This window comes from Antechinus flavipes, chromosome 1 (genome assembly GCF_016432865.1).
Source record: "Antechinus flavipes isolate AdamAnt ecotype Samford, QLD, Australia chromosome 1, AdamAnt_v2, whole genome shotgun sequence".
NCBI classification, from domain to species: Eukaryota; Metazoa; Chordata; class Mammalia; order Dasyuromorphia; family Dasyuridae; genus Antechinus; species Antechinus flavipes.
Window position 1 is genome coordinate 716,206,430 of NC_067398.1, and position 136,357 is coordinate 716,342,786.

Sequence of the window (136,357 nt, forward strand, 5' to 3'; positions counted from 1 at the left end):
GCATGTGAGATCACAAACTAAATCATGGGTTCTAGGTCTATCACAAAATCTCCTACTGTGTGCTAGGCACGGAGGATTAAAGGCAAAGTGACTGGGCCCCTGCCCCCCAGAGCGTGATACTAAAAGGGGAGGGGGAGGCCGGGTCCACACAAGGAGCACATGGTTCCTGCTCTGCCTCCGGGGCCTCCTTCCTGAGCCGGCCCTTGGTCCAGCCTGGAGGAGCCCCCACCTGACCCTCCAGGCCCCGGCCTCCCCCAGAGGACCAGCCTCCTTCCCAGGCTGTGGCGTCCAGAGCCAAACCCAACCCCTGGGCTCTGCCCTGAGAACAGGGGTCCCGCCCAGTGTAGATGGGCACGTCCTCGGCACTTTTCTGCCCTCACAGCGGCCTAACGCGAGGGGTCAGTGGCTTCCCCGGGGTTACACGGCCGGCAGGGGTCAGCACTGAGGCTGGGAGCCAGGCCGTCTCATTATTCCCATTGCTCGTATGGGGAAACTGAGGCTCAGGGGAAGAGAACGGCTCCCCCCACCGAACCCCGATAGCAGAGAATGTCAAGAGTGGAAGGAGATCTGGAGTTGGCCAAAGCTGAGGGAGGAACCTCCGGGGGGAGCCCCCGGTTCCGATGGTCCTGGCTCCTTTCCTGAGCGCCCTGAACGTTGCTCAGCAGAAGTGGCCTCAGGAACGCCGCTGGGGGGCTCTGATGGGGAGTCTGGCCAGCGGGGGGGGGGGGGGGGGGGGGGCGGCTCCTCCCCACCTAGGGGGCGGGGCTGTCACTGGGGCTGCCACTTCAGCCCTCAAAGGGTTAGCCCCTGCCCCTCCCCCTCCCCGGAGTTATCCCTGCCTTCTCTGGGCCGGGGGAGGGGGAGGGGGAGGGTGCAGAAAAGAGCCCAGACTGGACGGACCAGGGGGCCTGGGAGACCCGGGGGCTCCTGCACAGGCCACAGCGAGCTCCAGAGACATCTTAGAACCCCAAGGGGAACCCGGAGGCTTGGCCATGCTTGTCTTCGCAGCCTTCCTGCCCTAGCACTCACAGCTCGCCAGATGAGGGGTGTGGCGCTGGGAGGGGCCTAGAGCAGGGAGTGTCAGGGTGGGAGGGGTCTGAGAAGAGAGGAAGTGAGGGTGGGAGGGGCTTAGAACAGGGGATGGTGAGTGGGAGGGGCTTAGAACAGGGGATGGTGGGTGGGAGGGGCTTAGAACAGGGGATGGTGGGTGGGAGGGGCTTAGAACAGGGGATGGTGAGTGGGAGGGGCTTAGAACAGGGGATGTCAGGGTGGGAGGGGCTTAGAACAGGGGATGGTGGGTGGGAGGGGCTTAGGACAGGGGATGGTGGGTGGGAGGGGCTTAGAACAGGGGATGTCAGGGTGGGAGGGGCTTAGAACAGGGGGTGTCAGGGTGGGAGAGGCTTAGAACAGGGGATGGTGGGTGGGAGGGGCTTAGAACAGGGGGTGTCTGGGTGGGAGGGGCGTAGAACAGGGGGTGTCAGAGCTGGGGGGCTCTCCGTTCTCAGGGAGGAGGTGGGACAGCACAGGATAATTAAAGCCCAGTATCACGGGCAAGGCCAGCATCAGCCTGGCCGAGCCTGGGCAGAAGTTTCTCCAAAGTGACAAGATGGGAAATAGGGAGGGGTGGGCAGATAATGGCGGGGGCTGAGCCCCCAGAGCCCTGGGAGCCCAGTTAGGAGGGCTGAGCTTGAACAAGCTCTGAACAATGGCCTGGAGGGGGCTTTGCTCGCCCTGGGGCAGACGTGGTTACCTGAGGGGGGTTCGGCTCCTTCTCCGCCCTCGGGGAACTCAGAGCCCACAGGACCCCCCCCCCCCATGAAAGTCTTGCTGGAATCTCCCTCCCCTCCCCCAGCTCCTGATGACAAACTGTCCTTTCCCAGCAGGCCTTGAGCTCCGAGGCGCGCCCAGCTCCCCGCCTTGTACCTCCAGGCCCGGCCTGGCTGTGAAGGCCCGTGGACTCCCCGGGCCGAGTGTCCGGCCCCCCTCTCCCTGGCAGGAGCCGCCAGACCGGCCCACGATGCTTGCCGGGAGCCTGGGGAGGAGGCAGCAGGGCCGGCTCCCGGCCCCAAAGCCCGCGTTCTCCCCGGCGGAGGCCGCCTGGGGGGCCCAGGACGCTCCGGGGGCAGACCATATTTGGAGGGATGGAGCTCACAGCCGGGTCTCCCACTCCCTCCTGCCCAAGCGGGGGAACGAGTCGGGCGGCTGCTATGAGTCAGGGGCTCGGCCCGGCTGCGGGGGAGGGGAGGAGCCCAGGGACCCCCCACCCGCCCGTTGTCGAGCGCTTGGCCAGTCCCCGCCCTTACGTCCCCTTTCCCTGGGATTGTGGTCGGAGGGAGCCCGGAGGAAGACCACGCTCTGGGGCGGCCCAGAATTCAGGGCTGGAAGGGCCTCCGAGAGGCGGCTGGGAAACAGCAGAGGCTCCGAGCAGCCCCTGCGCTCAGTGGGCTTCCTTCCGGGGCCCATGGGAGCCATTTTTCATTTAACTGAAGCCCCTCGAGGAAAGACTAGGGGTGTTTGCGTCCCTGCTGGTGCCCCCTGACATGAAAGCTTGCACATAGTAGGTGCTTAATCGTATAATGCTCAACAGAGGTGCTTAATAAATGCTCATTGAATAAAACCCACAGTTTTGCTCGACCTCCTCATCATATAGGCGGCCACACGGAAGCCGGAAACGTGCCCAGGGGAACCTGCCTGGAGCTTCCCAAGGGAAGGCACTAGGGGCACAGACTCAGGAAGACCTGAGTCCGGGGGGAGGGGGTGGTGATCCTGCCTGCCTCAGTTTCCTCAATTATAAAATGGGGAGGACATAAGAGCACTTAGCTCTCAGGATCATGGTAAGGGTCAAACGAGGTCTCCTTCCTTCCTCCCTACTCCACTGCCAGCAATCAACAAGCACCTACTGTGTGCTGGGGCTGTAGGAGGCACCAGCGCCCACCCGCAAGGAGCTGACACTCTCATGTTATAGTCTGACATTTTCCATTGTACCAGCGTCACCTTCAAAGAACCCTCGGGCAGGGAAGAACTGTGGGTTCTGGAGCCACGGCCCCTCAAGCATCACCCCCCAGCAGGGGGAGCACAGGGAGCCCCCGCTCCCGAGGGTCCTCCCCACGGCCTCTGCTCAGCCACAGTTCCTCACTCACGGGGCTGTGAGCGTGAAGTGGCAAGAGCGCGGGGATCACCTGCCAGCCCAGCCCGGTCATTGCTACAGAAGGAGAAACTGAGGCTCAGAGAGACTTGCCCAGTGACAGCCGGAGTCACAGATGTGCGGATTCCAGGCGTGGGAGGGGGGCGGTGGCCGGGGCCCCTGTGACAGACCTGACGAGGGGTCCTCCCCTCGGCGTGTGGGTCCTCCCCTCGGCGTGCGGGTCCTCCCCTCGGCGTGCGGGTCCTCCCCTCGGCGTGCGGATCCTCCCCTCGGCGTGCGGATCCTCCCCCCGCAGCTCCCGTTGTTTGGAGGTGGGTCCTTGGCCCTCCTCCCCTTGCTCCCGCGTCTGGGCCCTCTCCCCCTCACGCCCCGCCTTGAGTCCCCCACACACTGGGAGCCCCGTCCCCATCCTGACCGCCTCCTCCGGGCGCCCTCCCTGACTGCCAGACCCAAACTCAGCGATGCTCCGGAGACCAGGGAACCCAGGCCTGGAGCCCCAGCCCCTCCTCGCTGCCCCAGCCCCCACCTCCTCCATTACCTGGCGCCCGATGAGTCCCAAACCAGAGCTGCTCTGGCCCCTGGCCTTGCATTCATTCATCCCTTCCCCCAAGCTTCTGCCTCGAAGGCCCAAGGTCCTCTGAATGACCTTTCTGGCCTCAGTTTCCCCACATGTAAAATGGGATGGGGGGCCACTCTTCCTTCCTGTTCCGACGGTCCGGGCCTCCGGGACTTCCGTCCGCCTCGGTTAAAGCCGTGAAATCAGGCGATGGGATGCTCATCAGGCAGCTGACCGGACTTAGCGGCCCCACTTTGGGCCCCGTAAAAGCCAATTAGTGTCAAGCCTCCGGTCAGGCGGCAGGGCCACGTCCTGAGGATCGGGGGCCGCGGGGGTCCCAGCCCAGCTCTGCAGCCAGGGAGGAGGGAGGGGGGCTATCTGACTGAGAGGAGGGGCCTGCTCCTCCTGGAGCGCCCGGGATCTCCGCCCCCGGGGCCTTCCCGCTCAGAGGGGCAGGGTGGTCTCAGGGGCCGCGTGGGGGCAGGGTTCGAATCCCACCTCCCACGGTCACTAGTTATAGTCCCACCCGTCCCGGTCTCAGTGTCCTCGGATGTCCCTGGGGATGAATCGCAGCAGAGGATGCTCGGGAGGGCCGGATAAGCCGCACGGCTCAAGGACGGCCGACTCTGGGGGGCCCTGCCCGGGCGGCTGTTGTCGGGGGGCGTGGACAAGCTGGAGGGGGCCCGGCAGAGGCAGCCAGCGCGGGAAGGAACGGGGGCACCAGAAGAAAGGGCGCAGGGGGCCGTGACCGGGCTCTGGAGGAGCCGAAGGCTGTCCTGTGTTCGAGGCCGGGGTTGGTCTCCTGGGTCCGGCCCCAAAGAGCAGAACCAGGAAATCCCATGATGGGGCCTGATGTCTAAGGGGGAGCTCGGGCCCCCCCTCGGGGGCCCCCAAGTATCCTGATTATGGGAGCCCTAGCTTCTGCCAAAGCCTGGGCGCCCACTGCCTGGGTGCCCACTGCCTGGTGCCCGCTGCCTGGTGCCCACTGCCTGGGTGCCCACTGCCTGTTGCCTGTTGCCTGGGTGCCCGCTGCCTGGTGCCTGCTGCCTGAGTGCGCGCTGCCTGGATGCCCACTGCCTGGTGCCCGCTGCCTGGATGCCTGCTGCCTGGTGCCCGCTGCCTGGATGCCTGCTGCCTGGATGCCCACTGCCTGGATGCCCGCTGCCTAGTGCCCGCTGCCTGGTGCCCGCTGCCTTGGGCTCCTGCTGCCTGGGCACGGTCTGGCAGACTTCGGGCTGGATTCCCTGGCTCCTGAGGTCCCTCCATTTTCAGGTCTGGTGGGGTTAAAGGTTAAAGGTTAGCACAGAAGTCAAGGTTTCCCGGGCCTCTGTCCCGCCCTGGCGACAACCTCCAGGGAAGACCCTCAGACCCCAAAGGGGCTTCAAGCTCAGTCTCACCCTCTCAGGAGGGGCCACTCGAGACCACAGCCTGCGGCAGATTGGATCCCCTTTCTCTCCCTCTAGAGCCTCCTGGATCCCGCCATCATTGTGGAATTGGGTATTTCCTTCAAAAACTTTCCTATCCCGTTCTAAACCTGGGAGGCAAGAGGTCATGGAGGTTGTTGCTCCTGTTTTACAGATGGGGAAACTGAGGCAGCACTGATTCAAGCTTGAACTCTCGTTCCCTCCCCGTTCTCTTACTGATCCCAATCCCTGCCATTCTCACTCCGGACCACATTCCCCTGCACCCCCGCCCCTCCCAGCGACCCCGCTCCCTCTTCTCCCCGGCTGAAATCCTCCCCAGGTGGGCCCTCCTGCGGGAAGCTTCCTCCCCCTCCCTGGCAGACCGGGCAGAGCCACTCAGGACAAGGCCATGTCCCGCCGAGGATGTGGAGGAGGATGTGGAGGAGGGGCGAGTCCTGGGTCTGGGCACCGAGGGCCCGGAGCCCCCCCCCCCCAGGTAAGGCACCTGTGTGGGACCCTGCCGTGGCTCTGTCAGCATGGGGGGAGGGGGGACCAAATGGCCTTTGCACTTCCTCCTGGGTCTGAGGCTGTGGGCAGAGGTCTGGGCCGGGCGCCAGGGGGAGTGGGGGAAAGAGGAGTGGGCCCGGCCCGTGCAGCAGCTGCCTCCGGAGGGGAAGCCATGGCTCCCACGATCAGGGTGCAACAGATTTGGGGGCGCCCTCCCCTCTACTCCGAGCCCAGCCCCACGGCCTCGGCTCCGTCCCAGCCCCACGGGGCCCCTCTTTGGCAGAGTTTCACGACCATCAAAATAGCCCAAGTGTTAAAACACATTCCCTTCCCACAGATCCCTCACAGCTGCTGGTGACAGCCCTTCAGGCAAAGGGGGCTGGGAGAGGGCCCAGGCGGGCGGGAGACCTGGGCTGTCCGGGCCCTGCTCCTGAGCAGCGGAGCACAACCGGCCATTTCCTACTTCTCTCCCGGCCTTCTCCTCCTCTGTGAGATGAAAAGGTTGTAGGTGATAAAATCAGAATCCCCTCCCATCCCTAACATTCCCTGTTCTAAGCCCCCTCCCATCCCTGACACGCCCTGTTCTAAGCTCCCTCCCATCCCTGACACCCCCTGTTCTAAGCCCCCTCCCATCCCTGACACGCCCTGTTCTAAGCCCCCTCCCATCCCTGACACGCCCTGTTCTAAGCCCCCTCCCAGCCCTGACACGCCCTGTTCTAAGCCTCCTCCCATCCCTGACACGCCCTGTTCTAAGCCCCCTCCCATCCCTGACACACCCTGTTCTAAGCCCCCTCCCAGCCCTGACACCCCCTGTTCTAAGGCCTCTTCTATCTCGGACCCTGTAAAACCCCACCCTTTCTCTGATGGGAGCCCCACTGGACCTGGCTGCAGACCCATGGAGGTAGGTCAGGCTACCTGTGGTCCTGTCCCGGAGACAGCGACCAGGTTACAGACGGGCCGATGGACAGAAGCTCATGTGTGGCTTCTCGGAGGCCCCCCTAGACTCGACCTCCCCAGGCTGTCACATGGTACCAGGAATCTCACCCAACACAAACTGACCAGCCCACGGGCCCCTCGGTGGCCAGGAAGTGCTGGCCCAATGTCCCTCCTTTTCTGGCCCAGGTCTCCTTTCTCTCGGCCCCTCCCCCCGTGTTCTTGCTGACCACCCCCTGCCCCTCCTCCACACTGACCCCAGCTGATGGCTTGGAGTGGGGGGGGGGCCGAGGCCGGGGGGAGCAGCTGTGACAGTGGAGAAGAGGGGCTGGTCTGAGAGACATTTGGAGGGACGACTGACAAGACTGGGGACAGATGCAGAGCCGCAGGAGGGAGGGCCGGGTGTTCCCCAAGGGCTACCTTTGTGGCTGACCCAGCTCTGAACGCCGCTGGTGGGGCCCCTGCCATCCGAGAGCTCGCCCGGATTGTGCCCTGCACCTGTCTCGGGTACAAGGCCCTCCAGGCCTCCTACACCCACCTGCTCCTCCCTGCAGCCCTTTTTGGGCCAGCTGCTCTCCCCTTCTCTCTCCCCCGGGGAGGATCACGAGCGGGATTTTCAGGGGGCGAGCGGCTGGCCCGTCAATCCCAGTGGGCTTTCCTTCTTACAAGAACCAAAACCCGAAGAAGGGATGTGTTCCTGGAGAACGATTTGGGCTGTAAAAGCGCGCCCTTTCAGCCGATGATATCCCCACGGGCTCCGTGCCCCAAAGTACCACAGGGAAAGGACCCATGTGTCCATAGCGGCTCTCTGGAAATCATGGGGATGTCCGTCCGTTGGGGGAATGGCCGAACAAGGTGTGTGATTGCGATGGACCCCGTAGGGCTCTGAGAAATGATGAGCAGGTTTCAGAAATCCCAGCGAAGACGGGTACAAACTGATGCAAAGTGAAAGGAGCAGAATCGGGAGAGCGGCGTCGGCCGGCCGTGAAAAACTCAAACTCTTCCCAAGGATTCAAGTCCGTTCTGTAGGCTTACGACGAAAAAGGTCGTCCACCGCCAAGAACCGGGGGAGTCCGCATGCAGATCAAAGCCATTCTTTTACACTTTCTTAATTTTCTTTGTGTTTTTTGCAACGTGTCTAATATGGCAATGTTTTGTATGACTTCACGTTTATAATTGATATCATATTGCTCGCCTTCTCAAGGGGCGGAGGGGGAGAGAATTCGTAGCCAATTTTTTTTTAATGGATGTTAAAGTACATTTTTAAAGTAATGTTCTAATGGAAGAATATTAGAAATTAATCCATAGAGTTTTGGGGAGAAGGTTCTGGGGCGTAAGGTCTGTGGAGATCCACAAGGCCAGCCTTGCCCACAGATACTGTTATTTTTTCCTCTCTGAGCTCTCACTTCACTTAGCAGACAGCTGGAGTAGATCGAGTTCTGGGCCTGAGTTCAAATTTGGCCTTAAACATCTGCTGTTTGTGTGACCCCGAGCAAGTCGGTTGCCTCAGTTTTGTCAGCTATAAAATGAGGGCCGACCTTCCAGAAAATCAAATGAGATCATATTGGGAAAGTTCCTAGGACATAGTAGGTCCTGTTACTTTCTCTTCTCCACTCAGCTTCCCAAATAATCTTTCTAAGGCGTATGTCTGATCATGTCCCTCCTGTGCCCTAAACCTTTAATGGCTCCTATGTTCTAAAAACAAACTCCTCCTTCACCTCCCCAGCCTTCTCTCCTATTGCTATCCATCCCGCCTTTTATATTTTAGCCAAACTAAATCTGAGCTGCCATTATTCTTTTCCCATCTTCCCTTCTACTTGTAAATCCCAGTTGGGAAAAATCAGCAGCAGGTGCTTCGTCACATGAAAGGAGCTAATGGCATTCAGCCATTGGAACTTCAGCTAGGGAGGAACTGATTTCCAACAGTCAATGGCTTCAGCGCCCATGGATTGATGACGGTCTGTTGAAAACACCATGGGAGTTTGGCAGCCTCTCCAGGATCACGCCCTTATTCTTCATCAAGCACCTCCTCAGCACTGAGAACTTGAGATGCACCATAGGTCTTTGGCCCATAAATAGCCTCCAGGACATCCTTTGGCATATAGATTATTGCTATCAGCATAAAACTGAATTTCATCTGCCTGAGTCATGGATGTCTCTCTAAACTTCATTGCATTTTATGTTTTTCTTCCTTCCTTCCTTCCTTCCTTCTTTCCTTCCTTCCCTTCCCTTCCTTTCCTCCTCCCTTCCTCCCTCCCTCTCTCCCTCTCCCTCTTCTTCTCCTTCTCTCTCTCTCCTTCCCTCCCTCCTTCTCTCTCTCTCTTTCTTTCTTTCTCTTCCTTCCTTCCTCCTTCCTTCCTTCCTTCTTCCTTTCTTCCTTCCTTCTTCTTCCTTCCTTCTTCTTCCTTCCTTCTTCCTTCCTTCCTTTCTTCCTTTCTTTCTTTCTTCCTTCCTTCCTTCCTTCCTTCTTTCTTTCTTCTTTCTTTCTTTCTCTTCCTTCCTTCTTCTTCCTTCCTTCCTTCTTCCTTCCTTCCTTCCTTCCTTCCTTTCTTTCTTCCTTTCTTCCTTCCTTCCTTCCTTCCTTCCTTCCTTCCTTCCTTCCTTCCTTTCTTTCTTTCTTCTTTCTTTCTTTCTTTCTTTTCTTTCTTTCTTTCTTTCTTTCTTTCTTTCTTTCTTCCTTCCTTCCTTCCTTCCTTCCTTCCTTCCTTCCTTCCTTCCTTCCTTCCTTCCTTCCTTCCTTCCTTTCTTTCTTTCTTTCTTTCTTTCTTTCTTTCTTTCTTTCTTTCTTTCTTTTCTTTTCTTTTTCTGAGGCATTTGGGATTAAATGATTTGTCTAGGATCATAAAGCTAGTATGTGTTGAGTGTCTAAGGCCAGATTTGAAGTCAGGTCCTCCTGACTCCAGGCCATCTAGCTGCCCCTGCATTATATTGTGGTAAATCCTGTGGAATTCTTGTTTTTCATTTAGTAGTTTCTGGATTTCCCTATCATTTTTATCAAACTGATCTTTTAAAAATGCATTTGTTTATTTTAACACACACTGCTTTATGAATCATGTTGGGAGAGAAAAATCAGTGAAAGGGAAAACCATGGGAAAGATTAAAAAAAAAAAACAGAAAAAAGAAATGAACATAGCATGTGTTGATTTACATTTGGTCTCTTTAGTTCTCTTTCTGACATTTTCTGTCCAAAGTCTATCGGGATTGCCTGAAATCACTGAACTACTGAGAAGAACCAAGTCTTGCTGTTACTGGGTACAATGTATTTCTGGTTCTGCTTGTTTCACTCATCATCAGTTCGTATAAATCTTTCCAGGCCTTTTTAAAATCGGCTTCATCAAACCAATCTTGATGTTTGTAAGTGTTCTGAGTCAGAGGAGCAAACGCAGTGTTGGACTCTAAGTCTCTGAAAGCTGCCCTGCCCTGAAAGCTTTCCTGCTCCACTATTACCAACGGGGTGTTGACTCAATTTTCCCTCCAAGTTAGCAACAGATTATTTCCTCTCAGAGAAGTGCTCCACTCTGTTGACATTAATTCTTCTGGTAATCTTTTTGCCTTGGGGCCGCTTTTGGTGAATACAAATATTTAGTTGGAGGGAATAAGTCCATGATCTGTCCAGCACTTTGTACCACAAATCATCCCTGTCACTCTCACTTCCTGTTTGTCTCTCCTTACAATCACACAGTCTGTTAAGAGCCTTTGTTTGCTGTGAGGATACAGCTATGAAGTTTTTATGGCATTAGGTAAACAGAAGACCTCACTGCTGATGAGAAGGTCATGAGCTACGCAAGCCTTCAGTAGTAAATGACCCTGCTGTTGCTGTTCCCAACTCCATTCCTCCCAAGGACTTCCTGCCATGTCTGAACCCACTCTAGCATTAAAGTGAACCAGAATTATTGGCCGGTCCTCTTTTGGCACATTGATAATAAGGGTCTCCAGGTCAGGGTTCGCCACAGCGGGAGCACAGGCCCCGGTGATGGCAGCACGGCAGTTTCCTGAAAGGGGCAATCGCACGTTCGGGAGCCCATCATATGCTCCTTTTATGAGCTTGTCGACTACGTTAATTTTGATTCCAAAGCTTACGCCAGCTCCCCAGCGCTCCCCTCCCACTTCAGAAGCGCAGGGATCCAGCTCCAACTTCCCCTCCCAGCCTCGTTTTATTCAGGGATGCTATCCGGAGGATACCTGTCGAGTTCTAACAACAAGAGCTAATCTTCTTTCACTACTGGACTTTGTGTTGTCCATAATTGTACCAAGGGGGAGTGGGATCGTCTTCCCTAAGGTTTTTGTGCATTTTGTGTGTGTTTGGACCCCAGGGTGGGATCCCCACCTGCCTCAGTAAGCAGGCTGGAGTTAGGTTAAGTGAGCAAACGGTTCTTAGGGCACCTTTTCTAGCCCCTTCCTCTCACATGGAGGTAGGACCCTTAAAAGGCTGCTCAGACACGGGGGGTGGGGCTGCTGAACCCCGCTGCGGCTTCCAGTGAGAAGACTTCTCTATGGCCGGGGCTGTGATGACAGCTTTCTGCTGCTCTGTCATTCGCCCGCTGCCGCTGGACTTTGGGAAAGGTAGATAAGGTCAAATGTTATCAGTGACATCTTTGGATCTGCATAAAATTGGAAGGAGGCCATTGGGCCCACTCGCTCTCCGGAGCATTTGGTCCGGGGGCAAAATCAGTCAGCAGATGACCTTGTGATCACTGATGTTCTACCAAGCTACTGAGCGCTCCCAGTGCCTGCTTCAGCTGCCCTGGGAACACCTGTTCTCAGCCATCCATTCTCCCAGGGGGAGGCTTCCCATCCTTGGGCAGACCCCCCCCAACCCATCTACATTTACCCTCATTAGCCCGTCTGCTGAAATTGTTGACCGAAGAAAGCCAGTGGACAGCTCCTAAGGAGCACAGAAGGGAACTGGGCGATTCGGGGGCAAAGGCAAATGAACAGCCCTCAGAACAGAGGTGTCAGTCCTCCCTGCGCACCTTCAGCCTCCTTACATAGCTAGCATTTATACAGTACCTACGACGTGCTAGGGACCAGGTTAAGCCCTCTACAAATATGACTTTATTGCATCCCACAACAATCCTGGGAGGGAGAGACTGTTATTATCCCCATTTTACAGAAGAGAACACTGGCTTCTAAGCTCTTTCAGGCAGCGAGGATGGACCGTGTTAATCATAGTCGTCTGCCCTGTCTCCCTTGGGTCCAAAAGCACGTAAGTCAAGTAATTGACAAGTATTTATTAAGCTCCTACTGTGTGCTGGACATTGGAAATGCACAGACAGCAAAGAAGGAAACAATTTCCATCCTCGTAGAGCTTATTCTTTACTGGGGAGACAAGAAGAACATATTAAAATATACTATGTGTTTGTTACTATGACATACCATATAAATATACTAGGTTTAAATATACTACGTACACACCCGTATGTCTATACACACACGTAATTGAGTCAAAATTAGTAGAGGGGAGTCCATTGCAAGGTAGTTTAGCAGGGAAGACCCTAAAAGTTAAGGCATTGAGGAAAAATTTCAGGTTAAAATGGCACCCAAGCTGCATCTTAAAGGAAGAAGGGGACTCCATCAGGTGGAGGCAAGGAGGGAGGGCAGGAGTCACAGCCAGCCCAGAGGCCGGAGACGAGAGCTGCTGAGCGTGTGGGAGGGACGCTCCGCGGCCCAGTTTGGCTGGACCATGGAATGAGGAAAGGCGAGTAATACGGAGTGAGGTTGGGGATCATATTGTGAAGAGCCTTTAAAGCCAAAAAAAAGAGCTGATTGTGATCGATCCCAGAAACAGTAGGGAACCACGGGAGTTTGTGGAGGAATCAGATCTGCACATAAGGAAGACTCTGTGAGGATGAATGCACGAGGGGAGAGACAAAAGTCGGGGAGAACAATCCAAGAGTCCCTGGGAGAGTCCATGAAATCCTGCACCAAGATGGTGGCTTCTTGAGGAAGAGACCAAAGGGGCTGGGCCTGAGAGCTTGTATAGGGAGAAACCTGGCAACATGCAGAGCGACAGAGTGAAAAAAATGAGATAATACTGAAGTTACCAACCTGGGAGATTGGAAGGATGGCGATGGCCTTAGAAACAGCAAAATTAGGTGGAGGGGTAGCTGTTGTTCTGTTGTTTCAGTGATGGAAAGAAAGAAAGAAAGAAAGAAAGAAAGAAAGAAAGAAAGAAAGAAAGAAAGAAAGAAAGAAAGAAAGAAAGAAAGAAAGGAAAAAAAAAGAAAGGAAGGAAAGAAGGAGAGAAGGAAGGAGGGAGGGAGGGAGAGAGGGAGAGAGGGAAGGAAGGAAGCAAGGAAGGAAGGAAGCAAGGAAGGAAGGAAGGAAGGAAGCAAGGAAGGAAGCAAGGAAGGAAGCAAGGAAGGAAGGAAGGAAGGAGATGGTAATGAAGACAGAACATTGGATTCCACCCAGAACTGGGGGTCGGGCTTTGGACCACAAGCCAACAAAATAGACCAAGAAGCAGCAGCCAGAGCAGCCGGAGAAGTGCCAGGATGGGACACTGTCACAAAAGCCAAGCCAGGGGTGGGGAGGAGTATCTAAGAACAGAGAGTGGGTGATGGTGTCAAAGACAACAGAAAAGAGCACGCATTTGGTGATCGGGAGGTCACTGGTCACCTTGGACAGAACGATGTTGTTTTGTGATGCAGCTGGAAACGAGACGACAAAACGTGGAGGTGTGAGGGGCAGGGAAGTCAGGTCGGCGATTCCAAACGGGAATTTGGGTGGGAAAGGGGAAGGAGAGAGGATGACTGTGGGAGGGGTGAGCGGGTCCAGCGAAGGGTCTTTTTAAGGACAGGAGTTAGCCTGGGCAGGTTGGAAGGCTGTAGAGAACAGACCCGTAAGTGGGGCGAGATCTGGGACGCTGGTGGGAAGGTATGTGCTGGAGGAGAAGGGAGGATGGACCAGGCTTGCCTGGACAGAGAGAAGTTCATCAGAAACTGGAGGAAAGGAAGTGGGAAGAGGGGCAGGGAAGGTTTGGAGAGGAATTAAAAGGGGAAAGTGGGAGCTCCTTGGGAACAGCCTCAATTTTCCCAATAAAGTAAGAAGGAAGGTTTCAGCTAAGGGAGAGTAAGAGGTATGGGAGGCCTGAGAAAAAGGAAGGCGTAGAATAGCTTGTGTGAGCAATGGGATGGAGAATCAGTTAGGGAGGAGCAGTGGTACGGCAGCTAAGTGGCACCATGGGAAGAGCCCCAGGTCTGGAGTAGGGAAACCTGAGTTCAAATTCAGCCACAAATCCTTACTGTGTGAACCTGAGCGAGACACTTCACTCTGCCTCAGTTTCCTCATCTGTAAAATGGGTTGGAGAAGGCAATGGCAGACCAGTCCAATGTCTTTGCCAAGAAAACCCCAAAGGGGGTCACGGAGAGTCGGACACGACTGATGAGACCAAAGGACAGGAAGGACCGGCTTGCCCTGCGATGGCCCAGTTGAGCTCAGTCAACATGAGTCCGGAAGAGCCCCAGCCGCAGGCTGTATGGTTTTCTCCATTCGGTGGCACAAGAACTGCGCCGAAGGGCGCAGGGACAGCCCAGGCCCGGTACTTGACAAAGGACAAGAGTCAATAGAGAACAGGGATCTGAGAACAGAGGGCAGTGGGACTGGCTGATTCCTGGGCCAGGGGCGAGAGATCTGAGAAAGGGGCGGAGACCCAAAGGAAGGCGAAGGATTTCCTGGGGCGATCAGGGACAAAGGACACAGTGTTTGGGGGGCGGGCAGCCAGAGACGGGGGCTCTTCGTCACCCTGAAAAGAATCGGCCGCCCCGGGTTGTCTGGAGCCAGGAGCCCCAACTCTAACCTGCCTCAAAGAGCCAGAGGCCTCAGAGGCAGCTGTGCCCACGGTCGCCCCCTGCTCAGGAAAGTCCCGTGGCTCCCTGGGACCCCCGGGTCCAGAGACGAAACCTCTGTGGAGTGAAAGCCTCCCCGCCCTGCTCCTTCCCCGCCCTGGGCCCCGGCCCAGCTGGATCCCTCAACTCCCCCTCCCTCCAGGATCTCCTCTTCTGCCCCCGGCCCTCATGCCAGGGCAAGGGCGGGGTTTCATCGAGTCAATCAGCAAAGTCACCCGCCCATGGAAAACCACTGACAGGTGTCTCTCAGGTGAACACACTGCGGGGGAAGCGCTCGGGGCTGTAAACAAGGCCTCCTGGGACGCAGTGGAGACCCTGCCAAGTAGGGACCTTGGACAGTACTCCCAGGGCATGGAGTAGCACAACCGCTCTGTAAATGATGGACGATGTAGTCTGGGCTTGAGGACCCCCAAGGACCGAGAGCTCTCCCCCTCCCCAGGCAGGTGATCTGGGCTTGAAGACCTCTGGGGATGGAGAGCTCACTACCTCCCAGGCAGGTGATCTGGGCTGGAAGACCTCCGGGGATGGAGAGCTCACTACCACAGCAGGCAGAAGAGCCATCTTTGGACAATTTCCATCATTAGCGAGTTTTTCCCCACATGGAGATAACTCAGAATTTCCCCATCCCGGCTCCTGGTTCAGCCTGGGAGGTCAAACAAAGCAACTCTTCCCCAACAGCTCTGATACATAAAGTGAGCTCGTGCTCCCCTCCCCTCTTCCCCAAACCCTCAGCCCCGACCCTTCAGGTCCTTCTGCCGCCCCCCTCCGGGCCCCTCCACAGCCGGCGGCCTCCCCCGGACACTCTCCAGCCATCCGGGCCCTGTGGGGAACTGGCCGCGCCAGGCCAGCTGGGAGCGGCTGGGACCGCCGGGAGGAGGAGCGCCCAGGGATGAGCCTGGACTCGCAGAAAATGCCAGTGGGTATGAAACGCTCTCAGGTCATTGGATGAAAAGTGTCAGAGGTTGGAACACAGAACATAGAGTACGTCCCATGATGGGGCCCAGCTGCCCCTCCTTCAGAAGGGGGCCCTCGGGTCCCAGAGGGAGGCCCCCTCCCCCTCCTTCCCTCAGGGCCTCGGTTCCCTCTCTTGGTCGCAGGCTCCCTGGCCCTCAAAGGCCGGCTTCAGAAGGGCCCAGGCCTAGGGCCCAGTTCCTGGTCCTGCCCGTGCCCCCCGGGGCTCCAGGACAGGGGAGGGGCAGCGCCTGCAGGCTTGTTCTGAAGCGTTCTCTCTCTTGTACCGCTAACGTTCTTTAGGAGAAAGTCTGTTTGGGCAGAAAGAGCCTGGCCCGGAAGCCGGAGTCTCTCAGGAGCCGGGCTGGGCACCCCATTCCCCACTGGCCCCCAGCGGCCTCCAGGCCAAGTCATCTCTCCTCTCCCTCCTCGGCCATTCCCTGCTCTGAAGTCCTGCCCCGACCTGACGGTCTCTGTTCTAAGGCTCGTTCCCCCGGGATGCTCGTTCTAAGCCGTCCTTTCCTCTTCCTCCCTGGACCCAGCTCAGAGCAAACACAAAGGGGACTCTTGACATAAAACAGGATCTGCCGTGGGGGCTGGGGGGACCATGAGGGCTGCAGGCCCCGGGGCTGGCTCCGAGCCCCGGCCGAGGCCGTCTCTCCTCCGGCCTCCGTGCAGCTGCTCCCCCCAGGGACGGTTGGAGACATCTGGCTTACTGTTGGCTCTCTGGAAAGCCACGTCCCTCCTGGGGAGGGGGGCTCCGTGCTGGGGCCCGGGCCTGGGTCAGCGCTGGGAGGAACCGCCGCCTTCTGGGGCCTGGGAACAAGAGCCGGGTCCCGGGCCCGAGCCCCAGCAGATGCTGCTCAGTCCACGTTCCGGTCCGGATCTCAGGGCTGGCTAGAAAAGCACTTTTTGGTCCAGGTGAGGCAGCCGGATACCAGCACAGAACCCAGAGACCTTGGCAGTATGGGCTGGAAGCCATTCTTAGAGGATCCGGTTCCACTGGTCAGTACTTAAGTTCTAGGCCCTGTGGAAGACCAGGACATTCAGTCCAGAGGGAATCTCCCCCATCAGACTGTGAGCTCCCTGAGGGCGGGGACTGTCTCTGGCCTGTCTTTCTATCCCCTGGCTTAGCACAGTGTCTGGCGCACAGTAGGGGCTTCATAAATATTTAGTCAGTGAATGAATGAATGAAATCAGACCCTCCTGTCAGGAGCTCACATTCTACTCTGCAGGAGCCCACTCCAAACATGGGGATGGGACCCCCTGATCGGGAGCAGAAAGCAGCTCGCCCCGGCCCAGCAGCCCAAGGGGCAGGCTCCAACCGAGGCCCGGCGCTTACTTCCCCCCAGGGGGAAGCCTTCAGGACTGGAAGAGACCCTGGAGACCCTCACTCCCTTGTTGCACAGATGTGGACACTGAGAACCAGCGAGGAAGAGGGACTTTCCCACCACCAGACAAGTAATTACTAGTGCTGTGGGAAACGGTGTAGCCCAGTGGAAAGTGCCTCGAGCCTAGAGTCATGGGACCTGAATTGATCTTAACACAGTGACCCTACTGTGTATCTTTGGGGATGTTGCCCCAGTTTCCTTATCCGTGAAATTATCTCAGTGATCTGATAGTCTCCTTCCACGCCCCATCTGTGGGCCTCTGCACAGTTCTGCCCTGCCCCTTGTGGAGCCTCAGTTTCCCTGTCTATGAAAGGGGAAAATTGAGACCCTACATAAGCAACGAGAAGGCTAACACTTGCAGAATCCCTCCTGGGACTCTTGGGAGGAAGTTGCTGTCATTCTTACACGGACTGAGGCAGGATGGCTCTAATTGCTGGGAAGTGTTTTCAAGAGGCCCCTAACCTCCCCTGTCCAAATGGGATGCTCTCCCAACATTTCCATCTCTCTCCATATCTCTATTATTAGTCAGAATGTCCTCATCTTAAAACCAGATGGGGAAAGCATGAGAGAGCCTGGAAGCCGGAATGCCTCCGGGAGCTGGGGGTCTCTGGGAAGCGGCAGATGGCGGACCGGAGGAAGGTGGGGGCCCGCCCCACCCAGCGGCTCCCACCATCGGGAACGAGCCACGTTTACACTTGGCTTTGGGCCGCTCCGGGCCTGGCCCTGCACCCGGCCAGAGGATGCTCTCTCCCCAAGCCCAGGAGAGTTACGGGAATTGTTCTCAGCCCCGCTCCTCTCTACACTCCAAGGCCGGCCTCGGCGTGGGAGTCGGCGCAGTATTGCAGCTGAGGGCTGGGTTTGGAGGCAGGAAACCTTGGTTCAAGACCAGTCCCTACAAAAGCTGTGTCTTTTATATCTTTGACTACCATTTCAGAGAACAGTGAATGCTGGCTGAATTGATTTTTTAAAATCTGCCCCCAAAATGTTTTCTTCTAGCTGCTCAAAGTGGAAGAAGGAAGAAGAAGAAGAAGAAGAAGAAGAAGAAGAAGAAGAGGAGGAGGAGGAGGAGGAGGAGGAGGAGGAGGAGAAGGAGGAGGAGAAGGAGGAAGAGGAGGAGGAGGAGGAGATGGAGGAGGAAGAGGAGATGGAAGAGGAGGAGGAAATGGAGGAGGAGGAGGAGGAGAAGGAAGAGAAGAAGAAGAAAGATGAAGGAGAAAAAAGAGAGAAAAAGAAAAAAGGAGGAAGAGGAGAAGGAGGAGAAGAAGGAGGAGGAGGAGGAAGAGGAGGAGGAGGAGGAGGAGGAGAAGAAGAAGAAGAAGAAGAAGAAGAGAAGAAGAAGAAGAAGAAGAAGAAGAAGAAGAGAAGAAGAAGAAGGAGAAGAAGAAGAAGAAGGAGGAAGAAGAAGAAGAAGAAGAAGAAGAAGAAGAAGAAGAAGAAGGAAGAAGCAGAAGCAGAAGAAGAAGCAGAAGCAGAAGCAGAAGCAGAAGCAGAAGCAGAAGCAGAAGCAGAAGCAGAAGAAGAAGAAGAAGAAGAAGAAGAAGAAGAAGAAGAAGAAGAAGAAGAAGAAGAAGAAAGATGATGACGACGACCAGCTTCTAACATTTTTTAACTGTGTGGCTTTGGCTAATTTCCTTAATTTCTGTCAATTTTCTACCCAATAAAATGAGAGAGTTGGAATACCTAATCTTTAAGGTCCCTGTCATCTCAGATAAATGGAATAGTACACACACACTCACACACAATCACACACATTTACACACTCACATTCACACACACACAATCACACAATCACACACACTCTATACATTTTACATATTCTGAACGGAACAGCCTGTCTCCCATCTCCGGGTACTCCCTCTAGCTGTGCTCCACGCTAGGAACGCACTCTCCCTCCTTGTTTCTGCCTCTTGAGACACTTGGATCTCCTCAAGGGCCACTCTTGGAGAAGGATGACCCAATTCCCCCTCCCCCCCAGTTCGGCTGCTAACACTCTTCCTTGACTTTTGACTTGTGATTCTGGGTCCCATTTCATCTGTGCATAAGCTGTTTTCTCCCAGGGGAATGTCAATTCCTGGGGGCAGAATCCGCCTGAGTTTTTCTGTCCGGGTCCCGGCTCCTAACAGGGGCTGGGAGTTAATCAGTGCTCCTGAACGAGCCAATGAGTGAGTGACCTTCCAGGTTATGAAGGAGAATTCATTTTCTCGGATCCCCGGGACTTCTCAGACCCTCCCGCACACAAATCACGCCCAGAGACAAAGCACCTTCAGCCGTCTCCGTGGTCCAGGACACCCAGAATCCCCAAAAAGGTTAAAAAAGAAACAGATCCATGAACAGACACTCTCTGATCCTGAGCTCACCCAACACCTCTCTCCATCACCTCGAAAGCGACCTGGAGCGAGAGCCTGTTAGTGTAGCCAAGGACGAGATGCAGATTTAGAATAAACCCCCCTTCTCCCGCTTCCAGCACCACGAAGACCCCAGCCTCAGTCTACTCAGAGTTGGGCGGCCAGCTTGGCCACACGCCCACAAGAGCCTGGCAGGGGTCTCGGCTCCTTGCACCAGCGCCGCGAAGCTCGGAACCGCCCCCGTTGGGCCAGAGAGGGAGTGGGCCAGCTCCCTGGGGAGCTCTACACGGGGAAGGCGATCCAGTGTCAAGGACCAAAGCCCGAGGGAAAGGGCACAGTCCCCAGGGGAGGCTACACAAGTCTGACCACACAAGAGTCAGGTGGAACTGACCTAGGCTGGTGAACCGTGAATTTTCTAATACACGAGGAGGCGGAGACATTTTGAGATTGACCCAAGATCAGAGGGGAGGAGATCAGAGAGCGAGTAACAGGACAAATGAGGGTGGGGGTGGGAGAGAGACCAAAATTACCCAGACTTCGGGAAGAAGAACACTTGGAGATCTCAAACATAAACAAATAAATCAACAGAGAAAAAAGATTAACAATAGAAGAAAGCGTGGTCTGTGGATCTAATATATCAGACATCTATGCATAAATACTGTCCAAAAAACGAAAAGAAAAATGATTTCCTACATGATGAAACAGACCCGTGGAATCTGGGGAACATAGGGAACCATAACACATTGTTCCTGAGCAGGTCAAAAGAGAAATGTCCATCGTAGGACAGAATTTATGGCCCACACAGCAAAAATAATAAAAAAAACTTGAATCTGCAACAGAATCATCATCTCATCAAAGAAACAGAAGACACAGAAGTGAAAGATCACCTAGAAGAAAAGATGCAAAAAAAAAGAGCATTTTTAGTTGCGTGCCCAATTTATTGATCTCCTCTTTCTCTATTTTATTCATGTAACTATTTAGCGATATAAGATTTTCCTCATGAACTGCTTGGGCTGCGTCCCATCGATTTTGATAATATTGTCTCGTTATTGTCATTTTCTTGTATGAGATTATGGGTGGTTTCTGTGAGTTGTTTGACCCGAATTAGATGATTTCATTTCCAATTGGTTTTTAGTCTATCCTCCCCTGCCCCTTTATTGAATATAATTTTTATTGCATGGGGGTCTGAAAAGGGAGCATTTACTATTTCTGCCTTTGGTTGTGAGTTTTTCATGCCCTGATACGTGGCCAGTTTTTGTGTAGGTAAAAAACAAGAGCACGCTCACTCCGTGTGCATAATACACACATCTAGAAGACACGATAGGGATGCAATCTAAGGATTATAGGTCTCTCCGAAAAACACAACGGGCCCAAAAAAAAAACAAAAAAAAACGCCATAATAAAAAGAAGTCATAAAAGAGATGGCCGGCACTTCTGAGCGTAAACTTCCAAGTGAATGTTGTTTGTCGAGATCTAAAAGGACATCACAGTGCTGGGGTCAGCTGGGGCTGATCAGATTCGGAAGGTTCTACCACAGGTCAGACACAAATGATGATTTGGGAGAGAGAGGGTCCTAAATTTGCGCATCAATAAAATAAAATAAATGTGAACATCTCATGTTTCTTTTGAGTTACCGCAATTCCATTTTGTTCGTAGAGCCCAGCGCCATCTTTGATTCGGGCACATCACGGTGGGCAGTCCTTTGCCATTGTCTCCCGTGTCTCGAGATCAGTTCCAGAGTTCTGCAGAGAGACCTTGGGAGAATCCTTGTATTGCTTCTTCTGATCGCCACGAGAGCACTTCTCTTGTGTGAGTTTGCCACGCAATAGTCTTTCAGGCAAACGTACTTTCGGCATCCTAACGTTATGGCTGGCCCATTGGAGTAGAGTTGGAACACTCGGCTGTTTAGTTCGAGAAAGGACCTCAGTGTCGGGTATCTCATCCTTCCAGGTGATCTTCGGACTCTTCCTAAGAATTCAAATGGAAGCGATTCAGTTCCCTGGCGTGGCGCTGGCAGGCTGTCCAGGTTTCACAAGGGTACGACAACGAGATCAGCGTAACGGCTCTGTAGACCTTCAGTTTGCTAGTCAGTCTAATACTTTTCCCCTTTTTTTAAGGAAGATTTTTCTTATTTAGTTTTTTAATTTTCCCAGTTACATGTAAAAATAATTTTTAACATTTGTTCTTTAAAACGTGAGTTCCAGATTCTCTTTCTTCCTCCCTCCCCACCCCATCCCTCTCATTGAAAAGGCAAACAGTTTCATATAGGTTTTACATAGATAGTCCTTTGAAACATTTTCATAAAGTCATGTTGTAAAAACATAGACCCTCTCCCCCAAAAAAGAAATCTCAAGAAAAATAAAGTTTGTTTTTTTTTTTTAAAGTACGCTTTAATCTGCGTACTATCAGTTCTTTTTCTGGGTATGGACAGTATTTTTCCTCCTTAGTTCTTCAGAGTTGTCTTAGATCCTTGTATTGCTGAGAACAGCAACGTCATTCTGAACTGATCGTCTTACACTATTGCCGTTACTTTGTATACAGTACATTTCATTTTGTATCAGTTCATGGAAATCTTCCTAGGTTTTTCTGAGAGCATCCTGCTCATCCTTTCTTACAGCACAATAGTATCCATCATAATCACATACCACAATTTGCCCAGTTGATGGGCATCCCCTTGACTTCCAGTTCTTTGCCACCACAAAAAGAGTTGCTGGTAATATTTTTTGTACAAATAAGTCCTTTTCCAGGTGCTCTAAGTCACTGTTGATCAGAGAAATGCACATTAAGACAACTCTGAGATCCCACTACACACCCATCAGATTGGCTAAGATGACAGGGAAAGATAATGACGAATGTTGGAGGGGGATGTGGGAAAACAGGGACACTGATACATTGTGGGTGGAATTGTGAACACATCCAGCCATTCTGGAGAGCAATTTGGAACTATGCTCAAAAAGTTATCAAACTGTGCATACCCTTTGATCCAGCAGTGTCTCTACTGGGCTTCTATCCCAAAGAGATACTAAAGAAGGGAAACCACATGTGCAAAAGTGTTTGTGGCAGCCCTCTTTGTAGTGGCCAGGAACTGGAAATTGATTGGATGCCCATCAGTCAGAGAATGGCCGAATAAGTTATGGGATATAAATGTTATGGAATATTATGGTTCTGGAAGAAACGACCAGCAGGATGATTTCAGAGAGGCCTGGAGAGACTGACAGGAACTGACACTGAGTGAAATGTGTAGAATGGGGAGATCATCATACATGGCAACAAGAAGATTATTCAATGATTAACTCTGATGGACGTGGCTCTCTCCAACAATGAGATGATTCAAACCAGTTCTAATTGTTCAGTGAAAAAGAGCCATCTACACCAAGAGAGGGAACCATGGGAACAGAGGTTGGAATATAACATAGCATTCTCACTCTTTTTATAATTGTTCGCTTGCATTTTGTTTTGCTTCTCTTTTTTTCTGGTTGGATTTGATTTTTCAGCACGATAATTGTGTGTGTCTGCATAGATTGGATTTCACATATATTCCTATCGTGTTTAATATATATTGGATTACTTGCCATCTGGGGAGGGCATGGGGAAGTGGGGGGGATTAGAACACGAGGTTTTGCAAGGGCTAATGCTGAAAAATGGTCCATGCTTATGTTTTGAAAAATAAAAAGCTTTGCTAAAAAAGAAATAATAAAAAAAACCAAATACGTCCTTTTCCTTTTTAGTTTTTTCTGTCTCTTTTGTCTCCCGCAGGAGCCTCCCAAACACTGAGCCAGCTCTAGCAACGTGGACACCCAACTCATGATGCTTCGTAGACATCCATCCTCAGAAAGTCTCCCAGTAAGATAAGTGACCTTATCCACGGCATTCAAAACCTTTCCATTTTCTATAGCTGGCAGTTCCGTGGTGCTGGCTTGGGGAGTTTTCCTGGTAATTGTTAGGTCAAAATTAGCACGAGCAGCAGAGAATCGCTCGGGACTTTGGGGCATCCCCGCCTCAGAAGCTGCATTGCACGTACAATCAACTGTGAATAAAAAGCCTTGTACCAACCCTCTCTTCGCTTTAGTCTTGGCTTGGAGTAAATGAAGGAATGAATGAATGGCATCTCTCAGTCTCAGACACAAGAATCCAGCAGAGCCTCTCCTCTCTGTTTCAACTCTTCACACCCAGAGGACCTTGTATGAATTAGGAAACCCAGCAATGGGGGCAACTAATGTGGCGCAGTAGGTAGAGCCCAGAGCCTCAGGAGGACCTGAGTTCAAATCTGACCTTAGACACTTAACACTTCCTGGCTGTGTGACCCTGGGCAAGTCACTTAACCCCAATTGCCTAAAGAAAAGAAAAGAAAAGAAAAACAGTTGTCTTGCCTCTGTTCTAGGCACTCAGGTCTAGTTCATCAAGTCAAGCTGAATAACCTTCAGAGGAGAGGAATAGTGAAGGGCCTTGAGGCGACCAGTGTGGCCATTATGGGCACGAAGGACCCTCATCCCCACTCCCCGATGAAAGACTTGGGCCACTGGGCAAGGCTCCATCTCCCCTTCAGAGTCAGGGGGATAACTAACTCTTCCACCTCTGAGTCTCTCTGGCTAGAGCCCCCGTTCCAAGACGCTCACCTCAGCGTTCAGTGCCGGTAATAGTATCTCTTGGAATCTTCTCTCTTCCGTCCTCAATGCAGAGCAAGGATTGCAGCGTCGCAGTATCATTTAACCAATGAACATAAACCAGTTTATTTATTTTTTTATTAGAACCTTTTTATTTTCGGAACATACACAAGGATAATTTTTCACCACTGACCCTTGCAAAACCTTGTGTTCAAAATTTCCCCCTCCTTTCCCCACCCCCTCCCCTAGATGGCAAGTAATCCAATATAGGTTAAACATGGTAAAATATGTTAAACCAGTTTTTTTTAAGGCAAGAAAGATTTCCCTCCAATACTTAGGAGCCCAAGCAGCCGGGTGGTATAGTGGATAAACTGCTGGGGATGGCGTCAGGAAGAGTCGAATTCAAATCTAGCCTCAGATACTAACTAGATTTGTGACCCTCGGCAAGTCATTTTACAATGTTTGCCTCAGTTTTCTCATCTGTCAAATGGGGATAAGAATAGTACCTACCTCCTATGCTTGTTGGGAAGATCAAATGAGCTATTTATTATTTGTAAAAAGTCCCTTAGCGCACAGTTCCTGGATATAAATGTTGCTATTATTTTTATTTTTACCTTCTTGGTCCTGGGAAAGAATAGGCTCAAATTTGTGGCAGTTTCTACAATTGTGTCCCCATCCCCTTCCTCTCCCTCAGCAAGTTTACTTCCTACGGCCTTTGGAGAAATCGTTTTGTAGCTCTTTCTCGGTTGTCCCCAGTCCCTCCTAGGCAGCATCAGCCGGTCACTGGAGACTTCGCTCCTCACTGGGGTCAGTCGTGCATGGAATCTGGCTCCAGATCTCCCACAGGAGACCCCCTCCCTCTCCAACCCTTTAAAGGTTCAAAGGTCAAAGTCTAGTCCGCTACCAAGGCCAAGAGGCAAAGAAACAAGCCCGTAGCCATGGCCGCGTGTGGGTAGCCCAGGGCAGTGGGGATAAAAGGCTGGACCTCCCTCCCCGCCACAGGCTTTCCCCTTTATGGCAGCTAGGAAAGTCACACCTGTAAATGATTTCCACCTTTAGAATGCTCGTTCAGCTCCAGCTGAGTGATCGGTCAGCCAGCAAGGGAGTCCTGGCCGGAGAATGATCCCGGCACGGGGTCCACCCCATGGGGAGGCCCCGGCTCGGCCAGGATTGGCTGCAGGACTTCAGTGGGCTTTTCCCAGAGAAGAGGAGACCCACGGGGGCTTATTAGCGGTCCTCACGAAGGTGAGGGGCTGACCCATGGAAAGGGCTCAGCCTTGTCCTTCCTGTCCAGAAGGAGCAGAAGGAACCGATCAGAGCCCGGGACGTGGGAAGGAATTAGATTTAGGCTTAATTTAATGGAAACTTCCCTAACAATAAAAGGCGCCCCAAAATGGAGTGGGCCGCTTGGTAGGGAGTGCCTTCCCCGTCCCTGGAGTCTTTAGGGAGAGGCTGGAAGGCCCTTATTAGGGGTGTGATAGACCGGGGGATTCTTGTACTGGTACACATTAGCGTGGCTGTCTCAGAACTTTTCCAATTCTGAGATTCTGAGCTTTCTTTCCTCCCTTTTTCTGCTCCTCCCTTCTTCCTTCCCTTCCTTTCTTGCCTCTTTTTTTATTCTCTTTCTTCCCTTCCTTCTTTTCCTCCTCTATTCTTCACTTCTTTTTCCTCCTTTCCTTTCCTCCTTTTGCTCCTCTTTTCTTCCTTTCTTTTTCCCTTCCTTTCTTCCCTCTTTTTTAATTCTCTTTCTTCCTTCTTTTCCTCTATCCTTCACTTCTTTTTCCTTCCTTCCTTTCCTCCTTTTTCTCCTCTTTTCTTCCTTTCTTTTTCCCTTCCTTTCTTCCCTCTTTTTTATTCTCTCTCCTCCCTTCCCTCCACCTGGGATTCTTCTCCCGTTTTCCTCCAGGATTCTGCCTGGGTCTCCCCCTTTGCCCCATGGTCCCTGCCCTCTGCCCTCCGCCCCCATCCCTGCTAGAACGAAAGCTCTTTGAAGACAGGGACTCTGTCACCTTTGTAACCTTCGCTCTGAGAACAAAGCCTGACAAACAGGAGGAGCTTAATAAATGCTGGTTGAATTTACTCATTTAGACTATGGCAGAATAGGGGCTCCCTGCCCCAGGGAAGCGTGAGGGACTTCCGCCTCCCCCAGCTCGGATGCCTGGGATGCCCAAAGAGGGCATCATCATTGCCCCCCACCCGCAGCCCGATCCAGGGGAGTGCTCACTCTGGGACCCCAGGAGGCCGCCCCCCCCCCGGATCCAGGCTCTGAGTTCTGGGCTCCCAGCCCGAACACGTTTTTCTGGTTCTTGCTCCGCACCCCAAGCTCCATCCGAGACAGCGGCCTTGCTTCTGAGAGCAGATAAAGGCCTGTGTCATTGGGCCAGGACCCGCCCGGGACAGGCCCGGCTACACCCAGCTCTGGGCTGGAAGTCACGGGCAGGCTGGGCTAGCTCCTGGGTGGGCCGAGGTAGAATGGGGCGGGGAGCCGGGAGGGGCTCCCACAGCTGAAAGCCCGAGTCCCTTGTTCCCAGGGGATTCTGGACCTCCTGGGTTCTGCCAGATGGCACTCTGCATGCAGCCCATCTGGGAGCCTGAGAACAGGGGGTGTCAGGGTGGGAGGGGGCTGAGAACAGGGGGTGTCAGGGTGGGAGGGGCCCGAGAACAGGGGGTGTCAGGGTGGGAGGGGCCCGAGAACAGGGGGTGTCAGGGTGGGAGGGGGCTGAGAACAGGGGGTGTCAGGGTGGGAGGGGCCCGAGAACAGGGGGTGTCAGGGTGGGAGGGGCCCGAGAACAGGGGGTGTCAGGGTGGGAGGGGCCCGAGAACAGGGGGTATCAGGGTGGGAGGGGGCTGAGAACAGGGAATGTCAGGGTGGGAGGGGGCTTAGAACAGGGGGTATCAGGGTGGAAGGGGCCTGAGAACAGGGGGTGTCAGGGTGGGAGGGGGCTGAGACCCTGAGGGGGTGTCAGGGTGGGAGGGTAGAAAGAACCTTTGCCTCTCTTTTTCCCTCATACGTAATAGCTGTTTGTAGAAGAGGAAATGACTGATGAGTCACTCCCAGGAATCAGCCACTGACAAACCAGACCGGGTCTCTTGGTCTCCTCTCCCGGCCCTTCTCAGGCTCCTCGGGGTCCAGGTCTGGCTGGCCCTGCTTTTTCCTCCCCGGGGCCCTGCACGATCCTCCCGCTCTGCGCCCAAGGTGTTGTCCCCCTCTGGGTGCCGGCGGTGACTCATGGGTCTGGCACAGGCTGGATTCCTAAAATATTTATTTTCAAATGTTTGGATTTGAGCAAAATATTGTAGCTGGCGGAGTGGCTCGTTCCCATCCATCCAACTTCCCTCCATCCCCGCCGTGCTGCCCCCCCCCCGGGAAGGGGCTGGGCGTGGCCATGTGTGCCTCCCCCATAGCCCCCGAATCATCCCCTCCATCCCCCCTGCATCAGCCCCTTCCTCGGCCCCTGACACTCCAGGACCCCTTTTGGTCAGGTTCTTCCCCTCCAAAACTAGGCCCAGGTCCAGCCTGAAGCCGGGGTTTAAGTACCCTGTGACCCTCCTCATCCTCACTGTGCCCCCGAGAGCTGCGGAGCCCCGGGGTTTAGAGCTAGAAGGACCGTTAGGACTCATCGAACACGGTTTCCATTTTTAAAAAGTTATTGTTCGAAAAGGAACGAGCATTTATTAAGCACCTATTATGTGCCACGAGCTTTGTTCAGCACTATATAACTGAGATAATAGTTATATATCTCAGTTGATGCTCACCATAAGTCTGGGAGACACAGACACACGTGCACACGTTTGTCCCTAACGTGGAACCAGGGCAGCTAGATGGCCTAGTGGATACAACAGGAATCCGTGAAGCGGAGTTTAAATCCAGCTTCAGTCATTTACTAGCAGGGGGATTGTGGGTAAATCCCTTAACCCTATTTGCTTCCATTTACTGTAAACTTACAGTAAAATTAGTTGGAGAAGGAAATGGCAGAGGACTCCAATATCTTTGCCAAGACCATCCTAAAATGGGCTCAACTGAAAAACACTTGTACAAAAAGGAAATGCAGTAGCTAAATATAAAGTGCTGCACTTGGTTCAAAAAGTCAGTTCTCTAACTAGAGTTAACTAACTAGAACAAAAAATTTTAAAGTGCCTACTATGCGCAAAGCATGATGTTAGGTATGGGGATGAAGGCCAAAAATAAAATTTTTGAAGTACCCACTATGCGCAAAGCACGATGTTAGGTATGAGAATGAAGGCCCAAAATAATTTTTTTAAGTACCTACTGTGTGCAATATGTTAGGTATGGGAATGAAAACCAAAATGAAAAGTTTAAAGTACCTACTATGCCCAATGCACTGTCAGGTTTGAGAATGAAGGCCAAAATGAAATGGTCCCTCCTTCAAAGAATATACATTTGTCTGAGCCGATTCACACTAGAGTGTGTTGCCTTATGAGGTAGCGAGTTCCCTGTCACCGGTGGTCTTCCGAGGAAGGCTGGGGCACCCGAGATCAACTCTGAAGTTCCTTGTCATTCTCTGATGCAGAAGATATCCAGACCGTATGATTACAGGGACACACGGGCACACACAGAGAGAACTCTAAAATTCGACACTTTTGACATTTGTGATTTACATAACATTTTACAGATGAGGAAACTGAGGTTCAACGCAGTAAAATATTTTAGCTCAGGGACAAAAACAGTCTCTGGATCTCAGGAAGACAATCATGATCGTCCCTATTATACAGATGGCAACACTGAGGCTCCAACTAGTCGTATCGTCACCGCCATCATCACTATAACAGCTAGTAATTTTGTTCTCTTGTTCTCAGTCTTCACGGGAAGGAAGGAAGGAAGGGAGGGAGGGAGAGAGGGAGGGAGGGAAGGGAGGAGAGAAAAAATAGTATTAAACACCTACTATGTGCCAGGCCTTTAGCTGAGCTCTTTACAAAGACCATCTCATTTGAGCCTTATAATAAACCTAGGTGCATTATTATCGCACCCATTTTGCAGATGAGGAAGCCAAGGCCCTTGGGGGACAATGCGTTAGGGATATGTGGCCGGCAGCCTCCCTCTGCTTTCCGGGCCCTCCCTCCTACCGGGCCTGGACTGGGCTGGGGGGGGATCCAGACTCTCCGGCGGAGCGGCCCCGGCTGCCCCAGATCCCTGGGCCTCCTGGCTGGTGCCTTGGGGCTCCCAAAGGGCTCTGGGGAGGGCACAGATAGGATGGGACCTTGGTGATGGCCACCGCCCCACCACCGGCCTCCTGTCCGTCCACTTTAAGCCGGAGCGTTTGCCAGCTCTAGAAATATCGGGCGCCTTCAGAGAAACCCAGTTTTCAATGTTCTAGAAGGGAAACTGGAAAAGGTTCATCCCTGCCCAGCCGGAAACAGTGTCCTCACTGCCCCCGAAGGAGCAGAAGGAACCGATCAGAGCCCGGGACATGGGAAGGAATTAGATTTAGGCTTAATTTAATGGAAACTTCCCTAACAATAAAAGGCGCCCCAAAATGGAGTGGGCCGCTTGGTAGGGAGTGCCTTCCCCGTCCCTGGAGTCTTTAGGGAGAGGCTGGAAGGCCCTTATTAGGGGTGTGGTAGACCGGGGGATTCTTGTACTGGTACACATTAGCGTGGCTGTCTCAGAACTTTTCCAATTCTGAGATTCTGAGCTTTCTTTCCTCCCTTTTTCTGCTCCTCCCTTCTTCCTTCCCTTCCTTTCTTCCCTCTTTTTTATTCTCTTTCTTCCCTTCCTTCTTTTCCTCCTCTATTCTTCACTTCTTTTTCCTCCTTTCCTTTCCTCCTTTTGCTCCTCTTTTCTTCCTTTTTCCCTTCCTTTCTTCCCTCTTTTTTAATTCTCTTTCTTCCTTCTTTTCCTCTATCCTTCACTTCTTTTTCCTTCCTTCCTTTCCTCCTTTTTCTCCTCTTTTCTTCCTTTCTTTTTCCCTTCCTTTCTTCCCTCTTTTTTATTCTCTCTCCTCCCTTCCCTCCACCTGGGATTCTTCTCCCGTTTTCCTCCAGGATTCTGCCTGGGTCTCCCCCTTTACCCCATGGTCCCTGCCCTCTGCCCTCTGTCCCCATCCCTGCTAGAATGAAAGCTCTTTGAAGACAGGGACTCTGTCACCTTTGTAACCTTCGCTCTGAGAACAAAGCCTGACAAACAGGAGGAGCTTAATAAATGCTGGTTGAATTTGCTCGTTTAGACTATGGGAGAACAGGGGCTCCCTGCCCCAGGGAAGCATGAGGGACTTCCGCCTCCACCAGCTCGGATGCCTGGGATGCCCAAAGAGGGCATCATCATTGCCCCCCACCCGCAGCCCGATCCAGGGGAGTGCTCACTCTGGGACCCCAGGAGGCCGCCCCCCCCCCCGGATCCAGGCTCTGAGTTCTGGGCTCCCAGCCCGAACACGTTTTTCTGGTTCTTGCTCCGCACCCCGAGCTCCATCCGAGACAGCGGCCTTGCTTCTGAGAGCAGATAAAGGCCTGTGTCATTGGGCCAGGACCCGCCCGGGACAGGCCCGGCTACACCCAGCTCTGGGCTGGAAGTCACGGGCAGGCTGGGCTAGCTCCTGGGTGGGCCGAGGTAGAATGGGGCGGGGAGCCGGGAGGGGCTCCCACAGCTGAAAGCCCGAGTCCCTTGTTCCCAGGGGATTCTGGACCTCCTGGGTTCTGCCAGATGGCACTCTGCATGCAGCCCATCTGGGAGCCTGAGAACAGGGGGTGTCAGGGTGGGAGGGGGCTGAGAACAGGGGGTGTCAGGGTGGGAGGGGGCTGAGAACAGGGGGTGTCAGGGTGGGAGGGGGCTGAGACCCTGAAGGGGTGTCAGGGTGGGAGGGTAGAAAGAACCTTTGCCTCTCTTTTTCCCTCATACGTAATAGCTGTTTGTAGAAGAGGAAATGACTGATGAGTCACTCCCAGGAATCAGCCACTGACAAACCAGACCGGGTCTCTTGGTCTCCTCTCCCGGCCCTTCTCAGGCTCCTCGGGGTCCAGGTCTGGCTGGCCCTGCATTTTCCTCCCCGGGGCCCTGCACGATCCTCCCGCTCTGCGCCCAAGGTGTTGTCCCCCTCTGGGTGCCGGCGGTGACTCATGGGTCTGGCACAGGCTGGATTCCTAAAATATTTATTTTCAAATGTTTGGATTTGAGCAAAATATTGTAGCTGGCGGAGTGGCTCGTTCCCATCCATCCAACTTCCCTCCATCCCCGCCGTGCCGCCCCCACCCCCACCCCTGGGAAGGGGCTGGGCGTGGCTGCATGTGCCTCCCCCATAGCCCCCGTCTCATCCCCTCCATCCCCCCTGCGTCGGCCCCTTCCTCGGCCCCTGACACTCCAGGACCCCTTTTGGTCAGGTTCTTCCCCTCCAAAACTAGGCCCAGGTCCAGCCTGAAGCCGGGGTTTAAGTACCCTGTGACCCTCTCATCCTCACTGTGCCCCCGAGAGCTGCGGAGCCCCGGGGTTTAGAGCTAGAAGGACCGTTAGGACTCATCGAACACGGTTTCCATTTTTTAAAAGTTATTGTTCGAAAACGAACGAGCATTTATTAAGCACCTATTATGTGCCACGAGCTTTGTTCAGCACTGTATAACTATTATCTCAGTTGATGCTCACCATAAGTCTGGGAGACACAGACACACGTGCACACGTTTGTCCCTAACGTGGAACCAGGGCAGCTAGATGGCCTAGTGGATACAACAGGAATCCGTGAAGCGGAGTTTAAATCCAGCTTCAGTCATTTACTAGCAGGGGGATTGTGGGTAAATCCCTTAACCCTATTTGCTTCCATTTACTGTAAACTTACAGTAAAATTAGTTGGAGAAGGAAATGGCAGAGGACTCCAATATCTTTGCCAAGACCATCCTAAAATGGGCTCAACTGAAAAACACTTGTACAAAAAGGAAATGCAGTAGCTAAATATAAAGTGCTGCACTTGGTTCAAAAAGTCAGTTCTCTAACTAGAGTTAACTAACTAGAACAAAAAATTTTAAAGTGCCTACTATGCGCAAAGCATGATGTTAGGTATGGGGATGAAGGCCAAAAATAAAATTTTTGAAGTACCCACTATGCGCAAAGCACGATGTTAGGTATGAGAATGAAGGCCCAAAATAATTTTTTTAAGTACCTACTGTGTGCAATATGTTAGGTATGGGGATGAAAACCAAAATGAAAAGTTTAAAGTACCTACTATGCCCAATGCACTGTCAGGTTTGAGAATGAAGGCCAAAATGAAATGGTCCCTCCTTCAAAGAATATACATTTGTCTGAGCCGATTCACACTAGAGTGTGTTGCCTTATGAGGTAGCGAGTTCCCTGTCACCGGTGGTCTTCCGAGGAAGGCTGGGGCACCCGAGATCAACTCTGAAGTTCCTTGTCATTCTCATTTTACAGATGAGGAAACTGAGGTTCAACGCAGTAAAATATTTTAGCTCAGGGACAAAAACAGTCTCTGGATCTCAGGAAGACAATCATGATCGTCCCTATTATACAGATGGCAACACTGAAGCTCCAACTAGTCGTATCGTCACCGCCATCATCACTATTAACAGCTAGTAATTTTGTTCTCTTGTTCTCAGTCTTCACGGGAAGGAAGGAAGGGAGGGAGGGAGGGAGGGAAGGGAGGAGAGAAAAAATAGTATTAAACACCTACTATGTGCCAGGCCTTTAGCTGAGCTCTTTACAAAGACCATCTCATTTGAGCCTTATAATAAACCTAGGTGCATTATTATCGCACCCATTTTGCAGATGAGGAAGCCAAGGCCCTTAAGGGACAATGCGTTAGGGATATGTGGCCGGCAGCCTCCCTCTGCTTTCCGGGCCTGGACTGGGCTGGGGGGGGATCCAGACTCTCCGGCGGAGCGGCCCCCGGCTGCCCCAGATCCCTGGGCCTCCTGGCTGGTGCCTTGGAGCTCCCAAAGGGCTCTGGGGAGGGCACAGATAAGATGGGACCCTGGTGATGGCCACCGCCCCACCACCGGCCTCCTGTCCATCCACTTTAAGCCGGAGCGTTTGCCAGCTCTAGAAATATCGGGCGCCTTCAGAGAAACCCGGTTTTCAATGTTCTAGAAGGGAAACTGGAAAAGGTTCATCCCTGCCCAGCCGGAAACAGTCTCCTCACTGCCCCCGAACGCTCCATCTTTAAGGATTAGTCCCCAGAGGTTCTGGGTTCAAATCCTGTTTTACCATTTACAACTTGTGAGCCCATAAGCTCCCCACAGCCCTCTTTGGGCCCTTTGTCTCCAGGACAAAGAAGGTTGGATCCATGACCTTTAATGAAAGATGCAAAAGTGAGCCCTCTGTCAACACTTGCTTCTTAGCCCTGACCTTAGGGAAGTGGTGCTTAATTAGTGCTGGCTTCTTAGCCCTGACCTTTGGGAAGTGGTGCTTAATTAGTGCTGGCTTCTTAGCCCTGACCTTTGGGAAGTGGTGCTTAATTAGTGCTGGCTTCTTAGCCCTGACCTTTGGGAAGTGGTGCTTAATTAGTGCTGGCTTCTTATCTCTGACTTTGGAAGTGGTGCTTAATCAGTGCTGGCTTCTTAGCCCTGACCTTTGGGAAGTGGTGCTTAATCAGTGCTGGCTTCTTATCTCTGACTTTGGAAGTGGTGCTTAATCAGTGCTGGCTTCTTATCTCTGACTTTGGAAGTGGTGCTTAATTAGTGCTGGCTTCTAAGTCCTGACCTTTGGGAAGTGGTGCTTAATCAGTGCTGGCTTCTTATCTCTGACTTTGGAAGTGGTGCTTAATCAGTGCTGGCTTCTTATCTCTGACTTTGGAAGTGGTGCTTAATCAGTGCTGGCTTCTTATCTCTGACTTTGGAAGTGGTGCTTAATCAGTGCTGGCTTCTTATCTCTGACTTTGGAAGTGGTGCTTAATCAGTGCTGGCTTCTTAGCCCTGACCTTTGGGAAGTGGTGCTTAATTAGTGCTGGCTTCTTAGCCCTGACCTTTGGGAAGTGGTGCTTAATTAGTGCTGGCTTCTTAGCCTGACCTTTGGGAAGTGGTGCTTAATCAATGCTGGCTTCTAAGTCCTGACCTTTGGGAAGTGGTGCTTAATTAGTGCTGGCTTCTAAGTCCTGACCTTAGGGAAGAGGTGTTTAATCAGTGCTGGCTTCTTATCTCTGACTTTGGAAGTGGTGCTTAATCTGTGCTGGCTTCTTATCTCTGACTTTGGAAGTGGAGCTTAATCAATGCTGGCCCGGACTTTAGGGAAGAGGCGCCTAATCAATGCAGGTCGCGATCCAGCCCGAGGCCGCGTTGCTCCGGCGCTCTGCTTTGCTCCTGGAACCGGGACAGCGCTTGCGTCCCCTCCCCGCCCCGGCTGCCCGCCCCGTCCAGGCTCTCTAGCAGGCTCCGCAGACCCAGACGGAGGGGAGAAGGCGGGGTCAGAGGAGAGGGAGCTCAGCTAGGAACAAAGGGGAGAGGAGGAGAGTCAGGGAGGGAGGAGCGAGCGCGGCCGCCAGCTCCAGAGCCACCTCCGCCAGCCTCTCACCGCGTGGGGTTGATTCTCAAGCAGGGGAGGGGCCCCGGCAAGTCCGCGCTGGCAGGCTCGCGGTGGGGGAAAGACGCGGGGTGTGGGGGAAGAAGGGAGGAGCCGTGGACTACAAGCCCCATGAGGCTGTGCGCCAAGTCGGCGGACTCAGTCTCGGAGGGAGGAGCAGCAGCGGGAGGCGTTATCTAAAATTAAATCGAGCCAACCGCGGGAGGGAAGAGGCTGAGGAGGGCGGGGAGCGGCGACGGATTGGCGGCGACGGCGGCCGGGGGCGGGGGCGGGCGGGGCCTGCGGAGCCGGACTCCGGACAAGCGGGGCGGGCCGGGCAGTGTCCCTAGGAGACTGTGGCGCAACGGACGGCGGTCTGCTGGCGGCGGGCGGAGAGCCGAGTGCGGTCCCACGGACCGGCCGGAGCGCGGGGCGGACGGAGCCGGTGCATGGGCCCGGGCGCGCGGGGCTGCGCGGGCCGCCGAGCCCAGGTGGGTGTGCGGGCGGCCGCGGGGCGGACCGCGCAGACGGGCCCGGGGGCGGCCCAGGAGACGGCCCTGGGGGGATGCTGAGGACCGCCTAGTCCGGACTCCGGGCAGGCGCAGCCCGGTGGGGTTGGGCCTCGGGGGCGGATGCTCGGGACCGTGTAGTCGGACCCCCGGGGCTGGGGGGGAAGGGAGAGAATGCCCGGGACCGTGTAGACGGGCCCGGGGGATGCTCGGAACCGCCCGGCCGGGCTCGGGGACGCGTAGTGGCCGCTGAGGATGCTCAGGACCGCCTAGCCGGCCCCCGCGGGGAGGCACGGACCTTGTAGACGGCCCCGAGGGAAGCCCAGAACCTCACCGACGGGCTCTAAGGGATGGCGGGATTGTGTGGACGGACCTTAGGGGCCGGCCCTAGAAGGGCTCTGGGGAAGGACTGCGTAGACAGGTCCCAGGTGATGTTGGGCTGTCCGGCCGCGGGCCCGGGGCCACTGGCGGGTCGCAGAGGGGCTCCCGGGCGGCTGGAGGCTGAGCTCCCCGGGACGGAGAGACTGGGGGGCAGGGACCCCAGACTGACGAGGAAGGAGGGGTCCGCGGTGTGCTGGGTATGGCTCCGTTAACTTCTGAAGGCAGATGGCTCCTGTCTGAAGGGGGGGCTACCAGGGGTCTCAGGGGTCAGAGGGCCCAGAGAGTGGGGAGAAGTGGGGAAAGGAGGGGGAGGGAGAAGGGGCTCCTGAGGGGATTACATTAAGGAGTAAGTGACCCCAGGAGGGGGGGCGCTGTGGACAGAGCGAGGGGTGACATGACGCAGGTTTCCCGGCCCCTTCACCCCCTCCAGACTCTGACCCAGCAGATGCCCCCACCCCCCCCCTCCATCCCCCTGGGCTGGCCGCCCCCTCACCCCCACCCTGAGGGCTTCCTGGGAATGGACCGGCTCCCACGCTCCGGAGCCTGCTCACCTGGAGATGGGGGAGGGGGTGACCTCGGGGTGAGCCTGGGGGGAGGGGGCAGAGGGATTCCGACCCATCTCCGAGGCCCCATTGGATGGGGACCCAGCTGGGCCAGAGGTGAAAGCGGGGCTTTCTGGGGTGCCTGGGTCCTGTCAGGGGGCGGGGCAAGAAGGGGAGGAGCTCCCAGGTGAGCCCGGGCGGCCGGTGACTAACAGAGCAGCTTGGGGCTGAGTCAGGGGCCTCGGTCCCACTGTGGGAGGGAGGGAGAAAAGGAGCCGGCGGGGGAGGGGCACTCCTGGGGGGGATGCCCTGGAGCGGGAGCTGGGGCAGCTCTGCCCTAAAAATGGGCGCTGGCCGCCCCTGGCATCAGTCTGGAGGGAGCTGAGGGGACGGGGAGTGCCCGGCGTCCCGGGTCGGTGCCCACTCCTGAGCCCCTGCCCCTCGACCCCCGAGAGCCGCTCTGGGCAGGACCCCCCCCCAGCTTCTCAAGGTGCCCAACAAGAGCTTTGCCCCGCTGACTGCCAGGGCCCCCAGCCCGGGGGTCCCTCCTGCGCCCCTGAAGGAGCCGGGAGCTTGGGGCTGCCTCCGGCACTGCTGGCTCTGGAGCCTGCTCTGTCTCGGGGGCCTGGGGGCGCAGCTCGCCGACAGCTGAGGTCCTTGTGAAGGGGCCCTGGAAGCCCCTCCCCCAATAATCCTTTGTAACTTTGAGGAAATGGGGGTTTCACAGAGGGCCCGGCCCCAGTCACGTCGAGCAAGAGGCAGCTCATGGAGCGGGGCGCGGGCCCTGCCCACGGTACCAAGCCCTTGTCCCAAACTGCCTGGCATCCGCCGCCCCTGGTCTGGGCCCCCTCCCAGCTAACGCCTAGTGCTCTCTGGCTCCGGTTGGGACACAGTTCCTTCACACGTTCAGGGAACTCGGTCCCCAAGGTGGCGGCCTTGGGAGGGATGGAGCGCGAGAACTGTGGGCCAGGAGCGGCCCCCCAGAGCCCCCGAAGCCCCTTCGGCCCCATTCCGTCTGTTCCCGCCCAAGGCCCTTTGGTGCAGGGACCCCCAGGCCCTCTGAAGGTAGAAGCCCCCAGCCCCGGGCCGTCATGCTCGCTCTCCGTCCCCCTGGCCTTCAGAAGCAGCGAGGTCCGGCGCTGGACAGGGCTCGGATGGGCCATGGCTGGGGGGGGCGTGGCCGGGGGGGGGGGCTGTGCCTCTGGCCTCCCTCAGCTCCCCCTCCTCACGGCCCCTCCGACTCTGTTGCAGAATCTCTCGGGGAGGCCCAAGCGCTGGAGGTCGCTGGCCGGCCGTCCCCCGCATCGTCCCTGAGGGAGCGTGAGGGCTGTAAGATGGCGGATGAGGGTCTGGCCGGGCTGGACGAAGGAGCCCTGCGGAAGCTGGTGAGTGCGCCCGGAGCCCCTGCCAGGCCCCCGCTGGCTTCCTCCCATCGTCCCCGGGGACTAAGCAGAGGCTGCTGGCCCTTCCTCTCCGGCCCCTGGCTCCAGGGCAGCAGGAGGAGCTCCGAGGAGGGCTCTCAGGCAGGGTCCCGCAGCTGGTGAAAGGCCGGGGCTCCCGGGACTTCCTTGTGCTTAGACACGGAGCCTTCTCCTCCACTTAAACCTCATAAGGAAACCCGGAGTCGGGGCCCATTTTACAGAAGAGCAGACTGAGGCCCAGAACCACCTCCCAGAGAATCCCTAGACTGCTCGTTCTTCCTCCGGAGCCGGGCGCGGGGAAGAGCTCCCCCTTATTCCGGGGGTCTGAGGGACCTTCGACCGAGAATGTGGTTCCCCAGGGTCGGCCCTGGAGTCCCTGTGGAATTTACCCCCTGGGTGCCAGCTGCTCTCCGCCTCTCCCCCACCCCCTGATTAAACAGTCTTGGAGTCATGGGTTCTGCCCCAGGCGGGGGCGGGGGGAGGGGGGATGGGGAAGGAGGAACACCCAGGGCTCTCTGCTCCCCCCCCCCAAGCCGACCTCGGGTCCTCACAGAGCCCGGCTCACCCAGGGTCCTCCCTAGAGCGGCCCCGGGTAATCGCCCTCACTGGCTCTCTCAGCCCTGCTCCAGGAGGTCCAGGGCAAACCACTGCTGGGCCCGGCCTGGGAGCATCGAGTCAGCAGGCCCGGCCCAGCTTGGCTGCTTCCCATTGGCTGACCCCAGACCTCCTTCCTCAGCTGTAGAATGAGGGGCATGGACTACATGGTGTCTGAGCCCCCCAGCCCTGACTCCCCCAGCCCTGACCCCCCCGTTCTCAGCCCCCCCAGTTCTGACCCCCGTTCTCAGCCCCCCCAGCCCTGACCCCCCCATTCTCAGTCCCCCCAGTTCTGACCATCATTCTAAGAGTCTCGCAGCTCTGACTGGGCTCCCCCATCTATCCACCTCTTGGTTCCGGGTGCATTTATTAAGCACCACCTGTGTCCGGGCGCCAAGGGGACCCTGGGCTTCCCGGCCTGAGCCTGACAGATGTGGAGGAGAGAGGGGCCAGGCTGTGGGAGCCGGAGCTAGATGGAGGAGGGGCACTGCTTCTCTGGGGGAGGGTCTGGAAGCTCTTTTGTTGGGGGGGGGGCTGCAGAAGGGAGGCTGGGCAGGTGCTAGTGGGACAGGAGCGCAGGATGGGGGTGCTCCCGGCGTGGGGGACGTCGGCTGGGAGGCTGTGCTCGGAGCCGAGCCCCCTCGGGAGGCAGCAGGAAGGAAGGGAGGGATGTCAGGAGGGGACAGGAGGAAGGAAGGAGGGGAGCGGAGGCTGCTGACCCAGCACGGGCCTCTGGCTGAGCCTGCCGGAGCACTCGGCTTCCTGGAGGGAGGGCCCGGGGCCGACTGTTCCAGGCCGTCCCCGGGCTCCCCATCGGGCCTTTCCCGGCCCTTCTCCCATTCTGGGGTGTCTCCCCTCACCCCGGTCGCCCCCTCCAGGAGGGACCCCGGGATATGTCTCCGGCCGGCATCTAGTAGGGGCATAATGAGTGCTTCCTGAGCCGGCCCCAGGCACCCTGGGGGAGCGCCCGGGCAGGGGAGCCCCTAGCACGCGGCCTGATGGGGAGGTGACCCCGGGGGATCCTGGGAGGGCAGGGAGTCAGTGGGGGACAGGCGAGGAGGGGAGCCTGGGAAGGAGGCCCTGCTGCCCGCAGCCCCAGGATCTCCGGGGCATCTTCTCTCCTTTCCTCCTTCCCTCTCTTCCCCCCATTCTTCTGTCCCTTCCTCCTCTTCTCCCTCCCCTTCCCCTCTCTCTCCCTTTCTCCCTCCTGGGGGGGCAGAGGGCAGGCCCGCGGGGCAGTTGCTGGGGGGGGGCTCTAGGCCCTGGCTTTCCTGCGGTCCCAGCTTCCCCCGGGCTGTTGGCTCCCGCTGGCGGCCAGGGGCTCTGGGAGAACACCGGGCCATATAAGGGAAAAGCCTGCTCCCGAGGCGCCTCGCTCCCAGGGGCTCCCGGCCCCCCAGAGTCCCAGGCTCCGCCGCGGCCTCGGCCTGGAGCTTCGGGCCCTCGGCCCCTTCCTGTTCCTTCCCACACATTCCTGCGGGCTGGGGGCTGCACGTGGCAACAGCTGGGGCTGGGGGGGCGGGGAGCCCGGCTGGGAGGGGCTCGGCTCGCGTCTGCCGGGGGCGGGGGACAGAGTGAGTGGCGCCCCCCCCCTCCGGAGCCGGGCCGCTTCCACTCGGCGAAGCAGCCCTTCCCCCTCTCGCCTTCCTTCGGAGCCCCCTCCCCGCCCCCACGCCTGTACCTTCCCCTCGCTCCCGCCCCCCCAGCTGCAGCCCCCAGGCCTGGGACTCCGGGCTCCCTGTCCCAGGCTCAGCCAGTCCGGAGCTGGAGAGGCCGAGGGCACAGACGGGCGCTCGGGGGCGGGGCCGGCTGCCCGCGGGTGCCATTGGCTGGTTTAAACCAGCAGCCGCTGCCCACGGGCGGCGCTCCCGGCTGGGAGAGGGAGGATGAAGGCGGCCGGGGGCTGGGCTCCCAAACTCCAGGGGCTGAGAACGGGGATGTCGGAGCCGGGAGGGGGCTGAGAACGGGGATGTCGGAGCCGGGAGGGGGCTGAGAACGGGGATGTCGGAGCCGGGAGGGGGCTGAGAACGGGGATGTCGGAGCCGGGACGTCCGGGTCCCAGTCGCCCTAGATTTGCTCGGTTTCCGCCTCCTTGTTTGGGGGGACGACCCTCCCACTTTCCTCCAGCCCTGGGAGCCCCCTCGGTTTTCCTCCCCCAGTGGGGTAACAGCGGCCACCGGCTGGAGCCCGCGGGGCTGTTGGGAGGGTCCCTAAGAGAAGGGAGGGAGGCCCTTGGAGCCCCTCCTCTGTCTTCTCCCCATCTCTGGGTCGGGCATTGTTCTAGCCGGCAGGGGGCGGTGCTCCGGCCCTGGGAGGTCGCCCCTCCCCTCCCCGCCTCCCCTCTGCCCCCCAGCTGCAGACAATCACCCTTTGTACTTTCCTGGTTGACTCATTAACTGTCTCCCTGCTGGTGGGAGGAGGAGGAGGGAGGAGAGTGACCCACCTGGCCTGGCCCCCAGCCTCCGAGGCTCTTCCAGAGGGGGCTTCCCCACCTAGTTCTGATGATTAAAATAGACCCCCCCTCCCCCTCCAGTAGATCATGAGCCCCGGGAGCCCCGGGACTGCCGTCGGTATACCTCTCCCCGGTATACAGCAGGCGCAGAAATGGGGGGGAGAAAAGGAGTCAGTGAGGGCAGAGCCCGAACCCCCCCCACACACACACACACCTGGACGGAGCCTGGGCCTCCCCCGGCACTGTTAATGTCTAACCCGGGATGCCTGAGCGCAATCAGAGCGTGGTCCCCGGGGAGGGGGGACAGTCGGAGAGTCTGCAGCCCCTGCCCCCCCCCCGTTGGTGCAGCTGGGCCAGGAGGGGGCTTAGAACGAGTCTGCCCATCCAGGCCAGCCCCAAAAAGTTACAGGAAGGGAAACCGAGGCCCGGAGGGGGACTCCTGCCTTTTCCCACTGCCCAGAATCTCCAGGAAATGGCCTGGGCCCGGGAGTCCTTCCTGTCGGCCACCCCTCCCCCCTCAGGAAGCTGGGGGCCGGCAGCCCCCGGGGGCCGAGTTCCCACCCAGGGTCGCTCAGAGCTCCTTGGAAGGAAGCCTGAGGAGACCCGAGGCCGGAGCCCCGGGCTTGGCTGCCTTCCCCGAGAGCCCCCCAGCAGGGGCCGCCAGGTGATTGGGGGCCCCTCGGCGCTGCCCCGTCCCGGGGGAGCCGCTTCCTCTGCCGGACGGAGATATCCTGGGGCCCCTGCCCGGCCTTCCTCCCGCTGCTGTCCCTCCGAGCTCCCTCGGCTCCTGCTCCCTCTGCCCCTCCCGACCACTGCTCCCAGCCTCTCCCATCAGGTACCTCTCCCCGTTCCCCACAGCGGGCCGAGAGACTGGGGGGGCTCTCCCCGCGGCTCTCCCCATTTGTTTCTCAGAATTTGGGGGCCAGGAACGGGGAGTTTAGTTTCCCCTTATCTCGGGAGCCCCCCGCCTTTCCGGGTTTGGGTTACTGGGCAGAAGGGGGGAGGGCCGAGGCCAGAAGCCACCAAATGAGTGTTACTCCTCCTCATCTCTGATGTCCCTGTTCTAGGCCCCCTCCCAGCCCTGACACCCCCTGTTCTAAGCCCCTTCCCGGCCCTGACACCCCCTGTTCTAAGCCCCCTCCCGGCCCTGACACCCCCTGTTCTAAGCCCCGTCCCGGCCCTGACACCCCCTATTCTTTGGCCCTTCCTGGTTTTCTCTGTTCTGAGGGTCACCCCCCCCAGCCCTTTGGCCCGTCTAGCCCCAATATAGCCCAAGGCAGGAACCTCAGGGAAAACCAGCTGGCCCCGTGCCCCCCTTGTCTCTGGGCAGTGCCGGGTGAGCCGGCCAGAGGAAGGGGCTGCTCGGCTGGTTTTGTCCATCCTAAGAACCTTCCCAATGTCAGCCACTCCCCTGCTCTAGAAGCTCCCGTGGTTCCCAGCTTCCGGGCACCCAGAACCCTTCCTTGTCTCCAAGCTGTCTGGGGCCCTGGACCAACCTGAGCAAGCAGCTGGTGCCGGACCCCCGAGGGGCTCACCCTGCTCCCCTTCTGGGGGCCAAGCCCGGGAGACCCGGAGGTCTGAGGAGCAGGAGGCTCATGACGACGGCTGTCGCGGGCCCCGGGGAGATGGGGGAGTGGGCCGGCCTCCTCTAAGTGGGAATCGAGGGTCTCCATGGCCCGGAAGGAGCCCGCCCGCCGCGGCCCCGAGCTCTGCGGGGGTCGCCTCCCTGTGACCGGACGGGCCCCCCGCCCGCGGCCCCGGGGCCGGCCCCCTGCACACGAGCGTGCGGGCTGCACAGGCTGCCCATTGTGTGCCCGGCGTGGGTGGCACCCGCAGGGCCCCTCCCTTCCTGGGAAACGCCGCCCCAGCCCACCCCGGGGCTCGCCTTTGTCTGTCCCCAGCTCGAAGTCACCCTGGACCTGGCAGAACGGCGGCGGATCCGCTCGGCCATCCGCGAGCTCCAGCGGCAGGAGCTCGAGCGCGACGAGGGGGCCTTGGCGTCCAAGCGCTTCCGGGCGGAGCGGCTGGAGAACAAGGAGAACTGGCTGCAGTGAGTCCCCGCCCCTCGGCCCCTGGCGGCAGCGCCCAGGGCTCAACTTCCCCATCTGCACAATGGGCTGGGTCAGCCGGCCAAAGGATCCCGGATCCTGAACAGGGCCTGGGGGTACCCAAAGCTCCAACCCACGACACAGATGGAGAAACTGAGGCTCGGGCACCCCCTGACACTCCGTATCAGCCTCTGAGGCAGGACTTTGTCCCTCCGATGTTGATGCTCTGTCTGCCATGTCATGCTGCACTCCCCGAGCTGGCTAGTGATGGAAGGGCCCTTTCCTCCCTCCCTCCTTTCTCCCTTTTTTCCTCCCTCCCTCCTCTCCTTTCTTCCCTCTCTTCCTTCTGTCTCTTTCTGTTTCTCTCTTCCTTCTTCCTCTCCTCCCCCCCCCCTTACTTCTGTCTTTTTCTGTTTTTCTCCCTTCTGCCTTCCTTTCTTCCCTTTTTTTTCCCTCCATTTTTCCTTTCCTCCCTTTCCTTCTTTCCTTCCTCTGCCCTTTTACTTCCCTCTTTCCTTCCCCCCTTTGCTTCCCTTCTTTCTTCCTTTCCTTTCTTTCCTCCCTTCCTCCCTCCCTTTCTTCCTTTCACTAGGAAGTGGTTTGGGCTTTGATTCCTGGCACACAGTAGGTGCCATAAGTGCTTGTGGTTTTCGTGCCCCCACAGCTCCCAGCAGCAGGAGGAGGAGCAGCGGGTGGCCCTGGCCCTGCTGTCCGGAAAGCTCGAGTCCATCAGTGACGTGGAGGAGCTGACCACCCTGGTGAGGGCCCGGAGCCTGGTGAGGGGGGGGGGAGGGGACAGAAGGGGCCCGGCGGAGACCCCTTTCATCCATCTTCCTCGCAGCTGCGGGCGGCCGGTGAATACGAGGAGCGGAAGCTGATCCGTGCTGCCATCCGCCGCGTGCGTGCCCAGGAGATCGAGGGTAGGCCCCTTCCCGCCCCCCCTCCCCCCGGTGCCGGCCCTCCCCGCCGCCCCGGCCCTGACCGCTCCTTCTCTCCTTCCAGCGGCCACTTTGGCGGGGAGGCTGACGAGCGCCCACGAGGACGAGGGGCGGGCAGCCAGGAGGCGGGCACGCCAGGAGGTGAGCGGGAGCGAGGAGGCGGGAGGGAGCGGGACCTGCGGCTGCCCTGGCACACGCGCCCCTGGCGGATCCGGGTCCCTGCTTCCCCCCCCACGGGAGGAGGCTTTCCAAGAGAGAGGGGAGGGAGCTTTGGGGACAGTGAGGGCGTCACGGTCACTCCAGGTCACGGCCGCTTGGGGTGACTGAGAGAGGACTCGCCCACAGACGGGACGAGCCGGGGGCTCCCGGGGCGGCCCTGCGCCCACGCTTCTGCCACATAGGTGCCCAAAGAGGCCGCACAAAGGAAACGCTTGTGTTCCAGGACAGGGTCCCTACTGGGATCATGGCCTCCCTCCCTACCCAAGAGCTCCCAGGAGCAGAGGGAGGGGTCCCAGAAGCCCCTGGGTGCCCCGAGCACACCCACCTCCTGTCGGCCCCTCCCAGAGAGTGGGCGAAAGGCCAGGGCTGTCACCCAGCCAACCGCTGCACGGGGTGCGGGGGGTGCCGGCGGGCCCCGGGCCTTTGGTTCTAAGTCAGGAAGGTCAGAAGCGATTCGCCAGCGCCTCCGGCTCTGACATGAGAGCAGTGGAATCCCAGGGCTGGAGGCCGGCTCCTCCCACCCGTCCCTGCGCGGCGTCCCCGACCCCTGGGCCACCCAGCTTCCTTCCTGCACGTGTGACCTTGGGTGATTCGGGGCAGTCCCGGCCTCAGTTTGCTCAGATGTTAAAGTGAGCTGCAGGCTGAGCCGCTCGGCGCTTCCCACCCCAGGCTGGAGTCTCGTCACCGTGCTCCTCTGTGGGGTGAGGAGGTCGGGCCATGGGGCCTCGCTACACCTTCCCCCCATCCTGAGCCTCAGCTTCCCCCACAGTCAACTGCAGGCTTTAGACCAGATGGTCCTGGGGCCTCCGTAGCTCATGGAGGCTCTCAGGGCTTACAGAGCTCTTAGGGTCTCTGGGACTCTTGAGGCTTCCTTAGCTCTCAGGGCCTCCTTAGCTCTCGGGGCCTCTGTAGGACTCGGGGCCTCCTTAGCTCTCGGGGCCTCTGTAGCTCTGGGGCCTCCATAGGACTCGGGGCCTCCATAGCTCATGGAGGCTCTCAGGGCTTACAGAGCTCTTAGGGTCTCTGGGACTCTTGAGGCCTCCTTAGCTCTCGGGGCCTCTGTAGGACTTGGGGCCTCTGTAGCTCTGGGGCCTCTGTAGGACTCAGGGCCTCTGTAGCTCTGGGGCCTCTGTAGGACTCGGGGCCTCCGTAGGACTCGGGGCCTCCGTAGGACTCGGGGCCTCTGTAGCTCTGGGGCCTCTGTAGGACTCGGGGCCTCCGTAGGACTCGGGGCCTCCGTAGGACTCGGGGCCTCTGTAGCTCTGGGGCCTCTGTAGGACTCGGGGCTTCCGTAGGACTCGGGGCCTCTGTAGGACTCGGGGCCTCTGTAGCTCTGGGGCCTCTGTAGGACTCGGGGCCTCCGTAGGACTCGGGGCCTCTGTAGCTCTGGGGCCTCCGTAGGACTCGGGGCCTCTGTAGCTCTGGGGCCTCCGTAGGACTCGGGGCCTCCGTAGGACTCGGGGCCTCTGTAGCTCTGGGGCCTCCGTAGGACTCGGGGCCTCTGTAGCTCTGGGGCCTCCGTAGGATTCGGGGCCTCCGTAGGACTCGGGGCCTCTGTAGCTCTGGGGCCTCCGTAGGACTCGGGGCCTCTGTAGCTCTGGGGCCTCCGTAGGACTCGGGGCCTCCGTAGGACTCGGGGCCTTTGTAGCTCTGGGGCCTCCGTAGGACTCGGGGCCTCTGTAGCTCTGGGGCCTCTGTAGGACTTGGCCTGGCAGCCAGGGGTTTCCTAATTCCTCCGAGAAGCTGCACCTCTGGTGTCCCAAGAAAGGGAGGGGGCTGATGGGGGCCAAGGGGGAGGAGCCTGGGGAGCGCCATGCTGAGAGCTGCCACTGGAGGCCGCTGCCCATAAGGCCGAGCACCCTGGGCCCAGATCCAGAGCTCCCCCCACTCCCGCTGCCCCAGCCCTGACCCACTCCACCCCCATCAGCGCACTCTCCTTTGGTTTCTCTCCCTGGCTCTGCCCTGACGCTGTGCCTCAGTCTCCCTGTCTGTGAAATGAGGTTGGCTCCCTCCCCGTCCCCTGAGTCCCCGGACCTCTGTGCGTATGGGTGTCCCGTGTGCCCCGGCGGGGGTGGGGCAGGGTGGTTCTGGCCCAGGCAGGGCTGGCTACCTGGGCCCCACCCTGGCTTTGCTTCCCAGCTACTTTGCATGGGTGGCAGCCGGCCCGCCCTGGTGGCCAGGAAGCAGAGTGGGCGCCTCAGGCTGAGTGCTACAGCCTCTCTTTGGTCCTCTCTGACCTCTGTCTCTGCCTCTGACCCCGACCCCTCTCCTCCCTCTCTCTCTCTGTCTCTGCTGTCTCTCTCTGTCTCTCTCTCCCTCTCTCTCTCTGTCTCTGTTTCTGTCTCTGTCTCTCTCTCTCTCTCTCTCTGACCTCTATCTGTCTCTGTCTCTGCCCCCTCAGGCCAGGGAGCGAGAACAGCAGGCCGAGCAAGCGCAGACCCAGGCCCAGACTGGTCAGTGGCAGGCGGCAGCCCCCCGCCCGGAGCTGGACGGTAAGGCTGCTCTGGGGCCCTGGGGCTTGGGGAGCCCGGCGGGAGGGCCGGGAAGGAGGCCCCCGCCCACCCTGGGGCCTCCTCACTCCTCGTCTTCCACAGACATGGCCGCTGGGCCCCTCTTGCTGCTGGACGCCCCGGGCCCGACGCCGCCCAGCCCGCCCTCCGCCCCTTCTTCCTCGGAGCCGGCCCGGTGCCCCGCGGAGGTGGGTGGCGAGGAGGCCGGGGAGAGGCCCCCTAGATCCTCTCCGGAGGAGGAGCCAGATCCTGGGAGCCCCCCCAGGGCCGGCAGCCCCGAGGAGCCCCAACCTCTGCCGGCCCCGCCGAGCCCCGGGCCCTGCCCCGCCCAGCCTCGGGAGCACGTGTCGGTCCAGCTCCTGGGCAGCCACGGCCAGAGTGGCGAGGTAGGTGACCTGGGCCGAGGAAGGGGCTGGGGGGGTGGAGGAAGGAGGCGATCGAGTCTGTCCCCGTGGTGGCCGCCCGCCGGGAGTCTCCCTCCGCCGCTGGTGTGGGCGGGCAGCCCGGCCCCGGCCCTGTGGTAGGTCAGCGGGGAAGGCCGGGCGGGAGCCTAACAAACGGGACCATCGAGGCTGCGTTTCTCCTCAGGCGGGCCCGGACCGAAGGGAGCAGGCGGCAGAGACGGCGGCCGGGACCCCCGACAGGAAGAAGGCCGGTAAGGACTTGGGCCTCAGCCGGTGCCCGAGAAAGGCCTTTAGGAAGTCCCACGGCCTCGGCTGTGGGGCCCGGTCGTTCCCTCAGGGCTCGCTCTCGTCTCGGGGCTGGCCCGGTCCTGCTTGGCCCAGGGAAGCTCCAGCCTGAGTTCAGGCCCCGTGTCGGGGAAGCCTTCCTGGAGGGGTCGACCTTGGCGGGGGGGTGGGGGGAGGCTCCTCATCACCGGAGGTCTCGAGGGAGAATTCTCATTCCGGGGCGGGGATGGCCCGCGCGGGGTCCGCTCAGGAGGGAGGCTGCGGCACGGGGACGCACTTGGGCCCCGGCCAGGGGGGGGTCTGTTTATCCCACAGCCCGGCCGAGCCTTGAAAGGGAAACTGCGGGCGCCTGCATTCTTCTCCCCAATAAGGGCCGCGCCAGCTCCCCGCCCCCGACGCCCTCCTGGGCACGGGGCCCCAGGCTCCCCGCCCCCACCCCGGCCTCCCTTCCAGATCTGGAGTGACGCCCTTGTCACCTTGAGGCTTTACTCACCGCGGCGTCTCGAGGCACTTTGAGGGTTCAGGGAGAGCCCAGGGAGGGCCCCCAGGGAGGGTGCCAGGGGTATCGTGGGGGGGAAAGCGTCCACCCCGGGGCACTGGGGCCCTGCCCTTCCCATCCTTCCTCAGGCCAGCTCCTCTAGAGAGGGAAACTGAGGCACAGGGCAACTGAGTGGGGGTCTCCTGGCTCCAGAGCCAGAGCACTTTCCATGACCCCCCCCCTTCCCGAGCTCCAGGAGGGGACGGGGCCTGGGAAGGTCTCAGCTTAGGATGAGGAGCAGGTGGGAGAAGGAGGTTTGGGAGCACGGCAGTGTACAAGAGGAAGGGAGAAGGGGTGAGAGTGTTGGGGTGAGTGAGTGTGTAAGGGAGGGGGCGTGAGTGTAAGGGGAAGGGAGGAGGATGAGTGTGTAAGGGGAAGTGAGTGTGTAAGGAAGGGGGTGTGAGTGTGTAAGGAGAAGGGAGGAGGATGAGTGTGTAAGGGAGGGGTGTGAGTGAGTGTGTGAGGGGAAGGGAGGGGTGTGAGTGTGTGAGGGGGAGGGGGGAGTGAGTGTGTAAGGAAGGGGGTGTGAGTGTGTAAGGGGAAGGGAGGAGGATGAGTGTGTAAGGAGAAGGGAGGGGGAGTGAGTGTGTAAGGGAGGGGGTGGGGGGCACCGCACTGCCCGCTTGCAGGCTCTCCAGCTCACGCTGCCCCGTGGCTTTCCCCTCTCTTCCCGGCACGCACGTGGCACCACCCCCGCTGGCTCCCCCGCGGCCCTGGCAGTGCCCTCTCTCCAGAAGCCCAGCCCCCGCTCCTGCCAACGCTCCCTGTCGCTGCTCACCCCCCGCAGGGCCCGGGCTCCAGGTAGCGGCCCCCGCATCGGGTGGGAGGGGGCGAGTCCCGGCTTCCCCGTTGGGGGTCTCGGGGCCCAGCGCCGCCGGCCCTGCCCCTCACCAGGCTCCTCTTGCTCTCCCTGCCAGACTCCCCGAAGGCCGGGCCCGCCGGCCCCTCCCCTTTGCAGAGGACCAGCTCCGTCCGCGACCGGGTGCGCAAGTTCACGTCGTCCGAGGCTCCCACCCCCCCGGGGGCCCAGACCCCCCAGCAGCAGCCGCGGCGGCTCGGCCCCGGGGACCGGACGGCTCTGGGACCCCTGCGGGCCGGGCTGGCGGGCGGTGGGAGCGGGGAGCCGGGCCCTTCCTCCTCCTCCGCCTCCCCGGTCCCGGGCAGGATCGCCGGCAGCGGCGCCCGCATCTCCTCCTGGCACGGAGAGCCCCTGATTGTCCGAGTGGGGGCCGGGGATCGCCCTAAAGAGGAGGGCCCGGGGGGGCGGAGCCCAGCCACGTCACAGGGGAGGCCCCTTCAAAACGGAGAGAGGGGCCCCCCGGCGGACTCAGAGGAGCCCGGCAGCGCCAGGCAGGCTCCGCACGCGCGCGTGGCCGGGGACGCCAGCATGAAGACCACCTTCACCATCGAGATCAAGGATGGCCGGGGCCAGCCCGTCAGCAGCCGGGTGCTGGGCCCCGTGGGCAGCCAGAGGGCAGGTGGGTGAGGGGGCTGGGGCCGGGGGCGGGGGGGTGCCTTCTCTGCCCTCCTCCTCCGTGGGTCCTTCCCCTGGCATCTCTGCCTGGGCAGCAGCCAACTGGCACCGACTGGGCACAAGCTCCAGCGGGAGGGGTCCGGGTTCGGCTTTTCTGAACTCACGCTCAGCCAGGAAAATCGGGGGCCCCGGGTGGGGGGTGTCTCTTCTCCGGGCACGGGTTCTGTCTCCTCCACCTGAAGGTCCCAGGAGCGGGCCCCTCGGGGGGTTGGGGCGGGGGACGCCACCCTCCCTCCTGATTGTAGCTGCCACCCGCACAGAGCTGACGCTGGGGCTCCCGGGCACCCCCGTCCACTTTGGTGGCAACAGCACTGGCGGGGGCACCATCAGCCACGTCAGCACCCCCAGGATCATCAGCCACGTCAGCACCCCCAGAACCGTCAGCCACGTGGACACCCCCAGGATCATCGGCCACGTGGGCACCCCCAGAACAATCAGCCATGTGGGCACCCCCGGGACCGCCAGCACCCCCAGGACCATCAATCACTTCGGCACCCCTGGGACCGTCGGCCACGTTGGTGCCCCCGGGACGGCCACGCGAGTGGGCAGCACCCCCCACGTCACCAGCGTGGGGCGCTTCGGCAAGGTGAGGCCCCCGGTCTGCGCCCCTCCCTGGAGAATCGGGGGCCGCTCGGCCCGGGCGGGAGGGCTCTCACCTGCAAGGGGGTCAAGCCGGTCCTGCTGGCAGGGCACCGAGGTCCCAGGGCCGCCGCCCCTGCTCCTGGGAAGGCAGAGCTAAGCTGGGAGAGCGCCGAGTCTGGGGTCAGGCTGGTGACACTGGGGGGCAGTCCCGGGATGTCCGAAGGCCCGCTCGGACCCTGGGAATGGTGACATCAAGTGCTCCGTCCTGGGTGAGATCAACCACAAAGGACGATTGGTCTGGGCTGCCTGGGGAGTCGGGGAGCTCCTGTTCTTGGAGGATTCTGGGGAGTTGGGGAGCTCCTGTTCTTGGAGGATTCTGGGGAGTTGGGGAGCTCCTGTTCTTGGAGGATTCTGGGGAGTCGGGGAGCTCCTGTTCTTGGAGGATTCTGGAGAGTTGGGGAGCTCCTGTTCTTGGAGGATTCTGGGGAATTGGGGAGCTCCTGTTCTTGGAGGATTCTGGGGAGTCGGGGAGCTCCTGTTCTTGGAGGATTCTGGGGAGTCGGGGAGCTCCTGTTCTTGGAGGATTCTGGAGAGTTGGGGAGCTCCTGTTCTTGGAGGATTCTGGAGAGTTGGGGAGCTCCTGTTCTTGGAAGATTCTGGAGTTGGGGAGCTCCCTATGACTGGAGGATTCTGGGGAGTTGGGGAGCTCCTGTTCTTGGAGGATTCTGGGGAGTCGGGGAGCTCCTGTTCTTGGAAGATTCTGGAGAGTCGGGGAGCTCCTGTTCTTGGAGGATTCTGGGGAGTTGGGGAGCTCCCTGTGACTGGGGGATTCTGGAGAGTTGGGGAGATCCTGTTCTTGGAGGATTCTGGGGAGTCGGGGAGCTCCTGTTCTTGGAAGATTCTGGAGAGTCGGGGAGCTCCTGTTCTTGGAGGATTCTGGGGAGTTGGGGAGCTCCTGTTCTTGGAAGATTCTGGGGAGTTGGGGAGCTCCCTGTGACTGGGGGATTCTGGAGAGTTGGGGAGATCCTGTTCTTGGAGGATTCTGGGGAGTTGGGGAGCTCCCTGTGACTGGGGGATTCTGGAGAGTTGGGGAGATCCTGTTCTTGGAGGATTCTGGGGAGTCAGGGAGCTCCCTGTGACTGGAGGATTCTGGGGTGTCGGGAAGCTCCTGTTCTTGGAGGATTCTGAGGTGTTGGGGAGCTCCTGTTCTTGGAGGATTCTGAGGTGTTGGGGAACTCCTGTTCTTGGAGGATTCTGGAGAGTCGGGGAGCTCCTGTTCTTGGAGGATTCTGAGGTGTTGGGGAGCTCCTGTTCTTGGAGGATTCTGGAGTTGGGGAGCTCCCTATGACTGGAGGATTCTGGGGAGTTGGGGAGATCCCTGTGACAGGAGAGTTGGGGAGCTCCTGTTCTTGGAGGATTCTGGGGAGTTGGGGAGCTCCTGTAAGTGGAGGATTCTCGGGAGTTGGGGAGCTCCTGTAAGTGGATGATTCTGGGGAGTCGGGGAGCTCCTGTTCTTGGAGGATTCTGGAGTTGGGGAGCTCCCTGTGACTGGAGGATTCTGGGGAGTCGGGGAGCTCCCTGTGACTGGAGGATTCTGGGGAGTTGGGGAGCTCCTGTAAGTGGAGGATTCTGGGGAGTTGGGGAGCTCCTGTAAGTGGAGGATTCTGGGGAGTTGGGGAGCTCCTGTAAGTGGAGGGTTCTGGGGAGTCGGGGAGCTCCTGTTCTTGGAGGATTCTGGAGTTGGGGAGCTCCCTGTTCTTGGAGGATTCTGGGGAGTTGGGGAGCTCCTGTAAGTGGAGGGTTCTGGGGAGTCGGGGAGCTCCTGTTCTTGGAGGATTCTGGAGTTGGGGAGCTCCTGTTCTTGGAGGATTCTAGAGTCGGGGAGCTCCTGTTCTTGGAGGATTCTGGAGTTGGGGAGCTCCCTGTTCTTGGAGGATTCTGGAGTTGGGGAGCTCCTGTAAGTGGAGGATTCTGGGGAGTCGGGGAGCTCCCTGTGACTGGAGGTGGGGAGCTCCTCAGCCCTGGGGATCCTCCAGCAGAGGCCGCCCGCTTGTCAGGTGTGTTGCAGGCTCAGGAGTTCTTGTCTGGGCCCCCACAGCCCCTCCAAAGCACTCTGCCCTCTTAGGCCGTGTGGGACCGTGTCCCCAGCGTTTCCCTCTCTCGGCCCAGGTCCTCCTCTGTAAAATGGGCTCAGCCTCCTGCCCTCCCCTGGCCGGGCCTGGGCCTCTGATGGGGCCTGCCCCCCCCCCACCCCTGGGAGGGAAGCAGCTTCATCTGGCTAATGCCCCACCTTGGGCCCTTGGGATCAGATTAGGATTAGGGGATGAGCTCCCCGGGCCGGGCTGGGCCAGAGCAGCCAAGCGGGACTCCGGAGCCGGGGAGGCTGGGGGAGGAGGCCCGGGGGTAGGGGCTGGCACAAGGGGCCTCGAGCAGCAGGTGCCGCGGGAACCGGATCCTCCGGGGCCCCTTCATTATTCACGAGCCGGCGGTCAGCCCCCCCAGAGCTCCCATCGGGACGCGGGCAGGGAACCGGCGTCTGGCCGCTCCGTCAGGTAATGCCCTCGGGGAGCCCGGCCTCTGCTGCTCGCCGGGTGGGCCGGGGGGCCGAGACCCCGGGGGTCCGGGCAGGGCCGGCTCGATCTGAGGGTTTCGGTCGCCGACTAAGCCCGGCCGCCCGCCCCGGCCAGCCTCCTCCCTCGTGCTCTGGTTGGGGGCCGGAGCCACCTGTCCTCTCCCTCCCAGCTGCCCGCCGAATGCTCCTGCAGGGGAAGCCTTTGGGGTCCTGCCAAGAGCCAGGGGAGGGGGCCGGAGGCTGGCATGTGCCGGCCCGCCCACTGCCCTCCGCCCTGGCCGGCTGCCCACCCCCTCCCCCACAGGGACCAGAATAGGCTTCTCTCTGGAAACAAAAGCCCCCCCGGCTCTGGAGTCAGTCCGGGCCGGGGGCGGGGCGGGCCTCCTGCCCTTGCCCTCGCCCTCCGCCGGCCGCCCGCAGAGCGCGCAGCTGGGCCCGAGAGGCAGGATGCCGGGGGTGGCGGGGCCGGGGGCGGCCGGGGCCTCGGAGCTGGAGGAGCGGCTGACCCGGGCTCTCCAGCAGCTGCGTCTGGAGGTGGGAGTTGGGGAGCTCCTGTGACTGGGGGATTCTGGAGAGTTGGGGAGCTCCCTATGACTGGAGGATTCTGGGAGTTGGGGAGCTCCCTATGACTGGAGGATTCTGGAGTTGGGGAGCTCCTGTTCTTGGAGGATTCTGGGGAGTCAGGGAGCTCCTGTTCTTGGAGGATTCTGGGGAGTTGGGGAGCTCCCTGTGACTGGGGGATTCTGGAGAGTCGGGGAGCTCCTGTAAGTGGAGGATTCTGGGGAGTCGGGGAGCTCCTGTAAGTGGAGGATTCTCGGGAGTTGGGGAGATCCCTGTGACAGGAGAGTTGGGGAGATCCTGTTCTTGGAGGATTCTGAGGTGTTGGGGAACTCCTGTTCTTGGAGGATTCTAGAGTCGGGGAGCTCCTGTTCTTGGAGGATTCTAGAGTCGGGGAGCTCCTGTTCTTGGAGGATTCTGGAGTTGGGGAGCTCCCTATGACTGGAGGATTCTGGGGAGTCAGGGAGCTCCCTGTGACTGGGGGATTCTGGAGAGTCGGGGAGCTCCTGTAAGTGGATGATTCTGGGGAGTCGGGGAGCTCCCTGTGACTGGGGGATTCTGGAGAGTCGGGGAGCTCCTGTGACTGGAGGATTCTGGGGAGTCAGGGAGCTCCTGTTCTTGGAGGATTCTGAGGTGTTGGGGAGCTCCTGTTCTTGGAGGATTCTAGAGTCGGGGAGCTCCTGTTCTTGGAGGATTCTAGAGTCGGGGAGCTCCTGTTCTTGGAGGATTCTGGGGAGTCAGGGAGCTCCTGTTCTTGGAGGATTCTGGGGTGTCGGGAAGCTCCTGTTCTTGGAGGATTCTGGAGAGTTGGGGAGATCCTGTTCTTGGAAGATTCTGGGGAGTTGGGGAGCTCCTGTGACTGGAGGATTCTGGGGTGTCGGGAAGCTCCTGTTCTTGGAGGATTCTAGAGTCGGGGAGCTCCCTGTGACTGGAGGATTCTGGAGAGTCGGGGAGCTCCCTGTGACTGGAGGATTCTGGAGAGTCGGGGAGCTCCTGTTCTTGGAAGATTCTGGAGAGTCGGGGAGCTCCTGTTCTTGGAGGATTCTAGAGTCGGGGAGCTCCTGTAAGTGGAGGGTTCTGGGGAGTCGGGGAGCTCCTGTTCTTGGAGGATTCTAGAGTCGGGGAGCTCCCTGTGACTGGAGGATTCTGGAGAGTCGGGGAGCTCCCTGTGACTGGAGGATTCTGGGGAGTCGGGGAGCTCCTGTGACTGGGGGATTCTGGAGAGTCGGGGAGCTCCTGTGACTGGAGGATTCTGGAGTTGGGGAGCTCCTGTGACTGGGGGATTCTGGAGAGTTGGGGAGCTCCTGTAAGTGGAGGGTTCTGGGGAGTCGGGGAGCTCCCTGTGACTGGAGGATTCTGGAGAGTCGGGGAGCTCCTGTAAGTGGAGGATTCTCGGGAGTTGGGGAGCTCCTGTGACTGGAGGATTCTGGAGAGTCGGGGAGCTCCCTGTGACTGGGGGATTCTGGAGAGTCGGGGAGCTCCTGTGACTGGAGGTGGGGAGCTCCTGTGACTGGGGGATTCTGGAGAGTCGGGGAGCTCCTGTTCTTGGAGGATTCTGAGGTGTTGGGGAGCTCCTGTTCTTGGAGGATTCTGGAGAGTTGGGGAGATCCTGTTCTTGGAGGATTCTGGGGAGTCGGGGAGCTCCCTGTGACTGGGGGATTCTGGAGAGTCGGGGAGCTCCCTGTGACTGGGGGATTCTGGAGAGTCGGGGAGCTCCTGTTCTTGGAGGATTCTAGAGTCGGGGAGCTCCCTGTGACTGGAGGATTCTGGGGAGTCAGGGAGCTCCCTGTGACTGGAGGATTCTGGGGAGTCGGGGAGCTCCTGTAAGTGGAGGGTTCTGGGGAGTCGGGGAGCTCCTGTAAGTGGAGGATTCTCGGGAGTTGGGGAGCTCCTGTTCTTGGAGGATTCTGGGGAGTCAGGGAGCTCCTGTTCTTGGAGGATTCTGGGGAGTCAGGGAGCTCCTGTTCTTGGAGGATTCTGGGGAGTCGGGGAGCTCCTGTTCTTGGAGGATTCTGGAGAGTTGGGGAGCTCCTGTGACTGGAGGATTCTGGGGAGTCAGGGAGCTCCTGTTCTTGGAGGATTCTGGGAGTTGGGGAGCTCCTGTTCTTGGAGGATTCTGGGGAGTTGGGGAGATCCCTGTGACAGGAGAGTCGGGGAGCTCCCTGTGACTGGAGGATTCTGGGGAGTCGGGGAGCTCCTGTAAGTGGAGGATTCTGGGGAGTCGGGGAGCTCCTGTAAGTGGAGGGTTCTGGGGAGTCGGGGAGCTCCTGTAAGTGGAGGATTCTGGAGTTGGGGAGCTCCTGTTCTTGGAGGATTCTGGGGAGTCGGGGAGCTCCTGTTCTTGGAGGATTCTGGGGAGTCGGGGAGCTCCTGTTCTTGGAGGATTCTGGGGAGTCGGGGAGCTCCTGTTCTTGGAAGATTCTGGAGTTGGGGAGCTCCTGTTCTTGGAGGATTCTGGAGAGTCGGGGAGCTCCTGTTCTTGGAGGATTCTGGGGAGTTGGGGAGCTCCCTGTGACTGGAGGATTCTGGGGAGTTGGGGAGCTCCTGTAAGTGGAGGATTCTGGAGTTGGGGAGCTCCCTGTGACTGGAGGATTCTGGGGAGTCGGGGAGCTCCCTGTGACTGGAGGATTCTGGGGAGTCGGGGAGCTCCTGTTCTTGGAGGATTCTGGAGTTGGGGAGCTCCTGTAAGTGGAGGGTTCTGGGGAGTCGGGGAGCTCCTGTTCTTGGAGGATTCTAGAGTCGGGGAGCTCCCTGTGACTGGAGGATTCTGGGGAGTCGGGGAGCTCCTGTTCTTGGAGGATTCTAGAGTCGGGGAGCTCCCTGTGACTGGAGGATTCTGGGGAGTCGGGGAGCTCCCTGTGACTGGAGGATTCTGGGGAGTCGGGGAGCTCCTGTTCTTGGAGGATTCTAGAGTCGGGGAGCTCCTGTTCTTGGAGGATTCTAGAGTCGGGGAGCTCCCTGTGACTGGAGGATTCTGGAGTTGGGGAGCTCCTGTTCTTGGAGGATTCTAGAGTCGGGGAGCTCCCTGTGACTGGAGGATTCTGGAGTTGGGGAGCTCCCTGTGACTGGAGGATTCTGGAGTTGGGGAGCTCCTGTAAGTGGAGGGTTCTGGGGAGTCGGGGAGCTCCTGTTCTTGGAGGATTCTAGAGTCGGGGAGCTCCTGTTCTTGGAGGATTCTAGAGTCGGGGAGCTCCTGTAAGTGGAGGGTTCTGGGGAGTCGGGGAGCTCCTGTTCTTGGAGGATTCTAGAGTCGGGGAGCTCCCTGTGACTGGAGGATTCTGGAGTTGGGGAGCTCCTGTTCTTGGAGGATTCTAGAGTCGGGGAGCTCCCTGTGACTGGAGGATTCTGGGGAGTCGGGGAGCTCCCTGTGACTGGAGGATTCTGGGGAGTCGGGGAGCTCCTGTTCTTGGAGGATTCTGGGGAGTTGGGGAGCTCCTGTTCTTGGAGGATTCTGGGGAGTCGGGGAGCTCCTGTAAGTGGAGGATTCTGGAGTTGGGGAGCTCCCTGTGACTGGAGGATTCTGGAGTTGGGGAGCTCCTGTTCTTGGAGGATTCTGGAGTTGGGGAGCTCCCTGTGACTGGAGGTGGGGAGCTCCTCAGCCCTGGGGATCCTCCAGCAGAGGCCGCCCGCTTGTCAGGTGTGTTGCAGGCCCAGGAGTTCTTGTCTGGGCCCCCACAGCCCCTCCAAAGCACTCTGCCCTCTTAGGCCGTGTGGGACCGTGTCCCCAGCGTTTCCCTCTCTCGGCCCAGGTCCTCCTCTGTAAAATGGGCTCAGCCCCCTGGCCCTCCTGCCCTCCCCTGGCCGGGCCTGGGCCTCTGATGGGGCCTGCCCCCCCCACCCCTGGGAGGGAAGCAGCTTCATCTGGCTAATGCCCCACCTTGGGCCCTTGGGATCAGATTAGGATTAGGGGATGAGCTCCCCGGGCCGGGCTGGGCCAGAGCAGCCAAGCGGGACTCCGGAGCCGGGGAGGCTGGGGGAGGAGGCCCGGGGGTAGGGGCTGGCACAAGGGGCCTCGAGCAGCAGGTGCCGCGGGAACCGGATCCTCCGGGGCCCCTTCATTATTCACGAGCCGGCGGTCAGCCCCCCCAGAGCTCCCATCGGGACGCGGGCAGGGAACCGGCGTCTGGCCGCTCCGTCAGGTAATGCCCTCGGGGAGCCCGGCCTCTGCTGCTCGCCGGGTGGGCCGGGGGGCCGAGACCCCGGGGGTCCGGCCCCGGCCTGCCCTGCACCTCCTCTCATGGCCCGCTTGCAGGCGTGACCTCCCCTTCCTGCGCGTTTCCTGCGTCCGGGCCCAGCTGGCGCGCTCTGCCCCTGCTCCCCCATCTCCCACGGGCCCCGGCTCCACGCGCCTTGGGGGGGGTCCCATGGCTGGGCCCCCGAGGGCACGTGGTCTCGTTTCTACTGCGCCCTCGCTCTCACCGCTTGTTAATCTCCCCCTCCCGGTCTCTCCCCATCCCAGATGGAGGCAGAGGCGGCGGCGGAGCCCCCCGCGGGGGGGCAGCTGGAAGTGGACGTGGCCAATGGTGGGGAGAAGGGCCGGCCGGCGAAGGAGCCCGGGCCCCAAGCTCAGGGCAAGGTGCGCCCGGAGGACTTGGCGGCCATAGAAGACGAGGACGTCCTGGACAAGATGGTATGAGGGCTGGGCCGGGGCTGGGGCTGGGCCTGGGCTGGGCCGGGGCTGGGCCGGGGCTGGGGCTGGGGCTGGGGCCGGGGCTGGGGCTGGGGCTGGGGCTGGGGCTGGGCCTGGGCTGGGGCCGGGGCTGGGCCGGGGCTGGAGCTGGGCTGGGCTGGGCCGGGGCTAAAGCCGGGGCTAGAGCTGGGCCGGGGCTAGAGCTGGGCCGGGGCTGGGGCCGGGGCTGGGCCGGGGCAGCCGGGCCCTCCTCCTGGCCGCCCAGGACCCCGAGGCCCTCTTCCAGGGGCTGGAGGATGAGGAGGGGCCGGAGGCGCCCCCCGTGGCCCACCCCCCCACCTTCAGCAGCCGGCGGCTGTCTTCCGCGCCTCTGTCCCGCGGCAACAGCCTTGTGAGTGGGAGCGAGGCAGGGAGGAGGGAGGGGGACGGTGGGCTCCGGGGAGGGCAAGGGGTGGACAGCGAAGGCCGGACCCCGCCGTGGGGAGCCTCCTCGCAGGCCCTGGGCCTAGTCAGGGGGCCTCGGGGCCGGGGAGCAGCCGGAGCCCCCGTTCAGGAGGCGGCCATTGGAGGACAGATGGCCGAGCTGAGAGGGCTTTGGGGGGCAGGCGCCAGCTGGGAGGCCCCAGGCTGGGTGAGGAGGAGCACAAGGAGGGGGGCTTCCCTGGGACAGCGGCTCCGGGGCCTCTCACTGCAGGAGGCCGGGGCTGGGAGGGAGGCTGGCCCGAAGGGTCCAGGGGAGAGAGCCCCCCCATCCCGTGCCCTGCCCCTGCAGCCGGGCCCTCTCTGGCAGGATCCTGACGGCTGTCGCCATCTGGTCCGTCCCTGCTTCCCTTTCCCCGGCACCCGGCATCCTTCCTGGGCCGGGGCCGGGGCTGGGGCGGGGCCGGGGGCGGCCGGGGCCTCGGAGCTGGAGGAGCGGCTGACCCGGGCTCTCCAGCAGCTGCGTCTGGAGGTGGAAGGTGGGCAGCGGGCCGCGGCCCAGGCCGCCGAGGACGCCATGGCGGCCGTGGAGCCCGTGGCCCGGGCGGCCCAGGAGCTGCAGAGAGAAACAGCCGCCCTCCGAGGGCAGCTCGAGTACCTCAGCCTCCAGCTGGAGGCCCTGAGCCTCCGGCTGGGGCTGCCCGACCCCGCGGCCCCCTGCAGACCAGCGGGACCGAGAAAGAGAGCGGCGGCTGCAGGAAGCCCGGGCCCGGCCCGGGGAGGGCCGGGGGGCCACCGCCTCCGAGACCACCACTCAGCAGAGCCAGAAGTCGGCCGACGGGTCGGCCGTGAGGACCGTCACCAAGACCGAGCGGCTCGTCCAGTCCAGTAAGGGCCGGCGCGGGCGTGCCACGGCAGGGGCTGGGAGCCCGGGACAGGGGAAGGCCTCAGGCCCGGACCTGGGAGCGCTTGGTGATGTGCCCTGAGGTCATGGCGTGGGGGGGTGCAGCTCCCCTCCTCCCAAAAGCGTGACCCCACGTAACGGTTCCCGCACCTGTGTCTTTGGTCTCTGGGCGTCGGGGCCGGAGGGGACACCGAACCCGGCCGGGAGGGGGCGCAGACGGGCAGTCTCTGAGCTCTGGGGCCCGGGCGCCCCCCGGAGCGCCCCCTGAGCCCGAGTGTCTGTCCCCGCAGGCGATGGCAGCCGGACCTCCCGGACCACCACGGTGGAGTCGAGCTTTGTGAAGCGCTCTGAGAGTAAGGGCGGCCCGCCTCCCCCCGCCTCTCCGCCTCCGGACTGCGCGCTTCGCCCCTGTCTGTCCGTCTGTCCGGACACCGTCCCGCTCCCACCGCCCTCCGCCTCCTCCACCCCCCAGACACTCCCTGGAAGGCTGCCCGACCCCGCGGCCCCCAGACCCTCACCACCCTCTCCCCTCCTCCCAGACGGTGGCAGCAGAACCGTGGTCCAGACCAAGTCGTTCTCCTCTTCCTCCAAGAAGATGGGCAGGTGAGGAGAGGGCGCGGGGCGCGGGGGGCTGGGGCTGGGCCGGGGAGGGTTCTGGGCCCCGATCCTGCCCGACACGGCTTTGTGACTCCGGCCAAGCCCAAGTCTCTCTGGGACCTCTGGAGCCCACAAGGGTTCTGAAGGGCAAAGCGGGCCGAGTGTGTGCGTGCCGGTCCAGCCCCTTCCCCCCGGGCCGGGGCCGTCATGTAAAATGGGGCGGGGATAGCTCCCCGGCACCGCCCCCAACCTGTCTCCTCCCTGGAAGCATCTTCGACCGGGAGGACGAGACCCCGTCGCGGGCCGGGAGCCTGGCGGCCCTGGAGCGGCGCCAGGCCGAGAAGAAGAAGGAGCTGATGAAGGCCCAGAGCCTGCCCAAGACCTCGGCCTCTCAGGCCCGCAAGGCCATGATCGAGAAGCTGGAGAAGGAGGGCGGCGGCGGCGGGTGAGCGGGGGGTGGGGGGCAACAGGGAGAGGCCAGGGAGAGGGCCGGGGGAGGCGGGGGGGGGGCGCCTGGGCACCAACACGGGGGCGTCTCCTGAGCCGCGGCTCCTCTTCCCGCAGCAGCCCCGCCACCCCGCGGGGGGCCGTACAGCGCTCGTCCAGCTTCGGGGTCCCCAACGCCAACAGCATCAAGCAAATGTTACTAGACTGGTGCAGAGCCAAGACCCGCGGCTATGAGGTGAGCAGGGCCCGGCCCCCACCCACCAGCCCCAGTCCCTCTTGGCCTTTGGAGGCGGGGGGCAGCGGGGCCCCCTGGGAGTCTGGCCCCTGGTGTTCCTGGTGGGGAAACTGAGGCCCGGGGAGGTCAAGTCATGTGCTCAGTAAGGCCTGACTTCAAGCCCACTGAGACCCAGGCCCCGGAGCCCCTCGCTGCTCCTCGGGGGCCGACTCGCCACACGCCACACAGGCAAAGAGACTGATGCCCAAGTGCACGGCTACCAAGTGTCAGAGGCCGGGCCTCCAGACTCCCAAAGTTAGAGATAGAGGCCCCTCCCAGCCCTGACTCCCCTGTTCTAAGCCCTTTCCTCTCTGACTCCCCTGTTCTAAGCCCCTTTCCTCTCTGACTCCCCTGTTCTAAGCCCCTTTCCTCTCTGACTCCCCTGTTCTAACCCCTTTCCTCTCTTACTTCCCCTGTTCTAAGCCCCTTTCCTCTCTTACTTCCCCTGTTCTAAGCCCCTTTCCTCTCTGACTCCCCTGTTCTAAGCCCTTTCCTCTCTGACTCCCCTGTTCTAAGCCCCTTTCCTCTCTTACTTCCCCTGTTCTAAGCCCCTTTCCTCTCTGACTCCCCTGTTTAAGCCCCTTTCCTCTCTGACTCCCCTGTTCTAAGCCCCTTTCCTCTCTGACTCCCCTGTTTAAGCCCCTTTCCTCTCTGACTCCCCTGTTCTAAGCCCTTTCCTCTCTTACTTCCCCTGTTCTAAGCCCCTCTTCTCTCTTACTTCCCCTGTTCTAAGCCCCTCTTCTCTCTTACTTCCCCTGTTCTAAGCCCCTCTTCTCTCTTACTTCCCCTGTTCTAAGCCCTTTCCTCTCTGACTCCCCTGTTCTAAGCCCCTTTCCTCTCTTACTTCCCCTGTTCTAAGCCCCTCTTCTCTCTTACTTCCCCTGTTCTAAGCCCCTCTTCTCTCTTACTTCCCCTGTTCTAAGCCCCTCTTCTCTCTTACTTCCCCTGTTCTAAGCCCCTCTTCTCTCTTACTTCCCCTGTTCTAAGCCCCTCTTCTCTCTTACTTCCCCTGTTCTAAGCCCCTTTCCTCTCTTACTTCCCCTGTTCTAAGCCCTTTCCTCTCTGACTCCCCTGTTCTAAGCCCCTTTCCTCTCTTACTTCCCCTGTTCTAAGCCCCTCTTCTCTCTTACTTCCCCTGTTCTAAGCCCTTTCCTCTCTGACTCCCCTGTTCTAAGCCCCTCTTCTCTCTTACTTCCCCTGTTCTAAGCCCCTTTCTCTCTGACTCCCCTGTTCTAAGCCCTTTCCTCTCTGACTCCCCTGTTCTAAGCCCCTTTCCTCTCTGACTCCCCTGTTCTAAGCCCCTTTCTCTCTTACTTCCCCTGTTCTAAGCCCCTCTTCTCTCTTACTTCCCCTGTTCTAAGCCCCTCTTCTCTCTTACTTCCCCTGTTCTAAGCCCCTCTTCTCTCTTACTTCCCCTGTTCTAAGCCCCTCTTCTCTCTGACTTCCCCTGTTCTAAGCCCTTTCCTCTCTTACTTCCCCTGCTCTAAGCTCATTTCCTCTCCGACTCCCCCGTTCTCCTCTCTGGCTCCCCTGCTCTCAGGCCCCCCTGTCCCGACATTCTCCGGGGGGGTCTCTCTCATGCTCGAGGAGGCCCTCGGGTCTGGAGCCAGCTGGAAGCTCGAGCCTCCTCCCACAGCCAAGAACATTCAGTCCCCCGGGGCCCGGGGTGCTGAGCTGGGTCTCGGGCCAAATCCCATTAGCGGGGGCCCCCGGGGCCTGGAAGCTTTGGGGCCTGCTGTAATCTTCTTGCAGTCATAAAAATACTTTGTGTTCATCCCATTAAAGTCTGATTAGCCGTGTCTCCTGAAGCCCTGCCGTGCACTGGGGCCTCCCACGGGGGCAGCTCCGGAGGCCGGGCCGGGCTCCCGCGCGTTCCTGGGCGGATGCTGGGCGCCCGCTGACGGACTGACCGCGGTCCCGCAGGGCGGTGACCGGGCCCAGGGCCTCTCGCCCGGGGCCGCCTCCCCGGGTCACCCAGGCCGGCTTTGGAGGGGCCCGAGGCTGAGATCCGAGGGTCCCGAAGCGCCCTTCTGGAAGCCCGGACTCCATGTAGGTGCCCGGGGCCTGCTTCCCCGTCTGTCCTCCCAGGGCCTGCCTGGCACACAGTAGGTGCTTAGCCATTGCTCGCCAACTGCCCGAGTGATCGCCAAGATTCAAAAGGCTGTCGAGAGGAGAGCGGCTCTAACGGCACAATGAGACTCACTCACATACACGGCCTCGCCCCGGGGTCCAAGACGGGGGGCCCGGCTAGCCGGCATTATTCGGGAAAACCCTGGGGGTCTTAATGGACCCCCGTCAGAGACAGTGGGGTGATAGAGCAGGTCGATCGCAACCGAGAATTCCTCAACTTGGGTCTTGTCAGACTTTATCTGGAGTATGGGGACCAGTCCTGGCTCGGAGACCGGAGGTCCGTCAAGGGATGGCCACGGGGTGAAGGGGCCAGAGCCTGTGCTCCCATCAGAGGAGCTTGGGGAGGCTAGTTGGGAGGGGCTGTCTGGTGGAAGGCTCGTCCCCCCATTCTGACAGCCCCTCACCTTGTCCCCCTTTCTCTGATGGGCACTCCCTTTGCCCCCTTCTCTGGTGGGCACTCCCTTCTCTGGTGGGCACCCCCTTTGCCCCCTTCTCTGACGGGCGCCCCCTTCCCCCCAGCACGTCGACATCCAGAACTTCTCGTCCAGCTGGAGCGACGGCATGGCCTTCTGCGCGCTGGTGCACAACTTCTTCCCCGAGGCCTTCGACTACGGCCAGCTGAGCCCCCAGAACCGGCGCCACAACTTCGAGGTGGCCTTTTCGTCAGCAGAGTACGTAGCCCCGCCCCCGTCGCGGCCGGCGCCCCAGAGGCCGAGGCGGGGGGTGGCCGGGGAGAGGCCGCCCGTGGCCCCCGGCCGGAGACGGGCCCCTCGGCGGCCAGGACAGACCCCCCGCGGCTTCCCCGCCTTCTCCATCCTTCTGCTGGGCCCGGAGCCCCGGGCCCCCCCATCCTGCTTTCTGCTGCTCTCCCCGGCCCCCAGGACAGGACGGGGCGGGCCGAGACCCCCCCGGCCCCCCTGAGTGCGGAGAAGGGACAGAGGGTCCCTGCCCCCCGCTCCCCCGCCCAGGCTGCCCTCCCTCCCGTGCCCAGGCCTCCGTCCCCCACCCCGGTGGGGCCAGCATTTTCTCCAGTCTGTACAGGGGGCTTCCAGCCGGACTGTGGGAGCCATGGGCCCGGGCCTCGACCGTCCGACCGGCCCCATCCGTGGCCCGCAAGCCAGGTGGCCCCCCCCCTGCCCTTCCCCCTCTGTCTTCCCCTGTCTCTCTCTGCTCTCTGCCCTTCCTTCTGCCCCCGAAGCTTTCTGCACCCCCGTGTCCACTCAGTGTGCCGGCCCACGATTCCAAATGGAGCCGACGGGCTGGGAGGGGGGCCGCGCCGGCCCCCCCGCCCTCCCCTCCCCCGGGCCTATATACGCCGGATATATAGCAGAGAGCGAGACCGCTCTGGTTTGGAATCGGCTGCTGTTGAAGCTCACGGCCCCTGGCCCGCTCGGATCACCCCCGCCCATGAGCCCCCGCTTCCTCCGGCCCTCGCGCCCCTCCTCCTCTCCCGCCACCCCTCACGCCTCCGCGCCAGCCTCACCGCCCCCACGCCCGCCCGGCTGGGGGGCGCCGCCCCTCGGTCCTCCCCACCCCGCACCTGTGACTGGTCTGCCGCGGCCTGCGCCCCCTCCCCCACCGGCCCTGTCTGTGCGCACACCAGTAGAGTTCGGTAGCACCCACGGGCCGGAGCGCATGCGGGGGGTGGCGGCGGGCCGACCCCGGCAGCGTGGAGAATGTCACCGGATTTACGGATCTCTCTCTCTCTCTGTCTCTCTCCGTCTCTCTCTCTTCCTCCTGCCCCCTCCCCCTCCCCTCTCCCACCCCCGGTCGGGGCTGGCCGTGCCCCCCCAGGACCCACGCTGACTGCCCCCAGTTGCTGGACACGGAGGACATGGTGAGGATGCGCGAGCCAGACTGGAAGTGCGTGTACACGTACCTCCAGGAGTTTTACCGCTGCCTGGTTCAGAAGGGGCTGGTAAAAACCAAAAAACCCTAACCCCCCGCCGGGAGCGCCACGGTGAGAAAGGGGGCGGCGGGCGCCGGGGCGGGCGCGGGGGGCGCTGAGGCCGGCCTCGCTCACCGGCGGCCTGGGAGGGGGCTTAGAACCAGGGAGCGTCAGAGCCGGGAGGGGGCTTAGCCCGGGAGGGCCTTGGAGCTGGTCCCCCCGTCCTTGTCCCTTTCTGGGTCCTTTCCCCCATGGGGCGACGGCTTGCCCGCTCTCCCCAGCTACAGTGTCTCCGAGTTGCAGATGGGGCTGGGCTGCCCCTTTCTGGGGACTAAGGGAGAGTAAGGCCCGTGCCCGGCCCCTCCCCCGATTTTCCCATGAGGAACAGACCTCAGTCTGGAAGGCTCCTCGGGCCCAGAGGCCCCCCCCCCCCCCAGGCCCAGGCCCAGGGCCCTTGGCGGGCGCTCCCGTGGCCGTCAGGCCGGGACGAGGGGCTCACCTGCCCGCAGGCTCCCCGGGCCGGTGTCCAGGGCCGCCCACTGCGGAGGCTGGCCCAGCCGTGCTCCCTGTCATATATGGGCAGGGCAGCGGGCCCCCGGGGAGCCGTCGGCCTGGAAAGTGTGACTCAGCGCCTGACGTCTGTGGCCGCTCGGCCCCCCCACCCGGGGCATCCCGCGCCCTCCCGGCATCGACGATGGCTTTATAAGGCTGCAGCCGGGGGCCGGGGAGACTCCCGGGACAGACCGGCCCGCAGACCTTGGGAAAGGAGGGGGCAGGCTCCCGCCCAGCGCCAGCTGGCACCGAAGAGCCTCTGCGCCGGAGCTCTGGAGCTGGGAGGGCTCGGGGCAGAGCTGGCGGGGGAGGAAGATAGCCTGCCCGGGAGGGCTCCAGCCCGGGGGGACCAGGAGGCTCCCATCAGGGGATGGCAGCGGCGAGAGGGGCCCGGGAGCCCAGAAGGTCAGGACTAGGAGGGGCCCGAGAGCCCAGAACATCAGGACTAGGAGGGGCCCGGGAACCCAGAAGGTCAGGACTAGGAGGGGCCCGAGAGCCCAGAACATCAGGACTAGGAGGGGCCCGGGAACCCAGAAGGTCAGGACTAGGAGGGGCCCGAGAGTCTAGATCGTCTCTGCTGGAAGGGGGTCTTAGAACAGCGAAGGTCAGAGCCCAGAACGTCAGGACTAGGAGGGGCCCAAGAGCCCAGAACGTCAGGACTGGGAGGGGCCCGGGAGCCTAGAATGTTTCACCTCTCCTGGGTCTTAGAGAGGAATCAGGGGTCCTCAAACTACACCCGCGGCCAGATGCGGCAGCTGAGGACGTTTATCCCCCTCCCCCAGGGCTATGAAGTTTCTTTATTTAAAGGCCACCAAAACAAAGGTTTTATTTTTACTCTAGTCCGGCCCAACAACAGTCTGAGGGAGAGTGAACTGTCCCCATTTAAAAAGTTTGAGGATCCCTAGATTGTCTGTTGGAAGAGGGAGTCTTAGAACAGTGAAGATCAGAGCCCAGAACGTCAGGACTAGGAGGGGCCCGAGAGCCTAGAATGTCCCAGTTGGGAGGGGCCGTACATCTTGGGATGGACGTTAGCTTCCGAAGCTGCTTTGTTTCTGAGAGAAACTGAGGCACCCAGTGAGGCGGCTTGTGCACTGTCCACGGCAAGGGAGAAGCGCGCGGGCCGGCTTTGCAGTTCGGGCCCCTCCCTTCCTTGCAGCAGGTCAGCTTGTGCCCCCCACCCTGCCACCCCAGGCCCCCTTGCCTGGGCACGAGCTTTCAGAGAAACAGAGTAGATAGAACCGGGCTCCGAGGGCAGAGCTCTGGGCTGGCCAAGAGTCGGGCGGCCGGAAAGGCCGGCAGGGTCCGGGGCAGTGCCCGCAGGCAGCCGTGGGTACGAGCTGGGAGACGGCCGGGGCCTCCTGGGCTGACGCGGGCCAGAGACCTTCATACCGGGAGGGGAAACTGAGGCGCAGATGGGGCCCCAGGTGCTGCTGGCTCGGGCTCTTCCAGCTGAGCTCGGTTGCTCAGCAACAGATGAGATGAGTCCCCAAACAGAGATAAACACAGGTCCTCGCACGCTTGATTGATTCAGCAGAGCCCGCGCCAGGGCCGGGGCCGTTCCCAAAGAAGGCCATGAGCGTCCCAGGCCAGGAGATCTGGGCCATTAGTCTTCCCCGTCCCCCTGGTCCCGTCCCGTGCAGGGGCTCGCTACCCTCCCCCGCTCCGCCCTTACTGGAAGGAAGGTCCCCCGAGCCGGCTCTGGGAGCAAAGCCGCCCCCACTGCGGGGATGAGGCCGAAGGCCCCGTTTTCAAAAAGGAGCCAGGGTCTCTAAGCCGGGGGTGAAGGTGCAGGGTCCGTGAGTGTGGGCAGGGAGGTGGTGACCGCGGGCAGGCGGCCTGCTCCTGGCTGGGCAGCGTGGTGAGCCCCGTGGCCGGCGTCGGCTCCTTTGGGACTAGCAGGCCCCCGGGGAGATGACCCAGTCCCCAGCAGCTTCGGTGGGAGGGCTGCAGGGGCAGCTTAGCCCAAGAGCGGTGATGCAATGGCAGACAGTGGGGACATGATTTTAGACCTAGGGGGACCCTCGAGTCCCAGCCCCTTATTTTGCAGATGAGTAAACTGAGGCCAGGAGAGGGGACTTTGTGACTCCCCCAGGGGGCTTCTTCCCCACCCCCTTAGAATGCTGGGCAGAGGAAAGCCAACAGGAATGGACTCATTGTAAAAAGCACCCCCCCTTTGTGGGTACAGGATGAGGGGTACCAGAGGGGAGAAAACTGCCCTTGCCCCACGAGCCCAGCCTGAGTCGGGGAAAAGTCGCCCTTGAACGCCCGATTTAAGAAAAAGCTGGGGAGGGTCTAGCAGGAAGGTGCGAGGGGAACGTGGCAGCTGCCTTCAAGGAGGGCTCGGCTTAGTTGTGCCAGGCCTCCGAGGGCAAAGCTGCAAGTGCCGGGTGGCAGACGGAGCCGGGGGAAAGCTTCCAACGGGGTGGGAGGGCTGCCCCCGGAAGGGCCAGCCCCAGCAGCAGGTCAGAACAGGGCACAGACCTGGGCTTATAGCTGGTGCCCACCTGGTGCCCGCTCCACCGCCACTCTGAGCCCTGGGGGCCAACTGCCCCCCCCTTTTCACATGGGAAACAGGCAGAGGTTCAAGCGGCTTAGCCAGCAAGCAGCCTCGGAACTCGGGGGCGACACTAACCCCTGAGCCACCCAGCTGGTTCCCCAAGAATTCTAAGGTGCCTTCCCCCCTTCCCGGCCCAGCTTCAGGGCCCCGGCAGCATCCCCCAGGTTGGGGAGGGCTGGAGCCCCCTGCCAGGCTGCCCCTGCCCAGCCGCCAAGTCTCCGGTGGAGCTGAGGGGGCCCTTTCCAGCCTCCAGACCGGACTGGGAATATCGGAGCGTGTTCTTGCTCCTAGGACTAACAGGGCGCCCTCCGCACCTCAGATTGGGCTCCTTTTGGAGGTCGGGGCTGCCCCTGCCTGGCCTGGCTTGTCCTGTCCCAAAGGCTGTGGCTGCCTCCTGGCCTGGTTTGTCCAGCCTGCCCCTAGCCTGGCCTGTCCCAGCATACCCTGGCCTGGCCTGGCCTGTCCCAGAGGCCATGGCTGTCCCCTAGCCTGGCCTGTCCCAGAGGCCGTGGTTGTCCCCAGGCCTGTCTCCCGGCCTGTCCCTGTCCCACAGCTCAGAGAGCAGAGGGGTCGAGGACAGATCTGCAGCCTCGGGAGGGGTTCCGGGAGCAGGGCCTTTGGGTAGTGCCCCCCTTGCCCCCTCCCAGGGTCCGGCCCTCCAGGGTTTTCCAGCTGGCTTCCAGGGCCTTGAATGTCGCCCGGGTGACCGGGGTGGGAGCTGAGGCCGGTGGGAGAGCAGGGCGGCTCGTGCTCACCCCGTCCCCCGCCCCCTTCCCCCGCAGGGTGCTGGTGGACTGCGTGCCCCTGGTGGACGTGGAAGACATGATGATCATGGGCAAGAAGCCGGACCCCAAGTGCGTCTTCACCTACGTGCAGTCGCTCTACAACCACCTGAGACGCCACGAGCTTCGATTGCGGCAGAAAGAGCTCTAGGGGTCACCGCCCCCCCCCCAGCCGAGGCGGCACTCCCCCCGCCCCTCCCCCCCAGTGTGTGCATCCAGAAGAGCTCCCTCGCCACGTTTCCTGCCCCGGCCCCGGCACCCACGCCTGCCCCACCGCCCCAGCTCCCCCAGTTACTCACAGCGATTCACGGAGTTTTTATAAATTATTTGTTCTCAACTGGCCTCCCTTTCATTGGTTCCCCCCCAGCTTCCTGACACAAAGGAGGGGGGGCTGAGTTCCTCATGGGGAACCCCAAAACCCACAGGCCCCAAACTTGCAAGCCGGAGTCTTAGTGCCGGCCGCCACTCAGCTGGGAGGGCAGGCAGGGGTGGGCAGTGACCCGGGGTCCCCCGTGAAGAATTAGAGCCATGAGAACCCAGGATCCCCGAGCTCGGACACCCGTTCTTTGCCGGCACCATTCCCTTACCCTGCACCAGGGGAGCCGGCCAAACCCCACGCCGTTGGACCCCCAGAGTGGGTTGTGTCCACCCCCCCCCCCCAGATGCCTGTTACCCAGGCTGCCTTCTGCCAGCGCCTGCAGAGAACAGGATAAGGGCCAAGTGGGCCCTGCTCGGGGACCCCGGGACCATCGTCCCAGACTGGGGGGAGCCCGCCCTCCCCTCGGGCAGTCTGTCCAAGGTCGGGGGAGCGGCGACAAGAAGGACAACGACACGGGGATAGCGGGTTGGAATGGGGGGGCTTTTACTGCGTAAGGGAGAGGGGGAAACCCCAGCCCCAGCCTCCACACCCCCGGCCCGGCCCCAAGGACGCATCCATCCACCCTCAGCAAGAGGAACCCTTTGCGCTGAGAGCTTCATCCTGTCCCTGACGGCCGGACTTCGGGGCGCGGCGCTGCGGAAAGGGTCCCCGGACCACCCAGGCAGACCAACTTGCCGCTTCTGGACCCAAAGCAGATGCCCGCTCCCACCTCCCGCCTAAGGGGCGCTGCCAGCCCCCTAGGGTGTTAGGCAAGTTGAGGTGTGTGGGTGGCCCCACCCAGCAGTGCGCTAGCCCTTCCCTGCGGTGCGGGCACGGCCCTGGCACCTCGGTTCCAGTTAGGGAGCGTGGCAGGCGACGCCGTTCCACCGCAGCTGCCGGCTAGGGTGGGGGCCGTGGTTCTAGACCTAGAGTTCCAGGCGCGCGGGGATTGAATCCCCGTGGGGCGCTGGGGTGGGTGCCTTCTCTCCCAAGACCCGGGCGGGGGCGTACTGGAACTCGGGAGGGACGGGGGCTTCCGGGCTGGATTTCCGGTAGAAGCCCAGGTCCTTCAGCAGCTGATTGATCTCCTCCCGGGTCATGTCACGGAGGGGGATTCTCTGAAGGGGCGAAAGGTCGGAGTGAGCGCAGGGCCCGACGCCCCCCGGGAGGCCCTGCCCCCTCCCGCCCCACCGGCCGGGGACTCACCTCTAGCTCCTCATACTGGTATCCCAGCAGGACCAGCTCAGGGTCGGCTCCAGGGAAATATTTCAGCATCAGGTTGTGACTGGCGGCAGTTAAGGAAGGGGCAGATGCGGCAGGAGGGGGGCTCGGGGAGGGGGCAGTCCCGGGGGCCTGGAACTGGGGGGGTCGGTGACGCTCAGGCCAGTCCGGGGCAGAGCTCAGCGCCCCCGCTCAGGTGGGAGGGACGGGGCTCAAGTGGGGGCCGGGGGCTGATTCCCAGGGGACTCCGCAATATTGTCTCAGGCCGGATGGAGGCAGAGCAGCAGCCATAGGAGCGGGCTCCTAGCTACTCTCGCCCCAGCTGGGGGCCGGGGGCTGATTCCCAGGGGACCCTGCGAAGAGCCCTTTGCCCTCGTCAGAGTCCTGCCTTTAAGAGACAACCATGGCCCTCAGAGGCTCCTGGGGACCCCTCGTGGAGCCGCAGTGGGGGTGTCCCTGAGGGAGACAGTGGGGAGCTGCCCAGAGAACCTGCAGAGGGGCCGGGAAGTGCCCCCCCCCCCCGTGTCTCCCCTCCCCCCAGCATCTCCCCCCCCCCCCCAGCGCCTGCTGAGAAAAGATACTAGTATGGAACATCCTGGGTGACGAAAAGTTTCACCTGGAGGAAGGAGAAGGAGGACATGTGATTGTTGGCAGCCCCCAGCCCCTCCCCTGCCCCCCCAGCCCCTCCCCCGGCAGGGACACTACCTCCTTCAGCCGGTTCAGCTGTCATCCTCCACAGGTCTGCCAAGGAACAAAGCCACATGTGAGTCGGGCCGGGCCCGGTCCTCCCCTTGCACAGCCACCACCACCACCACCACCACCTGCAGCAGACCCTGCAGGCCCGCCCCACGCCAAGGGCGCCGCCATTTAACTGTCTGGTTGCCACGCCGACCCGGCGGGCCATGGCTGGTTTCCAGGGAAACTTGGGGAAGGGGCAGCGCCCGGGGCTCTGTGGGCCGGGGTCTGGGGGAGGAAACAGCCCCCATGGGGGGGGGGGGGAGGGGGCGGACTTGTCTTGGAGCCAGGACCGGACGCCTGAGAGCGGATCAGAGATCGGGGGCAGGGGGCGTCTGGGGGCCGGGAAGGGCAAAGGCGGGGAGTCATCTGCCTGAGGTCGGAGGTCACACCCTCCTGTATCACTGACTCCAGCAGGAAAGCGAGGTCCCCGAGGCTCGCCGGGGGCCTGGCAGCTGGCGTCAGTGCATGGGGGGAGAGGGGGTTTAAACCCGGCACCAAATCCACTGGAGTCCAACCCCCCATTTACCGAAGGGGAAACTGAGGAAGGTCAAGGTCGCAGAGACCGAGAGAAGGGCAGAACTGGGCCCCCGGATGCTGGGTCAGGGCGCCCTGGGCGGGGATGTCGGGGGCCCAGCTTTGGGGTCCGAGCCACAGGTGCAGAGGGGGTGGGGGACCCCCGGGAGATGCCATAAGGTCCTGCCACCTGCCTCAGAGACCAGTCTCTCCCCTGGGGCCTGTGTTCAGATGCTCTCATCTCCCCAGAGCAGGGGGTCGGGGTAAAAGAGGTGCAGCTGCTTGTCCCCCAATCCCCCAGAGGGCCCTGGCACTTCCTCCTCCCCCAGGCCTTTCCCAGGACTCAAAAAGTACTAGAAAAACAAGAACACGCGGGCGGCACTTCCCGCTCCCCAGAGTCACACCTGCCGAGGCCCAAGCTCCGCCCCCCGCACCGGGAGACGCCCCCAGACCCCTCAGCCAGCACAGGGGCGGGAGACCCCCTCACAGGCCCTGAACTCCTCCTCCCCTCCCCCAAGCCTCCCGAGGCCCCGGAAAGGCCTTCCAGGGGCGGGCCTGTCCCGGGCGGGGGTCGGGGAACGGCCGGGCTCCCAAACTTGCAGGGAAGGACGCTGGGCACTGGTCCCGGGAGCTGGGAACTGTCCAGCTCAGCTTGGCTTCCTCCAACCTCCCGCCGGCCCCGAGGCTTCCCTCCCAGGCCCCGCCCCAAAGCTGGGGTCCCTAAGTCAAGGGGTGCGGGGGAGGCGGGGGGGGGGGCCAGGGGGTCCTACGGGGAGACCTCGGAGCCGCTCAGAGGCAGAGGAAGATCCACCGGTCTAGAAGGGCCAGGAGAAGGGGGTCCCGGGGGTCCCGGAGCCCCAAGCCCATCCTGAGGGGCTTCTGGGGAGGGGGCGGAGCGGGTGGGAGCCCCCGAGGAAGGGCTTCTGGGGAGGGAGGAGGGGGAGCTCGCGGCCAAAGAGAGAAACGGGGAGGGAGGCCCGGAGATCTTGGGAAGGAACGGAGGGGGGCGGGCTAGGGGACAATCAGAGCCCAGGAGGGCAGGAAGGGCCTCGGGGGGCGCGCTGCTGCGGCTTGGGGAGGGGGGTACCCCGAGAACCGGGCGGGAAAGGAGAGGGCCGGGGTAGTGGGAGCGGGGTCTGCGAGGGGGGGAGGGGAGAAGGCTGTCAGGAGGCTCTTCAATCCCTGGTGGGGGAGAAGGAGGGCGGGAATGAAGTCCAGCTGGCCTCCGGGAAGGGTGGGGCGCGCCGCGGGGCCGGCGGAGAGGAGGGGGCCCGGGCTGGGGGGGACTGGGAGGCCCGGGGAGGAGTACAGGGAGGGGGCAGGGGCTCCGGAGGGATGGGGGAGCAGGGGGAGGCCCCGGGGGGCATTTTGGAGGGGCCGGAGTTTAACGGCGCCCGGGGAAGGCTGGGCCCCTCCCTGGGTCAGCAGGTCCCGCGGAGCCGGAGGGCTGAGCCCCCTTACCTCCACTCTGCCCCGGGCCAGGCCCCGGATCTGGTTCCAGTCGGGCTGGAAGGCGGCGAAGAGTCCGGGGAGGAGAAGGAGCGGCAGCAGGCGACGCATGGGGCCGGCGGGGAGGGACCTGGGCCGGGGGGCTGGGTCGGGGAAGGGGCAGGGGCTGGGGTGGGGGTCCGGGCAGGAGCTCGGCTTGGCGCGACCGGCCGGTTCGGACGCAGATGAAGAGAGGCTGGAGGAGCGGGGAGGGGGCTTGGCGGGGAGGGGGGGAAGCGCCACGTCATAGTTCCGGGAGGGGGCGGGGCCGGGGCAGGGCCGGAGAGACGGCGCCCGCCCACAGGCGGCTGGGAGAGAGCGCGGGCTGGGAGGGGGCGCCTCGGGGGCGTCTCCCCGAGCCCCTCGGTCCCGGACGCGCCCGGCCCGGTTGTCGCTCCCGTACCGGAGCATCCTCGCCCTCGTCTCCTCCCTGCTGGGCCCCCCAGCCCGACCCCCGTCTCCGCCTCTCAGTTCTGCTCCCTCTCCCCAAGCCCCCTCAAATGAATGCCCTCGGCCAAGCCAGTCAGCCCGGCCCCTCAACTGTCTCCCAAACTAGCCCCCAGCCTCGTCTCTCAGCCTAACCCTTCAAACTAACCCCTCAGCCTAGCCCCCAATGGGGGCTACCCCATCCTACTCTCTCAGCCCAGCCCCGAAAATAGCTCCTCAACCTAACCCCGCCCCAGGGGCCCTCAATCTGATCCCTGACCTAACCCCCTCAGCCCAGCCCCCCAACTACGCCCCCAGCCCGGCCTCCTCAGCTTATCCCCGCCACCGGACTCCCAAACTACGCCCCCAGCCTCGCCCCTCAACCTAACCTCGCCGGCCTGCTGCCTCCTCCCGCTTTCCTAGATCTCCATCTCCCCTCTCCCAGCGTCCCAGTTCTCTCCCTCCCCCACCCCTCCTCCCGGGGCTTCAGACAGCCCCTCAATCCTGCCCAGTCCCAGCCCCCAGCCTCCCTCCTCCAAGCACCCATTTCCACCTCAGCTTCCTCCCCTCCCTCTTGGCCCCCGTGTCCGTCCCACGTCCTGCCCAACCGGCCGGTTCCAAACTTCCCAAGCCTCGGCCCCCCCAGCCCAAAGCTAGCGTCCCGTGCCCCCCATCCCCCCCGCGGGCGTAGCCTCAGGCACCGGCTACATCCCTGGGAGACCAATTCTCTGAGCCCCTCCAGCTCCCCCGGAGCCCGCCCGGCCCGGCACCAGAGCACCTCTCTGATGGGGAGAAGGGGGAGTAGAGCCAGAAGGGTCAGGTTTCAGTGCCAGCTTTAGTCAGCAGAGCGGGGAAGTCCCCTGCAGAGTCCCAGCTGCACTGCCCGGCTGAGACTGTCAGGGCCGGTAGGAGCCCGAGAACAGGGGATGGCAGGGCCGGGAGGGGCCCTGGAACAGGGGATGGCAGGGCCGGGAGGGGTCCTGGAACAGGGGATGGCAGCGAGTCACCCCTCTGAATTTCCTCACTCGTAAAATGGACTGATAATATTTACACTAACGGCATCTCAAAGTGAGTGTGAGGAAATAATTTGTTAACCCAAAGGTGCTCTGGGAGTGTGGGCTGTGTCCCCAAAACCATCATGAAGCTTTTCTTGATCCCCCAATACCTTCTCTCCCTACTTACCTCTTTTAGTGAACTACACATTTATTTTGTTTATTTTTTTCACTTGTTTTCTAAAATTAATTTGAAGTTAATTTTATCTGTTTCCACAGTTGAACAATAAAAACAAAACCTTCCTAACAATTACAGAGTCTAGCAAAAACAAATCTCCACGTTAGTAGTGTCAGAAAATGGGAGTTTCACTTCATCTTTAAGACCATGACTGGTCTGGGAGGAGGGAAGTAATGAGCTCCATGTTCACTTTTCTGGGCCCCTTATTTCCTATGGCGTGATCAGAGTCCGGGAGTGCGACGACGGTCCCTCTTCTCGGTTACTGCTAAGACCGACCGGGTTGTAACTCCTCGTGGCCCAGTGGTCGTCCTTATGTCTCATCTCACAGTTTGTTTATCCATCCCCCATACCTGGGCACCTCTTGGGTGGCTCCTGGCAGAAGGATTAGCCCTTCGATGGCGCAGTGGAGCCCTAGAGCCCTGGGCCTGGAATCGGAAAGATGCTCCTAGAGCTCGATAATGGCCTCAGATAGTTGCAACAGGCTTGGGAGGGGAAATGCCGTCCACATCCAGAGAGAGAGCGATGGAGACTAAATGGGGATGGAATAGTATTCTCACTTTGTTGTTTGTTTGCTTGCTTATTCTTTCTCATGATTTTTTCTCTTTTGATGTGATTTTTCTTGCACAACATGACAAATATGGAAATTTATTTAAAAGAATCATATATATTAAACCCATATCAGGGGGGGAAAGGAAGGAGAAAAATCTGGAACACAAAGACTTTCCGAAATGAATGCTGAAAACTACTTTTGTATGTGTTTGGAAAATAAAAACACTATTGAAATTTTTTTAATTAAAAAAAAAATGGCCTCAGACACTTAAGAGCTCAAATCCCTTAATCCTATTTGACTCTATTTCCTCATTTGTAACATGAGCTGAAGAGGAAAATGGCAAACCCCTCCAGGCCCAGAAAACCCCAAATGGAGTCACGAAGAGTTGGACACAACTGAACAACGCCAGGACTCTTTTTCTGATCTCTTATGGCTTCTAGCCACCTAAGCCTAACTGAACTGCGGCTTATGGCAAATTATTTTCATAAGAGCCAAACCGTTCCACAACTCCATCAACAATGTCTTGCTGTACCAATTTCCCCCCAGCCCCTCCAATCCCTGTCATTTTCTGTTTTAGTCATCTTTGCCAACGTGACTGTAGAACCAAAGAGATGCTTTATTTTGCATTTCTCTAATTATAGACGCTCTGTCTCCCTAGTTGGCATGCTCAAGGGCTGTCCCCTATATCTGAAACTCCTTCATTAACTCTCCCTTCTGGCTACCTTTAAATCATCACTAAAATTACACCTTCAGCAAGAAACTTTTTCTGCTTTCCCTTAAGGCTACTGAGATTGGCTCCAATTTACCCCTTGTTAATTATTGTATGTCGTCTCCACCATTAGACTATAAGCTCTCCAGGGTAAGAAGTGTTTTTTGCCCTTTTTTGTACCCCCGTACTTAGCACAGTGCCTGGATCACTTTGGGTACTTGGTAGGATTTGTGGAGAGGACACAGGTTTAATTCTCCTGAGTAGGTGGACAAGTATTCACGGGAGCCCAGTTAGAACTGAGCTCGGAGCGGGCATAGGCAGCAGGGGTAAGGAAGACAAAAATCCCAAGGGGGAGTGGGGAAAATTGCACAGTGGTCATCTCTGGCCGAGTTGTTTTTCAGAACTGGAGTTGACGTGAACCAGTCTGAGTTGGTGTTCTAGCACAGCAGGGAGAGTTCTGGGCTCAGTTTGCCAAAACACAAGGAACTTTCAAGGTGTGAATTCTTCAAGGAACTTCGGAGACGCCCAACTTAAAAAATGCTCAGTTTGGGGCCACTGATACATTGTTGGTGGAGCTGTGAAATGATCCAGCCATTCTGGAGAGCAATCTGGAACTCTGCCCAAAGGGTTCTCAAACTGTGCATCCTCTTTGATCCAGCAGTGTTTCTACTGAGCTCATATCCCAAAGAGATCTTAAAGCGGGGAAAGGGACCCACACGGGCAAACATGTTTGTGGCAACCCTCTTTGTAGTGGCCAGAAACTGGAAACTGAGTCGACGCCCATCCATTGGAGAATGGCTGAATAAATTATGATATATGAATATTATGGAATATTATTGTTCAGCAAGAAATGACCAACAGAATGATTTCAGAGAGACCTGGAGAGACTGACAGGAACTGATGCTGAGGGAAGTGAGCAGAACCAAATTAAGAGGATGTTCCTCAATTGGGGAATGGCTGAACAACAAGAATCATGTAGTATAGGATTGTGATATTTTGAGCTATAAGAAATATAGATCACGCTGTTTTCAGAAGAACGTGGAAAGACTTACATGAACTGAAGCTGAGGGAAGTGAGTAGAAACAAGAGAACAATAACGGGGATCTTTTTAACAATGAGGTGATTCAAGGCTAGTTCCTATAGACTCGGGATGGAGAGAGACTTCTGCACCCAGAGAGAGACTGTGGGGACTGGATCAAAGCAGAGTATTATCACTTCTTTTTATTGTTGTTATTGTTGGTTGGTGTTTTTTTCTTGTGTTTTTTTCCCCTTTTAATCTGATCTTTCTTTTTTATTATTCTTTTTAAAGCTTTTTAGTTTCAAAACATAGGCATAGATAATTTCCACCATTCACCCTTGCAAAACCTTGTGTTCCATATTTTTCTCCCTTCCTTCCCCCATCCCTCCCCTAGACAGCCAGTAATCCAATCTATGTTAAACACGTGCAATTCTTCTAGACATATTTCCACAAATATCATGTTGCGCAAGAAAAATCAGATCAAAAAAGGAAAAAAATGAGAGAAAAACAAGCAAGCAGGCAACAAAAAGAGTCAAAATACTATGTTATGTTGATCTGATTTGCCGGAAGTCGTTCGCCCAGCCTTTCCCATGAGACCTTCGCCTATAGTTTATGGATGTAAAACGCGATAGGGTTGATACATTATGGATTATTGACTTAAAAGGATTCCTTGATGATCATATCTGGAATCAGACCCAGAATAATATCAGTTAACAGTCCCATAAGGTCTTAAATAGCAAGTTCCAGTAATCAGAACTCCGGGTGGGTTCGGCTCTCAAGGATCACATAGCCGAAATAATAAGTACTGGCTATACTCGTTCTTTGCTAAGAGTGAGACATTCACAAGTTCTCTTGATATAAGTAGGACTCATGCTAAGCAGATGGTTTTAAGCTCAACATTATACAAATGATTTTGCCTCAAGATGCCTAATAACATCCAACCACCTGGGATGTGTAATATCAAAATTCTAGATGGTATGTAGAGAACGGATTTGAAGAAATGTTATCTGTCGTAAAACATGTCCGGTTATTAACCCTGTTCAAGGGGACATAAACATAGGCTACTGTTCCCAGAATCCCTTTAAACAAAGAGAACTTTTTTTAAGGTGACATATCTACATATATTTGTATTCCAGATCAAATAACAAACGTAAATAAAATCTGATTTCCCAGTAGGATGAGGTCATCTCTGGGCTAGTTGTTTTTCAGAACTGGAGTTGACGTGAACCAGTCTGAGTTGGTGTTCTAGCACAGCAGGGAGAGTTCTGGGCTCAGTTTGCCAAAACACAAGGAACTTTCAAGGTGTGAATTCTTCAAGGAACTTCGGAGACGCCCAACTTAAAAAATGCTCAGTTTGGGGCCACTGATACATTGTTGGTGGAGCTGTGAAATGATCCAGCCATTCTGGAGAGCAATCTGGAACTCTGCCCAAAGGGTTCTCAAACTGTGCATCCTCTTTGATCCAGCAGTGTTTCTACTGAGCTCATATCCCAAAGAGATCTTAAAGCGGGGAAAGGGACCCACACGGGCAAACATGTTTGTGGCAACCCTCTTTGTAGTGGCCAGAAACTGGAAACTGAGTCGACGCCCATCCATTGGAGAATGGCTGAATAAATTATGATATATGAATATTATGGAATATTATTGTTCAGCAAGAAATGACCAACAGAATGATTTCAAAGAGACCTGGAGAGACTGACAGGAACTGATGCTGAGGGAAGTGAGCAGAACCAAATTAAGAGGATGTTCCTCAATTGGGGAATGGCTGAACAACAAGAATCATGTAGTATAAGATTGTGATATTTTGAGCTAAAAGAAATATAGATCTTCACAATTATCATGGTGCCCAGGAAAAATCGGATCAAGAAGGAAAAAAATGTGAAAGAAAACAAAATGCAAACAAACAACAAAAAGAGTCAAAATACTATGTTATGTTGATCTGATTTGCCGGAAGTCGTTCGCCCAGCCTTTCCCATGAGACCTTCGCCTATAGTTTATGGATGTAAAACGCGATAGGGTTGATACATTATGGATTATTGACTTAAAAGGATTCCTTGATGATCATATCTGGAATCAGACCCAGAATAATATCAGTTAACAGTCCCATAAGGTCTTAAATAGCAAGTTCCAGTAATCAGAACTCCGGGTGGGTTCGGCTCTCAAGGATCACATAGCCGAAATAATAAGTACTGGCTATACTCGTTCTTTGCTAAGAGTGAGACATTCACAAGTTCTCTTGATATAAGTAGGACTCATGCTAAGCAGATGGTTTTAAGCTCAACATTACACAAATGATAGCTCTTGAATCATTACTCTTTACCAACATAAATGTCTATATTGAAGTCTTACTCTTTTTTACATAAAGCTTTGTAGTTTAAACACATGAATAGATGGTTTTCAACATTAGCCCTTGCAAAACTTTGCATTCCAAACACTTTTCTCCCTCTTTTCCTCCCACCCCTTCCCCTAGGAGGCAAGTAATCCAATCTATGTTAAACATGTGCAATTTTTCTATATAGATCTTCACAATTATCATGGTGCCCAGGAAAAATCGGATCAAGAAGGAAAAAAATGTGAAAGAAAACAAAATGCAAACAAACAACAAAAAGAGTCAAAATACTATGTTATGTTGATCTGATTTGCCGGAAGTCGTTCGCCCAGCCTTTCCCATGAGACCTTCGCCTATAGTTTATGGATGTAAAACGCGATAGGGTTGATACATTATGGATTATTGACTCAAAAGCATTCCTTGATGATCATATCTGGAATCAGACCCGGAATAATATCAGTTAACAGTCCCATAAGGTCTTAAATAGCAAGTTCCAGTAATCAGAACTCCGGGTGGGTTCGGCTCTCAAGGATCACATAGCTGAAATAATAAGTACTGGCTATACTCGTTCTTTGCTAAGAGTGAGACATTCACAAGTTCTCTTGATATAAGTAGGACTCATGCTAAGCAGATGGTTTTAAGCTCAACATTATACAAATGATTTTGCCTCAAGATGCCTAATAACATCCAACCACCTGGGATGTGTAATATCAAAATTCTAGATGGTATGTAGAGAACGGATTTGAAGAAATGTTATCTGTCGTAAAACATGTCCGGTTATTAACCCTGTTCAAGGGGACATAAACATAGGCTACTGTTCCCAGAATCCCTTTAAACAAAGAGAACTTTTTTTAAGGTGACATATCTACATATATTTGTATTCCAGATCAAATAACAAACGTAAATAAAATCTGATTTCCCAGTAGGATGAGGTCATCTCTGGGCTAGTTGTTTTTCAGAACTAGAGTTGACATGAACCAGTCTGGTTCCTCCCTTCCTTCCTTCCTTCCCTTCCTTCCTTCCTTTCTTCTTTCCTTCCTTGTTTCCTTCCTTCCTTCCTCCTTTCCCTCCCTCCCTTCCTTCTTTAAGCTCAACATTACACAAATGATAGCTCTTGAATCATTACTCTTTACCAACATAAATGTCTATATTGAAATCTTACTCTTTTTTACATAAAGCTTTGTAGTTTAAACACATGAATAGATGGTTTTCAACATTAGCCCTTGCAAAACTTTGCATTCCAAACACTTTTCTCCCTCTTTTCCTCCCACCCCTTCCCCTAGGAGGCAAGTAATCCAATCTATGTTAAACATGTGCAATTTTTCTATATAGATCTTCACAATTATCATGGTGCCCAGGAAAAATCGGATCAAGAAGGAAAAAAATGTGAAAGAAAACAAAATGCAAGCAGGCAACAAAAAGAGTCAAAATACTATGTTATGTTGATCTGATTTGCCGGAAGTCGTTCGCCCAGCCTTTCCCATGAGACCTTCGCCTATAGTTTATGGATGTAAAACGCGATAGGGTTGATACATTATGGATTATTGACTTAAAAGGATTCCTTGATGATCATATCTGGAATCAGACCCAGAATAATATCAGTTAACAGTCCCATAAGGTCTTAAATAGCAAGTTCCAGTAATCAGAACTCCGGGTGGGTTCGGCTCTCAAGGATCACATAGCCGAAATAATAAGTACTGGCTATACTCGTTCTTTGCTAAGAGTGAGACATTCACAAGTTCTCTTGATATAAGTAGGACTCATGCTAAGCAGATGGTTTTAAGCTCAACATTATACAAATGATTTTGCCTCAAGATGCCTAATAACATCCAACCACCTGGGATGTGTAATATCAAAATTCTAGATGGTATGTAGAGAACGGATTTGAAGAAATGTTATCTGTGGTAAAACATGTCCGGTTATTAACCCTGTTCAAGGGGACATAAACATAGACTACTGTTCCCAGAATCCCTTTAAACAAGGAGAACTTTTTTTAAGGTGATATATCTACCTATATTTGTATTCCAGATCAAATAACAAACGTAAATAAAATCTGATTTCCCAGCAGGATGACACAAGATAGCTCTTAAATCATTACTCTTTACCAACATAAATGTCTATATTGAAGTCTTACTCTTTTTTACATAAAGCTTTGTAGTTTAAACACACAAATAGATAGTTTTCAACATTAGCCCTTGCAAAACTTTGCGTTCCAAACACTTTTCTCCCTCTTTTCCTCCCACCCCTTCCCCTAGGAGGCAAGTGATCCAATCTATGTTAAACATGTGCAATTTTTCTATATAGATCTTCACAATTATCATGGTGCCCAGGAAAAATCGGATCAAGAAGGAAAAAAATGTGAAAGAAAACAAAATGCCAACAAACAACAAAAAGAGTGAAAATGCTATGTTGGGAACCACACTCAGTCCCCACAGTCCTCTCTGGGTGCAGATGGCTCTCTCCATCACAAGATCATTGGAACTGGCCTGAATCATCTCATTGTTGAAGAGAGCCACGTCCATCAGAATTGATCATTGTATAGTCTTGTTGTTGCCGTGTACAATGATCTCCTGGTTCAGCTCATTTCACTCAGCATCAGTTCCTGTAAGTCTCCCCAGCCTTTCTGAAATCATCGTGCTGGTCGTTTCTTACAGAACAATAATATTCCATCACATTCATATCCCATAATTCATTCAGCCATTCCCCAACTGTTGGGCATCCCCTCAGTTTCCAGTTTTGGGCCACTAACAACAGGGCGGCCACAAACATTTCTGCACATGTTGGTCCCTTTCCCTCCTTTAAGATCTCTTTGGGATATGAGCCCAGTAAAGACACTGCTGGATCAAAGGGGATGCACAGTTTGACAACTTTTTGAGCAGAGTTCCAAATTGCTCTCCAGAATAGATGGCTCTGTTCACAGTTCCACCAACAATAGTGTCCCAGTTTTCCCACATCCCCTCCAACATTCTTCATCTTAGGCAATCTGAGAGTTGTGAAGTGGTGCCTCAGAGTTGTCTTAATTTGCATTTCTCTGATCAATAGTGATTTAGAGCATTTCTCCATTTGACTCAAAATAGTTTCGATTTCTGCACCTGAAAATTGTTTGTTCATCTCCTTTGACCATTTATCAGTTGGAGAATAGCTTCTACTCTTATGTTCTTCTAATTTGCTTAGAGTGTCACTATATCTAAATTAAGATCTCATTAAATCCTATTCCTTACAATAAAAACAAAAAACTTCCAAACTTTCACCTTCCAACTTAATAGTTACATCTTTGTTGCACAAATTTGCCTAATTATACTCAACGTCATTCAGAAAGTATGAGATATTCGGATATGCGTTTGATCCCCTGTGATCCAGCAGTGTCTCTCCTGGGTCTGTATCCCAAAAAGATCATTAAAAAAAGGAAAGGGACCCACAAGTGCAAAAATGTTTGCAGCAGCCCTCTTTGTAGTGGCAAGGAACTGGAAACTGATTGGATGCCCAGCAGTGGGGAATGGCTGAATGAATTATGGGATATGAATGTGATGGAATATTATTGTTTGGTAAGAAATGACCAGCACGAGGACTTCAGAGAGACCTGGAGAGACTGACAGGAACTGATGCTGAGGGAAACGAGCAGAACCAAGAATACTTGTACAACAGCAACACAAGATTATACAATGATCAATTCTGGTGCACTTGGCTCTTCTCACCAATGAGGTGATTCAAGGCAATTCCACTACACTTGAGATGGAAAGAGCCATCTGTATCCAGAGAGGGAAATGTGGAGACTGAATGTTGTTTGTTTGTTTATTTGTTTCTTTCTTTCTTTCTCGTGGGTTTTTTTTTTTCCTTTTTGTTTGTTTTGATTTTTCTTGCCACCACATAATATGGAAATCTGTTTAAAAGAATTGTACATATTTAACCTATATCAGATTGCTTGTTATCTATTTTAGGGGGGGATTAAGGGAGGGTGGGAGAAAATTTTCAAGGACAACGTCTTACAAAATAAATGGTGAACGTTATCTTTTTGTGTATTTGGAAAAATAAAATACTAGAATGAGGAAATGAGGAAAAATACTAAAATGAGGGAAAAACTTTTAAAACATATAAAGACTAAGTTACTTATATATATAAAACCTCCGCAAGTGATAGAGAAATCACCTTAAATAAAACCCACTCTACATGGTAAGTAGACTTGAGAATTTCCCTCCCTTTCTGGATCAGGATTCCCATTTTGTAGCCCATTTTCTCATCAGGAAGTCCACAACAAAGAGAACTCCCCTGTAGGATTGGTAAGAATTTATGATTAGATGGTTCTAGGAATCCTTGTGGGTTTGCAAAGGAGATCTTACAGTGGCTTTTCTTTGTGCAATTACCAAGTTTTTTCTTTAAAATAAAAAAGTAGATATTAAAAAAAAAAAAACTCCAAACAGCTTAGCTAATAATATATTGATTTTCTTAAGTGACCGTCATATAATTTTAGGTGAAACTTCCTCTTAAATCGAGACAAAACTTGGAAGTTTAGAAGTTCTTAATGACATGTTTTGGGATATGACCCGGCCGTTTTTCCCATTCACTTTTTCTTAATAGTGCTATTCTCAATGTGACAACAGCTAGATTAGGAGAAGCTACTTTTCTAATAACAGAACTGCTATAATTGTGGATTATCTGGCGGCAGCGAAAGTTCTGGGTTTTTGGCCCACACTGCACAAACTTCCCATATGCCCAGCTTTGAGGAACGTTTGGTTTTCTCTCTTGCTTCACTGGTTCTGATTCCCAGTCTGCCTTCTTCTGGATAATAAGGGAGCTCCGGCAAGCTAGGATTGGCAAGGTCATTATTCCATTTCAGTAGATGGATACATAGAACAAACATAAATAGATATAGATAATGGGAAGGAAGGAAGGGAGGGAAGGAGGGAGGGAGGGAAGGAAGGAGGAAGGAAGGAAGGAAGGAAGGAAGGAAGGAAGGAAGGAAGGAAGGAAGGAAGGAAGAAGGAAGGAAGGAAGAAGGAAGGAAGGAAGGAAGGAAGAAGGAAGGAAGGAAGGAAGGAAGGAAGGAAGGAAGGAAGGAAGGAAGGAAGGAAGGAAGGAAGGAAGGAAGGAAGGAAGAAGGAAGGAAGGAAGGAAGGAAGAAGGAAGGAAGGAAGGAAGGAAGGAAGGAAGGAAGGAAGGAAGGAAGGAAGGAAGGAAGGAAGGAAGGAAGGAAGGAAGGAAGGAAGGAAGGAAGGAAGGAAGGGAAAAGGAAGGAAGGAAGGAGAGAGGGAGGAAAGGAAGGAAAGGAGGAAGAGAGGCCAGAAGATGGATGGATAGATAGAGTAGGTAGGTCGGTAGGTACCAGATAGATAAAGTAGGGAGGTGGGTGATAGACAGACAGACTGTACCCCCTTTGGAGGCCTTATCCCAGCTCTAGATGGAACTGATAGCTCCGCCCCCAAATTGAGGTCCTGTCTCCCCTTGGGGTTCTTGGGGAGCCTCTGAGGGGCTGAGGCCCCTTTCTAGGCCCCTCTGGCGCTGTCTCCAGTGCTTGCGGGCCATCAGCCCTTCCGGAGCAGCCCCGGGGCCAAGAGCACGTGCTCAGCTTCACGCCACGGATCGTGGCTCCCCCGAAGGCGCTTCCCCAAGACGTCAAGAGCAGAAGCGCCGGGACTCGCGGCCCCGCCTCCATATTTGGGGTAACGAACTCAGGCCCTCCTGGACCCCAGCCCCGAGCCCCCGGCCCTCTCCCGGCCCCTCCCGCACCGGAGGGAGGAGCGCCCGGGGGGCCCTGGGACAGCGCGGCCATCTGCTCCCCCCGAGGCCCCCAGCGGCTCCCTGGGATCTCTGGGAGATCCCGCGGGAGATCCTGCGGCCAGTCCCGAGGCGCCTGCAGGATCCCGCCCGACCCCCGGGGGCTTCCCCCAGGGCCGGCTCCCACTGACCGGGCTCCCGGTGAAGCCCGCCCGGGGGGCAGAGACTGAACGCGAGGCGGCGGCGGTGACGCTTGTTGGGCCGGGCAGGGAACATTAGAGTCAGGATGGGCTTTAAAAAACTTTAGTGGGGGCCGCTGGGGGGCGCTGTGGAGGGCGCGCCAGCCCTGAAGTCAGGAGGAGCTGAGTTCGAATCCACCCTCAGACACTTAACGCTTCCTCCCGTGGGACCCCGACTGTCTCAGCAAAAAAGAAGGAAAGACTTTAGTGGAACAGAAGCTCCGCTGAACCCTGCGGAATAAGCCCGGACTTGCCGATGGGCCATCCCAGTGTCTCCTCAGGGGCCGAAAGGAAAAAGAGAGGTCTCATTTTGACCCCTCCCCCCAACGCCAGTGGTACCTGCGGCCCCCAGGAGCCAACACAAAGCTCGGAGAGGCCTTCGTGTCCCCGCCCACTTCCCCTGGGGCCGTCTCTTTGATCGGCCTCCGGGCTCCGCCCTCCCGGCTGCTCCAGAACAGACCCTCCATCTCAGCTCTGGGGATTCCCTCTGGTGGCCCCCGGGCCTGGAGCGCTCTCCCACCTCGGGCCCCTTCCGGAGGAGTCTTTCCCCTCCCTGAATTCCGTCTTCCCTCAGTTAGTTATGATTATTAATAGTTAATAATAATAGTCAGGGATGGATAATTATCACTATTCTCTTCTATAACATACATTTAAATAGATAACGTGATCCATCACTAGGGTGCCCGGAGTAGATGATTCTGGCTCCCGCTCCCGGCCCTCAGGACTGGGAGGATTGAGCCAGGAAAACCCTGGAAATGCCCCCAAGTCCTTGCTGGGATGGTTCCCCTCCCTGGGATGTCGGCCCTGCCCTGCCCTTTCATCCTGACCCCTCCTGTCAGGATTCAGTCCCGATCCTTTCCTGGAACTAGGCCCGCCCCGAGTCCTCGCCCCCTTCTCCGCCCCTGGTCCCCCCTAAGACCCCGCGCTCAGGTTCCATATCCCCTCGCGGGCCAGATGCGTTCCCTGCCTCAGTTCCTCGGGCCCAGCGGTTCTTGGACGGGAGTTCCGCTCCCTCGGCCTGAAACTCTCCCCGGTAAAAAACCACGCCCGCCTTGCCTCGGTTTCCCTGCATCACATTCGTGTTCTAATGTTATATTTCTACCATGTTTAGCCCATATTGGAGGCCATCTAGGAGGGGTGCGGGGAAGGGGAAATTGGAACCCGAGGTTATGCGAGGGTCAAGGGTGAAAAATTATCCCTGCCTATGTTTTAAAAACAAAAAGCTTCAATAAGAACATTACATATTATAAATGAATTATTATTATGTAATATATGCTTAATTAATATACTATATTAATAATTAACAACAGGGGGTTATCATTCCCTCTTACTAACATATGTTAGACACAATTGCAGGTATTTGTGGGCGCGTTGTCTCCCCCAGTAGAACGCAAGCTTCCCGAGGGCAGGGTCTGTGTTTCCCCTTTTGGGCCTCCCCAGCTTTAGCACATGATAGGTGCTTCTGACCTGTTTCTGGAAGGATCTGGAAGGATGTGACCCGGGGTCATGACCCTGCCCTGCTGCTCGCTCCCTTTGGAGCTTTCCACGGTTTCCTTTTGGGTAAAATGAGGGCATTGACTAGGGGACTCCCAGGCCGGACTGGTTTAAGAAGGTGCATGGAAGGGCTAGGGCTCCACTAGAGGGAGCCCCAACACAGGGAGACCACGGCCACTGGTCTATACTGAGCTTTTGTATCCCTGTGACCCTAACCCCAAATGCCTCCCGACTCCCAGAAGAACGCAAGCTTCCTGAGGGCCAGAACGTGAGCTCCCAGAAAGCCTAGCAAACAGTAGGGGGTTAATAAGTGCTTATCCTTGCTTATATCCTCAGAGGGCCCAGCACAATACTTGGCACATAGTAGGTGCTCAGGAAATCTTTCTCAGGCTGAACTGGATCCTGAAGCTAAAGCCAAATGGGACACTACACATAGAAGTTAATAAGTATGTAGTTTTTTGGTTTTTGCAGAGGGAAAAACGGGGTTAAGTGATTTGCCCAAGGTCACCCAGCTGGGAAGTGTTAAGTGTCTGGGATGGGATTTGAACTCAGATTGTCCTGACTTCAGGGACAATGTTCTATCCCCTGCGCCACCTAGCTGCCCCTTTTTTAGTCTTTTTTTTTTTTTTCTTTTTTTAGTTAATCAATTTGTAACAGGCGAGTCCCCTTGGACCGCAGTCTGCACATAGTCCAACCCCCAAATCACGGGGGCTGAGATAAAGCCAGGGACACTCTCTGTCACATATTTGCCCCCCAGCCTCCCTGGCCCCGATCTCATGGTCAGCTCCCTGCGTCACCTCCGTCACAAATAACTTAAAAAACAGAGTTGAAAGCCGAGGAGGACCCCCATCACTTCAAGGAGGAGGAGGAGGGCAAGGCTAGACAAAAGTTCAGATGAAAAAGATCTGAGGATCTCAGTGGATTGCAAGTTCCACAGTCAACGTCTGATCCGGCAGCCAAGAGAGCCAGTGCCGCCTTAGGACATCATGGACGTGTGAGCAGGACCAGGGAAGGGGCCAGCTGTCGGCCCTGCGAGAACCTGGAGCGTTTGGGCCCATGGAATCGATCACCCGTCCCACGTGCCCCATCACAGGACAGAGAGTTGTAGGAAACAACAAGATTCACACACTTCTGACGAGTCCGTTAAAGGCTAGAGAAAGGAGACCTTGTTAACTGAGGAGTCCAATGGAACCCCTGCGGGAAAAGGCAACATTTGCAGGAAGCCGCCGGGATTGCTTGAGAACGCGGCCGTGCCCATGAAATCTGCATCCAGCCATCGATTCTGTGTGCATGTGGGTACCCAGCAGCCTAGAGCTGAGGCTGCCCCACCAGGGCCCTATGAAGGAGGCTGCGGGGAGGGCAAAGGAGAAAAGCCTCCGCCCGTGGCAGCCTCGGCCTCCCCTTCTGAGCCAGGAGGACACCGTGAGCTTCCAAGAGCCACGGGGTCTGGGCCCTTTTGCCAATGTCCTGGCAGGATCTTCAGAATGGGGGCAATTAGCGGCAGTGTCTCCTCAGGAGCCAAGGCCGTGGACAGACTGATTCAAGGGGTCCCGAGGACTCGGGGGCTAGCCTCGGCCCCAGCGGGTCTCGAGGATTTGGGGGGCTAGCCTCGGCCCCAGCAGGTCACACTTGGCCCCAGCGGGTCTCACTTGGCCCCAGTGGGTCTCAAGGACTCGGGGGCTAGCCTCGGCCCCAGTAGGTCACACTTGGCCCCAGCGGGTCTCACTTGACCCCAGTGGGTCTCAAGGACTCGGGGGCTAGCCTCGGCCCCAGCAGGTCACACTTGGCCCCAGCGGGTCTCAAGGACTTGGGGGCTAGCCTCGGCCCCAGCAGGTCACACTTGGCCCCAGCGGGTCCCGAGGACTCGGGGGCTAGCCTCGGCCCCAGCAGGTCTCAAGGACTTGGGGGCTAGCCTCAGCCCCTGCAGGTCACACTTGGCCCCAAAGCTGGTGCTGCGATTCTCAGCAGGAGTATCTGCTCCTTGGAGAGTCAAGCTCGAGGCGCTGTTTCACTGACTGTCCGGACTAGAGAACATGGTGGGGAAAATGGCAAGGCAATGGACACGGGAACGCCTCCAATCCCTACTGGCTGCATGGTCCTGGACAAGTCACTTACCCTGTGTGCCTCGGTTTTCTCATCTGTAAAATGAGCCGGAAAAAGCAATGCTCCCCCTTTCCCCCTGCTCCCGTTTCTTTTCCAGGAAAACCCTACATGGGGCCATAGAGTCAGACAAAGCTGAAATGACTGAATGAGATGTAGCAGGCGCCGTGCTGGACACCCAGACACGCAAACGCCAGTCCCAACTCTCCAAGAGCTCCCACTCAAAAGGGGAGAAGTGCACAAATATCGGGGACAAATCTGGGCCAGTCGGGATCGGGCTGCAGGCCTGCTGCGCCCCACCCCCTGGAACAGCACCCGCCCCCCATTTGTTAACGGTCTCCATCACTCAGTCTGGAAGAACCTTGGCATGGAATCTGGGCCGATGCACTCGGGATCTCCCCAGCAGAGAAGGAGGAAGAGCCAGCCCGTCTGTCTTTGGCTTTTTTAGGGCCGGTCGCGGTCTCCGACTCGCTTAACGTGCTCAGGGAGAAGAGAGAATAAGTGAGCACGTGCAGTAGGGAATCGATACATGGGCGGCTCTTTGATGGATGAATGGGAAGGAAGGAGAATCAATGGAAGGAAGGATAGATGGAGGGATGGAAAATGGCGGGTAGATGGAGGTATGGATGGATTGATGGGTGATAGATGAATAGGTGAGTGAATGAATGGGTAGAGGGAAGGGTGGATGGATGGATGAAGGAAGCATGGGGAGAAGGATGGATGGATGGGTAGGAGGGTGAAAGGACGAATGCATAAATTAATGGATAGATGTATGAAGGTTGGAGGAATGGCTCTAAACATGGATGGATGAATAGATGAATAGATGGATGGAGGGAAGGATGGATATGTGAGTTGATGAGTGGATGGATAAAGGATAGATGGATAGAAGGAAGGATGGGTGGGTGAATGGATAAATAAATGGGTGAGTGGATGGATGAATGCAGGGTGAGTAGAAGGATGGATGAATGAAGAAGGATGGATGGATGGGTAGGTGGGTGAAATGATGAATATATATATATATGAATAGATGGATGGATGGAAGGAAGGATGGGTGGGTGAATGGAGAGATAGATGGGTGGATGGATGGATGAATGAAGCATGGGTTGAAGGATGAATGGATGGTAGGTGGGTGAAAGGACAAATGCATAAATTAATGGATAGATGTATGAAGGTTGGAGGAATGGCTCTAAATATGGATGGATGGATGGATAACTGGGTGGGCAGATGGATGAATAGATGGATAGATGGATGGGTGGGCAGATGGATATGTGAATTGATGAATGGATGGATAAAGGATGGATGGATGGAAGGAAGAATGGGTGGGTGAATTGATAAATGGGTGAGTGGATGGATGAATGGAGGGTGAGTAGAAGGATGGATGAATGAAGCATTGGTAGAAGGATGGATAGATGGGTAGGTGGGTGAAATGATGAATATATATATATATATATGAATAGATGTTTGGATGGAAGGAAGGATGGGTGGGTGAATGGATAGAGAGATGGGTGGGTGGATGAATGAATGAAGGGCGAGTAGAAGGATGGATGGATGGGTAGGAGGGTGAAAAGATGAATGGACGGATGGATAGCTAGCTAGATGGGCGGGCAGATGGGTATGTGAATGGAAGGATGGAAGGATGTGGGGGTGCCCGTCCACCCCCGGGCTCCTCAGGAAGTATCGGGAGGAATCCAAAAGAAGCCGAAGCAAGGATCCAGAGGCGGGTGATTTGGTCAGGGACGTCCCGGGATGGTGAGTGACTGAAGTCTAGGGCAAGCGATTGACTCCTAGTCCTCAGGAACGGCCGGCGTTGCCGAGTTCACGGTTCCCAGAACTAGAGGAGGAAAATGGGGCGGCTTGACTGGAGGATCAGAGAGTGAAGGATTTGGGTCAGTTTCATCGTGGAGGGCACTGACCAATCAGGAGCGGGCAGGGCTCTGGGACAGGTGGGGGGGGTGGGGAGGAGACCGAAAAAGGGCCCTTCCTGATTATCCGGTCCAAACCTTTTGCAGAGAAGGAAACTGAGGCCCAGGGAGGCTCGCCCAGACCCCTGGTTGGGCAGCAGTAAGCCACAGAGCCGGAATTTGAACCTGTAGCGTCCCACTGGGCCCTTGGGACCACTTTTTGGGGAAATGGTGTTTGTGGAGTCTGAGCGCGGAACGGCCTCCGCCTTCCTCAGACGCTTGTGTTCCCAAGGCCACTTAGAAGCTTTCATTTAGACACACTGAGCCCCCATAATTAAAAGATGGAAGAGCAGGATCCTCAGGGGAGCAGAAGCATCCACTTAGACACTATGAGCTCACTGGGCCTGGCTGCTGAGCATCCGTGGGAAAATAGGGGTGGGAGGGGCTGAGAACAGGGGATGGGCGAGGTGGGAGGGGCCTGAGAACAGGGGGTGAGAGGTGGGAGGGGCCTGAGAACAGGGGGTGTCAGAGGTGGGAGGGGCCTGAGAACAGGGGGTGGGCGAGGTGGGAGGGGCCTGAGAACAGGGGGTGTGAGAGGTGGGAGGGGCCTGAGAACAGGGGGTGTCAGAGGTGGGAGGGGCCTGAGAACAGGGGGTGTCAGAGGTGGGAGGGGCCTGAGAACAGGGGGTGGGCAAGGTGGGAGGGGCCTGAGAACAGGGGGGGTGAGAGGTGGGAAGGGGCCTAGAACAGCGGATGTCAGGGCTGGGAGGGGCCCAAGATGTCAAATCCAAATTTCTTATTTTACAGAGGCCAGAGCCCTGCCCTTGGAAGAACTGAGTTCAAATCCAGTCTCAGACACATCCCAGCTGTGTAAGACTTTTCTCTGTCTTAATTTCTTCATCTGCAAAATGGGGACAGCATCTCCAAGATGGTCCCCCCACTCACAACTGCTGGGCAGACTCTGAGTGTTCCCTAAGTGCTGCCTAATGGGAGGATTGCCCCCCTTTGCCCGCTTGGTGCCTTGTCTCCCATCTCCCCGGGCTAGGAAAATCTGTCTGTGCGGTGCCCGTACCCTCCTGCCAGCCCTTTCTGCCCCTGGGCACTGCCAGCTGCCCCGTCCCCACGCAGCCCTCTCAGTAAGGGCCCGACGAGGGTGTGAAGGCCCCAGCGCCAGAACTGGAGTCAGAAAGTCACGGTCACATCCTGCTTCCCACACTTGGAGTTCAATGACCTTGGGCAAGCCCTGTTGGGCCTCAGTTTCCTGATCTGTAAAGTGGGGGAGCCGGCCTGAAAGGCTGGCAAGGCGCCTCCCATGCTGGGCCTCTGGTCCAGTTCTCACCCTTCTGCCCTGAGGTTCAGAGACCACAAGAGTCAAGCGCCAGCCGGGCCCTCCCATGACCCTCCTCGGTGCCCGCCCCAGCCGTGCCCTCAGGAAGCCCTTCCTAGGAGTCCCCAGTGGCCCCGAGGCTTCCCCGAAGCCCTTCTGAGGGGTCAGGGCTGGAGAAATCTCGGAGACGGGTCACCTTGGAGCTGCGGGGCCTGGGTCACTCGGCCGTTTGGCAGAAGAACGTCCCTGCCCGGCTCTTCTCTGCCCCCTCTCCTTCCCCCGTCTCTGCCCCCTCAGCTCCTTCCTCCAGGCCCGCAGTGGGGCAGGTCCCTTCCCCCGATGTCTCCTTCTGGCAGCCGGCCCCTCCCTGCCCCACCCCCTCCCCCCCCCCCGGTGCCAGCACCCCGAGCCGGAGCCTGTTATCACGGCCCTTAGTCATCACTCCAGCTGCCCAAATATAGATCCTGTGAGCTCGTCCCCTCCCCCAGCCTCCGCCCCCCCTCCCCACCCCCAGGGCCAGGGCCCCTCCAGGCCCCCTCCTCCCACACTCCCAGACACAAAGATCGCATCAGTCCGCTTCCATTTCGAGCCGGGAGGAAGCACTTTTCCCCGGCAGCTGCAGCTGCTGTGTAACTAGGATGCCTATAATTACCCCATTTTACAGGGGGAGAGACTGAGGCCCAGAGGGAGCACGACTCCAGGGCAGCACCCCGGAGCTGGAAGGGACCTGGGGGTCAGCGAGTCCATCCCCTCACTTCATGGATGAGACTGAAACTCCGAATGTTGAAGGTCTCACAGCGGCCAGCCACGGGGCAAGACTCGAACTCGGCTCCTCAGGCTGCAAGTCCGGCTTGCATTCATTCCTTCACTAGTCTAACTGACGATCTACGAATGCCCCCGAAGGGCAGTTTTGGGGGTAAATGGGAGTGTCATAGAGGATCCAGTCCCCCTCCTCATGGACCCCTTGAGCCAGAGGATCACAGAAGCAAAGATTTAGAGGTGAGAGGGAACTCGGAGGCCAGCTTGTCCCCTCATCTTACAGAGGAAGAGACTGAGGCACAGAGAGGACCACTGACTCACCCAAAGCTCCAGAAGGAATAAGTGGAAGTCAGAATTTGAACCCAGGGCTTCTGATTCCAAATGCAGCAGCCTTTGTACTCCATCACTGTGAGCATAGGGAGGCTCTCCCCACTTACAGGAGGTCTCCGAGGCGAGAAAAGTTTGCTGAAGTAGAAAGCGCTCTGTGGGTTCCGGGGTCACAAGCCCCCATCAGTGTGCTCCCTTACCTTTAAGAGCCAGAGGATACAATTAGTCACAGCCATCGGACTGATTGAAAATTATTGCAATAGAGCCTCTGCCCCATTAACATGGGACACAAGCTCCTGTCAGTAGATCAGGCAGTTAATAAGCAGTTATTAAGCACCAACTGTGTGCCAGGCTGTTAACAAAGAAACAAGGGACCGGATAGGGATGTGGATGGCCAACTTGGGCCTACAGCAGGGGGGAGGGGGGCTGCCGGTGCCTTTTAGTGATGTCGCCTCTCTGCATCTACCAGGATTACTCACCAACGCCCCCCCCCTTCCTCTCCCTCCCCCTCCCCGCACGTGGTCTCTGCTGGACACTTTGCCTAAAGGCTGGAATGTTCCATTAGCTGTTTTTGGAAAGCACCTGCCCTTGCCTTAGCCACGTGACAGCAACACAAAAAAAGAAAACCCATCTCTTTTTTTAGTCGTTTTGTGTTTTTTTTTTCTTTTTGAAAGAGCCTGTCTATTCCTCTCCAGTCTCGGCAAGGAAAAATCCGACCATCCCACCAGACACTCTGCCCTCAGGTACAGGACATAGAGGAGGTTCTCCTGCCCGTGAGCTAGTGTCGCAGATGTTCATCTTTTCTTTGGACGCAGACATCCGGGCCTGGGACGCTGGATCTCCTTGGAGGAGACACCGTTCTGGCTGCCGGGTTTTTGCCATTGAAGCCCAGATCCTATTTGGGCATTAGATACATTAAGGTTATTGCCCCCCCAAAAAAACTACCAAACATTTCTGGGGCTTCGGGCCCCTGCCCCGATTTTTCAACTGTAAATTCTACTCTCTAGTACAGATGAGAGGAGGAAGGCAGAACTCTGCCCAGGGACAAGGTTATTCATTGATCTCCCACCTGTCTAGTCCCATTCCAGGGGGCTAGCCAAAACCAGTAGGGGCTTTGAGTTCAGAGTTACAATTATTTCCCCAACTTAAATAAGGGCCTACTATGCGCCGGGTAGGTGGGGCTAGTCGGTACAGTGGATAAAGCGTCAGACTTTATCAGGAGTCATGAAGTCTCCTCTTCTGGAGGAGACATTTCCTAGCTACGTGACCCTGAGGAAGTCAGCGTTCTCAACTGTAAAACGAACCGGAGAAGGAAACGGCGAACCTTGGCACAGTATCTTTGCCAGGAAAATCCCAAATGGGTTCGGGAAGAGTTGAACGCAACTGACCAACACCAGCCATGTGCTAGGTACTGTGTGAAGTGCCGAGGAGAAAAAGAGAAAAAAAAAAATAAGCAGCCTTTGCCCTCATTGAACTTACTCTATAAGGCTGGGGGGATCAAGAGAACATTACATAATAAATACAAACCACATACAAAATATAATTTCCCGGGGGACTATTGTGACTAGGGAGATCATAAGTTCTCGTGCCATTATTCTTTGGAGAATATTTTCGGTGGACTATCTAAAAATAACGACAACAAAAACTTATAATAGGGCGCTCGCAATAAAACAAACAGACACAAAAATAGCTCGTTTAATGGGAGTTAGAATTGGATGTTCACAAAGTGCAGGTGGTGCGGAGGGTATTTCTTTATTTTTTTTAATATTTTTTTTCCTTTTGTATTGATAGCTTTTGGTTTTCCATCGTTTTCGTTTCCCAAGATGTCCCTCCTCCTCTCCCACCCGAAGAGCCGTCCCTTTGACAAAGAAAAAGAAAGTTTAGCAAAATGAAAGACCATTAAATCAAATCTGATATCATCTGCAGCATTCCCTACCCATAATCCTACATCTCCTCAAATAAGGCAGAGGGGTACATTCTCATACCTCTTCTTCACATCAAGTTTGGTCAACAAAATACACAGATTTCAGTTTTGATTTCCTTTTTTGGTTGTTGTTCTCTCCTTTTTATGTTGCTGTGATTGTTATATATGCTGTTCTCTAGGTTCTGCTTATTTCCCTTGGCACTAGTTCACAGAAGTTTTCTTAAGTTTCTCTGAATTCTCCATATTGATTATGTATAGTAATATTCCGTTACATTCACGGATCCCTATTTCTCTAACTGTTCCCTAATCATTGGACAACTATTTTGTTTCTAGCTCTCTGCTACCACAAATAAGAGATGAATGAAAGAAATATTGGGGGTATTTTGGTCACTGACCTTGGAGTACATGCCTCCTGGTGGGAAGTAGGAATGAAAAAAGTCTGGACATTTTAGTCACTTTCTTGGTGTAAAATCTCAATTTTTCCAGAATTTCTGGACTAATTGATAGCCACACCAGCAATGCTTTAGCCTGCCTTTCCACAGGCTAATATTCCCTCTCTCTGTCTTTCTCTCTCTCTCTTTTTTTTTTTTTTTTTTTGCTGAGGCAATTGGGGTTAAGTGACTTACCCGGGGTCACACTGCTAGGAAGTGTTAAGTGTCTGAGGTCGGGTTTGAACTCAGGTCCTCCCGACTTAACATTCCCTCTTTTGATCATTTTTGACAACTTGCTGGGTGAGGTGAAACTTTGAGATTATTGTGACTTTCATTTACCTTACTATTGTGGTTTGTATCAGTCTTTTCCCCTCACCCATCAAGAAGCATTTATTGCTGTGTGCTTGGCACTCCACTAAACAAAGGATTTACAATAACAACAACAAACAACAGTTTATGCAGGGAAGGAACCTATTATTTGTCTAATTTAATTTTTAGGTTATACATACACATTTATTTTTTACATATTTCCATATGAGTCATGTTCGAAGAGAAAAAAAGGAAAAAAAAAACACAAGAGGGGGGAAAAAAGGTGGAAATTATATGCTTCGATCTGCATTCACTCTCCGGAGTTCTCTCTCAGGATGCGGATAGTGTTTTCCATCCAAAGTTTATTGGAACTGGCTTGGATCACTGAATCGCTGAGAAGGACCAAGTCCATTAGAGTTGATCATCACACAATCTTGTTGTTGCCATGGACAATGATCCCTGGTTCTGCCCACTCAGCAACAGTTCATGTAAAGCTTTCTAGGTTTTTTTGAAAGCAGTCTGCTCATCATTTCTTTTTTTTTTTTGCTTACTTCTTAAAGAACAATAATATTCCAAATTATGGGATATGAATGTGATGGAATATTATTGTTCTGTAAGAAACGACCAACAGGATGGTTTCAGAAAGACCTGGAGAGACTTACAGGAACTGATGCTGAGGGAAGTGAGCAGGACCAGGAGATCATTGCACACTGAAAGAACAAGATTATATGATGATCAACTCTGATGGATGTGGCTCTCTTCAACAATGAGATGATTCAAACCATTTCCAATTGTTTAGTGATGAAGAGAGCCATCTACATCCAGAGAGAGAACCATGGAAGCTGAGTGTGGTTCACAACATAGCATTCTCACTCTTTTTGTTGTTTGCATTTTATTTTGCATCTCTTTTTTCTTGTGCTGCATGATAATTGTATAAATATGTATGCATATATTTGATTTAACATAAATTTCTACCAAATTTAACATATATTGGACTACTTTCCATCTAGGGGAGGGGATGGGGGAAGGAGAGGGGAAGTTGGAACACAAGGTTTTGCAAGGTCAATGCTGAAGAATTGCCCATGCATATGTTTTAAAAAATAAAAAGCTTTAATAAACATATATGTATATACAGAGAGAGAGAGAGAGAGAGAGAGAGAGAGAGAGAGAGAGAGAGAGATCTGAGTTCAAATCTGATCTCAGACACTTAACATTTCCTAGATATATGACCCTGGGCAAGTCACTTAACCCCTATTGCCTCAGCAAAAAAAAAAAATATATATATATATTATCAGCACACTCCTAGGTACATAAACATAAAGTAATATGTAGGGGAGATGGAGCCCTCCAGGGACGAGGTGAGGTCCAAGGGAGGGAGGTTGTTACCAACTAGAGGGGCCGGGGGCTTCCTGGAGGAGGCAGCGATGATGTTGGCTTTGGGGTTTAAAGGAGGGGTGGGTATCCAGGGGGCAAAGATGGCACTCCTAGGGTGGGAACCTGCCTGAGCAAGAACTTTCTAATCTGTTCAGAGGACAAGGGAATAATGGGAAATAAGAGCGGAAATAATGGAATGAACAGGGAATAATGGGAAATAAGAGCAGAAAAATGGAATGAACAGGGAATAATGGGAAATAAGAGCGGAAATAATGGAATGAACAGGGAATAATGGGAAATAAGAGCAGAAAAATGGAATGAACAGGGAATAATGGGAAATAAGAGCGGAAATAATGGAATGAACAGGGAATAATGGAAATAAGACCAGAAAAATGGAATGAACAGGGAATAATGGGAAATAAGAGCGGAAATAATGGAATGAACAGGGAATAATGGGAAATAAGACCAGAAAAATGGAATGAACAGGGAATAATGGGAAATAAGAGCAGAAATAATGGAATGAACAGGGAATAATGAAAACAAGACTGGCTGCTGCTAGGTCTTGGAAAGCCTTGAATGCCAGACAAAAGTTATCCAACGAGGTTGAGGCACCGGTCCTGTGATCTTTAGTCTACTGTTCCACATGATGACATCCCCTCCCTTCCCCAAGTGTCTCACCAGGCTTCCCAACAGGGATTCCCAGGGTCCCCGGGGGACCAGGAATGCAGGGCTGAGCCTCCAGAGGCTTGGGATTCTAAGAGGTGGACGTGAGGAGGGAAAGCACAACTGGCTTGCAGCACAGCCTGGGCAAAGAAATGGAGACAGGAGATGAAGCCCTGAGTTCAGGAAACCACGCTCAAGTCAGAGTGGGCACGAAACAGAGCTGGCTCAAATGCCAACACACCTTCTGACAAGGGAGACGGGCCGATTTTAGCAGGTTCTAAGAGCCTCCAAAGCAGTCTGCATGGTGTCCTTGAGGCAAGAGTCAGCCACTGAGGACTCAAGGTGGTAGCTTGATCTCTCTTTTTAAAAAATACATTTTTATTTTTACTTTTTGTCTTTACATCCTTCACGTTTCCCACAGTTCCCCTCCCCAATTTTCCCAGAAAGCCAAGCTTTATTTTAAAAAAAAGAAGAAAAAAGTTCCCCCACATCCTTATCTCACTCTTACCACAGCTCAGGACTGGAAGGCTGGGACTCAGCCAGTGCCATTGCTTCCACTTGACAGATGGAAATGTCTGGCTGCGGGAGAGAGCCGGCCCCGCCCTGTCGCTTCTTGCTGCCTTTAGCAGGGGCCAAGTTCCCCTCGTATCTGTCCCCTTCTCTCTCACCATCCTCACTGAAGCTCTGACCTTCCCTGTTCTAAGCTCCCTCTCAGTTCTGACATTCCCTGTTCTAAGCTCCAGGCTCTGGCTTTTCACATACCTTCTGTTCAGCTCTCCTGTCTATTGTGTTCTAAGGTTCTCCCAGTCTGACATTCTCTGTTCTAAGCTCCAGGCTCTGGCTTTCCACATACCTTCTGTTCAGCTCTCCCATCCGAGGTGTTCTAAGGTTCTCCCAGTCTGACATTCTCTGTTCTAAGCTCCAGGCTCTGGCTTTTCACATACCTTCTGTTCAGCTCTCCCGTCTATTGTGTTCTAAGGTTCTCCCAGTCTGACATTCTCTGTTCTAAGTTCCAGGCTCTGGCTTTTCACATACCTTCTGTTCAGCTCTCCCGTCTATTGTGTTCTAAGGTTCTCCCAGTCTGACATTCTCTGTTCTAAGTTCCAGGCTCTGGCTTTTCACATACCTTCTGTTCAGCTCTCCCGTCTATTGTGTTCTAAGGTTCTCCCAGTCTGACATTCTCTGTTCTAAGCTCCAGGCTCTGGCTTTTCACATACCTTCTGTTCAGCTCTCCCATCTATTGTGTTCTAAGGTTCTCCCAGTCTGACATTCTCTGTTCTAAGCTCCAGGCTCTGGCTTTTCACATACCTTCTGTTCAGATCTCCCGTCTATTGTGTTCTAAGGTTCTCCCAGCTCTGACGCTCTGAGTCTGGAGGGAAGATACACACCGTGGTACAAGGCCAAGGACCAGTGTCAGACCCTGGCTCTGCCACGTGCCACCTGTGTGACCTGGGGCCGGGGAGCCCATCCCTCCGCCTTAGTTTCTCCATCTGTAAAATGGAGTATGTGGATAGAATGATCAGTAGGGCCTCCAGCCCCCGGCTGTGTGACTGATGGTCCCGTGACCTTCAGCGTCGCCCTAACAGGCCAGGACCATCCATGGAGAACGGGGCAGGCCCTCGCCCCAGAGGCTTCACAGGAGGAAGGCAGACCCTCATTTGCAAGCCATTTGCCTTGGGAAGCCGGAAGGGCAGATGAACAGGTGTGTGCCCAGCCCCCCACCGACCCGGCCCGGCCCAGCCAATGGGATGGATCAAAGTTGGGGGCTTTTGCCAGGGGGGGAGTGGGGGGGCCTGCCCCCTGCTCCACCCCAACCACTCCTAGCTCCCATCAGGAATTTGATTTCACCCTGTCCTGGGCGCGGCACCTCAGGCAGCCCAAGGACAAAGCTCTCAGTCCTAGGCGGTCACAACCGGCTGGGCGCTGACCTAGAGACCTTATGGGAAAAGCAATCGGCACGCACTGATTCCGGACTGGTCCCCTGGAGGTCCGCTCGCCCGAGAGCTGGCCCTTCCTGCCTCCCAGGATCCACCAGGCCTGCTTAAGGGGGCCTTAAGGCCTCTTGTTATGGCAAATCCGACCCATTTCTTATTAAGGGGAAGGAAAACTGAGGCTGGAACGGGTGGGAAAGAGTCCGAAGTCATAGACGATTCTCTGGCCTTGGGGGGGAGCTGGCCCAGTCAAAGAGGGCTAAGGATGGGGGGGGGGGAGGACTGGGTACCTGGAGGTGCGCCAAGGGGGAGGACGAGCAGCCTGAGGAAGAACTCTGCTGACTGGGGACCCAGGAGGATGGCAGAGGCTTTATAAATAACCCATTCTACAGATGAAGAAACTGAGACAGAGAGAAAAGGCCCATGGGAAATGAGAAGCTGAGCCACAATTGGAACCCAGCTCGCTTGCAACAACCTTGTCCTGGCCTGGGCCTTATCTCCTGACCACTGTTGGCTGGGCCGGGGGAGGCGGGAGAAGTCGTCTGAGACTGTCCAAAGCTGCCACGGTTCTCTGAGGGAAGATCGTCCCCCGTGAACTCTGCAAGAATGGGGGGGAACCCGGGAGGTCCGGGCTGTTTGGTCTGCTGGCTTGGGGGTCTAGAAGAGGGGAGCTGGGAGATCCGGGCTGCTTGGCTTGCTGGGCCAGGGATGTCTAGAAGTGGGGAGCCCGGGAGATCCGGGCTGCTTAGCCTGTGGGGCCGAGGTGGGTCTAGAAGTGGGGAACCCGGAGATCCGGGCTGCTTGGCTTGCTGGGCCAGGGATGTCTAGAAGTGGGGAACCCGGAGATCCGGGCTGCTTAGCCTGTGGGGCCGAGGTGGGTCTAGAAGTGGGGAACCCGGGAGATCCGGGCTGCTTGGCTTGCTGGGCCAGGGATGTCTAGAAGTGGGGAACCCGGAGATCCGGGCTGCTTAGCCTGTGGGGCCGAGGTGGGTCTAGAAGTGGGGAACCCGGGAGATCCGGGCTGCTTGGCTTGCTGGGCCAGGGATGTCTAGAAGTGGGGAGCCCGGGAGATCCGGGCTGCTTAGCCTGTGGGGCCGAGGTGGGTCTAGAAGTGGGGAACCCGGGAGATCCGGGCTGCTTGGTCTGCTGGCTTGGGGGTCTAGAAGGGGAGGAATCTGGGAGGTCCAGGCTGCTTGGCTTGCTGGGCTGGGGATGTCTAGAAGTGGGGAACCTGGGAGATCCGGGCTGCTTAGCCTGTGGGGCCGAGGCGGGTCTAGAAGGGGGGAGCCGGGAGATCCGGGCTGCTTAGCCTGTGGGACCGAGGCGGGTCTAGAAGTGGGGAACCCGGGAGATCCGGGCTGCTTGGCTTGCTGGGCCAGGGATGTCTAGAAGTGGGGAGCCCGGGAGATCCAGGCTGCTTGGCTTGCTGGGCCGGGGATGTCTAGAAGTGGGGAACCCGGGAGATCCGGGCTGCTTGATCTGCTGGGCCGGGGGTGACTGGAAGGACACTGAGGACCCGAGGGCACAGTGGGCTCGCCCACTTCCCTGAGCTCCCACTGGGGCCTGGGCTGGCTCTGCCTCCTGGCATTCCACCCCCTTTCTTGCTTGCTCCCAGCCAGCTGCACCCTCCCCCCTCCCCGCCTCCTGCAACTCAGCTCCTACTCAGGGACTCCGGGGACGCTGAGAGCGGCTCCCTGGGAGCAGGCGGGCTCAGCCGCCTCTCCCCGCGTTAACCCTTGGGCACCTTGGCCTGCTTCTCCAGCCCCAGACGGGTCCCCGCAAAGGCGAGGGGCAGAGCCACTGTGAGGTGGTCCTCGCTCCGATCCTATGGGTACCCCCAGCACCGCAGAGGCTTTATAATAACCCATTCTACAGATGAAGAAACTGAGGCAGCCTTGGGGCTAAGGGGGAACGAGGGACCTTCTCCCAGCCTACTCCCTGCCCGTCCCGGCTCCGGCCAAATCACAGCCATGCCTCCTTCCTGCTTCCTGCTCCTCTAGGCCCTGGCAGCCTCACCATCTTTCAAGCAAACAATGAGCATTTATTGAGCACCTATCTCGTCCCTCTGGGGTGGATGTGGGCCAAAGGCCAAAAGGAAATAGTCCCTGTCCTGGCAGAAGCCCGTTCTACAAGGAGCAACGGGGCACATATGTACGCGGACGGACCAAGCACACACGAGGCGGCGCCCCAACAAGTGGCCTTCAAGGTGAGTCTTAGAGGAAACCAGGGAACCGAAGAGGGGAAGCTGAGGAGGGAGCCCTTCCAGCATCAGGGAGCGCGGGGCATGAGCCTGGAGAGGGAACTGAGTCACCATGTGGAGGAACAAGGAGATGGTGCAGCTGGATCATCATCATCCCCACTACAATCAGCACCACAAGCACTGTCGTCATTTTCACTCCTCCCCCAGCATGCTCATCTTCCTCTCCCTCATCCTCCTCCCCTCCCTCTCCCTCATCCTCCTCCCCTCCCTCTCCCTCATCCTCCTCCCCTCCCTCTCCCTCATCCTCCTCCCCTCCCTCTCCCTCATCCTCCTCCCCTCCCTCTCCCTCATCCTCCTCCCCTCCCTCTCCCTCATCCTCCTCCCCTCCCTCTCCCTCATCCTCCTCCCCTCCCTCTCCCTCATCCTCCTCCCCTCCCTCTCCTCATCCTCCTCCCCTCCCTCTCCCTCATCCTCCTCCCCTCCCTCTCCTCATCCTCCTCCCCTCCCTCTCCCTCATCCTCCTCCCCTCCCTCTCCCTCATCCTCCTCCCCTCCCTCTCCCTCATCACCCTCCCCTCCATCTCCATCCCCATCACCTTCACCCTCCCCTCCATCTCCGTCTATGGAACCCGAAGGCCATGATGGCCCATGATCCTCCGTACAGAGAGAATCCTGACATCTCCGTCCCTCCTCCCAGAAGCCACGATCCAAAGCAGCCCCCGCGGCGAGCACGCGTACACGACACTGGGCCTCTCACGGCCTCTCTGTGCTCCGGAGAGCAGGGATGTCCATTTATTTGGGGGCTGGGGGAGGGGAATGGTGCGATGGGGAGAACTTTGGGACGGGAGGATTATTGAGCACCGGAAAGTGCCCACTCTGGATCTGGAGCCAGAAGAGCCAGGCCTGAATCCCCGCCTTATTTTCAGGGCACCTTCAGGCAGGTGGCTCCTCTGGGACTCTGCTTCATCTGTAAAATGAAATGGGTTTGCATAGTGGGGCAGCATGTGCGTAGTGGGGCAGTGTGTGTAGTGGGGCAGCATGTGTAATGGGACAATGTGCATAATGGGGCAGCATGTGCGTAGTAGGGCAACATGCATAGTGGGGCAGCATTGCGTAGTGGGGCAGCATGTGTAATGGGACAATGTGCGTAATGGGGCAGCGTGCGTAGTGGGGCAGCATGTGCGTAGTGGGGCAGCATGTGTGTAGTGGGGCAGCATGTGCGTAGTGGGGCAGCGTGCGTAGTGGGGCAGCATGTGCGTAGTGGGGCAGCATGTGCGTAGTGGGGCAGCGTGCGTAGTGGGGCAGCATGTGCATAGTGGGGTAGTGTGCGTAGTGGGACAACATGCATAATGGGGCAGCATTGCGTAGTGGGGCAGCATGTGCGTAGTGGGGCAGCATGTGCGTAGTGGGGCAGCATGTGCGTAGTGGGGCAGCGGTGGAGGGCACCAGGGAGAATGGCCTGATGCCCAGACTTCTGAGGTTTTCTCCAGTCTGAGCCTCTGGAGAGTGGGAGCTCTCTGTCTGAACTGTTCCTGAGGAGGACCAACTGGGAGCTTTTCCCTTTGAAGACTTAGGGGAGGTGGGAGGAGCACCGGCTGGGGATGAGTCTGGAAGGGGTCCTGGCTTGAGGCAAACAGCCCGTCCTGCAACCTCTGACCTCCAGGCCTTGGCCCCAGCGAGAAAGCCTGGCTCTCTACTCCCGGCATCCCCTTTCTCAGGTTGCCTCGCTCCTCCTCAACCCCAGCTCCCTTTGGAATAAAGATCCCGGACCATCTCCCCTCAGTGGATTCTCCCTGGAGGCGCCTCTGCTCTGCCTCTGATTCGGGCTCGGGCCCAGAGCCAGAGAGCTGCCGGCTCCCCAGGATTCTCCGGGACACAGCGCCGGCTCCTGGTCCCGGCCTCAGCCGCCAGAACAGGCTCCTGAAGATGCCTGAGGACTCCTGACCTTGAGCTGCTCCTCCCCCTCCCCCTCTGGGCCGGCTCCCGCTTCCGTAAAACGAGAGGGCCTGGCCTCCCATCTCCCAGGGAGGGCCCTTCCATCCCAACGTTCGCAGCCACACTGGTCTCCCCGGATCTGTGTTCCCCAGGGAAGAGAGCTCCGAGAAGAGAGGGAGGGAGGGAGGGAGAGAGAGAGAGATAGGGACACAGAGAGACAGACAGAGAGAGAGAAGGAAAAGAAGGAGGGAGGAGGGAGGGAGAGAGGAAGAGAGAGAAAGAAGGAGGGAGAAAGAAGGAGAAGGGAAGGAAGAAGAGAGGGAGAAGGGAAGGAGGAGGGAGGCAGAGAAAGAAAAGGAAAAAAGAAAAAGGAGGAGGGAGGGAGGAAGAGAGAGAAGGAGGGAGAGAGAGGGAGGAGGGAGGGAGAGAGGAAGAGAGTGAGAAGGAGGGAAGGAGAGAGGGAGGAAGAGAGAGGGAGGAGGGAGGGAAGACAGGGAGGAGAGAGAGAAGAGAAAAAAGAAGAAAGGAGGAGGGAGAGAGAAAGAGAGGGAGAGAAGGAAAAAGAGAGGGAGGAGGGAAGGAGGGAGACAGAGACAGAGAGAGGAGAGAGAGAAAGGAGAAGAAAAGAGGAAGGAGGAGGGAGGGAGGGAGAAAGAGAGGGAAGGAGAGGGAGGGAGGGAGAGGGATGACAGCATGGCCTGAGTTCTCTGCTGAAGGGGAGAAGGGGAGGAATGACTGGGTTCGTGGGGACCGGAGAGGGACAAGAGGAGGGGCCTGGGGAAGCTGACTAGAACAGGCTTAGTCCGGTGCGTCCTGGGGATGGAGAGGCAGAGCGGAGGCTTGGGAGGGAGGACAAAGTCCCAGGATCTGGTGACAGGCTGAAAATGGGGCGAGGGGGGGTGCGTGGGAGGAGCAGAGCCGGCCTTGGAGAAAGTCAGGACAAGGAGTCTGGGAGGGAGAGGAGGGAGCTGGAGGTGCCCCGGGACTTTCAGCCGCTCCGAGAAAATGATGCTTTGGGACAAGGGACCTTTCTGGAAGTCGTGGAGAACAGATGGCAGGGACCACCTTAGAGACAGAGGGTCAGGCTCTCAGACCCTGCCGGGAAGGGAAGGGGTTTCCCCAAGGACCCAGTTTGCTGATCTGGAGCTGGGGAGACCTTGCAGACCAGTTAGCGCAAAGCCCCCATTTTACAGATGGGGAAACTGTGACAGAGGGGAGCTGGCCCGCCCGGGGTCTGAGAGAGCAGCAGCCGGCAGAAGCGAGGTCGGAGTGGGGCGCAGAGCGGAGGGGCCTTAGAGCAGCCCAGAGCTCAGCGCACATCTGCCAGTCCCGGTACTCCACGGCTCCATTTCCCGGATGAGAAAACCAAGTCCCAGGGAGGTCAGAGGAGCTGTCCGGTTGGCGCCCCGGCAGGGCTGGGGACTAAACTGCGGCCCCTCCCACTTGGGAGTCCGGCTTCGCTCCTCCCCTCCCCCTCTCCGGCTTCGACGCCCCTTCCCACCAAAGGCCCCTCCGGCTTCACGGCCCCCTCCCCTCAAAGGCCCCTGCGGGAGAAGGGGGGGATTGAAGGTTCAGCAGGCCCCAGATCCCCGCCCACCTTGTGCCAATCAGGCCTGCGGGCTGGCTCCCATGGGGGGCAGGCTCCCCCGTTTCCTTCTCGGACCCTGGCCAGCCCGCGCGCCCCCGATGCCCCGGCAGGCCCGGCCCGGGGCCCCTCGAGCCTCTGGGCCGCGTGCAGGGCTCCTCCGGGCCCCGCCCCCGCCCCGCTCCCGCACCTGCCGGCACCCCGCCCCTCCCCCCCGGCCGTGGCCCAGACGGGCGCACGGCTCGGGCACAGGGGCCCTGCGCCTTTAAATCCTCAGCAGGTTAGGGCGGTGAGTGACATCACTGGAAGCCTCCCGGGGAGCCGGGGAGCCGGGGCCGGCCGAGCCGCAGGAGCCAGCGGAGCCCGAGCCCGAGCCCGAGCCGGAGCCGGGAGCTGGAGCCGGAGCCGATCGCGGGCACCCATGGAGCAGCCGCGGGGGAGCGGCGGGGGCCCCCGGAGGCCCGGCCATCCGGCCCCTCCCCGGGCCGCCCCGGAGCCCGGCGGCCTGGCCAAGGTGAGCCCCCGCGGCCCCAGCCCTCCCCTCCCTCTCCCAGACAGCCCCTCCCCCGCCCGGGGCGCCCGCCGCCAGCCGCCCGCACCTGCCCCCGGGCCGGGAACCGAGCCGGCGCGCCAGGGCTGCGGGGGGCTGCGGGGGGCGGCCCCGGGCTGGGGGCCCGCCATAGACACAACTCGGCCATGCCCCCCCCGCAGAGGCTGGGGGTCCTCGGCCGCAGTAATGGCCCCCCCAGGTCCTGCTCCCTCCCCCCAAGGGTTCTTTGGAGCGGGCAGCCGGGGGCGCTTCTTTCCGCCTGAAGGTCGGGGTCTCTGTTTCCTCCCCACGTCCCCCCGACCCAAGGAGGGAGGGAAGACAGGGAGGAGAGAGAGAAGAGAAAAAAGAAGAAAGGAGGAGGGAGAGAGAAAGAGAGGGAGAGAAGGAAAAAGAGAGGGAGGAGGGAAGGAGGGAGACAGAGACAGAGAGAGGAGAGAGAGAAAGGAGAAGAAAAGAGGAAGGAGGAGGGAGGGAGGGAGAAAGAGAGGGAAGGAGAGGGAGGGAGGGAGAGGGATGACAGCATGGCCTGAGTTCTCTGCTGAAGGGGAGAAGGGGAGGAATGACTGGGTTCGTGGGGACCGGAGAGGGACAAGAGGAGGGGCCTGGGGAAGCTGACTAGAACAGGCTTAGTCCGGTGCGTCCTGGGGATGGAGAGGCAGAGCGGAGGCTTGGGAGGGAGGACAAAGTCCCAGGATCTGGTGACAGGCTGAAAATGGGGCGAGGGGGGGTGCGTGGGAGGAGCAGAGCCGGCCTTGGAGAAAGTCAGGACAAGGAGTCTGGGAGGGAGAGGAGGGAGCTGGAGGTGCCCCGGGACTTTCAGCCGCTCCGAGAAAATGATGCTTCGGGACAAGGGACCTTTCTGGAAGTCGTGGAGAAAAGATGGCAGGGACCACCTTAGAGACAGAGGGTCAGGCTCTCAGACCCTGCCCGGAAGGGAAGGGGTTTCCCCAAGGACCCAGTTTGCTGATCTGGAGCTGGGGAGACCTTGCAGACCAGTTAGCGCAAAGCCCCCATTTTACAGATGGGGAAACTGTGACAGAGAGGGGAGCTGGCCCGCCCGGGGTCTGAGAGAGCAGCGGCCGGCAGAAGCGAGGTCGGAGTGGGGCGCAGAGCGGAGGGGCCTTAGAGCAGCCCAGAGCTCAGCGCACATCTGCCAGTCCCGGTACTCCACGGCTCCATTTCCCGGATGAGAAAACCAAGTCCCAGGGAGGTCAGAGGAGCTGTCCGGTTGGCGCCCCGGCAGGGCTGGGGACTAAACTGCGGCCCCTCCCACTTGGGAGTCCGGCTTCTCTCCTCCCCTCCCCCTCTCCGGCTTCGCCGCCCCTTCCCACCAAAGGCCCCTCCGGCTTCACGGCCCCCTCCCCTCAAAGGCCCCTGCGGGAGAAGGGGGGGGTTGATGGTTCAGCGGGCCCCAGATCCCCGCCCACCTTGTGCCAATCAGGCCTGCGGGCTGGCTCCCATGGGGGGCAGGCTCCCCCGTTTCCTTCTCGGACCCCGGCCAGCCCGCGCGCCCCCGATGCCCCGGCAGGCCCGGCCCCAGGGGCCCCTCGAGCCTCTGGGCCGCGTGCAGGGCTCCTCCGGGCCCCGCCCCCGCCCCGCTCCCGCACCTGCCGGCACCCCGCCCCTCCCCCCCGGCCGTGGCCCAGACGGGCGCACGGCTCGGGCACAGGGGCCCTGCGCCTTTAAATCCTCAGCAGGTTAGGGCGGTGAGTGACATCACTGGAAGCCTCCCGGGGAGCCGGGGAGCCGGGGCCGGCCGAGCCGCAGGAGCCAGCGGAGCCCGAGCCCAGCAGAACCGGAGCCCGAGCCCGAGCCGGAGCCGGGAGCTGGAGCCGGGAGCTGGAGCCGGAGCCGATCGCGGGCACCCATGGAGCAGCCGCGGGGGAGCGGCGGGGGCCCCCGGAGGCCCGGCCATCCGGCCCCTCCCCGGGCCGCCCCGGAGCCCGGCGGCCTGGCCAAGGTGAGCCCCCGCGGCCCCAGCCCTCCCCTCCCTCTCCCAGACAGCCCCTCCCCCGCCCGGGGCGCCCGCCGCCAGCCGCCCGCACCTGCCCCCGGGCCGGGAACCGAGCCGGCGCGCCAGGGCTGCGGGGGGCTGCGGGGAGCTGCGGGGGGCTGCCAGGGGGCGGCCCCGGGCTGGGGGCCCCCGCCATAGACACAACTCGGCCATGTCCCCCCGCAGAGGCTGGGGGTCCTCGCCGCAGTAATGGCCCCCCCAGGTCCTGCTCCCTCCCCCCAAGGGTTCTTTGGAGCGGGCAGCCGGGGGCGCTTCTTTCCGCCTGAAGGTCGGGGTCTCTGTTTCCTCCCCACGTCCCCCCGACCCAAGCGGGACATCTCCCCCTCTCTCCCCCTTGGGTGGGGGTGTCTCCCGAGTCCTGCAGCCCTTCCCCCACAGGGGATGGCGCCTCGGGGGGAGGCTGCCCAAAGGGCCGAGCCTGTCTCGGGCACCGGGCGCGAGAGGCCGGGGCTTGGGCCCCGAGGGCCCGGACTCCGGGGAGCCCGCCCGCAGGGGGGCGCTGTGCCCGCGGGGGCCGCTGCCTCGGAGGCGGGACCCCGGCAGACCCCAAGGGGGGATGGTCCCTGGGCTTGCCAGAGGGGAGGGGGGAGGGAGCCAGATGGGCGAGCCTCCGTCGGGTGCCAGGCTGCCGGGCCAGCCGTCAAGTCATATGGCTGAGAGGGACGCGGGCAGGGGGAGGAGGCAGGCGCCTCGGGGAGTCGGGGCTACGCGGCCCATTATAGCCAAGGACGGCTTCTCCCCGGCTTCCGGCAACGGGAGGGACAGGCGGGGGCTCGGGGAGGGGAGGGACAGCTGGGGCGCACTGGCCCAGAGAGGGGCTGTCAGACCGAAGACCTGGGGCCTAGGAAGCCGGGAGACTCTGGTCCTGCTGGCTGCCGTCCAAGGGGCACCGAGGGAGGAATGGAGCAAAGCCGAGGAAATGAAGGGCAGGGGGGACACGGGCAGGAGGGAGCACTGGGGCAGGAGGGAGCACTGGGGCAGGAGGGGGCACTGGGGCAGGAGGGAGCACTGGGGCAGGAGGGAGCACTGGGGCAGGAGGGAGCACTGGGACAGGAGGGGGCACTGGGGCAGGAGGGGACACTGGGGCAGGAGGGAGCACTGGGGCAGGAGGGAGCACTGAGGCAGGAGGGAGGCTCAGGGGCAGGAGGGAGCACTGGGGCAGGAGGGGGCACTGGGGCAGGAGGGAGCACTGGGGCAGGAGGGAGCACTGGGACAGGAGGGAGCACTGGGGCAGGAGGGAGCACTGGGACAGGAGGGAGGCTCAGGGGCAGGAGGGAGCACTGGGGCAGGAGGGAGCACTGGGGCAGGGGGGACACAGGCAGGAGGGAGCACTGGGGCAGGGGGGACACAGGCAGGAGGGAGCACTGGGGCAGGGGGGACACAGGCAGGGGGGACAAGGGCAGGAGGGAGGCTCAGGGGCAGGAGGGAGAACTGAGGCAGGAGGGAGCATTGGGGCAGGAGGGGGCACTGGGACAGGAGGGAGCACTGGGGCAGGAGGGAGCACTGGGGCAGGAGGGAGCACTGGGGCAGGAGGGAGCACTGGGACAGGAGGGGACACTGGGGCAGGAGGGGGCACTGGGGCAGGAGGGGGCACTGGGACAGGAGGGAGCACTGGGGCAGGAGGGAAAACTGAGGCAGGAGGGAGCACTGGGGCAGGAGGGAGGCTCAAGGGCAGGAGAGAGAACTGAGGCAGGAGGGAGCACTGGGGCAGGAGGGGGCACTGGGACAGGAGGGAGCACTGGGGCAGGAGGGAGCACTGGGACAGGAGGGAGCACTGGGGCAGGAGGGAAAACTGAGGCAGGAGGGAGCACTGGGGCAGGAGGGAGGCTCAGGGGCAGGAGGGAGGCTCAGGTGCAGGAGGGAGCACGGGGCAGGAGGGGGCACTGGGGCAGGAGGGGACACTGGGACAGAAGGAGCACTGGGACAGGTGGGGGCACTGGGGCAGGAGGGGGCACTGGGGCAGGAGGAAGGCTCAGGGCCAGGGCGGGGCGAGGGTCACGGAAAGCTGAGGAGATCGGCCTCTAGGAAGAGATAAGAATCTGGCTCCCGGGCTGGCAGAGCTGGGAGGGCCCTTGGCAGCCTCCTGGCATCAGGGCAGGGAGGAGCTGAAGAGCTGCTCCCGTCTTTATTGTCTAGCCCGGGGAGGGAACTCAGGGCAGGGAAAGGGAAGGCCTTGCCTCGAGCCCCTGAGGAGGAAGAAGGCTGAATTCGAACTCAGGTCCCCAGACTCCCCAGCCGGTGTTCTTCCCTCTTCAGCCTCAGAGAGGCTCGGGGGAGTCGCCTTGTCCCAGCCCGGGTCAGTAGAAGAGGAAAGGGGGGCATGAGGGGGGGCGGCCCCCGAGGGACGACGGGACCGCAGGAGCCGATTCCCACTTTCCCCTCCCCAACCAGGGAGCTTTCTCCTGGTCCGAGGGGAAGGGGCGGCTGGGGGGGCCAGTGGCCAGAGCGCGGCCGGTGGGACCCCCGGGCCCCCGGGCCCCGTTCGGGCCCCGCCTCGCTTTCTCCTGGACTGGTTAAATTCTCCTCCGCAGCAGAACCCCACGGCCCCAGCGTTCTGAGAGCAACAAAGCGCCGGGTTCCAGGAGCTCCAAGGCCCCCAAAGGCCCGGGCGCTCCAGGGACCCCTGGGCTTCCATGGGGGCCGGGCGGTAGGGAAGAGGGGGGCTGAGCCAGGCGCGCACTGAGCCCCGCAGGGGCCCCAGGATGGGGTGGGCCCCCGTCAGCCGCCCTCCCGCTGGGCCCTGCCCCAAGGAGAGGGGATGGGGCGGCAGCCGCGGCTCGGGAGCCCGGCGCCCTGAGGTGCCCCTCTGCTGCAGGGCACGAGGGCTGGGGGGGAAGCTCCCTCCCCCCAGCCTGAGCCTCCCACCCGCCCTTCCCCAGTAAGTTAGAAAGGCCGCCCACCAGCAGCCTCCCGGAGAGCAGGGCAGGAGGGAGGCTGGGAACCGGCCCCCACTCCCCCCTTCTCGGGCTCCCGCCGGGCTTGGGAATGGGCACAGGGGCTGGGGGGCGGCCGGGCGGGGGCGGGGGCTGGGGGGGGATGGCCGGGTGGGGGCTGGAAGGGGCACAAGAACAGAGTGAGGCGTCAGGGGCTTAAGTTCAAGGTCACGCGCTGCAGGGAGAACCTCTGGAGGGCTGTACTGGGACCGTTGGGTCTGAGGGTCCCCCTCCTGGGGTGGGGGTGGGGTGGAAAGCAAAATGGACTCTCGCGGTCCCCCATTCCCACCCTGGGCTGGCCTTGCAGCGAGGGAGGTGGGCGGGGGGTCCCCAAGACCCTTCCTGCTCTCCGGCCCACGGACCCCCACCTTTGGAGAAGCTCCTGCAGGGGGGCACTGCTGACTCGGGGCGAACGGGGGCCTCACGCGGCCGCAGGTCTCTGTGGGAGGCTGGGAAATAGCGTCCGGGGAGCTCACGGAGGGAGCTGGAAAGGGGGCAGCTCAGGGGCCCCTCACTTTAGAGAAAAGGAAAGGAAGTCCGTCCCGTGACTTGCCCAAGGTCACCCCTGGGAGGGGTTCTCAAAGCCGCGTCCTCTCGGGTTCTTAGTGGCCGGAGCTGCCCCCGCATGGGACGTCCGTCTGGCAGCGGGGGGCTGGGCCCCGTGTGGGGGATACCCCTCCCCCAGTGGCAGAGCCCAGCTCTCTAATCACCCACAGGAGCTGGCAGCCCCCCGGCCCCCGGGACAGAGACCCGGCCCAGCGCCCACGAGACTGAGCCCGAACCCAGCGGCCAAGGAGCAGAGGTCGGCTTTGTCTTCGTCCCCGGAGCAGAGGGCAGCCCCCATCCCCGGCTCAGCTGCAGCCCTGGCAGGGCCCCGGCCCGCCGTGCCGCCCCTGGGACCCGGCCTGACGTCACCGGCCGCGGAGCAGGGCCAGCCGCCCGCCTCCACGGGGCCCAAGCCTCCCCGGGGGGCCCCGGGACCCGGCCTGGCTCCGTGGCCGGCGGCGCCCGCGCCCCACGCCCCCTCCTCTCCAGGGAGCAGGCCCTTCCCAGCACCCCCCGTGGAGCAGCGCCAGCCTTTGTCGTCCTCCTCCTCCTCGGGGCAGAGGCCGGGCCCTCGGCCCTCGGGGTTAAGTCCGGGACCCCCGGCGGCAGAGCAGAAGCCGTCCTCCCCGTCCCCCCCGGGGCAGAGGCCGGCTCCGGCCTCCACCAGCCATAACCCTGCCCTGTCCTGCCCCTTGCTGTGCCCGGCCTCGTCGCCCCTCGAGCAGAGACCTCTGTCGCCCTCCGGAGAGCCATCGTGGGCGTCCCAAGAGCCGGCCTCGGGCCCGTTTTCCAGGGACTGGGTGCGCACCGAGCCCAGGCCGGCGCCCTCTTCCCAGAGACATCCCGGAGCCCCGTCCCAGGGCAGGGGCAGAGCGGGCGCCTCCTTGCCGGCCGGGGCCGCCCACCCTCCGGGCCAGACTTCGCCCGGGCCCTCGCTGTCCCTCTCCTTCCGGCCTCGGCCCGAAGCCCCCCGCAACCCCAGCCCAGACGACTCCCTCTTGCCCTGGCCGCCCCAGGCCCCGCCACTGGACGCGAGCCAGGGCCAGCCGGAGGCAGGAGCCCGCTCTCCAGTGCTGCTGTCTCCGGGGTCCCTGAAGCCGGCGTTCTCCTCCTCTACGGGAGGTCCCGTGGCCCTCCCCAAACCACCCCCCTCCCCGAACCGCTCCCCGAACCGCTCCCCGAGCACTAGCCATATCGGCGTGGCCGCGCACCTGGGGCCCCCGGCCCCCAAGCCCCCCGAAACGTCCCCCTCTAAGCCTAGTCCGACCGGCACCAGCCCGAGTGGGCACAGGAGCCCGGCCCCCCCCATGCAGAGCCTCCAGGCCCCTCTCCCTTCTTCCCTCTCGGGATCTGCTTGGTCAGCACAGTCTACCTGCAAAGGAGACCCTGGCTTCCGGTGAGAAGGGGGAGTTCCTGGAGCTGCTGGGCCCGGGGATGGCAAGTGGGGAGAGGGAGGCCTCCAGAAGACGGCAGTTAGCCTGGGTACCGGCCCACGGGATGCCAGTGGCACCTTCCTCCCCGCCCCCACTTCTCCCCGGCCCCTGCAACTCATTTCCATCCCCCCCCGGGCCGCGACGGAAGGGGCTAGCGGGGGCCCTGTGCCCGACCAGGAGGGAAGAGCCCCTTGTGGATGGCTCTGACTTGGGAAGGGGCCCGGGGGTTACTGCCACTCCCATGCCCGGTTTGGCTCGTCCGGCAGGATCACCATAGTGACGTGGAACGTGGGGACCGCCATGCCCCCTGACGATGTCACCTCCCTCCTGCATCAGAACGGGGATGACAGCGGAGATTCAGACATGATAGCCATCGGGTGAGGGCCGTGGGGCCGTGGTACCCTCCCTTTACACACCCCCTGCCCCCCCAAACACAGACATTGCTGAAATTCAACACAGCAATTTCTCAAGAAGCCAAGAGCCTGGCCTACCTTTGTATGTATGACACTCAGCACAGAGCCTTGCGCATAGTAGGTGCTTAATAAATGCTAGTTGACTGGATTATAGATGCTTAATAAATGCTAGTTGACTGCATCATAAATGCTAATTGACTGCATCATAAGTGCTTAATAAATGCTGGTTAACTGCATCATAAGTGCTTAATAAAGGCTAGTTGATTGCATCATAAGTGCTTAATAAATGCTGGTTGAGTGCATCATAGGTGCTTAATAAAGGCTGGTTGACTGCATCATAGATGCTTAATAAAGGCTGATTGAGTGCATCATAGGTGCTTAATAAATGCTGGTTGATTGCATCATAGGTGCTTAATAAAGGCTGGTGGACTGCAACATAAATGCTTGATAAATGCTAATTGACTGCATCATAAATGCTTGATAAATGCTGGTTAACTGCATCATAGATGCTTAATAAAGGCTAGTTGACTGCATCATAGGTGCTTAATAAGTGCTGGTTGACTGCATCATAAGTGCTTAATAAAGGCTAGCTGACTGTTTAATAAATGCTGGTTGACTGCATCATAGATGCTTAATAAATGCTGGTTAACTGCATCATAGATGCTTAATAAAGGCTGTTTGACTGTATCATAATTGCTTAATAAGTGCTGGTTGATTGCATCATAGGTGCTTAATAAGTGCTGGTTGACTGCATCATAGGTGCTTAATAAGTGCTGGTTGACTGCATCATAAGTGCTTAATAAAGGCTAGCTGACTGTTTAATAAATGCTGGTTGACTGCATCATAGGTGCTTAATAAATGCTGGTTGACTGCATCATAAGTGCTTAATAAATGCTGGTTGACTGCATCATAGGTGCTTAATAAATGCTGGTTGACTGCATCATAGGTGCTTAATAAATGCTGGTTGACTGCATCATAGATGCTTAATAAAGGCTGGTTGACTGCATCATAGGTGCTTAATAAGTGCTGGTTGACTGCATCATAGGTGCTTAATAAGTGCAGGTTGACTGCATCATAAATGCTTAATAAAGGCTAGTTGACTGCTTAATAAATGCTGGTTGACTGCATCATAGATGCTTAATAAATGCTGTTTGACTGCATCATAATTGCTTAATAAGTGCTGGTTGACTGCATCATAGGTGCTTAATAAGTGCTGGTTGACTGCATCATAGGTGCTTAATAAGTGCTGGTTGACTGCATCATAAGTGCTTAATAAAGGCTAGTTGACTGCTTAATAAATGCTGGTTGACTGCATCATAAATGCTTAATAAATGCTAGTTGACTGCATAATAAATGCTGGTTGACTGCATCACAGGTGCTTAATAAGTGCTAGTTGACTGCATGGCAGGTGCTTAATAAGTGCTTGTTGTCTAAATGATGGCTGCAGTGGGAAAGATCTTGGATTTGGAGTGAGAACTGGAGCAGGCACTCTGGTGACACCTGTGTGACCTCGGGCACACCATGGCTCCTCTCATTTTCTGCTTTCCTGAAAATTAGCGCCTCAGAGTCTCCTAGAGCTAGATTTGTGACCTGTGACCGCAGGGTCTGCCCCGACCCCTTTTAGAGCCTCATGTTCCCTCCTGACGCCCACGGATCAGATAGTCCCGCCCCCCCCCCCACCCCCCCAGCCTCAGCAATATCTGTTGAGAAGGACGGGGCAGCTGGGAGCTCCGGGCCCTAAAGCACACTGGGTGTCCTCTAAGAGCTTACCTTCGCCTGGGGGGTCCAATGGATGCTTCCAACGCCTCCGGCCCCCTGTTCCCCCACCTCCGACGGAGGGGAAGGGGAATGGAAATGGGGGCGAGAAGAGAAGGGCGGGAAGCCGCCCCCTGCTTAGGGAGTGGGGGGAGCTGGGGGGAGCACTCCTTTAGGGATCACGGCCGGGCGCTCCTCCGCTGGGAGGTCCCGGAGCCCCAACGCGCCCTTCCCTCCGCAGGCTGCAGGAGGTGAACTCCATGATCAATCAGCGGCTCAAGGACGCGCTCTTCACTGACCAGTGGAGTGAGCTCTTCATGGATGCATTGGGGCCCTTCAACTTCGTCATGGTAGTGACCCTGCCCAGCAGAGGCTCCCTCTCCTCCCGGACCCCGGAGGGTTGGGAACTTCCTGTAGCTGGGAGTGGAGTGTGAGGCTGCTCCCCTCCTCAGAGTCGAGTCCTGGCTGACCTGCGGGACCTCAGTTTCCCCTCCTGTAAAATGGAATTAGGGGGTTTCGGAAGTCCCTTCCTAGCCCCGGGATCCCGTGACCTCCCTAGCAAACTCCTTCCTCTCCTCAGATCTCCGACTCTAGGTGTCTGTGCCCGTTTCCATCATTTCCCCCGTAGCCCCCATGGCCTCCTGGGAATCGGGTTGCTTGTTCCCCCCTCCCCCCTCCCCAGCCCACGGTCTGCCTCTGCCCAGGTGAGCACCGTGAGGATGCAGGGAGTGATTCTTCTGGTCTTCGCCAAGTATTATCACCTGCCCTTCCTCCGGGACATCCAGACGGACTGCACCCGGACCGGGCTGGGCGGCTACTGGGTGAGTGCCCGGTGGGCATTGAAGAGGGACGGGGAGGGCTGAGCCAGCCGCATGTGGCAGAGCTGGTCTGCAAGGTTGGAATGCTAGACCCGAGACTAAATCACTGACCTTGGGAGGCTGACATGATGACCTCTTTGGACCTCAACCTTCTCATCTGGAAAATGGGGATGATCACAGCACTTTCTTCATAGGATCATAAAACTAGAGGTTGCAACAGCCATTTCATCATTAGGGGGGACTCCCAGATGGGAAAACTCCCTCCAAGGATGCAGGTGGCCACCTTCTGCAACTTCTCGTCTCAGAGAGAATTGTCTGGAGCATCCTTGTCAGACTACAATAGAAACTGTTCCCTGTGGGACACATAGAAAAAGCACAGATTAACATTATCTATGTTGTGTTGCATTTTTATTTATTATTTTTATATTACATATTTCTTTGTTATATTATTTATTTCGTTATATTTATTTGTTTGTTTGTTTGTTATGGTTTCCCAATTATATTTCCCCCTGGTTTATCCCCTGACGCGGAGGAGGGCTGTGAGTTTGCGCCTTCGGCTCTAGAGCCCTCGGGGTCTCACAGCCATGGGCGTCTGAGAACAAGGATGGGGGAACGGACGGAGGACCCGCCTCCAGTGCGACCCCACTTATGGCGCCCTAAGGCGGCTCTCTGAGACTGAGTTGCAAACGAGTCGCCATTTGTATCTGTGGATGGGGGGGCCACAAGGGAAGTACCGGGACTGGCCTGTGACGGTTATGACGATTTCAGGGCAACAAGGGCGGGGTGAGCATCCGCCTCTCGGTCTTCGGCCACATGGTCTGTTTCCTCAACTGTCACCTGCCTGCCCACATGGACAAGGCCGAACAGCGCAAGGAAAACTTCATGACCATCCTCAACATGCAGCAGTTCGAGGGGCCCATGGCCCACGGCATCCTGGACCATGAGTACGCTGGGCTGTGGGGGGCGGGGAGCGGGCCCCGTGGGAAGGGAAAGGACTGACTCGGTGTTCCCGTCGATCCAAGGAGGGACTGGGATCTCCCGGGGCTGGCCGTGGGCCTCGGCCGAGCCACGTTTGCTCGTGACTCTGGTCCTTTGTCCCTTTGGAAAATGAGGATGAAGGATTTACTTCTGATTTCCAGTTCCTGCAGTTTTGTTGGGTTTTTTTGCTGAGGCAATTGGGGTTAAGTGACTTGCCCAGGGTCACACGGTTGGGAAGCATTCATCTAACTGCCCCTAGTTCCCGCAGTGCCGAAGAAAAGGCCTGTGGGATGCTCCAGAGATGTGGAAGCGTGACCATTCCGCTTCCCTTCCCTGTGACAGAGACCTAAACTCCCATAAAAAATCAGTTTTGACTTTTTGAGCAAAGGGATCAGGAAGAGATGAGGGGGAGCCAGGCCCGGGATCTGGAAAGGACCCCCCAACAGCTGCTGCAAGCCTCTTGCAGATCCCATTTGGGATCGGCCCCTCCCCCAAACCGCAGACCCAGTGACTGGGAGGGAGTTCCCCCACCTCTACCCCCTCCCACCAGACCTGGCTGAACCCAGATCCTCACCACGCGTCTTCCGCGTGTCCCCAGCATCGTCTTCTGGTTTGGGGACCTCAACTTCCGCATCGAGAGCTACGACCTGCACTTTGTCAAGTTTGCCATCGATAACAACCAACTTCAGAAGCTCTGGGAGAAGGACCAGGTGAGGGCCGGGCCAAGGAGCCCACCCAGGCCGTCCCAGCCGGACACACCCCCGGGGCCCAGGGGGCGCCGTCCACTTCTCCCGTTCTCTGAGAGCCTGGCCCCGGTCTGCCTCCGAGGCTCAGCAGGAGGGCCGAGGCCTTCCCTCCCCCACCCCGTCACCCCCGGCCTGGCCCCGGTCTGCCTCCGAGGGGCCGAGGCCTTTCCTCCTCCACCCCGTCACCCCTGGCCTGGCTCCGGTCTGCCTCCGAGGCTCGGCAGGAGGGCCGAGGCCTTCCCTCCCCCACCCCGTCACCCCCGGCCTGGCCTTGGTCTGCCTCCGAGGGGCCGAGGCCTTCCCTCCCCCACCCCGTCACCCCTTTTCCTGCTGGGAGTCACATCAAGAAGTTGGCTCCGGGCCCGAGGCCAGTGGGAGAGGGGCACTGGTACACAGGCGGCCGTTTCCACTGTTAATTATTCAGAAGGATGGAGCCGTAGAGTCCAGACAACCTCTTCTCACCGGGCTCCCCCTCCTTAGCTCGGCTTCTGGTCAGGCTGTGGGGCCTTAGGTGAACCCGGGCCAGGGGAGCTTCCTGGGCCCGGCCCAGGAACTGGGCGAGAAGATCTGGGAGGTAGGAGGCTGCCCTCCGTCCCGTGCTAGAGAGCCGATCCAGGGCAGGCCCAAAGAGTACAGAGGCTGGATCTGCTCTCTCAGAGCTCCTCCTCGGGCTGACATCGAATGTAGATTCAGAGCTGGGAGAGACCCCAGGGGCTCATGAAGTCCAAACCTCCCATTTGGCAGACGAGGACCTGGAGCCAGAAGGGTGAGGGGACTTAGCCAAAGTCACGTAGTTGTAAGTAGCACATGAGGCATTCAAACCCGGGTCCTTTGCTTTTAAATCTAACTGCGGAGTCACAGGATCTTCTGCGTCCCAAATCTCTATCTCCCAGCTTTGACATTCTAGGATCTAAGAGTCCTCCTAGCATTCGCGTTCTAGGTCCTAAGAGGCTTTCCCATCTCTGATATTCTAGTTCTAAGGTTCCTCCTAGCATTCGCTTTCTAGGTTCTAAGGATCCTTCCCAGCTCTGACATTCTCTTTTCCAAGGGTTCTCCTACCTCTGAAATTCTAGGGTCTAAAGTCCTCCCAGCTTTAGTTTTCTGGGTTCTAAGGGTCCTTCCCAGATCTGACATTCTCTTTTCCAAAGACCTTCCTAGCTCTGACATTCTAGATCCTAAGGTCCTTCCCAGAATTAGCATTCTAGGTCCTAAGGATTGTTCCCAGCTCTGATATTCTGTGTTCTAAGGGTCCTCCCAGCATTCGCTTTCTAGATTCTAAGGATCCTTCCCAGCTCTGACATTCTCTTTCCCAAGAGTTCTCCTACCTCTGAAATTCTAGAGTCTAAAGTCCTCCCAGCTTTAGTTTTCTGGGTTCTAAGGGTCCTTCCCAGATCTGACATTCTTCTTTTCCAAGGACCTTCCTAGCTCTGACATTCTAGATGCTAAGCTCCTTCCCAGAATTAGCATTCTAGATCCTAAGGATTGTTCCCAGCTCTGATATTCTCTAAATTTTCTATGGGCCCTTCTTCTTCTGACATTCTAGGCTACAAGCTTTAGTTTTCTTCCCAGCCTTAATTTTCTAGGTCCTAAGGGTCCTTTCAAGCTCTGACATTCTCTTTTTTCCAAAGACCCTCCAAGTTTCGACATGCTGGGCTCCAAGGTTCCTCCCAGCATTTGTTTTCTAGATTCTAGGAGTCCTTCCTAATGCTGACATTCTCTTTGCCATGGGCACAGCATTAGCTGAGTTAGCATCCTAGATCCTAAGGATTGTTCCCAGCTCTGACATTCTGGGTTCTAAGGTTCCTCCCAGCATTAGTTTTCTAGGTTTTAAGGGTTCTTTCAAGTTCTGATATTCTCTTTTCCAAGGGCCCTCCTAGCTCTGATATTCTAAGCTCTAAGTCCCTCCCAGAATTAGTTTCCTAGGTTCTAAGGGGTTTTCTCAGCTCTGACATTCTAGATTCTAAGGTTCTTCCCAGCATTAATTTCTAGGTCTATTCTTTTCCTGTTCTAACATTCTAAATTCTAAGGTCCCTAAGAACCTAGAAAACAAATGCTGGGAGGAAACTTAGAGCCTAGAATGTCAGAACTTGGAGGGCCCTTGGAAAGGAGAATGTCAGAGAGGAGAAGGACTCTTAGGACCTAGAAAATGAATGCTGGAAGGAATTTTAGAGCCTAAAATGTCAGAAAAGAGACTGTCAGCACTGGGAAGGACCCTTGGGTTCCACTATCTGACGTTGCGCTCCCTCCCAGCTCGAATGCTGGTTCTGGGACCTCCCTAGTGACCCGGGGACTCTCCCACTCAGGCTCCTGACTCTGCTCTTGTCCCTTCCCTTCCCAGCTGAACATGGCCAAAGGCTCCTGGCCAGTCCTCAGGGGCTTCCAGGAGGGGCCCCTCACCTTCGCCCCCACCTTCAAGTTTGATGTGGGCACCAACTATTATGACACTAGGTGAGAGCCCGTGAGGAGGGAGGGCGTGGGGGGGGGAGAGCCAAAGGGAGGGAGGGGAAAGGCATCCCGGACCCGCTCGGCTTTCTGGGCCCCCTTCCCGACCTCCCTTCCCCCGGAAACAGTGCCAAGAAGCGAAAGCCCGCTTGGACAGACCGGATCCTCTGGAAGATCAAGGCCCCCAGCGGGGGGCGGAGCCCCTCTGGCCGAGAGAGCCACCGGGTGCAGGTGACCCAGCACAGCTACCGCAGCCACATGGAATACACCGTCAGCGATCACAAGCCCGTGGCTGCCCTCTTTGTCCTGCAGGTGAGGGCTGGCCCCGCCCTCTCTGGGCCTCTCCTGGACCCCTTGTTGCTCCCGCTTCCCTTACCTCATCCCATTGGTTCCCAGCTCTTCTCTCCCAGGGATCCCAGGTGCCTCCTCCCTGTCCCTCGCCCCCCACTCCCCAAAGCGAGGACCCGAGGCATTTCAAGCCTTTGTCCATCTTCCTTGGTGGAGCGAGTCCCTCCAACAAGGAAAAGCATCTAGGACTAAGATCCCGGAGTCCCCGCGTTCCCTCTCGTCCCTGCCACCGACTCCCGGCTGACCTCACGCTCGTCACCTCGGGGGCGGGGAATCGGGCCGGATCGGCGGCGTTCAAATCCTTCCAGGGACTCGAAATCGCAGAGGAGTATGACCTGCTTGGATAGAAAGGGTCGTCTCACCCAGAGTTCCTGAACCAATGAAATCACAGGCCTGGTACAAAACCCAGCTGGCAGGAGTGAGAATAATGCCGTGGGCGGCTAAGAGGCCGCACGGGGTCGGATTTGGAGTCAGAGAAATTCTCCTTTTCTCTCTTATGACCAGAGTGCTCTCGGGCAGGTTCTGAGCCTTGGGTTCAGAATATACAGAATGAGGCCAGACGTGGCCTCTGTGGCCCTTGGCACTAAAACCCTGAGCCTCAGCACCAGGCAAAGTAGTTTCTTCTTTTTTATTCCAAAATGACTTCACCTCCCGGCTCCCTTCTCAACTCTCTGTCCCAGAAGTCCCTTCTCTCGGCCCCGTCCTGCCTTGGAGCAGCAAGCATGGGCTCCATTAAATGTGCGTTTCGGGTCCCCGAGTTGTCGGAGGCTAATTTGGTTTATGAAACACAGGGCCAGACGGCGCGTAGAGTCTCCTCTGGATCTTAGTCTTCTCCTCGAGTGACAATAATAACATATTCGTATAATACAAATCATAATTATAGTTATTACTGCTGTCGTGCTTCATGGATACAAAACATTTTTATTATTTCATTTGAGCTGCACGGCAACAAGCACAAGTGAGGCAGGGCGGGGGATCGCGTCCCCATTTTCAAGGCTAGAAAACTGAGGCATCATTTGCCCAGAATCTCAGAAGGGAAATAGTCTTCTACGTTCCCCGGGGGGAATCTCGGGTGACTGGCTGAGACAGACGCAGCCTCCCCGGGTGAGGGCGAGGAGGGGGCACCAGCCCCCCATTCTCACGCTCTCCTCCTCCAACACTGCTCCCCATCCTCGGGGACAGTTTGCCTACAGAGACGACGTGCCCCTGGTGAAGATCGAGGTGGCGGATGAGTGGCTGAGGCCCGACCAGGCCGTGGTGCGCTACCGCATGGAGAGCGTCTTCCCCCGGAGCTCCTGGGACTGGATTGGCCTCTATCGGGTGAGACGCCGCCTGGGCCCCCGTGAGAGCAGCGGGAAAAGGGTGTGAGACATGACACGAGTGGCAGGGTACCCTGAACCTGTCCCATGGAGAACGAGTCAAGCAGTGGGGGGGGGGGGGGGGGGGGGCGGGGCTTAGAACTTAGAATGTCAATGTGGGAAGGTCCTTAGAACAGGGAATGTCAAGGCTGGGAAGGGGCTTAGAACAGGAAATGTTAGGGCTGGGAGGGAGCTTAGAACAGGGGATGGCAGGTCTGGGAGGGAGCTTAGAACAGGGGATGACAGGTCTGGGAGGGAGCTTAGAACAGGGGATGGCAGGGCTGGGAGGGAGCTTAGAACAGGGGATATCAGGGCTGGGAGGGATCTTAGAACAGGGGATGGCAGGTCTGGGAGGGAGCTTAGACCAGGGGATGGCAGGGCTGGGAGGGAGCTTAGAACAGGGGATGTCAGGGCTGGGAGGGATCTTGGAAATATTGAATGAGGAATATCATGGCTCGGAGGACCCCTTCTCACGTCTCGAGTTCCAGAATACTCAAGGAGATGTTTTGTGTCTGAGGGAACGTTTGTGGGAAGCAGGTTCCGACGAGGCTGCAGGCCCCGGCCCCAGGCCCGGGCCCACGGGCAGACTATGATGCCGGCCACCTTCGCTCACCCCCAGCCCCCCACCCCCAATTCCTCTGAGGCTTTGCCAACAGAGTCGCGTGCCGGGGTGAAGCTGTGGAGGCTGGAAGGAGGCCCCAGCCTTGGGCAGGGAGAAGTTCCCCAGGCTTCCTCTCCTTTGTGATCTGGAACAAATCACTTCCTCCCTCGGCCTGTTTCCTCATCTGTAAAACGGGAGAGCGAGCGGTTTCGAAGCTGATCTTGGCGGCCCCTGCAGTTCTCAGCCACTTAGGGAGCTGGGAGCAAACTAAAGCTCCCGTGCTCGTTCCCTGAGCTCCGCGCAGAGAACGGCGGTGTCAGGTTCTAAAGCCCGGCGACCCTGTGACACGGTACACTATGATGCCCATTTTACAGATAAGGAGACTGAGGCTCACAGGCATTAAGTCACTTGTTTATAGTTACTCTGTTTGGTCTGGATCCGAAATGGGATTCCAGCCTTCTGGCGGGGAGCCCACTGCTCTTAAAGAAAACGCGCATTTATTTCCTCTCTTTTCCGTGTCTCTTCCCCATCGGGGAAACACCAAAATCCTTGGGACAAACACAATAGAGAAGCGAAACAAGCCCCGGATTAGCTCTGTCCAAGACCGTAGGTCCCCTTCCGCGTCCGAGTCCGCCGCCCTCTGGCAGGAGGCCGGTAGCCTAGTGGTCACGGCTTCCAGCGCGAGGACTGATCCAGAGTCAGGGTCCAAAGCCCCCAGACAGGCAGAGCCAGGCCCGGAAAAAGGCCCCGCTCTGCTGAGTGCTCACCCCAGCTTCTGCCCCCTGCAGGTGGGCTTCCGGCACTGTAAGGATTACGTGGCATATGTGTGGGCCAAGCATGAGGACGTGGATGGCAGCATGTACCAGGTGACCCCACCCACCCCCCGTGCCCCAGGGGCCCCTCCCGTGTGCTTCCCAGCGCCTACTCACACTCACACTCACTCACTCTCACACACACACACTCACTCACTCACACTCACACTCACACCTACACTCACTCACACATTCACACTCACACTCACACCCACACTCACTCTCACACACACTCACTCTCACACACTCACATTCACTCTCACACTCACACTCTCACACACACTCATTCTCACACACACACACTCACTCTCATATTCACACTCACACACACACACACTCACTCTCATGCTCACACTCTTACACACTCTCACACACTCACACTCTCTCACACACACACACTCACTCTCACTCTCACACTCTTACACACTCTCACACACTCACACTCACACACACACACCGGGCGTCAGCCTTCTGGGTACTGGGGGGCCAGGGCCCTGACCCCTCCCCCTCCTTGCCCCCGCAGGTAACATTCGGCGAGGAGTCGCTCCCCAGGGGAGGGGGCGAGTTCATCCTTGGCTACTACAGCCACAGCCAGAACATCCTTATTGGGGTCACTGACCCCTTCCAGGTCAGAGGATGGGAAGGGAGGGGGGGCAGGAGGAGAGGGAATGGGGAGGGGGAGGGGGTGAGAGGATGGGGAGCCAGGAGGGAGGAGGGGACCGAGCAGTAAGAGGAGAAAGTGTTCTCTGGGCAGGGAAAGCCCCCCACGCTGGAGCTCAGAGACCTGAGTTCGGACTTCCCCACTGGCTGGCCGGAGGCCCCCGGCCCTCCTCTGGGGCTGCTTCCTCCCATTTGAGAATGAGATAGCGTTGGGGGGTGCTCAGGCTCCCCTCATAGAGTGGAGTTTGGAGGGCCGGAGTGAGGGGCCCGGGGGGGCCGGCGTGAGGGGCCCGGGGGGGCCGGCGTGAGGGGCCCGGGGGGGCCGGAGTGAGGGGCCCGGAGGGGCCGGAGTGAGGGGCCTGGGGGGGCTGGCGTGAGGGGCCCGGGAGGGCCAGCAGCTGCCCTCACTCTCTGTGGCTCACACTCCCCGGCCCTGACCTCCTCGCTCTCCCTCCCTGACCAGATCTCCCTGCCTGCCTCCGATGAGGGCAGTAGCCCCACGGACAGCTCCAGGGCCAGCTCCGAGGGGGAGGACGACAGCACCCTGGAGCTGCTGGGCCCCAAGTCCCGGAGCCCCAGCCCGGGCAAGATGAAGAGACACAGGAGCCGCAGCCCCGGCCTGGGCAAGTTCTCCGGCCTGGTCCTGCGGCCTTCATCCCGGGAGAGGGGCACGAGCCGCAGCCCCTCCCCCCAGGGCCACCGGCCCCTCAAATCCACCAGCTCTGTGCTGGGCGTGGGCACCAAACTCAAGGAGAAGAAGGGGAAAGGAGGCCTGGGCTCCGAGGAAGAGGAGCCGCCCCTGCCCGAGATGCCCGGGCCCTGGAACTTCCCGCTGCCCAGCTCCCTGCCCCGGCCTGTGCCCCGCACCCTGGGCCTCCTGCCCTCCCTGCGGCTGGAACCCATGGTCAGTAGCCAGTGGCGAGGGGAGTTCGAGCACGAGGACCAGCTCAGCCCAAAGAGCCCCGGCCGTGGCCCCCGGAGCCCTTCGCCCACCCCCAAGAGCCACCGGGGGCTGGAAGATGGGCCTCTGGGGCCCTGAGTGGGAGCCGCCGCCCGTAGAGCCCGCCGCGTCCGCCCGCCCTCTCCGTGCCGCCTCCGTCTCCACCCAGCATCCCTCCTGCGGGACCCGCCGGCCGCCCGACCCTGGGGCAGGGTCTGGAGGGCCCTGCAGGGGGGTGGGGCTGGCCGGGGTCTCCACCTCCGTGTGAGGCCCCTGCCTCCTCTCCATCCTGACCCTGACCTGTGACAATCGCCGCCCCCTTGCTTTCCCCAAGCCCAGAGCTGGGTGCAGGGGGCTGGGGGCTGCGTGGACCCCCAGCTGCTAGCCATCATCCTGAGGGTTGTTCATGAGGAATAAAATTCTCAGATCTCTCTGGAGTCTCTCATTTGGGGGGGGCGGGAGGGACTGGGAGGGGGAGGCCCTGTAAGTCTGGGAATCTCCAGCCAGAAGGAGCTTTAAAAGCCAGCCTGGAACTTAGCGGGAATCTTCCCCACAGGTAGGCCTCCTGCCTCCACTTTCAGACCTCCAGCGATGGGGAGCTCACTACCTTACATGGGAGCCTATTTCCCATCAGGCTATGATGAAGTTTTTCCTCAGCTGCTGTTTGTCCATTCAGGGCTGAAAGGGAGCATTTCATCAAAGTCCCTCTGATTTTTTTTACAGATCCAAAGAGGTCGGGTCTCAAAGGTCATGAGTAAACAACGGGGCTGGCACCTGAACCCTCACTCTCTCAAGGCTGTGTCTATCCCCCCCCCCACCGTCCCCCTTGCTCCTGTCTTGTAGAACGGAAATAATTTCCTTTCCACCTGACAGTTCAGTCAATGAGAAGGAGCTGGGGGGGAGGTAATGTAAAACAGAGATCACCCAAAGGAAGGAAATGAGCATTTATTAAACACCAGCTACTGTGCTCGGGGATTTATAAATATCTCATTTGATCCCTGCAACAACCCCGTGAGGTAGAGATTAGCCCCATTTTACAGATGAGGAAACTAAGGCAGGCAGGTTAAGAAGTGACTTGCCCAGAATCACACAGCGAGTGAGAGAGAGATTGGATTCAAACTTCAGTGGTTCCTGACTCCAGACCCACGGAAAGAACATTATTGTGCTGGGCCTGGGGGTTCAAGTAACTGCAGAGGACTTCCAAGGACTTCCGCTCCTTCTCCGATGATTTCCCCCCAGGGCTTGAGTTTTAACTTGGATGCTTCTAATCTGTTCCTAATGGGTCACTGTGAGGTGCCTGTGCTGGGGCTAAATGCCCAATGGGAAGCCCTGGCTTGTCTGGGGCTCTGGGACTTTGGGTAACTTGTGGGATGGCCCCGGCAGTGTCAGAGGCCAGGCTGCAATAAAGGGCGCTAATTCACCATAAAAATGAAGAACAGTCGCTTCTCATTCCCTGGGACGGCACCTCCACATGCCCAGAGGAGTAAATGCAGAGGAGTGTGAGGGGGAAGGGTGGTAAATGGGGGGGGGGATCGATCAGCAAGCATTGATCGGCCCCCGCCGTGTGCCAGACGCTGGAGATGAAGTAAAACAGGAAACTCTCCAAGCTCCCGTTTGAAGGGAGAAACAACACGTTCGCATCTAAGACAAGACGAATTTGGGTGGTTTGGTGAAAGCCTCTTGAAGGAGCAGCGAAGGGTCCTGCTGAAGGTGGTTCTCGGGCAGAGAGCGAGGCAGGAGGCACAGCCGGGGCAAAGGCCCGGAGGTGGGAGTTGAAAGAAGCAATGGGGCAGTGACTAGTGATTGAGAAATCAGAGCTTCCTGCACTGGACGAAATGACAACAAAGGGGCTCATCTGTTGTCTCGTGACATGGGACTGAAATCAATCTGAAGAAATTCATGGAACCCCATCCCAGAGGGGTCATCCTGGCACTTGACCTGGTACCAAAGCAGACCCCTGGGAACATGGGTCTGTCCGGCAGCCCTGGCAAGATGCCCCGAGAAACTCAGCCCCGGGCGAACTCATGATCCACGGGTTCGGGGGCTGCAGCCTGGAAGTGTCACTGAGAAGCTAGGGAAGATGGGGGGGCAGAGGTTCCAGGCAGGGGGGATACCAAGACCAAATCCCCAGGCGTTCCTGCTAAACTGCGCCTTCCCTTCTGCGGGGAGAGTCCGGGCGCAGATCACCCCCTTAGTCGGAGCAGGGGAGGCTGGGACCAAGCCCGGCAACACGGGAGCCCGGCACAAGCTGCCCCGCAGGGGCAGAGAACGGTGACTAATTCTCCAAGGAAGCCCAAGGTTTCTCAAAGGCAATTACTCCTTCCTCCGGAGGCTGTCACTGGAGGGAGGCTGGGCCCCCTTCTGCTTGTCCCGAGGTTAGAGCTGCCAGAAATGACAAGGCAGCCCCAAAGACCCAAGACTTCCCAGCAATTAGAGCCAGCTCACAATGGAATGGGCGGGTGTGGGGGTGGTGAGCTCCCTGTCACCAGAGACCTCCGAGCGAGGCTGGGTGAACAGTGCTCAGGGCTGGGAGGGGCCGGAGACCAAGGCCCACCCCCTCCCTCCACAGAGGAGAGAACTGAAGGTCAGAGAAAGAAAGGCTGCGCCCAAGTCAGCCATTCCGGACCTCAGGGGAGACCCGGGCCATGGGCGCTGTCCATTGTACCACTTTTCAGGAAGCAGGGGGACCAGAACCCAGGGGCAAGAGCAGAAGGGGAGCTATGTCCTGGGTTTCAGGTTCTCTTCCCTGGCAGCTCTGGGAGCCCCCACTCTGCCTCTCTGGGAGCCCCCACTCTGCCTCTCTGGGAGCCCCCACTCTGCCTCTCTGGGAGCCCCCACTCTGCTTCTCTGGGAGCTGACTCCTCTACTCCAGGGACTGTGGCTGGGGAGGAGGGAAGGTCTGTCCACAACCACTGAGGCTGGGGGCGGGCCCTTCCCCCCTGAGTCTGAAGTCCCTCCTCAGAGCCTTCTGTGGAGCAAGGGAGAGGAGGATGCAGTGGTGGTCACAGACAGCAGGGGGAGGGGGAGGGGGGGTGCAGAACAGGGGGGACATCATGGCTGGGAGGGGCCTTAGAACAAGGAATATCAGAGTTGGGAAGGAGTCAGAACAGGGGATGTCGATTCTGGAGAGCAATTTGGAGCTACACCCAAAGGCGTACCGTGCATCCCCTTCGATTCAGCCGTGTCTCTCCTGGGCTCACACCCCAAAGGGATCTTAAAGGAGGGACAGGGACCCCCGTGTCCAAAACTGTTTGTGGCAGCCCTTTGTGTAGGGCCAGAAATGGAAACTGAGGGGATGCCCTCAGGTGGGGAATGGCTGAATAAATCGGGGTGAATGAATGTGAGGGAATGTTATTGGTCGGTAAGAGACGACCAACGGGAGGATTTCAGAGGCGGGAGAGACTGACAGGAACTGATGCTGAGGGAAAGGAGCAGGACCAGGGGATCATTGGACACAGTGACAAGATTCTGTGACGATCAACTGTGATGGACGCGGCTCTTTTCAACAATGAGCTGATTCAAGGCAGTTCCCTTAGACTTGGGGTGGAGCTCCATCTGCACCCAGGGAGAGACTGGGAATGAGTGGGGTCCAAACGCCGGATTTTCCCCTTTTTGCTGTTACTTGTCTCGGGTTTTGTTTTTTGTTTTTTTTTGCTGTCACTTGTCTTGGGTTTTTCCTTTCTCATTTTCCCCTTTTTGCTGTTACTTGTCTTGGTTTTTTTTTTTTTTTTTTTTTTTTTGCTGTTACTTGTCTGCTCGGGGTTTTTCCTTTCTCACTTTCCCGTTTCGATCTGATTTTTCTTGCACAGTGAGACAAATAGGAAACACGCTTAGAAGGCTGGCCCATGTCTAACCTGCATCAGATTTCTCACTGCCTTGGGGAGGAGGAGGGAGGAGAGGAAGAGAAATCGGGAGCACCGTGGATGTCAGAACTGGGAGGAGCCTTAGAATAGGGGACGTCTTGGAACAGAGATTATCAGGGAATGTCAATCAGAAGAAAACTTGGAATAAGCAATAGCAGAGCTGGGAGGAGCTTAGGACAGGGGAAGTCTGGGATAGGAAGAGCTTCCATTTGATCAGGTCTAGCTCCATTTTTCAGATGAGGTAACTGAGGGTCAGAATGGGAGCCTAAGGTCCCACAGCTGGGACGGATCAATGCCCCCTATCTATGAACGCATTTACATGGGGGGGAGGGGGTCCAGCTCCGAGCTGCCAGCTCTCATGTCCGCCAGTAGAGACTGGGAGCCTGGGTCCTCCCTCTGGCCTTGCCCTCGGCCCTGAGACAGGCTCACGATGCCCCCCACAGCTCGGCCCTGGGGAAGGAGATGCCCTCCTGTCCCCCCGTAGCCACAGCTCAGCCGGACTCGGGCAGAGCCTCCTGGACCAAGGAGGCGGGAACAGGGCGATCCTGCCGACGCCGGAAGCCGCTCCCCCTGGAGGCTCAGACCCCGGGTGATAAGTCACCTTTCCATTGCATCCTGGATGAGGCGGAGCCCCCGCCCAGCCCGGACCATGGCCGGCTCTCCACTGCACAATATTCCAACATCGTCCAGCATCCAACAGGACGGGGACCCCCAGTTATCTGCCCCCTTCCCCAGGCAGTCAATAAGCTCTGGTCCGAGGGCAGAGAAAGGCCCGCGAGCTACGAAGGGAGCCAGGGCCGGAGACGGGGCGGGGCTTCGAGGGGAGCACGGGCGTTGACGTGACTTTTGGAGGGGGGGCTGCCGCCTGCCTGGCTCAGATTATTGGGGTTCTCACAAGAAAGGACCTGGGAGGATCCGGGCCCTTCAGCCCCCACATTTTAGAGATGGAGAAACAGGCGGTAACGGTGACCGCCTGGGACCAGACTGTGAGCTCCCACGGGAGAGGACCCGCCCCCACCGGACGTGGAGTCTGAGGGGCTGGGACCTAACTCGGGCCTCCGGCGCCCAGCCCAGGGCTCATTCCCATCCCCCCCAGCACGACAGTGACCTCGGCCTCCTGCCCCGTCAGTCACGGGAGGGGAGCCGGGCCCTTTGGTTCTGGGCCACGAGTGGGAGGGCGCCCGCTGCCCCAAGCCCCGGAGGGCCCGGGGATGTCCGGCCGCTGGGACTCAGGCACGGGACCCGCACACCCGGCCCCGGCCCCGGGCTGACGCCTCCTCCATCACCGCGGTGCCCAGCGCCAGGCGGAAACCATCTCTCGGCACCTGTCGTAGAGCGGCAGGGCCCCCCGGAGCTCCCGCGCCCGAGTCCGCGGCCTCCTCTCCCGCTTTCTCTTCTTCAGCGGCTTCTCCACAACCTTCGCTCGGACTCCCCTCAGCCACCCCGCCGGCTTCTTCCTCAGCCGCCGCAGGTGCCGGGCGGGGACCACCACGGCCCGGGGCTCCTCCCTGCAGCTGGGGGGGGAGGGACCCGTCAGAGTGGGAGGGGCCTAGAACGGGGAGGTCCGGGGTGGGGGCGGGGCTTAGACCTGGGGATGGAAGAGCTGGGAGGGGCCTGAGGGACCATCCCCCCCAAGCTCCCATTTCCCAGAGGGGGAAGCTGAGACCCGGGGGTTCCGTTCCTCTGCAAAGGTTGGAGAGGCCAGAGCAGAGAATATTCAGCGTCTAGAACACAGAGCGTCGGGGCCGGACAAAGCCCCGAGCCAGCGGCCCCCGAAGCACCCGAAGCTCAAGGGGTGGGAGGTTCCCAAGGTCACGCGGCCGGGAGGGGCAGGTTCGGGGGCCGCTGCCCCTCCCCCCCGCTCCCCCACCGAGAGCCGCCGCTCTGTCCCTGCGCCCCGCTCCCTCCTGCGGGCACAGGGGCCTCTGGCGCCACCTGCTGGGCCCGAGCCTCGGCCTCCGCCGCAGGGACAAGGCGGGCGGGAAGTGGGACAGGAGAGCGGAGGCCGGGCCTTGGGGCGCCTGAGTCCGGGAGGAAAGTGGGGCCAGAGAGAGGCGGGGACCGCCGGGGAGCGGGGCGGGGTCGTCGGGTCCAGCTTTCAGGGGCAGCCACTCACCCGCGGCTGGGCTCGCAGGCCTCAGGGGGTCTCAGCTCGAAGCAGGTCCGAGCCAGCGCCGGCCACAGTTTGTCCTCCACCTCATTGGGACTCCTGGTCCTCAGCAGTTTCGCCAGCCTGAAGGGGCAGCCGCGGCCTGAGTCCTCCCTGCTCGTCCCTCCCCCCTCCTTCCCTCCCTCCTCCCCCCTCCTTCCTTCCCTTCTCCTCCCCCCGTCCTCCCCCCTCCTTCCTTCCCTCCTCCTTCTCTCCCTCCTCCCCCCTCCTTCCTTCCCTCCTCCTTCCCCCTCCTCTCCCCTCCTTCCTTCCCTCCTCCTTCTCTCCCTCCTCCCCCCTCCTTCCTTCCCTCCTCCTTCTCTCCCTCCTCCCCCCTCCTTCCTCCCCCTCCTTCCTTCCCTCCTCCTTCTCTCCCTCCTCCCCCCTCCTTCCTTCCCTCCTCCTTCCCCCTCCTCTCCCCTCCTTCCTTCCCTCCTCCTTCGCTCCCCCCCCCCCCCCCCCCTCCCCGGCCTCTCACCGCCTTGTACAGTTGCAGTGGAAGAGGGTGCGGCCCCCCGAATTGTGCAGCCGGTACTTGGTCTCCCGGGGCTCGATCTTGTGCGGACACAGGTCCAGCTCCCGGTAGCAGCCGCAGGGCTCGGACAAGTCTGGGGGCGGAGAACGGAGCCCTGAGGGGCCAGAGCAGGGCGGGGCCTCGGGTGGGCCCGAGGCACCTCTAACACCGGGGCAGGACCTCGGCCAGCAGGCAGGGTCGAAAGGGAGGGGCTCACATTTCTCCCCCCCCTCGTGCTTTGTGACCTTGGGCCCCGAATTCTAACTCCCTGGGGCTCGGGTTCCCTATTTGGGGAGGGGGGGATGGAAGGGAATTGGGGTAAAGTGCCCGGAGTCACACGGCCAGTGCCTGAAGGCCCAGGAACATAAATCCCCCTGACTCCAAGCTGGGTCCTCTCTGTGCTAGGGCCCAACTTCCCTTAAGGACCCATGCTCAGAGACCGGGGCAGATGCACACACACACACACACACACTCACACTCACACTCACACACATTCACTCTCTCTCATACTCACACTCACACACCCTTACACACACACACATTCACTCACACTCACACACTCACACACATTCACTCTCTCACATACTCACACTCACACACCTTACTCACTCACACACTCACTCTCACACACACACCCTTACACACTCACACACATTCACTCTCACACACTCACATATACTCTTACACACACATCCTTACACACTCACGTGCACACATACACACACACACATCCCTTCATTCCACAGGTCTTTTTATGCACTAACTCATCCACATCCTGTAACACAATAAATTCCAAAGCTTCCTAGGGAGCCGGCGCATAGAAAGTGCCGTGGTTCTGTGGTTCTGGAGTTCAGACGTCCTGGGTTCAGATCCTGCCACTGCTATTTACTACCGAGGTGGCCCTCTCCCCAGCCTCAGTTTCTCCACCTACAATCCCAGGGTTGGTCTCGGTGACTTCCAGAAGGTCCCTTTTATCTCTGCCCCAACGACTCTATTCTCCCATAAAGCAGCCCTGTCATCTCCCCCAGGGGGCAGGGCTGGGCACCCAGGAGCGTTTGCTAACATGTTTTGTTGAATCATGCTTCAATCCTACAGAGTGATAGAGAGAAATAACCCCTGACTCTTGGAATCTCAGGGCCCAGCAGGACTTCAGAGGCATTTAGTCCGATCCCAATCTGAACCAGAATTCCCTCTTTAGAATGGATCAATTAAATAAGCATTTAGTAAGTACCTGTTGTATGCCAGGTATGTGTGTAGCCCTAGGGGCACAAAGAAAAAAAAATCAGTCCCTGGCCTGGGGTAAGGGGGGTTAACATTCTAATGGAGGAGAGGACATGTGCTGATGTGAATAATTGATAAAGCATTTATTATGCACTCACTGTATGCCTCGCACAGTGCTAAGAACTAGGAACCCAAGGAAAGGCAAAAGCTCTAGCTCCTGCCCTCAGGGAACCTCCTGTCTAAAGGAGGAGATGAACAATATGACGGTAATCTCAGCTCGGGGATTGAGGAAGGCGTCTCACATGAGGGGCATGAACTGCCCTTAAAACGCCCCCCCCCCGAGGCAGCCCGCCCCACCTCAGGACCTCATTTTCACACTCACTCAGTTTCCCTCCACTCCCGGCCCTCAAGCAGACGCCCTCCAGGGCCAGCGCCGCCATGCACACCCATGGCAGGAGCAAGAGCTGTTCTCCATTTCTGAGGCGAGTTAAGGTTTTCGAGCCCTTTACATCCATTGTCCTCGCAGAGCTTCCCCAGGATCGATGGGTGTTTATTGCCCCCATTTTTAGAGGAGGCGTGGGCACGGGCCCACCGTCACCCAGGGGAGCACATGCACTTTAGGGGCCCCATCCCTGCTCACCTTGGTAGATGCTGTTCTTGTCGACGGGGTGGAGAGTGCCCTTTGGGCCTGCACCCTCAGGAGCTGGGGTCTCTGGGGGTCCCTGAGCAGCCCCCTCCGCTGCCCCTCCGGCTGCTTGGTTCCCCCCAGGCCTGCGGCCTCCGTTCCAAGGTCTCCCCTCAGTGTAGGGGTCCCCAGATATTCTCGCTGGCTGTTCTGGCGTGGTCGGCATGCTGGGAACCAGGCCGGGGACGTTTGGAGACGGTGGCTGGGCGCTGCAATTAACTCTCTGAGGACCGCTGGGCAGAGGCGGGGAAGGACGGAAACGGGAGCCGGGCCTCTGTCTCTGCTGCTTCCTCCGAGAAGCCTTCACTGCGGGACTAGGCGGGGCCCGAGTCACGTTATAGCGACTCTGTTGCAGAAGTCGGGCCTGGGAAATGGGGCCATATTTCTTACACCTGGTAAGGAGAGGAAGGAGGAAGGAGAGGAAGGTCCATAGACCCCAAATGGTCGTCTGGTCCCTACCCCCTCATTTAGAGTTGGAGGAAATTGAGGTCTGGGGGTCTCTGCCCTGGCCATTCATTGTCTGCCCGCTCAGAAAGTCCTCTCCAGGGCTGGGGGAGCATGCAGGAAGCACTTAATAAAGGCTCTTTAGGTCCTGACTGGAGAAGGAGGCTCTGGAGAGACCCAGCCCTGGAGACCATCCTGGAACCCGGGCACGAAGCACCGTCCCAAGCCTGTCTCCCCCTCTCAAGCGGACATGTGAATTCTGTCCTCCTAGACACACAGTATGGGAGGGGGCACCGATGTGAGGGCAAAAGTCCTGTGGAAATGGAGGATCCTACTTCCCAGACATCTTCAGGAAACCGCGTTTTCTGTTCTAAGCCCCCTCCCAGCCCTGACACCCCCTGTTCTAGGACCCCTCCCAGCCCTGACATCCCCTGTTCTAAGCTCCCTCCCAGCCCTGACACCCCCTGTTCTAAGCTCCCTCCCAGCCCTGACACTTCCTGTTCTAAGCTCCCTCCCAGCCCTGACATCCCCTGTTCTAAGTCCCTTCTCCCAGCCCTGACACCCCCTGTTCTAGGACCCCTCCCAGCCCTGACATCCCCTGTTCTAAGCTCCCTCCCAGCCCTGACACCCCCTGTTCTAAGCTCCCTCCCAGCCCTGACCTCCCCTGTTTTCTATTCTCAGTTTTCTGGACTCCCATTTCTCCAGGTGCCCCTCCCAGCTCTTCTGAGTCTCCGGCCTCCTCCTGCTCAGAGAGCTCACCCCGGAGCTGGGGAGGATGAGCTGTACTTTCCTCCTCTCCTCCCTGGCCCCCGAGCTCCCGACCAGGCTGGAGAAGGCTGTCAGGAGGCTGCCTTACTGGTTTGGTGCCCTCGGGGCTGGGCTGCCACCTGTGCCCGGCCTTCTCAGGCCTCAGACAAGAAAGGCTCAGCGGAGCCTCCTCGTTCTCCAGAGGGAGAAATCGAGGCCGGGAAGGAAATCCCGAAGTAACCGGCGCTCTCCAGGTGAGGGGTGCAGAGTCGTCCCCAGCGGGGATCAGGCTCGGGTGGTTGCTTATCATTATTGCCTCATCTGACAGGTGAGGAAATTGAAACTGGGACCTAGAATTCGCTCTCGCGGCCACAAGGGCCGGCAGCGGGGAGTCCGGACGAGGACGCGCTTCCAGGACACGCCAGGGGGCGCCCTCCACCCGCTCTCCTAGGCCCACAAAAGCCCCAGAGCAGGGTAGCCCCAAGCCTCTGGCCAGTACAGGACAACAGGGGGAGGGTGTGGGGAAGGAGTCCCGGGAGGAACAACAGGGGAAGGGCCCGGGAGGGGAAGGAAAAATCTGGTGGGAGCAGTTGGACGGGAGCGTCAGATGGACTTCAGGCCACCTATCCGCCCACCAGCAGGGCCCAGGTCACCTACCCACCCCCCCCCACCCTCCCCCTCGTACCACCGGGACCCAGGCCACCTACCCATCCCCGGTACCACCGGGACCCAGGCCACCTACCCATCCCCGGTACCACTGGTACCACCGGGACCCAGGCCACCTACCCATCCCCGGTACCACCGGTACCACCGGGACCCAGGCCACCTCCCTGCCCCCGGTACCACCGGGACCCAGGCCACCTCCCCACCCCCGGTACCACTGGGACCCAGGCCACCTCCCCGCCCACCGGCAGGGCCCAGGCCACCTCCCCGCCCCCGGTACCACCGGGACCCAGGCCACCTCCCCACCCCCGGTACCACGGGGACCCAGGTCACCTCCCCACCCCCGGTACCACGGGGACCCAGGTCACCTACCCGCCCCACCAGTACCACTGGACGCAGGCCTCCTTCTCCTCCAGCACAAAGCAGGGAATCTCCAGCAGGTTGAAGAAGGTGGTGCCCACGAAGTCAGAAATCGCATCCTGTTGCCTCTGGAGGCAGCTGTGGAACCTGGGGCCGGGAGCCAAAGGTCGGTTCCTCGGCCCATCCACAGCTTTGGTGGGGAGGGGAGGGGAGGGGCGGGAGGAGGGGACCCCAAAGGTGGGCTGAGCTTAGAGTCCTCAGCAAGCCGCCTCTGCCTCCCAGCCCCCCCCCCCTCAACTGGGAAAAGCCAGAAGCCGAGGAATGAGAGCGGAAGCCCCTCTTGCGCCTTTTTGTTTTTTGTCATTCCTCTTTTCAGAACAATTTGAACCGTATTAAGTCAAATACCCTGGAAATCAAAGGAAGGCGCCCGCTCCTAAATCCTCACTCTGCGAGCCCCGCCTGGGGGAGGGGAGGGCTGCTGCCCCCTGTGTAGGAGGCTTCTGTCTAAGGGACCCCCCCCCTCTGGCCCGAACTCCTTCTCCCGAGCTTCCTTCCCTGGCCCAGGAAATGAGGTCCTCGGGGAACTATCCCCCCCAAGCGACCTAGAAGCGGAGAGCCAGAGCTCTGCCCCTGGTGGGGATCACCCCATAGAAGCTGCTGTGGCTGGTTCGCACCCCGGCCCCGCCTCCTCTTCCTCCCAGGAGAATCTCCCGGGTCGGGCGTCCCTCCATTCACCTGGAATCGCAGTCACAGTGGGAGATGGTGTGGAAGCGATAGTTCCGGATCCCGTAATTGTACTGGAAGGGGGCGATGTTCTGGGTGCAGAGGTCGTGCTCCCGGCAGCACAGGTCGGGCCCCTGGAAGAGGCCTGTGGGAGGGGAGGGCTGAGCGGGAGGGGGGGAGGCCGCCCCACCCCCCTGCAGGTTTGGGGCCGGGGCAGCCGGGGGCGGGTCTCCCCATCCCCCCCTGCAGGTTTGGGGCCGGGGCAGCCGGGGGCAGGTCTCCCCATCCCCCCCTGCAGGTTTGGGGCCGGGGCAGCCAGGGGCTTCCCCTCCCCGCTCCTCCTTGGCCGGCCCCTCCCCCGGCAGCTGAACCCGACCCCTCGTTTGTTAAAGGAGTCTGCCCCGCCCCCTCCGCGTACGGGTCCCAAGGGGCTGTCAGCATTTGAACCCGGGCCCTCCGCCTCTAACTCCGTCCGGCTCCCGCCGCTGGGGCCGAGCGCGGCCCCGTCAGGCTCCCTGTCCCCCGGGCAGCCCGGCCTCTCCCTGCAGAGGAGCCGCTTCCTTACCCAGGTCCGTGGAGTTCCCGGCAGAGTCCCCGACGCCGCACCAGAGCGTCCCCGGCATGGTCCAGCCCCTCTTGGCGCGCCGTCGGGGCCCCGCGGCCGCCCCCGGGGTCTCCTGCCCCACGCTCGGGGGGTCCCCCTCGGAGCGGACACAGGCGTCCCGCTGCTCCCGGAGGGCTCCCAGGGCTCGGCGCAGCGGAGGGCTCGGGGCGCGGGCGAAGACGCCCGCCCTGTCCCGAGCGCACGCAGCCCGGTAAGCGCGGACGGGGGCGGCCTCCTCCCAGAAGGCGCACTCCAGCAGGTGCCCGCGCTCATCCCAGCGGGCGTGGAAGAGCGCCGGGCCGTGGGGGCGCCGGCTCAGGAAGCTCAGCGAGCGGAGGGGGGGGCCGGGCCCCGGCGCGGGCACTGCCCGGTGACAGAAGGTGGCGTTCCAGCCGAGCCTCGGCCCCGGCGCCCCCGGCCCGGCCCCCGGGGCCCCCAGCGCGGCCCCCCAGGCCGCCAGCGCCCAGAGCAGCCAGCACGCGCGCCCCATCTCGCCCCGAGCCGCTGGCAGGCCCGCGAGGCCGGCGGAGCGGAAGTGCGGCGGAGCCGGGGCAGCGCGATGAATGGAGGGGCGGCGGCGGGCTTCCAGGGGGAGGATGGAGCGTATGGGGTGATCGCCGCTCAGTAACCGAATCCGCCAGCCCCGCCGGGCCCCGGCAGGCCTCTGATTGGCTCCGGCGCTTTAAAGCCACCTGGCCCCACGCCCCGCCCTGGGAGGTTCTTTCCGCCCGTCACCGAACGCCGGCGACCACGCGCAGGGATGTCGGGCCGGAGCCCACCTCTGCCCCCCAGCCTTAGCCGCCTCCTCCCCGGCCGCGCGGGGAGGGCTCCGGGCTTCCCTCTGCCC

General features: G+C 58.4%; 4 protein-coding genes and 2 long non-coding RNA genes across 35 annotated transcripts; 2 read left to right on the forward strand and 4 right to left on the reverse strand.

Annotated features, from left to right (window-relative positions):
• Positions 1 to 25,957: 25,957 nt before the first annotated feature.
• LOC127545701 (uncharacterized) lies at positions 25,958 to 33,633 on the reverse strand. 5 transcript variants are annotated; one of them, XR_007949791.1, is made up of 3 exons: positions 32,609 to 33,633; positions 28,009 to 28,901; positions 25,958 to 26,935 (listed from the first exon to the last, which is right to left on the reverse strand). It is a non-coding gene; the product is annotated as an uncharacterized LOC127545701 (long non-coding RNA). The 5 variants fall into 5 exon arrangements; XR_007949793.1 differs by lacking the exon at positions 25,958 to 26,935 and having other exon boundaries at positions 27,120 to 28,901; positions 32,609 to 33,118; positions 33,338 to 33,633; XR_007949795.1 differs by lacking the exon at positions 25,958 to 26,935 and having other exon boundaries at positions 27,120 to 28,901; positions 32,609 to 33,206; positions 33,338 to 33,633.
• Positions 33,634 to 34,509: 876 nt separating this feature from the next.
• On the forward strand, positions 34,510 to 67,737 carry SMTN (smoothelin). Its single transcript, XM_051976261.1, has 22 exons — positions 34,510 to 34,623; positions 36,816 to 36,949; positions 41,933 to 42,081; positions 42,744 to 42,837; positions 42,921 to 42,999; positions 43,082 to 43,158; positions 45,638 to 45,728; positions 45,831 to 46,132; positions 46,335 to 46,401; positions 47,694 to 47,774; positions 47,891 to 48,451; positions 48,768 to 49,093; positions 56,679 to 56,849; positions 57,115 to 57,808; positions 57,954 to 58,157; positions 58,464 to 58,526; positions 58,713 to 58,776; positions 59,039 to 59,215; positions 59,338 to 59,452; positions 62,141 to 62,292; positions 63,416 to 63,484; positions 67,401 to 67,737. The coding sequence occupies exons 2-22, from the start codon at positions 36,899 to 36,901 to the stop codon at positions 67,549 to 67,551; spliced, it is 3,738 nt and encodes a 1,245-aa protein (XP_051832221.1). The 5' UTR covers positions 34,510 to 34,623; positions 36,816 to 36,898; the 3' UTR covers positions 67,552 to 67,737.
• Positions 59,459 to 62,134, reverse strand: LOC127545698 (uncharacterized). Of its 25 annotated transcripts, none has more exons than XR_007949778.1 (5): positions 60,806 to 62,134; positions 60,684 to 60,774; positions 60,622 to 60,651; positions 59,900 to 60,557; positions 59,459 to 59,776 (listed from the first exon to the last, which is right to left on the reverse strand). It is a non-coding gene; the product is annotated as an uncharacterized LOC127545698 (long non-coding RNA). The 25 variants fall into 25 exon arrangements; XR_007949773.1 differs by having other exon boundaries at positions 59,900 to 60,588; XR_007949786.1 differs by having other exon boundaries at positions 59,900 to 60,303; positions 60,336 to 60,651.
• Positions 67,738 to 68,238: 501 nt separating the features above from the next.
• Positions 68,239 to 72,144, reverse strand: SELENOM (selenoprotein M). The gene is made up of 5 exons (XM_051973149.1): positions 71,692 to 72,144; positions 69,685 to 69,720; positions 69,561 to 69,595; positions 68,965 to 69,043; positions 68,239 to 68,876 (listed from the first exon to the last, which is right to left on the reverse strand). The coding sequence occupies exons 1-5, from the start codon at positions 72,127 to 72,129 to the stop codon at positions 68,685 to 68,687; spliced, it is 780 nt and encodes a 259-aa protein (XP_051829109.1). The 5' UTR covers positions 72,130 to 72,144; the 3' UTR covers positions 68,239 to 68,684.
• A 32,475-nt stretch (positions 72,145 to 104,619) lies between these two features.
• Positions 104,620 to 123,968, forward strand: INPP5J (inositol polyphosphate-5-phosphatase J). 2 transcript variants are annotated; one of them, XM_051973151.1, is made up of 13 exons: positions 104,620 to 104,704; positions 110,404 to 111,629; positions 111,933 to 112,043; positions 114,076 to 114,184; positions 114,539 to 114,655; positions 115,421 to 115,596; positions 116,229 to 116,340; positions 118,715 to 118,824; positions 118,947 to 119,130; positions 120,349 to 120,486; positions 121,914 to 121,991; positions 122,461 to 122,565; positions 123,061 to 123,968. In XM_051973151.1, exons 2-13 carry the CDS (start codon positions 111,541 to 111,543, stop codon positions 123,634 to 123,636), a joined length of 1,905 nt encoding a protein of 634 aa, XP_051829111.1. In that variant the 5' UTR covers positions 104,620 to 104,704; positions 110,404 to 111,540; the 3' UTR covers positions 123,637 to 123,968. The 2 variants fall into 2 exon arrangements, with proteins under 2 accessions (XP_051829111.1, XP_051829112.1); XM_051973152.1 differs by lacking the exon at positions 104,620 to 104,704 and adding an exon at positions 106,474 to 106,700.
• A 499-nt stretch (positions 123,969 to 124,467) lies between these two features.
• On the reverse strand, positions 124,468 to 136,000 carry PLA2G3 (phospholipase A2 group III). The gene is made up of 7 exons (XM_051976271.1): positions 135,472 to 136,000; positions 134,919 to 135,051; positions 134,196 to 134,330; positions 131,925 to 132,361; positions 130,028 to 130,157; positions 129,517 to 129,633; positions 124,468 to 128,914 (listed from the first exon to the last, which is right to left on the reverse strand). Exons 1-7 carry the CDS (start codon positions 135,998 to 136,000, stop codon positions 128,683 to 128,685), a joined length of 1,713 nt encoding a protein of 570 aa, XP_051832231.1. The 3' UTR covers positions 124,468 to 128,682.
• Between the last annotated feature and the right edge of the window lie 357 nt (positions 136,001 to 136,357).

Coding starts and splice junctions, on each gene's coding strand:
- SMTN (XM_051976261.1), top strand. CDS start 36,899: ATGGCGGATGAGGGTCTGGCCGGGCTGGACGAAGGAGCCCTGCGGAAG. Junction 42,082..42,743: donor AACAAGGAGAACTGGCTGCA/GTGAGTCCCCGC, acceptor GTGCCCCCACAG/CTCCCAGCAGCAGGAGGAGG. Junction 56,850..57,114: donor AGGACGTCCTGGACAAGATG/GTATGAGGGCTG, acceptor CTGGCCGCCCAG/GACCCCGAGGCCCTCTTCCA.
- INPP5J (XM_051973152.1), top strand. CDS start 106,608: ATGGAGCAGCCGCGGGGGAGCGGCGGGGGCCCCCGGAGGCCCGGCCAT. Junction 120,487..121,913: donor ACTGGATTGGCCTCTATCGG/GTGAGACGCCGC, acceptor TGCCCCCTGCAG/GTGGGCTTCCGGCACTGTAA. Junction 122,566..123,060: donor GGGTCACTGACCCCTTCCAG/GTCAGAGGATGG, acceptor CTCCCTGACCAG/ATCTCCCTGCCTGCCTCCGA.
- PLA2G3 (XM_051976271.1), bottom strand. CDS start 136,000: ATGGGGCGCGCGTGCTGGCTGCTCTGGGCGCTGGCGGCCTGGGGGGCC. Junction 135,052..135,471: donor CGGGAACTCCACGGACCTGG/GTAAGGAAGCGG, acceptor CCCCTCCCACAG/GCCTCTTCCAGGGGCCCGAC. Junction 129,634..130,027: donor CACTGCAACTGTACAAGGCG/GTGAGAGGCCGG, acceptor CTGCCCCTTCAG/GCTGGCGAAACTGCTGAGGA.